This window comes from Diceros bicornis, chromosome 4 (genome assembly GCF_020826845.1).
Source record: "Diceros bicornis minor isolate mBicDic1 chromosome 4, mDicBic1.mat.cur, whole genome shotgun sequence".
Classification (NCBI taxonomy): domain Eukaryota; kingdom Metazoa; phylum Chordata; class Mammalia; order Perissodactyla; family Rhinocerotidae; genus Diceros; species Diceros bicornis.
In genome coordinates this window covers 75,618,893-75,731,065 of record NC_080743.1, presented here as the reverse complement: position 1 = coordinate 75,731,065, position 112,173 = coordinate 75,618,893, and the positions used below count along the sequence as shown (strand labels likewise).

Here is a 112,173-nt window from a genome sequence, read left to right as displayed (position 1 = left end):
TCCAACCTCTAAATGTCAGCGTTTCTTGGGGCTCAGTCCTGGACCCTCTTTGCTTATTCTACATGCTCTCTTTAGGTGATTTAGTTTACTCGCAAGGCTTCCATTACTGCCTATGCAGATGACATACAAATCTGAGCTCTAGACCTGTGTCTCCCCCTGCCTATCCAACATCATCACTTGGATACCTTGCAGATATCAAAAGCCAAATTCAATATTTCTACCCCGTAAACTTGCACCACCATCTTTCTTAGTCTAGTCTTCACCGTCTACCTAGTAGCTCAGCTCCTAAGCCTGGGAGCCATTCTTTACTTCTCTCTCTGTCCCCTCTCATATTTAAACAATCGCCAAGACTTGTCATTCTGTGTCTTAAATATCTCTTGATTTTATTTGCTTTTTACAATAATAAGGAGCTGAATTGTTCTGCAACTACATCAGCTTTAAAGAAGACCCCAAACTCCCGAGGAGAATGCAGCCACCGGACGCCTTAATATTAACCTTATGAGACCCTGAGCTGCTGTGCCCAGACGTCTGACCTGCAGAAGTGTGAGCTAATAAATAGATGTTGTCTTAAGCTAGTAAGTTTTTGGTAATTTGCTATGTAGTAATTGAAAATTAATAAAGCAGCATGCTAGGAGCTCCTGCTGGGATTACAAGAGAAAACCCATTCAAAACTTGATGAGGACTAGAAAGACTAACCAGGATGGGGAGAAACTGGCTTAGATTCTATGGTCCATTATCATAAGCACTTCCTTGCAGACACCTTGTACTCCCTTGCCCTTCTCTGTTTCTTTCATATTTACCCAGAAAGACTTAGCCATGGTTGGAGTCAGCTATCCACTCTGTATCAATCTATATCCAAGCAGTTTATCATTGTTGGAGAAAATTACCCAACCAGGCTGACTGTAAATTCAAGATCACAAATCTCAAATGGGCGGTTAGCTATAGTTTGTTATGTTTTCTAAGTCAATTATTTTTATCACTTTTGAGAAAGATTTTTCCACACTTTCTCCCTCTTCTCAAACAGGCTATATCTTCCTCTGCTCTGACACCTCATGCTCTGGTAAAAGAGCAGGAATCAGACAGGAGCTACTTCATTTTCCAACCAAGCCTATCTGCTTCAGCACCCACCTGCTCTACCTTCTGTCACAATACCAGGGAGGAAGCATCCCTGATTCTTTCTAGATAGAGTTGTCCATCTTATCCTGATTCATCTATTTAAGGTCTTGAGGGTCCATGAATAACTTAGGTTGCTTTAGGCTACAAGTAAGAAAATATAATTGAAAGGGTTTAACAATAAGAAAAATATATTATTTCATGAGATAAGGATTTCAGGATTGATTAATTCTGTAGCATAACCTCAAGAACCCAGGTTCTTTCCACCTTTCTCCTCTGATATCTTCAGCATGGAGACTTGTTACAGTCTAGCTCACATTATGGTTCCAATATAAGGTTCCAAAGTTCCAGGCATTGTATTCAATATGACAACATACAGTGAAAGGAGAGAGGCTGTTCTTTCTTTTTTATCCACAAAAAAACCTTTCCTAGAATCCCCTGAGACACTTTCTTTCATTGGCCCCAACTGGGTTGAATGCCCATCTCTAAGACTGCTTATGAAGGAAAGGATTATCATCATAAGCTTAGACCAGTGGTTCTCAAAGGTTCTCCCTGGGACCAGTAGCAGCAACATCACCTGAGAACTGTTGAGAAACACAATTTCTTGAGCCCTGCGCCAAACCTACTGAATGAGAAATTCTGCATCCAGGACTAGCTGCCTGTGTTTTTAAAAGTCCTCCAGGTAATTCTGTTGTATGCTGAAGTTGGAGAACCACTGGCTTAGGCTAATCTCAGAGCTGAGGAAAGGACAGCTGCTCTGAGAACTTGAAAAACACTGAGGATCTTTAAGCAAGGAGGAAGGAGGGTATGGATTTTGGATAGGAAGTCAATTTCCTGCCAGATCCTCCTCTTTCCTGAGTAATCATTTTGTCCTTCTTTATTATAGTATTCCATCAGCATACAAACATACTCTAATATCTGTATCTTAAAAAATCTAGTCCATGACCCCAGATCACTAGGTAGCAGCTGCCAGAATTCTTTGATCCTCTTCATAACTAAAACTGTTTATTATCAATTGTCTACAATCACTGTATCTATTTTTTCATCAGCCATTCACTCTTTTACCCACTCCTGTCTGGTTTCCATTCCCACCACCCCACCAAAATTTAATGGGATGTTTATTGAATGAACTGAATTTTAGTATTCAACAGATATAGCCATTTCTTCCTTCTGGAAACGCTTTTTTTCTCTTTGCTTGAGGCACAGTGCACTCTCCTGCTTTTCATCCTACCATATTGGTTTCTTCTTAGAAACTCCTTTGTTACATCTTTCTCCTCTATCAATCAGTAGTTCTCGACCTTGAATGCACATTAGAATCACTGCGGAGCTTTCAAAACTTCTGAAGACTAGGCTGCACTCTGGACCAATTAAATCAGAAATCTTTCCAGGTAGGACCCAGACATGAGTAAATGTTTAAAGCTCTAAAGGTGATTCCAATGTGCAGCCAAGGTTGAAAATCACTGCCCTTAATGTTGGGGTACCCCAGGGCCCTACCATGATCCCTCTCCTACACCTACATTATTTCCCTAGGTCAGTGGTTCTCAGCCCTGGCTCCACTTTAGAATTATCCTGGAAACTTTTAAAAACTACCATTGCCCCAAGATGAATGGACTCAGAATTCTTGGGGTGATTCTAATGTACAGCCAGAATTGTGAACCACTTCCTAGATGGTTTCTTACAGTTCCATAGATTGAGACTCAGTGCTCTCCTATAGAACTTTCTGCGATGATGGAAATGTTCTATGTCTGCACTGTCCAATATGGTAGTCACTAGCTACTTGTGTCTGTTGAGTTCTTGAAATCTGGCTAAAGTGACTGATGAACTGAATTTTTAATTTTATTTAATTTTAATTTATCTAAATGTAAATTAAATAACCCCATAAGTGTGGCTAGTGGCTACCATATTGGACAGCATAGCTCTATATGCTAACTCTGAAATTTGTTCATCTCTCTTGAGCTTCAGGCTTATATATTAAGCTCTCTAATAAGTGTCTCTTCTTGGATATTCAACAAGGTATCTTTAACAATACATACAAGATGAAATTCTTGATTTGTTTCCTTCAAAACTTCACACTTCTCCTAGTCCTCCCCATCTTGGTAAATGGCATTACCTTCTATCCAACTGCTAAAGTCCCAAACATGGAAGCCATCTTTTATCCCTTTCTTTTCCTTATCTCTCTCAACCAGTTTTTCAGCAAGTCCTCTTGGTTGTATTTCCAAATTTATAATTTGACTCCATCTACTTCTCTCCATCTCCGCTGCCTCCAACCTAGGCCAAGCTGACATTATTGCTCACATAGAATGGTCAAAGCTAAAAGTCGTTGCATCCTTAATATGTGCTTTCTAGGACCTTTGTATGTATTAACTTATTAATCCTTCAAATGACCCTACAAGATGGGTAAACTATTACCCCCATTTTCCAGATAGGGTAACTGAGGAACAGAAAGCTTAAGTAATGTGCTTCAGATCACGCAGCTAGTCAGTGGCAGAGATGGGATTCAAAACCAAATAGTCTGGTTTCAGAGTCCATATTCTTCACCATTCACGTCTCTGTCTCTCTGACCAAGGCCCGATGACAGGGGTTCTTCATCTTGGCTGCACATTGGAATCACCTGAGGAACTTTAAAAAATACCATTTCTCACAATCCCACCCTAGACCAGTTCAATCTCTTGGGGTAAGGCCTAGGCATCAGCAATTAAAAAAAAAAAAAAGATTTCCGGGGAATTCTCCTACATAACCAGCTTTGAGAACCACTCCCCCTGTAAGACCAGGCCTCTGCCTGCCCTTCCCACCCCACCCCGATCACACTGCTCCCATCCCCTTCCTTTCCTAGAAGAGGCCAAGTTCTTCCTCCCTTAGGACCTTTGCTCCTGCTCTTCTCTGCCAGGGAATATCCCTTTCTGGTATCTCCTGGGGCTTGAATAAGACATTAGAGGTCCTAATTTGTAAAAAGATTGAGTCCTCCACCTTGCCCATGTAAGTCAAAATAGAAACAATATTAAAGTTTAGTGTAGGAGGGACATATAGCATTCCAATTTTGCCCAAGGTGTCTACTTCCATGTCTTTAAAAAATATTAGATATAAAAATTTTCAAAAGAAATTGTGGTGCTTCTACTTTGCTGGCACCTTAAATGCATATTTAGCCTACCTTGGGAAGTCCAGCTCTAAATCTTTCAGGCTCACCCCAAGGGTCACCTGCTCAGAGAGATTCCTCTTATCCATTCTTTCTGCAGTGGCACTCCCAACATCCTGAGACCCCCATCTATCATATCGTCTGTTTTTTAATATTTCACAGAAACCATTGAAATCTGTAATTGTCAGATTTAGATTCTAGTTTAGTTGTTTATTGTTTGTCACCTCTGTGAAGGCAGGATCTTGTCTATCTTGTTTGCTGTTGCCTTGTTTGTTCTCACCTAGCGCATTGCCTGGTACAAAATAAATGCTCAATAAATATTTCCAGAATGAAAAAAATGAATGAATGAATGCAGGCTGATTATGGCAAGTAGCAGTTAGTAGATTAATCCCAAGGCCAATAGCCAGCGTGGGTTGTTTCCCTGTGAAAGGCTGTCTTCATGGAGTGGGATGAGAGAAGTGAGTTCACAAGAGGGAGAACTCCTGACTGGTTACAAGCAGGATCCAGCAACCTGGTGAAGGTTTAGAGCTAAGGAGGGAGACAGCAGCAGGAACATGCTGTGATCTTGGGTGAATTCTGGGGGCAGTCAAAGCTAGTATTTATTTTTAGGTTGTAATTTCCTTGTGTCACCTCTAAATTTTCAGTAAAATGTCTTAAACTCAACAGCTATGCGTTTTGTTCCTTGGAGAATAGAGGAAGGACCATGTGTTCCTCCTATTTGGGGCCACAATAGGCTGGAGAGATCGGGGGAAGCATGGAGAAATGGTTAAAAAAAAGCTAGGGCATGTTTGAGGACAAGGAGCAACTAGAATGAATTTGTAGTATCTGTTAGCATCTCCCTAGAATTCTCAGAATTATGGTTATTTGGATAGTAGAGGAAAGAGTGACTTGGATGGCTAAAGAAGTCAAGGTCACTCTAGTTGCATAATTAATGAATTATTTGGCAATTATGTGTTTAATGTCTGTGTTCCATGAGGCAGTAGGCTCCCTCTGGACAGTGATTATATCTGATTTGTCTACTGTTGGGTCACTGGATGCCTGGCATTGGGCGAGTGCTCAATAAATATTTGTTTTGTGAATAAGTGGTTCTGAATGTTTTTTGTGTTTCTGGGTCAAAAGTCAGAAGGGTCTGCTGGGATGTCATGAGGAGAACTGGAAGAAAAGCCCAGGCTCTGAGGATGAGGACCAGGCAGAAGCTGGGGGTGGAGAGGTTACAATATGCAGACTGATTTGTGGGAGGATTCAGACTTGAGGTCAGGCCCCTGGGACAACTGGGGGAGGGGGGAGTAACAGGACACTGTTGATCCCCAGTCAATGGACTTAGAAAAACAAATATTCCTAGACCTCCCATTTGGTTGTGGGAAGAGGTGTCTTAGTTACCAGGCTTGGTGCTCATTGGCTAAGGGTTGGGACGGGCCAGAAACTACCAGTGGGAGACATTATTTTTGGCAGCACAAGGACAGGCAGGAATAGACAGACCTTTTGCTACACATGTTCCCTGATTCTCTGGGAGTGACAAAGAATCCTTCAAACATGTTTAGGAATTCTTTCTTCCTAAGACCCTCTCTCCATTTGTGCCCTCCTCTCCCCTGGACCCACATTTGTCCCTTTCATCACCTCTCAAGTTTCTAAAAGCTGGGTCTTGAATGCCTTGAGGACCTGGATACATGGTCCGGCCCCAGAAGTATTCAGTAACAAATACCAAAAGTACTGCCAGTTTGGGGCCGGCCCGGTGGCATAGTGGTTGAGTTCACATGCTCCACCTGGGCAGCCCTGGGTTTGTGGGTTTGGATCCCGGGCGCAGACCTACACACTGCTCATCAAGCCATGCTGCGGTGGCATCCCACATACAAAGTGGAGGAGGATTGGCACAGATGTTGGCTCAGGGACAATCTTCCTCACCAAAAAAAATAAAATAAAATAAAAAATAGTTCTGCCAGTTTGATTCTTGGCCTTTCCATCCTCAAGTACCAGCCATGGTGGATGGAACAGGAAGCACAGCCTTGGAAGCCTACTCATCAATGGATCAGCTCATCATGAATTTTCTCAGGTTCCAATTTTTAGGGGGAAAGATATTTATTTTTCTGAATGATTTTCTCTCTATGTTGTCTTGAGAGGGAGTTATGGGATAATATTCATGGCATGATATTCTCCAAACACTTTTTGTTAGGTTTTCCCATGCCCCAAGGATCCATACTAACAAATCAGTGTCTATTTACTGAGCACTCTCTATGTGCAAACACTGGGCTGTGCACTTGTTAGGGGATAAAAAAAGTGGGCAAAGGTAGTCTCTGTCTTCAAGTAGTTTTTAATCAAGGTTTGGGGACAAATCACAAAATAACTAAAAGTTGAATGACCGTAAGTATGTATATTTGAGATAGAAGGGATTTACAAAACAGCACAGGACTGATTACTAATTGAATTATATAGGTAAGGAGTTCAGGAAGAATCGCTGATCCAGGAATCTGATCTGAGTGTTGGATTTGGGGGCATTTAGCCACGTACACAAGAGGTGGAGAGGGCAGTGTAGACAGTCAGAGTCGGATGAAGGAAGCCTAAGTGTGGTGAAGGGAACAGAATGGCTGGATCAGAGCACCTGTGCAAAGGGGAGCTATGTGAGTTAGGGCCAGAAAGGCAGGCTTTTCAGCAGGATCCTGAGAGCCTGGCTGTGGATTCTGGACTTTAATTTGGAGATGATGGAGAGTATACAGGTCAAAGTACATACCAAATCCAACTCAGCAAATGGAACACTAGGCCAAAGCTCACAAGATGAAATGCAGTAGAAAAAAGTACAAAGGCATGTGTGTACTTCTTTGTGTTTGCATGTGTGTGTGCATGTGCATGCACGTTTTAAGAACGGCACAAATTCAAGATGGCAACAACCTATTTTGACAGTATTTGACTTGAGAAAAATAGAGGTGTTAATGTATCTATAAGCTCAACATGGGTCCTTGGTGTGATTTGGCTGGAAAAAGCCTCCTGTACATCAGGCTGCAGCAGCAGGAGAGTCTCCAGGATAGAAGTGGTATTCAGATACATTTTCTTCCCCTAAGTGCATGAAGAGCACTGCCTTGCTAAGGTGGGCCAGCATTCATATAGGAGCTTCCCAAGCTCTTTCTTGTGGGAGTTTTATTCTCAGGTGCTATATACATCCGGGTTTTTCCTAGATTCAGAGCCAACTTGATTTTCTCAGATCATTGCACATCTTCACACAGAGTTTACTGAGTCACTGGAGGTGACATTTTCAAATGTTGTCTTGGAAAAAAGTATCGATGTATAACCAAGTGACCAAGCATTTGTCTGAGACTGAGGGAGTCCTGGGATGTGGAGCTTTCAGACCTAAAATGAGAAGAGTCATGGCAAACTGGAATGGTTGTTCACCCTACGACATACCAGAATCTTCTCCTTGAAGATTCCCCCCTGCCCCCAGTGGTTTGTCTCTTAGAGACTGGAGTGGCCTGCATGCCTCATAGATATTTACCCTCTGGGTATAACTTGCAGAGATCTCACTGTCTATGTTTCTGAAGTTTTCCAAGGGGCAGTCTTGTGATGTTTTAGACTTTGCAAACCTAAAACATTCACCTTGTCCATTTCTCCTGCCAGTTTCCTTGAAGTGTCATATTCTACAAATTATCCCATATGACTTTTCCTTTTCATGAAAAACAAATTCCCTCAAGCTTGGGAGGGCCAAATGTTGTAATGGAAAAAGCATGGGCTTTGGGAGCTTAAAGATCTGCCTTTGGATTCTGCTTTTACCATATACTGGTTGTGGTAGACAATGCTATGTGTTCCTCACATCCTACTTCATTTTCCTCTTCTGGGCACATAGGAAGATCACTTAGGAGCCCTATGAGCTGTTCTGGCCAGCAGGTTGTAAGCAGAATGACTGTGTCCCTTCAGAGCTGAAGCGTGAATAACTGGGGAGAGTTCCTCCATGCTCCTCTACCCTTGCTGTCCTGACTAGTAAGGCCATGTGTCCTTGTTGCTGTAGCTACGAGATGGCAGAAGTCCCTGAGTGACCGTGTAGAACAGAGGACCTCTCCCCTCACCATAGTCTTGTTTCTTACTTTGTATGAGCGACAAATAAATGTTTGTTGTGTTAAGCTGCTGAGATTTTTGTGGTTAATTTATTACTGCAGCATAGCCCAGCCTAACTTGACTAAAACGGTAGTGCTGTACCTTCATCACTTTGGGCTGCTATGACAAAATACCATAGACTGGGTGGCTTAAGCAACAGACATGTATTTCTCACAGTTTTGGAGGCTAAAAGTCCAAGACTGAGGTGCCAGTAGGTTGAGGTCCTGGTGAGAGCTTGCTTCCTGGCTTGCAGATAGCCGCCTTCTTGCTGGCTTCTCACACAGTGGAGACAGGGTTCTGGGGGCTCTTCCTCTTCTTATAACGGCACTAATCCCATCACAGGGACTCTACCCTCATGACTGCATCCAAACCTAATAATCTCCAAAGGCCCCCACCTCTTAATACTATCACACGGGGGGTAGGCCTTCAACATGTGAATTTTGGGGGGACACATTCAGTCCATAATACTCTGTGACCTTGTACAGGCGACTTAATAACGCTGAGGCTGTAGAAAAGGGAATAATAATATCTCCTTCAAAGAGCCATCTTAAGGGCTGCTTTGATGCTTAAATGAGATACTATAGAGACAGTGTTTAGCATGGTGCTTCATTCATAGCAAAGGTGGAAACTATTTTGTTCCCTTCTGTTCTCTTAGGAAAATACCTAGCCATTTCCTTCTGGAATAGTATTTTAACAAAGGAGTAAATACAACCTATAATGCCCAGAAAGCAGACATGTGGTTTCCAGATGATGGAGGGATTGGGCCCATCTCTGCACTGTTGGTTCAGCTCCTGGTCCTTCACTTGGAGTGGTCTTTGATAAAGGGACCCATGCCCAGAAGACGCCACCATGATGTCAGGCATCTGGACACCAGGACACCTGTGTTCACTTCTAAGCATCATATTTTAGGAAGATTATTGACAGGGGAACTTCTAGAGAAAGATGACCAAGTTAGGAAAAGTCTGGAAGCCATAGGAATGGGTGGACAACACACTACAAGTCAGATTTAGCAAATAAAAATACAAGAATCCCAGTAAAATTAGAGTTTCAGATAAACATTGGGTAATATTTTAGTATAAGTGTGCCCCGTGCAGTATTTGGGGCCTACTTACTCTAACAAGGCATTCCTTGTTTATCTGAGATTCAAATTTAGCTGGGCTCCATGTATTTTACCTGGCAATCCCAGTTACAAGGAGCTTTTGGTCTCTTGTTGGAGACAGCACACACACGTGAGAAAGAGATGTAACATCACAGTCATGAACACTTATGTGTATTATACTTGAACACTACTGGCTGCTGGGTATACAAATTTCTGAGTGAGAAGTGGGAAAGTTCGGGATTAGGTGGTGTTATCCTGGGAGAATTGCATGGGAGAGGCAAATTTGGATGAGAGTAGGAATTCTACTTATCCTCATTTCTTCTTTTCCCTCAAAATATAGATAAATGAGAACTGACTCTATTTCTTTCTTTTTGGTTTGCCCTAAGACGTATAAGCAAGAAGATAAGGTGTTACTAGTTACTTATTACATTTTCTGCCCTCCCTTCTTGTCTCTTTCCTTCCTCACGCATTCGTTAGAGCATACATTTATTGAGGAATTGTGCTAAGTGCTTTCTTGACATAATAAATCTAACAGTGCGAAGAAGAAATACTTAAGAAAGGGAAACCATATCTTATGAAATCTAGGATGACTTAGAAAACCTGTAGCAAACTCCCAGGCTGTCTGTGGGTTTAGTGGAAGGGGTCCAGGATGAAGGAGGGAGTGAAGAGAGGAAGGATTGATAACTTGTAGGTGGACAAAAATCACTCTCTTCATCCTGAAACTTTATTTTTACTGATTATTCTAGTAAAATACCCTCATTGTAGAAGATGAGAGCATAAAGAGAAATATAAAGAGATGAGAAGTGTTAACATTTTGGATATTTTATCCCTGTCTTCTCTCTATTTTTTTTCTTCAGAGTTAAGTAGATTTTATGCACATTTGTTTTCTTATTTTTTCCCCGTGTTAACTATATCTCGTAAACATTTCCCCATGTTATTAAAACCTCTTTATCAATATTTTAGATAAGAAGGGGGTCAGTTTTGAATGATATTTTTGGGGGAAGGAATTAGATTTGATAAGGACTTATCACCCTTGTGTCTGATAGGATATTGACCAGAATTTGATCTGTGTAAGCAGAGGCCATAGGAAAAGAAAGTGCCTTTTCTCTCTAGCCCTCAGACTTGCTGAGCAATTGCCTTGAGTTAAGTATTAAACCTGCCATCCAGGCTAGCTTTGACTCCTATCTTTATCAGGTGTTGGACTGTGGTTTGACCAGCTCTTAAGGCCATAAAACAATAAGTCCATCGTGCTTATGTTTTCTCCTCTGCTCTCTGTGTTTGTAAACACCATCCCCCCACCCCCACTTTGTCCTTTTCTGTTTAGGAAGGCCGAAAGCATCACCCGGCTCTTGGGAACCTTAGCTCCATTGGCCCTGAGTGGCCCCTCTTCCCTTCTGGTCCAGGTCATGGCTTCTCAGGAGTTGGCAGCCCTCAAGGAATAGAGTGGAATGCATGAAGCACAGATTCTCAGGTTGGGACCTGGGCCTCCCCTGGGGGAGGAGGAGGGGAGCAGCCCAGGCAGGCTCACTGCCTGGTAAGTTAGCTATGAAACATCTGGATGGGAGTGATATCTGCTTTTTGTTAAGCACAACTGCAAAACAAAGATGGCTGATCATAGCGCCCAACACCTGCATATGATGCACACGTGGGGACAGACACCCTTTAAGAGCACGCACCTAGCCAGGCGCTTTGTTGAGACTTATACATACATTGTTTCCTTTTGTCTTTCCAAGGACCCGTGAGGTAGATTGTCATCATTCCCATTGCAGGCAGGTAGCTTGGGAGGTTTACTAAGTTGCCCAAAGTCACACAGCTGTTGAGTGCAGAACCAAGACTGGCACTTTTATCTATCTCACTCTAAAGTCTAGGCTTTTAACTGCTGTCCTAAACCACCACCCCCTGAGAGCAGAGCATCCTAGAGCTGGAGGGGGCTTCAGGGGAGCTTTAAAAACGTATCGAATGTCCCTGCCTCTCTGCAAGCCAATTAAATCTCTGGGTGGGGCCTGGCCTAAGTCTATGATTTTATAAGTTCTGCAAGTCATTCTGATGGGCAGCCTGAGTTAAGAACCAGTAAAATCTAACACTTTTATTTATAAGTGATGAAACTGAGGCCCAGAGAAGGGCTTGCCCAAATTTATGCTTCTATTGAGCAGCAGAGCTGGAGCTAGGTCTAGGATTTAAGAGCTGTTCAAGTCCATACATAGATCCTATGTGGCCACAGGCACTGCAGGGAGGTGCTGATTAAAAGCCTTTAGGTGAGGTCGATTCCAGACATGAAGCCAGACGCACCCATACTCCCTTCCCCCTCAAACCACAAGGTGCTCATTTCTCCACACTCAGTCCTCAAATGCCAATTTGAGCATTAGGAGATTTAGTTTGTTGCTCTGATGGCCCTTTCAAGAATCATATTTAGAATTTTAAAGTCCTGTGGGGCAGCCCTCTGCTAGCATGGGGAGCAGATCTCCTGATGCAAGTGCCCCACGTCCCTCTCAGCCACTCCTTTGTGTCCCCCTTCCCCAGATCTTCTTGACCTGCCACGTGGCTGCATGTTGCTCTGGTGTTTGTCTCTCTTCTCTCAGGTGAGGCTGGGCCATGGCCACATGGCCAGCTCCACATGGCAGATCTGTGGCCAAAGGTCACAGAAGTTGGACTTAGGTCCCAAGAAAACAATTCCCAGAAGGCAATGGTTGGATAATAGAGGTAGAGGTGGTTGGGGGTGGGGGATGGGGTATAGTCATGAGCTGGTCTGTCTACTGGGAGGAGGTCAGGAATTTGGGAGAGCAGTAAAGGTGACAGAAATGCCAAGATAGTCCTCCTTCTTCCTTGGGGAGCCAGCTAGCTGTGAGCCAGCCATGAGCCGCCGTTCGATTCCACCAAGCTGCAGGCTGCACCAGGCTATACCCCTCAGGAAGGAAGAGGTGGGACATTTAGGGGTGCACTCTAGGAGGTAGAACAGAAGGAGCTGAGGCCCCTGAGGTGACCCAGTAGCCTGACCTCAGGGGAGGGAATCCCTCTTCCTGTGGTGAGGGGGAAGTTGTGTCATCCTGTCATCATGACCTTTGTTCATCCTTATCTGCTTACAGTGACGTTTGTCTGGTCACCTTCTCTGTCTTCCCACTCCTTATAGGGTGCTCACGTCCTCACTCAGAGCAGCTTCCTGTTGGTATGAGGGGGAAACCCTGCTGGTATGTGCTGGAGACTCTGAGAAGGGGCATCTGGAGGCCAGCAAGCACCTTCCTCATCTGTGCCCACACGAGAGAGCCTGTCAATATGGAAAACAAAGAAGAAGTCACCTAATGGTGTCTGTTCTAGATGTTCCTACGGCGTAAATGTCTTCCCAGGAGCCCCTGGCCAACATCAGTGCCCCAGGAGTTGGAGCAGGAGCTCAGAGAGGCATTTTCAGATAGTGGGTCTTGATTAGGTTTGGGAAGCATGAAGTTCAGAGTCCGATGGGCTCTGCTTAACGATTGCCAAGGGTGGAGACAGGCAGTTGAGGAGATCTTAGGCTCTAAGTAACGGTTGAGACTATGAGTGCTGGAGCAAACTGGTCTGGGTTCAAATGACCACTTACTAGCTGGGACCAAATTATTGAAAATGTGCCGCATTTTCTTCATCTGAAAAGTAAGGATAATTAAGAGTCTATTCCCCGCCCCCTCCCACCCCCCAGGGATATAGTGGGTATTATTAAATGAGTTCATACAAATAAAGGGCTTAGAACAGTGCCTGGCACACTGTGAGTGCTCGGTAAAATGTTACCTATAGTTAATTTAGGCTCCCAGACCTCAGGCCCAAGCTAATTCAAACCATTGTCCACTGGGCAGACATTCCGGTTGGGGAGGTGAGGGTGGGGGACCCGGAAGGGAATGGAATAGAGTCACCCCATGATGGGCAGCTCAGGCTCCTGTTCTGCTTACTACTGGCCTCTGCCTGAGGCTGAGTTCCTGTCTGTGTTCAGTAACATAACAGACTTACCTTCTCTCTCTGGTTCTTGGAGAGGCACACAGAAGAGTGACTGATTGTCTGGGTGGCTGAGCCGGTGTGCTGGAGTGGAGGGCCACGCCAGCCTGAGTCACATGGCAAGTCCCCAGGGCCATTCCTAGAGCCTACCCTGTTCCACAGACGAGGACTCAGCCATGACTCACTGTATTCAGGTGGTGCCCGAGCCTTAGTCACCTGGTGCCCCTTCCTCCAACACCTGAGAGTCAGCATCCACGACCTGCACCAGGCTTTCTTGTCCTTCTTAGCCTCTTCTCTCCTTTCTCCCTCCTTCTCTCCTTTAGTTGTTCCCTATCCTTTGATCTCTCAATGATCAGATATTGGCTAATCTCCCTGGCAACTTGGATGGTTCGAGCCTGACAGATGGATAATGGAGACAGTAGGTAGCTTCTAATGCCGTCCCCACACCCTCTTGGAGACATTGCTGGGAATGACTGATAAGCAGGCAGAGAAGGATGCTGCTGATATCAACATGGTGACATTTCTGTAATATGGGGGTAGGTGCCACCAAAGAGATACCCCCGTAGCTGACTGATGCATGAATTTCCAGTATTAGCCATCCATTCAGGTGACCAAAAGCCCAGACTGTCCCCTCTGAGCATGCAACTACACCTACAGGGCATGGGGAACTCATTAAACTCAATCAATTATTACACTTCAGTGTGAATCCGTTCATTCCACAAATATTAAGCACCTACTATGTGCTAGACACTATTTCTAGGCACTTGGAAAACAGTAGTGAACAAAAGGGACAAAAATCTCTGCCTTTTTTCACATTACATTCTGGTGGGGGGAACAAAAAATAAACATGGTAGAAAGGTAAGTCATATAGTTGATTAGAAGGTAGTGAGTGTTGCAAAAAAATAAAACAATTAACAAACCCACCGATAATGCAGGGTAGATGGGGTTGGGAGTGTTAGGGGTGGGGAACAGGAATGGGGCAGGGAAGTTGGTTGTCATTTTAAATGGGGTGGTCAGAATGGTCTCATTGAGAAGGTAGCATTTGAACAAAGACTTAAAAGAGGTAAGAGAGTTAGCCTTGCAGACATCTGGGAAAGTGTTCCAGGCAGAGGGCAGCTGGGGCAAAAGCCCTAAGACAGAGGCAGCCTGGTAATTTGGAGGCACAGAAGGAGGCCCTGTGGCTGGAATGAAAGGAGCAAGGGGGATAGTAGCAGTAGATATAGAGAAGTAATGGGGAATGTTGGGATCATGCAGGGCCTCTTAGACTCTCTGTGAGGGCTTTAGCTTTGACCCTGACTGCAATGGGGAGCTAGTGCAGGGGAGTGACATGACCTGTTGTGTTGGGACTAGACTGCAGACCAGTTAGGAAGCTATTTGCAGAAGTCTCGGGAGGACAGGCTTTGGCCAGGAGGGTGGAAGTGATTCTAGTTGCCTTTGGAAGGGGAGCTAACAGAATTGCCTCATAAATTGATGTGAGTGCAAGAGAAGCAGGAGTCAAGGATGACTTGAGTAGCCACTTTCCTGAGGGTGAGTTCTAATGAGCCAGGGATGGGGGACCACTGATGATGGCTGAGGGCTGGGGAGCAGGATGATGGGAGGCAGGGAGAGAGGGAAGGGTACACAGAGAGGAGGCTGCAGTGTTGGAGCAATGCCCCCATCTCCCTTCAAGCCCTGGCCAGGTCCTAACCCAGCATCTGGCTCTATTTTAGGCTTCTTGTCTCTAAACAAATTGGGTTCTGCAGTTCAAAGCCCGTGCCTGAGTCCTGCAGTCCTGGGGGAACTAGATCCCCACTGGGAGTGCTCAGTGTCCCTGAGGAGTGAGGCTGACTGGGCTACCATTGGAGTCTGCAGAAACCTTGCCCCGGACTTGGCCAGGAGTGCGTGGGGGGTCCAAACAGAGCAATTGCCATTTCCTTCTGTGAAGCCAAACCACTCCGGGGACCTGCTCCAGCCTGTGAAGTCTGCAACACTAAAGGCTTATTTACCTGGGCTCCTGGCCTCATAAGGAAGGAGTAGGAGGGAGATTTGAAGGGCCTCAGCTACTCACCTTGAGGCCCACCTCACGCCCGCCCCGCTTCGTCTGAGGATCTGGGATTGCAACACCTGCTCCTCCTACTGAGTTAACTATTAATGAGTTCTTTGTCACATCGTTTTTCCTGGAGGTGGGCAGAGGATGGCCAGTTCCAGGAGAGTGAAAGCTTCCTGGAAGCCTTGAGTTCAGAGAGTTGGAGAAGTGGAGAGAAACAGACCAGGCAGGTGGGCTCAAAACCTGGGGGGTGTCAGCAGTGACAAATCTCTGGAGGACTTGATGGGGGTCTCTCTGTGTTCCTGTGGCAGAGGCTGGGCTTGTGAAAGGAAGTTGTTTGTACTGACTCCGGCTTGTTGAGTTAAGTCAGATTTCACTGGGATGTTTACAAGGGTCAAGACACTACCTTTTATTGGAGTATTCGCTATGCATCTACACAACTTATTATTGCCCATTTGTTAATTATAGTATTTCCTCTGCCCATCTAAACTTATTAGGCTAAATTAGAACCTCAGGGTTAGAAATGCCTAGTTTAATCCACAAAATCCTGCATTTTCCCCTTAAGCGTTGGCGAACCAATTTCTTGGACTTAATTAACCCTCCAGTTGTAGAAGACTTCCTGCTTAGGAGACAGTGACAGGCTAAGAGTCTCCTTTAAATAAAAAGTTTGAGACAATAATGTTCCAAAACAATGCCAGTGCAGGCTCTCCAGGGCTAAGGTATGGACCAGGTGACCTTCCAGATCTCTCTAAAAGCCCTCTGACCCTAACCTGGTGGAAGAGTGTCCTCTGAGACCAGCCTCTTCATTGAGGCCTGTTACTGTCGTTTACAATGGCTCTCAGCCCAGTAGCCCCAAGTTAGGAGCGTCTCACAAAGGCAGCTGTGTTCTCAGGCCTGGCGGGGGGGCCAGGGGAAGTCGGTCCGGTTATGCCTCAGCCTTTCCTTCCACCGCTTGTGGTCAGATCTGTTTTCTGGCCCTTCAGGGTGGCATTCCTGCCCAGGGAGGGAGGGGCGAGGAGATCAGCCTTCCCTGAGCTGGGCAGTGACTCACAGGTAGTTACCTGTCCCAGGGCTCACTGCCAATCCTGCAGAGGGAGCCGGAGGGGAGGCATTTAGTTTATTCCTGTTTATCCCTCTTAAGCTTTCCTCGGGTGAATTGAGCTTTGACCTTTTCCTGATGAACTGTAACTTTTAAGTCTCCTCCAAATTCCCCAAGAAGCAGGGATTTTCCACTATTTTGGTTTTCTCTTTGGGAGGGGTCTGGTGCTTTCCAGGGTCCTGGATGTTCGGGTCTTCTAGCCTTCCAGCCCGGGGACAGGTCTAGGGCTATAAGACCCTATACACAAACCCTGATCTTTGTGTACTCTGCTTGGTCTTCTGTCCAGGGTGGTCCAGGACACAAGAAGAAGCTGACCCCTACAGGCCTTGGGAAAGAGCCAGGCACAATGCCTGTCAGGAATGCAGGCGCCCTTCCCTGCCCCGGGAATCCTGGTCTCTAATGATTGCTAACGTTTGCCTGCTGCTTTCTGTTTGCAGTGGCCCCCTCCACCCCCCAAGGCACCCACAGGTGGCCGGGCACTGCTGAGCTTGCTGTGAGGCTGCTGGGATCGACTCACTTGCCCAGTCCTGTCCTGGGGGGTGGGGGTACAGTGACGGAAGATGGGCGTGCCCGCTGCCAGATTCCTGAGACCCGCCCTGCAGTGGGTGACGCCCAGCCAGGGAGTCTCCAGAGGTGAGGCCGTTGTTTAAAAACTGGGAGCCAGGAGAGGAGACCCCCACATTCAAGGGGAGCTCTCGGAGAGGCAATCTGGAGAAAGAACAGCGGCAGTACGGAGCAAGGTATGTTACCTGCCTTCACCTGCCCGGTGGGGGCTGGGTGGGGGAGAAGGGCTGAATCTCTGGGTGTCTGGGGCCTGGTGGCAGGGCCTGATTCATGCCTCTTCCTGGGAGCTCACCCGAGCGAGCTCACCTCCAGAGGCTAGGGGAAATGTCTGCTGCAGTTTGTATTGCTTTTTCATATCTGATATGTCTCAGTGACTTAGAAGAAAGCAGGTTCAGATCTGGAGCTGGGCACAAAGAAAGGTGGAAAGGGTGGGTCTGGCTAAAGTTCTTCTAAGGGTTGCTCAGAATTCCTCGTTCCAGGGGTTTCCAGCACGAGGGTGGGCGAGCAGAGATAGCACTGGTAGAAACCAGAAGATGAGTCTCTGTCCTTGGCCATGATTAGCTGTGCAACCTCAGACCCCCTGTCTCCTCCCTGGGCCCCTGATTCTTCTGGGAGGGGATTGGAAGGGGTGATTTCAAAGCATTAGGATGTATGATTTATAGATGCCAGGAGAGTCCCCAGTTCCCTCTCTGCCCCTGCTTTGCCAACCCCCCCATCCCTCCACCCCCACCAGAGGAGTTTGTGGCTGTCACTGGAGCAGAGTGAACATCCAATCCAAGGCAGAGGTGGGCACTGCATGAGCAGGGGTGGGGCATGCCTCAGCAGGGCAGGCCTGCCTACCTCTTGGACCCTTCACGTACCCAGCCCCAGCCTCCTTCAGAATCCCTGCTCTGTGGCCTCCCAGCCCCACCCTTCCTGCACAGCCCCAGCTCATAATTGGAGACATTTTGGGTTGCTTCCAGTTCAGATGAAATCCTTACTCACTTTTTAAAGACTGCCGGGCCCGCCTCTCTCCCCATCACATCCCAGCTACCTGCTTAGCACAGAGTTGTGGCCACCACAGCCTCACCCTCGGGTGGCCCTGGGTGGTAGTGAAGACCATGCCAATGGCAGAAGAGGGCTCGCCTCCAGGCCCTCACCCTCTTTGACCCACTCACTGTAGGGCCTATAGGCCAGGCCAGGCCAGGCCCTGAGAAAGGCCAATCCTCTTTCTTAGAGCAGCACTAAGGTCTCAAACCTCTGTACAGCCCCTCTCCTGCAAAGGGCCCAGCTCTTACTTGCTCCCACATTGTCCTTATGAGTCTGTGGGGCAGGGCAGGGTTGATCCTCCTCCCTTCCATTTCAGAGGAGGAAGCTGAAATCTGGGAGGGGGTGGTATTTTTCCAGGCCACCCTATGAGTCACATGCTAGATGGGACAAGTGTCCAGGGCTCTGGCATTTTCCAAGCTTTGGCCTACAAATGCACCTGCTGCTCGGAAGTGTCCTGGGTCAAGACCTAGGTAAAGTCTTCTGAGAAAACATGAGTCTAGATACAGGAAAGGGGCCCGTGGGCCCTAGAGGTTTGCACTGTTTTTCCCAGGCTGCTCTGCTCTGTCCCAGGTGAGGTCCTCTCTGGGGGTCACCCCATTGGCTGAACATGAGGCCACTCCTTCTCCTGTGTTTTGGTGAGTATCCCTTCCCATCCTACCAGACCCTGTCGTATAGCAGGGAGGTGACAGCCATGGGTAGGAGGACAGTTTCCCAGGGCGTGAGCATCACCTGTCACCCTGTAGTCCTTGGACTTGGAACACTTGTCTGTGGGACACCCATGAGGTTTCCCGTTCCTTTGGATCTTGGGGGAAGATGATTCTCTGCCTCTCTCTCTCTCTTTTGTTTTTGTGAGGAGATCAGCCCTGTGCTAACATCTGCCAATCCTCCTCTTTTTTTTTTTTTTTTTTTGCTGAGAAAGACTGGTCCTGGGCTAACATCCATCCCATCTTCCTCCACTCTATATGGGATGCCGCCACAGCATGGCTTGCCAAGCACTGCGTGGGTGCGCGCCCGGGATCCGAACCGGCGAACCCCGGGCCGCCGCAGCGGAGCGCGCGCACCTAACTGCTTGCGCCACCGGGCCGGCCCCAATTCTCTGCTTCTCTTGAGAAGCTCCCAAGCATCTTCTTATTCCTACTTGGGGGTGGTATGTGGTTCCCTGAGGGCCCTGCACAGTTTATTTCCCATCCTGTCACTCTCAAGCTGGTTCCAGAGCCATCCTGGCTTGAGTTCTCGATTTTCCAGTGAATCGTAGCTGGGTGCTCACAAAGCGTGGCTGGGTCAACTTTGCAGATAAGGAGCAAAAAGAATGCAGGTATCTCTCAATGTTCCACAAATGGCCAGCAGCCAGCCCTCTCCAGGCTGCTGACAGAGACCATGCTGTGAGTTGTGGACCATGTCCTGGTGGCTGAATGTGTGCCTGCAGCTTGATTCTAAAAGCCCCAGATGGGTGCCACATTTCAAGTTCATGCATGGTTTTGGGTTGCCAGTGTTTATCCTCCTTTTCTTTTAAGTTGGGGTTACGGAATATGAAATCAGCTTTTTTGCCTAACGGCATTAGGATTGTAGTGATTACCACCACCAGCAAGCAGGAGCATGAGTGAAGGAGTGGGTCTAGGCTTGCCAATGTCTGCTTCCCTGGGGGGTACTGGGGTGGCTGGCTAGACCCTCCTCTCTCTAGGCTGCACCCTAGCATCCCTGTGATTTCAGTCTTGCCCAGCCTCGTGTGTGCCCAGCAAGCCTGCTCCCGTGGGGCCTGCTATCCGCCTGTTGGGGACCTGCTCATTGGGAGGACCCGGTTTCTCCGAGCTTCATCCACTTGTGGACTGACCAAGCCTGAGACCTACTGCACCCAGTATGGCGAGGTAGGCCCTACCTCCATGGCCTCCAGAGCTGGAGGAAGGCGAGGTGGGGTGGGGTGGGTAAGCCTGCCATTCGTTCACTGAATCTTAGAGTGTACTTAGTATAGGCCCAGTCCCATGCACTGTGGTGGGGTGAGAGAAAAGTATAAGTCTGGATCTCTGCCTCTAAGGAACTTTCTCCTTTGTTGGGCAAGAGAAAATGTACTCCAAATTAGCTGAATAGCTCTTTTCTCTCTTCTGCTTGATAAAGCTGAAGTCTTTTCTCAGTGCTTGAGCATGGGCAGGACAGGTTTTCGTCTTGGGAATAGGCAATCAGATAAGTATTGATCCTTTAAGAATGTAGAATCTAATGTGCCGTCTCTGGTGGACAACGACAGGCTGGTGGAGGACAGGGAGGTGTGTACTGGGTTGTGTTCTTGCTGTGGGGTGAACTGTGTTGCGTCACGGTCACTCTATTGCAGCCTTCTCTTTGGTCAGTGTTGGGGTGTGGGTGTGGACAGAGCTAGCGGGAGAATGTATAATTGTAGGCTGGAGTTAACTTTCTATGTTTTGCAATTGTCATGTAGAAAGAGGCAACTGACTTACCTCTCAGCCTCGTTGGTCCACATGTTTCACCATCTCAGGCAAAGTGGGAAATATTTAAACTGTTGTTAAAGGATATAGATCAGTGAGATATATGAGGAAGTGACTTGAGGTTAGCAAGGAAGGGCAGCGACCCAGCTGATAAGAACGAGCTGAGCGAATCCAGGAACTGGAACGCTCAAGCTATGTCAATGAACACTGCATATTTAGGCAATTGACTTTTTCGAAAAGCTACTGTAATTTTTCTTCTAAATTACCTCTGGACCTTTTTTGTAGGAACTTTCGTTTTCTTTTCTTTTCCCTTTGACAAGGTTGGGGTCTTCCTTTGCTCCTTGTATTTACCAAGGTTGAAATCACTCAGTGTTTTCTTGTTTCCCAGCTGCCTGTCTCATTTGCCTATTTTTCTGCCCTTAAAACACAGGTTTGGACCAAGGAATAGGTAAAGGAGTGGTTTCCCCTGAGTCTCTGCAGCCTTTGGGGTAAAAATGAGAGACAGAGAGATAGAGAGGGAGGGAGAACGATTGCCATGAGAGAGACTCTGTCGTTTTCTCTTTTCAGGCTACCCTTGTCCTCAGGACCATGGGGGTGGTGTCTGACAGCCTCTGGCCTCACTGCCATTCTAGTTTTCATTGTTCTCTTGGCTACTTTTAATCATAGATGGTACTGGATAGTGGCTTTGGAGGTGCTGAGCAGAGATGACTGTAGTTTCTGCATCTCACCCACTTGGATGTGAGAGAGCCCGTTTGCCAGTGTTAGGTAAGAAGGCCAGCATCAGGCAGTACTCCCTGTGGAGCCAGATTACCCCACAAGCATCAGGGGACCTGGCAGTATTGAGCTTTCTAGGCAACAGAATGATTTTAGCTGCCCCCTTCCCACACACCCTCAAAATCTTATGCCACTGAGCCATGTCTAAAAATTTCAGAGAGACCTTCCTAGGGGTGACCTGCCTTCCGGGAGGGGAGGCAAGAAGAGATCAGAGGCCCCTGTGCTGGGACGTCCCCTCGGCCCCAGCCCTGTCTGGACAGTCTCTCTCCCTCTAGGCCTGGGGCTTTTGGCTTCACTCTGGCCTGCCCTGTGCCTCTCTCGGATGCACCAAGGAGCCAACTGCCTTCTCTGCTCTTAAGCAGCCCCCTGAGAGCAAAATAGGGTGCTTGCAAAAGAGAAGTCTAGACTTTTGCAACCTTGGGGATGGATAAATCTCAGATATTTTGCTGCTGTGAAAGTTGAGAAGCATCGGCTCTTTTTTTCTTTTTCTATCAGGGGGAATAAATCCATGTAACCTCTTGGAAAGAGTAGAGGATAGGGTATCGTGAGTGCAATGTAGCCACAGGTCTGCCACTAACTTGTGGTGTAATCTTGGGCAAGGTATTACCTCTCTATAAGTCTTGCTTTCCTCTTCCATGAATGAATGTTAGGTGAACTGGTCTTCAGGGTGGCTTCTTGCTCCAACTTGCTTTGGGAATGAGCTGACTAGTGAGAACCAGCTTCTCTACCCTACCTTCCACCTCTCTGTCTTGTTTGATTTCTCTTTCCTTCTCCCTTACCTTCTCAACCTCCTGGAGGCCATTGGTTGCCAGCAATGAAGACTAAAGGCACAGATACTCCATCTATACCGATGTACCCTGAACCCTCTCCAGGTGCAGTGGTGGCTGTGTGATGAAAATTAGGAATCCAGATTTAACTCTGCTGAGTTCCAATTTCAGTTTTTAAGTTTATCTTATTAAATGATGTTACAGCAACTATACTTTATTAAGCACATATTGTGTGTCCCAGGCATCCTACTAAGAGTTTTATATAAATTATCTCAATTAATTGTCACAATATTTCATGAAGTGGCTCTTGTTATCCCTGTGAGTCATTGGGAGGGTTTGGGTGTGTGTTGGGACCCCAAACTTCTGACGGAAATACACAGATATTGAGTTTTTTTGAGTAGTTAGAGATGAGGGGTGTACTGGCCAGCCTCAGCTAGAAATGAGGGTGGCATGATGCAGAGCTGCGTTCCTAGTGCCTCCCCACTCACCCCTCTCGCCTTCACCCCTCTTTACCAGCCCCACCCCCATATACCCATCTTCCTTACATTGAAGCCTCTGGTTAGTGCCTCTGTTCTATTTTTATGCAGGGTGACATGGTGAGCCCTGAGGCCAGTACAAAATCTCCTGGCTCCTGTTGCCTGCCTATTGATGTGGCATGAATACAAGTGCAGTGGGGATTTATGACTCTCAGACATTCCTGCATTGCTCACCCCCCCTCCCCCAACCCCAGGGGGACTCGGTAGAATGGGAGTTGCAGGAGCACTGGGGACTCCTTCCAGTTCCAAAATTGTCTCTCCTGATCTGAGAGTGTGGCTCCTTTTACGTGGGACCGTCTTAGCCTGTTGACGTGTTACCTCCTCTGCCTAATTTTGTCTCAGTGGCTAAATCCTATTGGCCTTGAGGGCTTGCCTCAAGGTTTGGGTCCATCTTACAATCCTTACAATGGACATGGGACTTGGCCAGCTTTGCCTTGTTGCACCCCTACCCCCAACCTGCCAAACTTTGCCCTTCTGGGCCTGCCTGCCTTGACTACCCATCAACTGTCTGGGCTTGGGCCCAGGCTGTTCTGTACCAAAATGGCCTGAGCCATTTTGAACCCACCTCACTGAGTTGTTGTGAGGACTCTATAAGGAGTGAGCCAAGTGACCACAGGTGTGGTGTCTGGCAGATGCTAAATGTTCCATCCCTGCCCCCACCCCCACCCCCCCAACCCCCCACCTCAGGGGACCTGTGTCTGTATGCAGGGGCTGCCCCATATGTGAGTCATACTCCTGAGCATTTCTTCCCTGATCAGGATACACACTCGCATACTGATGGACATCAACCTGTCCTTGGGCCAGCCCACTCTCTGCCTCCAAGCTGACCACCGCTAAACTGATTTGCAGCAAGCTACTGGAGAATCCAGAGGCAATCATGATTAGCTAAGTTGCCCTAGACTGGGGGTGAAGACTCTCTAGTTCTGGTCCTTGCTCTGACCCTTAGAATAGGAATATGACCCTGCGAAGGTCATGGCTTCTCTCCAGACAGCCATTTCCCCATTTATGAAATGAAGGAGTTGGGTTAGTCGACCTTCACGTTTGTTCAGCTCTTGCATCTCTGCCAACTTCTCAGAGATGGCTGGGCTGTGTGAGACCCTGAGTGTCCACCATGGGCTCTCTCAGGTGAACCCTGGCAGGGGTTGAGCCATGCCCTCTGGTCATCTCTGGGCTGGTGCACCCTCCTCAGGAACTAGTACATTTTGCCTGGAAGCTTTCCAGCCTTGATTTCTGCTCCTGACAATGTCTCCTCCAGTGCTGTGTCTACTCCTCTAAATGCTTTATTTATCCCCTACTCCCTCCCTTTCTGGGGGAAAACTTAATTACCCAGCTGCCTTAATAACAGCCTTATAGTGCCTTCCTCAGGTTAATTAGCTGTGTAAACCAAACAGCTGTCATTTTTATCTCTTGGAAACAAGCTGAGGAACAGTAGCCGATTGACGTCCCCTCCTCCCCAACATACACATGCACGCTCGCACACACGTACACACGGATGCATGCACATGAGTGCACCCACACCCACATGCACACACCCCAACACCCACTGCCTTTCTTTGTTTGACACTTGTCTGTTTTCTTGACCTTTGGCATGGCTAATGTGTAAGCAGAGAATGTGTTCATAAACATCCTGAGATCCTCGTCCTCTGCTCACTGAGGGCTTTAGCCTGTTTCTGACCAAAATATCTGCCCTCTTGTTTCCCAGAAGCTCTCAGCAGGTCTGAAACTTCCAAAGCTCCTACCATGGGGGCTTTACTTTTTTGGATGAAGCATTGTTGAGTTCCTTGTTTAAAATGCAAACACCCTTGGGAAAGGCACCGTATTAATCTATTTATATCTCAGCAAGGGTTTGCTTATCAGAAAATTACCTGTGGCTTTTGCAAAGGGCCCCAAGAGAGCAAGACCCAGGATGAGTAGGTTTTGAAGGGATAGAAGAAAATGGAAAGGGCCTTGGGGGAAGGAGTTGCTACCAGAGGGAAGCAAAACTTGAGTTAGTGGGATATGAGGCTCTTGGTCTTGGTCGTTATGGGCTGGGGAGTGCAGCTTGTGAGGGTAAAAGGAGAGAAGAGAGGGAAAAGGTGTTGTGTGGGAAGGCCTGGACACAAATCTGAGGGGCCTCACAACTTTGCTGGCCTGGTCTCTCACCCTGTTGCTCCTGGCTTTCAGGTCCTTGGAAGGCTCTGGGCAATATCTTGCAGGCCTACCTTGCTTCTTTGCCCTCAGAGGCTGTAGGAACCATTGTCGCTGGTGGAGTCTGCATAGGTCCAGGCACACAAACCAACTCTCTGCACTCAGGTCTAGGGGGACACCTCTGTTTCTAGAGAGGTCAGGGCTGGAGTTGAGACTGCCCTTCCCAGGGGAGAAGAGATGGAGCATCCTGACAACCAACTCTAGTCCCTGCAAGTTGCCATGTTTGCCAAGTGACAGCTGTGTCCCTTAAATCAGAACAGGATGAGGTTTGGAGGTAGATAGCCTGGGACAGAAATCCCTGCTTCCTCTCTTCCTCGCTCGATGGACTTGGACACATTCTTAACTTCTCTAAGACTTGCTTTCCTAACCTGTCAAATGAAGATACCCACCATTTAGTGTAATATACCTACCACAGAGATTTCGGAAGGATGAAATGAGATAACGTATGTACAGCGCTCAAGAGAGAGCCTGGTGCAGTGTAATTTATGGCTGAGTGGTACATATCACCTCTGTAATCAGCATCAGAAAGTGAGCTTTCTGAACTTAGTTTGGATGGAGATAAGGGCAGTGTTGAGTTAAGGCTTTGGTCCAGCTGTTACTTCATGACAGGAAGAAGGTGAAGTTGAAAGTGTGTCATAGTACTGGGGCTCTTCTCCCATCCAGCACCACACCAGGCGCCGACTTGTGGCCTTTACCGGCAATATCCATTGGCATAGAAATGATGAGGCTTGTGGATCCCAGTGGGGTCTAATGGAGGCCTTGCTGACCAAAGGCTTTGAGGGCCCCTCCCCTGCCCACTTTGCTGGGAAGAATGTTTCCAGTGCGGCGTCTGGCCAGTGTCTTATTTCTCTCTCGCTTCCTTTGCATTCTTCTTTGGAGTGTCTTTCACTTCTGAGCTGATAAGCTGGAGTAGGGGAGAATTCTAATAGCATGTTGGAGCAAGAAAGAACTTCATTATCTCATCCCACCCCTGCATTTTACCAATGAGAAAGCTCAAGTGGAAGGAATGTCTTTTCTTGCAGGCAGCTGGATTTTTTTTGTCCTGGCTTCCTTTCTTTTGGCCCTGGCTGGCAGCCATGACCCTGACTGTAGCTCCTCAGATAGACACAGGCAGCCTCTGGCTTGTTCGTGGGAGGGAGCCAGGCCATGTATAACCAGAGCCTGTTTTCCTATTTTCCCCAGAATTAGCTCTGTGTTCTGCAAAGGCACAGAGCTTTGATTTGCATTGCCTGCCTTTTTCCACCCCTCTCCACTGTGATTCAGGCTCCTGCTGGCTCTTGCTCTCTCCTTTGCTTGCCCCTAGCTCTGTGGGAGGGTTTGTCTTCCCGCCAGACTGCTGAGCTTCTAGAAAGCTCCAGGATAAGGGAAGAGGCCTAGCCTTTCCAGATGGAGAGCGAGCAGAAGCCAAACTGGCTGGAGGCCTGACAGGCTGAATTGATAATAATGCTGCATCTCTGAGGTAGCACAGCCAGGGTAATGCTGGGCAATGGCCCCAGAGAGGGAGGCAGCTGCAGCTGAGAGCTTCCATCTCTGGGAGAGATGGAGGCACATAACACACACGAGGGGAAGAGCCTCACATTCAGAATCACACACACATGTACACACACATTTATACACTACTACATGTAGGCATATGAGAATAAAATAGAAATCAAAACTAAAGCCCAGGGGGAAAGAAGAAATTAGCAGTTTGTCTTCACATGGGCTTCTGCCATAAGCTGCTCTGTTTTGGGTCTCCATCCTGCTAGCTAGTTGGCAAGCAAAGCTACTTAAAATACCTGCCCCGAGCCTTTTGGCTTAGCCTGTCTCTCAGGATTGAGATAAGTCCCTCCTTTAGTTATGTTACTATGATAAGCAGCACGTAGGTTTTAAGCCCACGAGGCCATCTGATCCCTCCATCAGGCCTGCACACGTGGAAGGAAGGTGGAGAAGGCATGGGATACCCCAGGCCAGCTATGCAGACTGACGGAGGAGGCAGTGGAATAAGCCCATACTGAATACCCAGGCATTTTTAGTTTGTGGTATTTTATAATAATGTCTATTTTGCTGAGTGTAAAAGTTAATGTATATCCAAGGTATTAAAGTTTAAAATTATTAAAAAATAACAAAGAAGGAAAAAAGCTACCTGTAATCCTGTTACCCAGAGATATTAGGTTAAACCTCATGCAGTTGCCATTTTTGTAAGTCAAAATTGCTGAATATCAGCAATTTCATATGGTTTAACCTAATATGTTGTTGCATTTCCTTCCAAACACTTTCTATTCCTTTAAAAATCAATCATTGAGATCATGATGTATTTACAAGTTTATGCCCAACTTTTTTTTCATAAAATATTGTATTGTAAGCATTTTCCCCATGCAATTAAAAGCTTTCTATAAACAGTATTTTTGATAGTTGCGTAATATTTCATCATTTGGGCATATCCAGGGCATTTCCATAGTCTCAGGTTGAGCTGTTCTAGGTTCTGTGTCCCATGGCCTCAGGAAAGAAAGAGGTTGTTTCTGGCACCCTCATGGCCAGGGAACGGGCTGGGATCCACTCCCAGCAGAGCTGGGGAGAGAGCTCTGGTGACAGGCCGCTGGAAGGCAGCCGGCCCTTGTCTCTCTGCGGGACATGTGCTGAGTGCAGACAAAGGATGGGGAGTGGAAAAGTTTTCCCCTGAGAGGCTGGGCAGAGCAGGGAGAAGGGCATGCTCGCTGCCAGGGACCAAAATAGGATTCTGGAGGAGAGTCAGATTCCAGCAAGGGGCTTCTCATGCCCAGAAAGGATTATTTTAAGTGCTCAGGTGTTGGTTTCAGCCACTGACACATCTGCAGTCTCTGTGTTAACTGAGCTGGGGTAGCCAGAGAAGCCAGCTTTCTTCCCAAAGTGCTTTCTCTGCCTTAGGCTCCCCCATGGTCAGCTGTAGGGTCAGACCAAGCCCTTTGGTGAGGCAGAGGTTGTCACTTTTACCAGGCTTCCCATGATGTCTGTGCACCCAGCTGGTTTCCTAGCGGAAATGAGAGGATGACAGGGAGGGTGGAAGGGAAGGAAAGAGAGAGAGAGAGAGAGAGAGAGAGAAGAGAGAGCAGAGAGAGGAGAGGGAGGTGGGGAGGGACCTTCTCTGGGACTGGTGCTGACACTGGCTCTCAGTCATAGGAAAGTCACATAGCTTCTTTGAGCCTCAGCTTTCTCATATGTAAAACAGGAACAATACTACTTACCACATAGGGTTGTCATGAGGCTTAAATAGATTATTGTATTGGAACTCCCAATATAGACCTGTCACACGGTGGGCGCTCTATCACTTAATATCGATGTTTTCTTACCTCCTCACTCCCCACCCCTCTTTTTAAGCACCCTGAGTGCAGGAAGAGAGTGTCTAGTAATAATCTTAATGGAATTGTTAGCACTTATTGAGCATTTACTATTCATTCAATAAGTACTTACTGAGGGCCTACTATGTGCTGGTCACTTTTCTAAGCACTGGGGACACAGTGGTAAAGGAAAGGGAGTTCTGCCCTCATGGAGTATACATTCTAGCAGGGGGAGGCAGACAAGAAACAAATACTGTAAGCAAATAAATACGCCATAAATGCACATATGTCAAGTGGAGATATGTACTATGAAGAAAGATGTGGCAGGACAAGGAGTTGACAGGGCAGTGATGGGGGAGGGAGGCAGTGGGTGCGAGTTTATACAGGGCACATGGGCCAGCCATTATTGCAGCATTAAACATCCAAAAAATTATTGTTTAATAAAGCACTTTTGGACATGATGAGGCCACCTCCACACACCAGGAAGGGTGATGATTCTCTTACTTTGCAGATTGGAAGTGAGAGCTGGAAAATGAGGTGGAAAGCAGAGGCTCTGAGAGTCAGGACTCCTGGTTCCCTTTCTGCATTCTCTGCTGTTCCAAGCCTTGTCAGCTGTGGAGAGGGAAGATGGGTGTTGGGCAAGGAGTTTCTATAGCTCAAGGCACAGGCTTGGCATATTAACTCAATCCCTTTGGAACTGAGCTGTTGGGTTAATCAGTTCAGCAGATTCACAAGTTTTAAGACATCAGTCTTGTTAGCTTATCACCTTCCCTGGACGAGGCAGAGGTTCAGGATCTGGAAGGCCTCAGAGGAGGCCACCAGAGCTTTCCCTGGCTCTGATGAGTGGGGGCTTAGGGGAAAGCAGAGGCATGGTGTGTGTGGAGGTACAGTTGTCCCTACCCAGAAGGACCACCAGGTCAGGGAGGTTCTTGTACAAGGTTTGCTTCTACTTGTGGGTGAATTTGGAGCCCTCTGAACAGTGTTCTTTATGCTGGGCACAAGGTTTGCGACCGTGCTTACTCAGAGAAAACAGATGTTATGTGTGTTGCATGGGGGAGGTGGGACAGGGTCATGCTGTCTCTGGTGTAGGTGTGTGTGCACACGCACACGAAGGCACAAACTACAAGGACAAAGGACACTTGACCTCGCTGGCCATGTTCTTTTTCTTGGTGATCTGTGTCCTGTCATGGAGCCCTTGGGGTTCAGTTCTGTCTCTTGTCTCACTCCAGGACATGGGCAGGGCAGAGAAGGTGTGGTTTTTTTGGGGGGACCTCCCCAGTGAGACTGGTTTCTTCTTGGCTGCCCACTTTGGCCCAGATCTTCATGAGAGGAACATCTGCCCTCAGCCGTAGGGATGCAGACTTCCTCTGCCCTATGCCTTCCTGGCCTTGGGACCGCCCACATACAGAGCCCTATTTGGTTGGAGATCTTAGAATTCTCTCTTGTTGGTAGGGGATGCCAAACCTGGGAAAGTTCGTCAAGTCCCAGATGTCAGTGCTGGAAGGCCTTAGAGATGATCTGAATGTTACTAGACCCTGCTTTCTTAGGGCAGGGTGTTTGTTTTGTTCACTGTTATAACTCCAGCACCCAGAGCATTGGTCTAGCACATAGAACATGCTCAATGAGTATTTGTTGAATGAATGAATGAATGACTCTAGTCCAACCTTTCCTCAATTTACAGAGGAGAAGACTGAGCCTAAAAGGTGGGGTAACAGAGCTAGGACTAGAACCCTAAATTCCTTTGTCCTATTTTGCTGTCCCCTCTCCCTGACCCTCAGAAACGCAATTTTCCCCAGGCTGCCAGGATTAAGTGAGATGAGATATAAAACTCTCTATCCTGTACCTAGTACATAGGAGATGCTAAGTTAAAGTGAATTTCTCTTCCTTTCTTCTTTTTGCTCTTAGCAGTCTTCTCAAGTTTCTCTTTGAGGCAATGTCATGTACCAAAATTATTTTTTTCTACTACCTCATATCTCTGTCCTAATCACAACATCTATTTACTATTCACTTAGCTATGTCTTAGGAGGGACACAAATGAATTAAATGAAAAGATGACCGATAGTCTTGTTTTAAGAGGTTAATCCTTCCAAGTGTATTAATGAAATCAGTGGATCTCTGAGGGTAGGATTTCCACAGAGGGAATGTTCTGGGCTCTCAGGATACAAGGAGAGAATTCTATCTGGACCTTGCCTCTGAGTCTCTGGTGTCTCCCTGTCCCACAGTGGCAGATGAAATGCTGCAAGTGCGACTCCAGGTTGCCTCACAATTACAATAGTCACCGGGTGGAGAACGTGGTTTCATCCTCAGGCCCCGTGCGCTGGTGGCAGTCACAGAACGGTAAGGGCCTGCCACTTTTGGGCCCCAAACTTTTGGAAGCTCCCACAGGGTGGAGTGGCTGGAGGGTGCCCAGGAGCCCTTGGGTTTTCCAGGCATTTCTCATGGTGGGCGGTACATGGGTGGCTGAGAAGCAGAACCTTCTGCCTCTATATTTGAAGTCTTTCAGATGTTGTAGGCAGAAGACTGTCCTGGAGGATAATGATGGGGTAAAAGGAGAGAGAAATGCCTTTATTTCACTACATGTAGTCCCACTGGGCTTGTTGAAGGAATTCAGCTCTGGGAACAGGTCTGTGTCCAACAGACAAGTTGAAACTCTTTAAGATATTAGGGGTATCAGGTGATGATGAGAAGAAAATTTGGCCAAGAACAGATAGGATCTTGAATTGGTAATATAAAATCAGAACATACTGGTACCATTCCTCTCCAAGAGGGAAAATCAGAGAGTCAAGGTTGGAGAGTTTCTGACTTCCTAGAGCTGATAAAGTCCAGAGCCTTCTTCAGGCCTGGGAAGGTGGAAGTTCTTTGGTCTAAAGTTCCTACTTTTTGTCCTTTCAGATGTGAACCCTGTCTCTCTGCAGCTGGACCTGGACAAGAGATTCCAGCTTCAAGACATCATGATGGATTTTAAGGTGTGCTTCCTGGGCATGGCAATGGATAGGAGAGGGGGACCCTGGGCCATGTGGGCTTGGACTCATGGGGAGCACAGTGTCCTTGTCTCCCCAGGCCAGGGGTGATGGCATCACATCCTGGGTGGGCCCCCCCTTCTGCAGGCTGGGTGACACTTCCCCTGAGCCTATATCATGGTGACAGCAGAGGCCTGCTCCTGGGAGAACAGTGGCACCTCCAGGCTCCCTGTCTTGACCATGCAGTGGTTGTATATCTGCTTTCTCTCTGCATCCTCCACCCTCAACTTGTCTAATTAATTCAACTCTGCCAAGTACCAATTCCACTGAGCCTGGTCACTTACTATACAGTTGTGTGTTTTTGGTGTACTCTGTTTTAATAACTTTGCCAATGAGACTGAGTTTAACAAGCAGTCAAGAATTGGCCCTTCCACGTGAAAGGTGTGCTGTTGGAGCAGCCTTCTTGGTGGGCGATCTGCTCATTCAGTGCTGTTACCTCTCAGAGTACTCTCGGATCCTACTTTTAGAATAGCCTCTGAGATACTCCTTTTGGAGGGAACGTTTTCATTCATTTATGACAGGTTATTTTTTTTCTTTTCAGAGAAGATTTGATTTTATTATTTCTACAGAAATAGTTAAATATTTAAGGCTCAAGTTTGGTTAATAAGATTAGATGATCAGGAAGGACGGTATCATTTTCAGAATTTGAGGTAAGCTGTGCATAAAAAGCGATAGGACCTGATTTCTTATGTGATCGAGGAATTTGGCTCTAAGATCCTTGGCCAAGAAAAGGTCAGAAGTATTTTGAGAAATGCCAGCATCATTTGAATACATGCCCAGGCGCTAAAGGTGACAGCTTTGAAGGGCAGCTTTCATTTGGATGGATACTGTTAGTTTCGTTCTTTTATTATCACTCACCCATGCTTGTATTTGTCCATTCTTGCTACAGCCATATTGAACACTGATTATGTATCAGATTTGGTGCCAGATGTCAGGGATAAAAAGATGAATAAAGCTAAATCATAATCCCCAAGTTGCTTCAGTATGTGTGGGGGAGACAGAGAACCAGTAGTGAGAGTGTGATGTGTGCTCTGATGTCAGTAAGAAGAGGTGCTGCGAGCACTAGAGGGGGGCATCCAGCTTGGTCTGTCTTTGAGGGGTGGGTCACAGAATGCACTTGGGGGACAATGAACCTTCCTAGGCCAGTAATAGCCAGGTAAAGGGCAAAGTTCTTTCCAGGCAAAGAGAACAGAAAAGTGCAAAGGCCAGGAGGAAAGAGGCAAGAAGTTATGTAATTGGGGAGGGGGCAAGGGAATGCACATAGGGTCTGGAGGGGAAAATATGTGTATGGTGGTGAGAAGTAGGGACACGGAGGGCTGAAAACTGTTGAAAGAGGAGTTTACAGGGTAAATGGAGGGGGAGAAGCAGACTGCAGATTTACCCATTTGTTCAATAAATGTGTACTAGGAGCCTACTATGTGCTAGATGCTCGGGATACAACTGTGGACAAGACAGATAGGGGCCTATGGTTTAGTATAGTGGTTCTCAACCAAGGGACATCTGGCAATTTCTGGAGACATTTTAGGTTGTCACAACTGTGGGAATGCTATTGACATCTAATGAGTAGAGGTTAGGGAGGCTGTTAACTATCCTAGAATGACCAGGACAACTCCAACAACAGGAATTATCCAACTCCAAATTTTAACAGTGCCGAGGTGGGGAAACCCTGGTCTAGTGGGAGAAAAATAAAAAACAGGAAACTAACAATTAAATAATTGGAAATTGTGACATTTATGAAGGAAAAAGACAAGGTGCTGAAATAGAAAATGATGGGGTGGGGTGGGCAGAGTGTGGGAGAAGAATGCATGTTAGATGGATGTAGAGAGATCTCCAGGAGGAGTGACAGTTAAGCTGAGAACAAAAGATGAGAAGGAGCCCACCAGGGGGAGGAACATTCCAGGCAGAAGGAACAATACTACAGCTACCTTACACAGGCTCTGAGGAGGGAGTGAGCGTGATGTGATTGAGGGATTGACGAGATGGAGGCACACAGTGCATGCGGTGAGGCGAGGAGGCAGGGCCCAGGCAGCCAGCACAGCCTCTTCACCCCCAGCCAGGAGTTTGGATTTATTCAAGAGTAGTGAGCCTCAGAGGACCTGAATGGACATTTCTCCAAGGAAGACATACAAATGGCCAAAAGGTGCCTGAAAACATGCTCAGCATCACTAATCATCAAATGCAAATCAAATGCATTTGATGAATTTGCAAATTCATCATTCATTTGATTTGAAATGCAAATCAAAACCACAATGAGATATCACCTCACACTCGTAAGAATGGCTATTATCAGAAAGATAAGAAATAACAAGTGCTGGCCAGGATGTGGAGAAAAAGGAACCCTTGGCACCGTTGGTGGAAATGTAAATTGGTGCAGCCACTATGGAAAACAGTATGGAGGTTCCCCTCAAAATTAAAAATAGAACTACCATATGATCCAGCAATTGCTGTATGTATTCTGAGTATACATCGGAAGGAGATGAAATCATCATCTCAAAGAGATGTTGGCTTGCCATGTTCGTTGTAGCATTGTTCACAATAGCCAAGACATGGAAACGATGTTAAGTGTCCCACATGGATGAATGGATAAAGAAAATGTGGTATACAGATATATATGCAATGGAATATTCAGCCATAAAAAAAGGAAATCCTGGGGCTGGCCCAGTGGCATAGTGGTCAAGTTTGCGCACTCTGCTTCAGCAGCCCGGGGTTCGCGGGTTCAGACCCCAGGCGCAGACCGATGCACCGCTTGTCAAGCCATGCTGTGGCGGTGTCCCACATAAAGTAGAGGAAGATGGGCACAGATGTTAGCCCAGGACCCATCTTCCTCAGCAAAAAGAGGAAGATTGTCAGCAGATGTTAGCTCAGGGCTAATCTTCCTCATAAAAAAAAAAAAAAAGGAAATCCTGCCTTTTGTGACAACATGGATGGACTTTGAGGGCATTTTACTAAGTAAAATAAGTCAGACAGAGGGCCGGCTCCGTGGCTTGGCGGTTAAGTGCACGCGCTCTGATGCTGGCGGCCCGGGTTCGGATCCCGGGCACACCCCAGGGCACCACTTCTCCGTCCAATGCGAGGCCGGGTCCCACGTACAGCAACTAGAAGGATGTGAACCTATGACATACAACTATCTACTGGGGCTTTGGGGGGGAAAAATGAATAAATAAAAAAAATCTTTAAAAAAAAAAAAAAAAGTCAGACAGAGAAAGACAAATACTGTATGTTCTCACTTCTATGTGGAATCTAAAAAAGCCAAACTCATAGAAATAGAGAGTAGAATGGTGGTTGCCAGGGGCCAAGGGGTGGGGGAAATGGGGAGAAGTTGGTCAAAGGGTACAAACTTCCAGCTATATGATGAATAAGTTCTGCAGATCGACTCTAATTACTAATACTGTATTAAATGCCTGAAAGTTGTTAAGAAAGTAGATCTTAAATGTTATCACCACAAAAAAATAGTAATTATGTAAGGGGGTGGAGGTGTGAACTAACCTTATTGTGGTGCTCATTTCACAATATATACATGTATCAAATCATCACATTTGATACACCTTAAACTTATGTCTGTTATATATCAATAATATCTCAATGAAGCTGGAAAAAAAACAATAGTGGAAAGCCATTGAAGGGTTTTTGGCAGAGTGTCACAGCCCATTTTATGTTTTAAAAGAAAATTCTCTCTGTGTAGAGGTGGGGTTTATAAACCTGTGGTTCAAGAAAGTGGTCCAAGCTGGGAGCTGTCAGCATGAAGGCAACATTTAGAGCTATGAGGACTGGATGAAATCACCGATGGAGGGAGTAGGGACATGACAATATGTCATGCTAAGGGGCTTGCGTCTTATCTTCAGGCTGATACAGATCCGTTGAAGGGTTTCACCCAGGGAGTGAGGTGACCAGATGACCATTTAGGTGAAGTGGGGAGAGTGGTTTGGAGCGTCTGGACAGAGGCTGGACATGAATTCCAGGCTGTTGCAGTAATTTGGGCTCTGCAATAATTGAGGTGGCCTGAACTATGGCTATGGCAGTGGGAGGAAGAGAGAGGAGGGACAGAGCCAAGAGCTAGTGGGGATAAAATAGTTGGCTGTGTGAAGTGCAGTGGGAGAATTTTCTGGTCTGGAAGCCTATGTGGTGGGCTGAGCTGGGATCATGCCTTCTGGAATGTAGATCTCCTTCTTATTACTTTCCACGGTTCCCCCAAGGAAAACCAGCTGGGGCCTCTGGTTTGCCAGGAGAATTGGATAGAATGCTCTTGAGCCCACTTGCCCCACTCAGCGCCCTTTCTCCCTACCTCACTGTGGTTCTCAGGGGCCACCAGCTTGTCTTTGGGGGCCTGTTTCTGTGATTGTGTCCCTACGGCGCCTTCCTCCCTCAGGCACTCAGCCCCCCCCCCATCTGTGTCTCCACAGGGGCCCATGCCCGCCGGGATGCTGATCGAGCACTCCTCAGACTTCGGCAAGACCTGGCAGGTGTACCAGTACCTGGCTGCCGACTGCACCTCCACCTTCCCCCGTGTCCGCCAGGGCCAGCCTCAGAGCTGGCGGGATGTTCGGTGCCAGTCCCTGCCCCAGAGACCTAACGGGCACCTAGAAGGGGGGAAGGTAAGTAGAGGTGACCCTGAAAACATAGGCATGGGGAGACAACGTCTCTGACGTTGCATTGCTCACACGGTCACCTAGACTTTTGAGAAGAGATGAGCACATCCTTGGTCAGAGCACCTTGCTGTCTTTCCTGAGCTCTCCAGCTACAACCCCTCTGACCACTCTCAGAGCATTTGCTGCTGGTGCTCTTTGCTGGCCAATAGGCAACATGTTGAGTGCACTGCATGACCCAACCCTGATCTCTTCCATAGCGTCCTCCCCCACGGCTCATTGACATATCCCTATAGTGGAGAGGGTAAAATTGACTTTGCTCCAATGCGAGGACTTTGAGATGGCTAGTTAGATTCAAGTGAGCAAATTACACCAATTTAATTTAGTCTCTGATTTCACCTTGGTAGGGCTTAACACAAGAATGACGTTTTTCTGTTTAATCCATCCATCTAGCCCCATCCTCACCCTTGGGGAAGTTTAGGTATAAGCCACAGCTCCAGGTCACCTGAACTTAAACCCTGAGCTAGAAATGAGAACCTGCCTCTAGAAACAGCTCATAATATCTCTCCCTGAATCCTTCCAAATGGGGTCAGATTCTTTCATTTCTTTCATAACTGCTTTTCCGCACTGCTGGACTGAGGCTGTATGTTCTCGCCTCCTTTCTCTGGCCCAGGCTAGCCCTCAGAGCTGCTCTCATAAGCACTGTGTGCTCAGAGCACTGCCCTCCCTGTGGGCAGTGCATCTCTCTCCTTCTCTTTAACAGCTCTTCCTTGATTATAGCCGTATCCAGATCCATGTTAACTACATTCCCCAGACCCCAGATCAGAACACAGGACTTTTTCCTGATTTGTAGAGGGTTGATGTGAAAACTCTTCCTGGGATGTGCAGATGAAGTCACAACTAATGAGTGGTTTTTATTAAAAAGGAAAAGCGTAGTTGAAATTGGAGTTGTCTGGAGGGTGGTGGTCACCACATCCATGCATCCTTGGGCCCTGGGCCCTCTCACTCATCCTGGGTGTTTGGAAAATTAGTATCCCCTAAACCCTCATGTGTACATTGTATATCTTACCGTAATTTTTAACCCAAGGAAATCAGGAAGTTCTTAGGATAGCTATATTTTCAGTTGGAGAGGAGAGGTTGTACACACACACACACACACACACTCACTCACTCATTTAGGGCCCAGTGATCATCTTGGTCTCCCAGAGTGGTTGGCAGCCCTCACATCCACCGTCATCTCAGGTTGCAGGTAAGAAGGACCTCAGCGTAGTATGAAGAGGGCGGAGCATTGAATGGGAAGAAGACTTCTTCTGAGCTTGGGGCACACCGTTCCTCAGTTCTTCCCTTTCCCCTCTCTCTGTAGGTCCAACTTAACCTCATGGATTTAGCCTCTGGGATTCCAGCAACCCAAAGTCAAAAAATTCAAGGTCAGTGTTGCTACTCCTCTAGCCTGTGGGCCAATGGGTGGGGAGCAAAACAGGATTGGAACCCGGGTCATGGAAATTTCCTGTTTTTTCATATTTCTGTCAACATGGTTGCATTTAATACTTGCCCTGCTTCCTCCAGTCATAGAGCTGTTGTGGTAGCCTCTGAGACTCAAAAGGCCTGAGTCAGAGTGCAGGGGGTCTTCTCCCCCATGGGATGGTTGAGGGCTGGGGAGGATGGGTCCTGGAATAACCGTATGAAGGCAGGAAGAAGAGATGGTGAGACCAGAATTCCTTTCATCATCTGTCCTGCCCTAGGAGACTGTTTGCCTCTAATTCTTTTCTTTATTTTCCTTCTCCACCCTCACCCCCTTTGTTTGCGCCCTCTCAGAGCTGGGCGAGATCACAAACTTGAGAGTCAACTTCACCAAGCTGGCCCCTTTACCCCAGAGGGGCTCCTATCCCCCCAGCGCCTACTATGCAGTGTCCCAGCTGCGTCTACAGGGGAGCTGCTTCTGTCACGGCCACGCTGACCGCTGCGCCGCCAAGCCTGGAGCCCCTGCCAGCCCCTCCACCACTGTGCAGGTAACAGCCCAGGGCGGGAAGGGCAGAGGGAAGGTGGCAAGACCGGAGCAGATTAGGGACATCCTTGAGGCTCCCGTAAAGCAGGGTGGGCACTGAATTTAAGACGTGGGTTTGAATATTTTGGCAGTGGTGAAAAATAGTCTAAGTGATTATCATTTCAAAGATCAGAATTTTGTAGGACTTTCTTGGACCTGCTTTATGGTTTGGGATGGTTTTTATTTTCTGTTAGATTTAAGTGTATGTGTGGGTGTTGGAGGGAGCTGAAGACAATGCTTCTCAGCCCTGGCTACACATTACAATTTCCTGAGGAGCTAGAACAATTGCTCGGACCTCCACTCTCAGATTCTCTGATTTTATTATTGGTTTTTAAAGCTTTCAGAGGATTCTAACGTACTGTCAGGGTTGAGAGCCCCTGGTTTGGGGACTCTGAAGTCCCATCTGGAGGTTTGCTATGGGGCAGGGTGAGAGAACAGTCTGACCCGGAGGCAAACTCTATCCCAGACCAACTGAGTTGGATGCATCAGGGCTGAGGTGAGAAGCTCCAGCTTACCAATCGACCCAGGGGCTTTTGCTGTGAAACCAAACTTGAGAACCACTAGCAGAGGAGGGAGACCCTTGGGCCAAGAAGCAGAGGGAGCTGTCGTTTCACTTTTCTGGGGCTTCGGTTCTTCTCTTAACATACGGGAGCGTGATACTTACCCTATAGATAGATGGGCATGAGGAAATCAGGTAAAATAACCTGTGAGGGAGATACAGATGCAACGAGCGTCGGTCAGCTTTATCATTACTACTTCAGGGCCAGGTCCTGGCCGAGGCTGCAGAGGAGGCCAGAGGGAGACCCACTCCGGGAATGTGTGATCTATTAGGGCCCATAGACAAATGACCAGAACACAGGCCCAGCAGGATTGCTGCCGTATGAGGACTACGACGTGCTGTGGCATGTAGCGGAGGAGAGGGCACGCCCAGCCCCATGATTCTCAATCTGGCTGCACGATGGAACCACCACTTGAAAAAGTACCAGTGCCTGGGCCTTGTTCCTGAAATTCGAATTGAATTCGGCCTGGGCATCGGTATTTTTTAAAAAGCTCCCCCAATGATTCCGAAGTGCATCCAGGGTTGAAATCCATGGAATTAGAGGGTGAAGGAGGTGCCATTCTAGCTGGCAGGATTTTGCTGGTGAATAGAGAGAGAAGGGAATTCAGGCAGGAAGAAACACATCAGTAATGACCAAAATGTGGGGAAAAGTGGGGTTCGTATGGGGAGCAGCCGGAAGTTCAGCTTGGCTGTGCTGTTAGGAGGGAGTGGGAGATGAGAATGGAGCATGCGGGATGCAGGTCCTTGAATGCCAGGCTGAGGGCGTTGGGCTTAATTTGGAAGACAATTAGCACACAATAGCTATTCTATTTTTATACCTTAATGAGTCTAGTAATGATTCATCATAGTCCAATTAGCCAAACAACCGCAGTCATAGATTGGTGGAATATAAATCTCCAGAGGGCCCACGAGCTTCCACAATCACACAGTTTGCCAACAAGAGTGTCTGAGCACCTTCCAGGTGCCGATTTGGACTGGGCATCATGGGGATGTCCAAGTGCAAGGAGTGAGCTTTTAGAAACCTAGCTCAAGGAGGCACACACGCGCGCGCGCGCGCGCACACACACACGCACACCGATGGCATGCAAGCAGGCAGCTGGGAGTGTCGCAGGAGTTGAGTGAAGGCTGGAGAAGTTGGGGTCTGAGCTGGACCCTGAGTGGTGGGCGAGAGGGTCAGAGGGGAGAGGGCAGGTCCATCCCTGGGACACTCCTTTGATGATTATTCCTGATGACGGATGGTCCCCTCTCCTAGGTCCATGAGGTCTGCGTCTGCCAGCACAACACCGCCGGTCCCAATTGTGAACGCTGTGCCCCCTTCTACAACAATCGACCCTGGAGACCTGCAGATGACGAGGACCCCCATGAATGCCAAAGTATGAACCTGGGATCACCCCCCTCCCCTGTAGTGACTGGGTGGGGTGCTGGCCCTTCTTTGCCTTGATGACCTCACCTGAGAAACTATTCTTTATTATTTAAATCTAAACCTAATTGCATCCCTGTTATTTAAGCTCTTCTTACTCCGTGGAGATGGAGAGAGTATTTGCGTTACATCCTCCCACCACCCCCTACCCTTCTCCTTATCCAGGCCTGGAGGGACCAAGGCTTGGTCCACACCTCTGATTCCACACGCCTTTTATGGTACCCCCAGATCCTCCTTCTTCTGGTCTCTCCAGTTGCCTTACTTCCTGTAGGACATATCTGGTTCCCTGTTGTCACTTTTCCTACTTCACATGGCCCCCTGGAGTCAGGGCCTTGGTCTGCATAAATGAGGGAAACAAGGGTCCCCAGCCCAGAGAGAGACAGTGATCCAGCAGGAGATCCATGGTGGTCCTGGGGAGGATTGGGATGGACCATTCAGAGGGTTCTCTCTTTGGCCTAATACGGACATTATCCTTGGGTTGGTCACCACGCTGGGAGTCAGGAGGCCTGAGTTCTCATTCTACTCTGCTTTCTTACTGGCTATATAATCCTAAATAAATTACATAAGCCTTCCTGGGCCTCAGTTTCCCCATTTCCCAGACCTGAGCATCTTGCAGAGCTGCTGGAGATGCCGATGAGTTAGCGTGGAACATGCTCTATAGACGGCAGTGGTGCTGGTCAAACAGCAGCCCTGGGAATCTCCTTTTTCAGGGTGCGACTGCAATGGGCACTCAGAGACGTGTCACTTCGACCCAGCTGTGTTTGCCGCCAGCCAGGGGGTACATGGAGGTGTGTGTGACAACTGCCGGGACCACACCGAGGGCAGGAACTGTGAGCGGTGTCAGCTGCACTATTTCCGGAACCGGCGTCCTGGTGCTCCCATTCAGGAGACCTGCATCCGTGAGTAGGGGCTCCGGTGACCCAGGGTGTCATCTGTCCAGTACTCTGGGCACAACAGAGCACATGTCCTGGGGACACACAAGCCCTCAGGAAGCAAGCAGACTCAGTTGTGTGTCAGGACTTGTGGGCAATTGTTTTGACTTAGCTGTGCATTTCTAAGCAAATCACGTAACCTCTCTGGACCATCAATCAATCAGTCAACCAATCATGTAGCCCTTATTTTGTGTATAGGAGAGAAAAAAGTAAATACAAGATACAATTTCTGCTGTCAATAAGCACGTGCACTGTTCGGTGATATAAGCCACACAGACATGGAAAAGAGGGACGAAGCACTTTGTCCATATGTATGTTGTTGCCTTTACCATTTGTAATGCGGATTTCTCTTTATTTTTCTGTTTCCCCCAACATGGAGAACTCCTCCATGGCAAGGATTATGTCTTAAATCCTCAGGCCCTAGCACAATGACAGGCAAATAATTGATGCTAAGGAATGTTTGTTGAATGAACCTATAATTGTAATGTGATGGAACACCCAGGAGTGACTTAACACGTCCACAAGGGCCAGTGAGTTCATACAGGAGAGAGCAAACTCGGTGGAAGCAACATGATTTGGGCAGGGTTAATCAGGAAAGACTTTCTAGATGAAGGAAGCGTCTTCATTTGAAGCCAGGAAAGGGTTTTGGGTGTGGGGGTGGGAGAAAGCTGATTCACTCCCTGTTAATATTATTTGTTTGTGGAAAGAGTGAGAAAGACTTGAATTTGACTTCTATTTCTAGCACTTTCTTGCTGTGTGACCTTGAGTGTGTTCCTTAACATCTCTGAGTCTCAATTTCCTCATCTGTACAAAAGGGGTAATCATCTCACCTTTCAGGGTTATCATGAGTATTATATAAGGTGGCATGCAGGCGTGCCCAGCACATAGCAGTCGTTCAGTAGATAATGACAACAAAAACTTCTATAGTACTAACATGTGCCAAGCACTGTTCTACCTGCTTTATATTTACTCATTTATTCCTTGTAAGAAGTCTATGAGGGTTGTATAATTATCCCCATTTTATAGATGGGGAAACTGAGGCTCAGAGGTGTTAAATAACTTGACTAAGGTTGTAAGCTGGTAAGTGGTGGAACAATGATTTGAACCAGGAAGGCTGGCTCCTGGAATATGCTCCTAACTCTCTCCTTTTCTTCTTTGTTCCTACCGCGCTGGCTGCTTTTGTCTCTCAGCCTGCGAATGTGATCCGGATGGGGCAGTGCCGGGCGCTCCCTGTGACCCAGTGACCGGGCAGTGCGTGTGCAAGGAGCACGTGCAGGGGGAGCGCTGTGACCTGTGCAAGCCAGGATTTACAGGACTCACCTACGCCAACCCGCAGGGTTGCCACCGTGAGTAGGGGACCCAGCCTGGCACGGGGTGTGTCGGGCCTCCAGAGCTGACTTGCCCTGCGCGCTGTGCAGGGTGCCAGATGCTATGCTACTGTCCTCCAGCAGATGGCAACACAGGCCCAGGTTGGAAGGTGCGACTGAGTCAGCCAGTGGGAGGGAGGGCGGGTGGCCAACTTGCTAGGTGCTGGATCTGGTGGGAAGGCACAGAGGCCTTATGAGTCAGCCAGGTTATCTGGAGGGAATGACTCTGCCTGCTTCTTTTCCCAGGATGGGCACCCTTCCTCATGCGCATCCTCTGGGGGTGAGTTTTTGGTGGGCCATCCCTGGAGCTCAGCAGCCCTCCGTCTTGCAGGCTGTGACTGCAGCATCCTGGGGTCCCGGCGGGACATGCCATGTGACGAGGAGAGTGGGCGCTGCCTGTGCCTGCCCCATGTGGTGGGCCCCAAATGTGACCAGTGTGCTCCCCGCCACTGGAAGCTGGCCAGCGGTCGGGGCTGTGAGCCATGTGCCTGCGACCCCTACAACTCCCTCAGCCCCCAGTGCAACCAGGTATGCAGTGGGGGTGACCCTGTGGGACCCTCAGCAGGAGAGGTGTTCTGCCCACCCGCCTCTGTCTCCCCTCCACGCTGCCGGTCTGGGCATCTCCAAGGTCAGGCTGGGCTGCTTCTGTCCTCAGTCCCCTTTGGGGAGGCCACCAAATGTCCCTCCCTCTGTGGCTCTCAGCCTTTGGCAATGCCGTACTCGCCACACTTTCTGCAGGGCCGTTCTGGGCTTTGACTTCAGAGCTTGTCTCTGGGTGGGAGCCCTTGTTCTGGGGGTGCACCAGGGAGGTTAGGCAAGGCCGGGCCTGTGAGGGAGGCTCCCTGACGGTGTTCTCCCCCAACAGTTCACAGGGCAGTGCCCTTGTCGGGAAGGGTTTGATGGCCTGACCTGCAGTGCTGCAGCAATCCGCCAGTGTCCCGACAGGACCTATGGAGACGCAGCGGGATGCCGAGGTGCGCGCTCACTGAGTGGGGGATGCTGAGGGGATGAGTGCTGGGGTGGGCTCGTGGGGGAGGGCATGGGGGTCTGTGGTATGGGAGGACTCTGCATATTGCTACATGAGATGTGGGCCCTGGAAACCCCATGAGAGGGCCTGCTCCCCAGGACTGCTCCAGCCAGTGGGCTTAGCCTTCTAGCCCCAGGGCAGGCTGACATCAGGCCCTCTGCATGTCCCCAGGTCAGGAGGGTTGCTTTGCTCCCCACTTCCCTGAGAAAGCATTTCCTAGAGTCATGTCCAGGACAGCGCAGGGAGGGGAGGACGTGTCTTCCCTGTTCATAAATGGAGAAAGTGAATCCTGAGGGGGGAAGGCATCATTTCCCCGGAGTCAGTGTGACAAGTAGTGACAAGGGCAGGGGACTCGGAGCATCCAGACCGGGTCTGGTCTCAGCTCTGTCCTGCCTTACAGATGACTTGGGGCAAGTCGCTCACCCTCTTTAGGCCTCAGTTTCCTCATCTGGGGAAGGGGCACACTGTACTTAACCTCTCTGTGCCTCAGCTGCTTCATCTATAAAACTGGGAAAATAGGGGTGACTACCTCTGTCAGAGAGTAGTTGTGAAGGTCACATGAGATAACGTGTGGATGTTGAGTATGAGACTTAGAACAGTGGCTGGAACACAGTAGGTGCCAGGTAAGTGCTTGCTTTCGTTGCTATTGTTGCCATGATTTTATTCTGTCCTTGATGGTCTATTATTCTGTCATGTAGAAGGATCCTGAGGTCAGCCCTCCTCTTCAGGGCTCTCTCACCAGACCCTAGTCTCCCTGACCCCTGGCCTCTGACCATCGTTTCTTCCGCCTTAGCCTGTGACTGTGACTTCCGGGGAACTGAGGGCCCAGGCTGTGACAAGGCCTCAGGCCGCTGCCTCTGCCGCCCTGGCTTGACCGGGCCCCGCTGTGGCCAGTGCCAGCGAGGCTACTGTGACCGCTACCCGGTATGCGTGGCCTGCCACCCTTGCTTCCAGATTTACGACGCCAACCTCCGGGAGCAAGCCCGACGCCTCAGTGGCCTCCGAAACGCCACCACCAGCCTGTGGTCGGGGCCAGGCCTGGAGGACCACGGTCTGGCCTCTCGGATCCAGGATACAAAGAGCAAGATTGAGCAGATCCAAGCAATTCTTGGCAGCACCTCAGTCACGGAGCAGGAAGTGGCCCAGGTGGCCAATGCCATCTTCTCCATCAGGTAATTCCACTTAGAAGAATTATACCACATGGATTCACATAAGGAGAGCACTGGCCCTTCCTTACATGGGTACAACCGTTTACAGTTTACAAAGCATTTTCATGTAGCTCTCTCCTTGAACTATCGCAACAGTCCTGGGAGGTTGGTGTGGTGGGTGTTGTTACTTCCATTTTGCAGGTGAGGAGACAGGCACAGATCGGTGACGTGACAGAGATACGAGGCCACTGAGGGGCAGAGTGGGGATGCAGAACACAGGCAGGAGCTCCAGCCCAGTGTTCTTTCAAGTGCCCAGCGTTGCCTGTGGGAGAGCGTCAGCTCTGAATTAGTCACCCTAGTGCAGGGCATCCGAGAGGCAGGGCTCTAAAAATAACTAGTATTGTCTTTGGAATGGGAGCAGTCCCACCACACCCTCCTCCTACCAGCAGAGGCACCTTCTTAGTGAGATTTGGTTCTGGAAGTTTCTATAATTAGTTTGCATTCCCTGAGCACTCACTGAGTGTCGGTGCCCAGAGCTATCCAGATCTGTGATTGACCCAAGTCTCAAAATTGAGTAGTGAGTCGATAGGCATTTGGTAGGCTGGTAGTGCAGGCAGGGGAGGGTGTCTGTGGAAGGAGGTTCCATGCCTGAGCAAAGGCTGGAGGTGGAGAATGCGTGGCTTGTGGGAGGGAGTTGGTGGTTGGTGGGGCCGCAAAGGGCACGGAGAGAGAGGACTCTCCGAAAGCTCAGTGGTTGTGGGCCTGGGCAGGTGGATCCTGATCCCTGTTCGGGTGGAGATGACCAGCAGGCGGCAGCTATGGGAGCTCGTGGGGAGGTGTAGACTGCAGAAGAGACTCTGGAGCCTCGCTGTCCAAGTGGTGGCTGAAGTCAGCCTGTAGCGAGCCGAGAAGGAGGGGGTCAGGGTGACGCTCCTCATGGAAGCCAGCTGTGGGAAGGTGGAGGCGAGTCAGGATGTTAGGTTCACACGAGTCAAGGAAGGAGAGTTTTATGAATCTGCCTGCAGAGGGATGGAGGGAGGTGGTGCTGGCCCTCCCTGCCTTTACCCGGCAGAGTCCTCTTCAGCCTGTGAAGTCTCCTGTTCTGTTGCCTTTGCTGAAGGCCTTAGTTTTTCCTGACTCAGTAGTGGTTTCTCCAAGGGGATGGCTGGTTCTGGGAGGGCAACCCCCCCCACCCCCCCCCATATTTTAGTGCAAACTCCTTTCCCATCTCAGGCAGACTCTTCAGGGCCTGCAGCTGGATCTGCCCCTAGAGGAGGAGACCTTGTCCCTCCAGGGAGACCTGGAGAATCTGGACAGAAGCTTCAATCGCCTCCTCATTATGTATCAGAACAAGAGGAAGCAGTTTGCAGAACTAATCAGTGCCAATCCTTCAGGTGAGGAGGGGGGCCTCAGACAGCCGCACGCATTGCCATGGACCCCGCGCCTTGGCTCCCTTCCTGCTCCTCCTCCATTTCCAGGCCTCCAGGCCCAGGGGCAGCTCAGTTCCCCTCTCTTCTTCCCACAGGAGCCTTCCGGATGCTGACCGCAGCCTACCAGCGGTCATCCCAGGCTGCTCAGCAGGTCTCTGACAGCTCCCGCCTGCTGCTCCGGCTCAGGGACAGCCGGAGAGAGGCAGAGGGGCTGGCGCAGCAGACAGAAGAAAGTAGGGGAGCTGGTGGCCCCCAACTTGTGGGCCTGAGGCTGGAGATGGCTTCCTTGCCTGATCTGACACCCACTATCAACAAGGTGACTAGTAGCATGGAGCCCCACTTCCTGGAGGCCCCTGCCCCAGCTTGTCACACCTGACTGCTGCTACACATTTCCCACTGGGGCAGTGTGAACTTACTCACTCCCCCACTCATCCTGACCCTTGGCCCCTCACAGTGTGCTCAGCAGTTACCAAGGAAACAATTTCTGGGGCCTGGTTGCCATGGAGATGTCTGGCTGTTTGTTTCCCTGGGGTGTGGGATAGGAATGGTGTTGAGGAGCCTTGGGAACCCTCTTGACACCCCCTTCTCTCCACAGCTCTGTGGGGGCTCCAGGCAGACGGCCTGTACCCCAAAAGCGTGCCCCGGTGAGCTGTGTCCCCGAGATAACGGCACGGCCTGTGGCTCCCACTGCAGAGGCGCCCTCCCCAGGGCGGGCGGGGCCTTCCGGACGGCAGGGCAAGTGGTCGAGCAGCTTCGGGGCTTCAGTGCCCAGCTCCAGCAGACCAGGCAGATGGTAGGTGCAGCTGAGGTGGGGTGGGCACCCGTAGCAGGAGGCAGAGGGGTCAGATCCTCTGGGCAAGTCAGAGCTCCTGTTTTACAGTCAGGAGACGAAAACCCAGAGATGCCGGGTGACTTGCCCAAGGCCCCACAGCAAGTGAGGGGGTGGGGGGGCTAATGTTTTGGGCTTTTTTTTTTTTTTACGGGATTCCACATCATTTCTTTGGGGCCAAACCGGGTTAGTTGCAAATGTTTCCCAGGTAGGTCTTAGGTAGCAGGTGTCCACAGGATCCTTGGGGACTGCCGAGAGGCTCTCTTGGGGCTTTGACCACTACTGACCTGCAGTGTGTGTCGGCAGATCAGGGCAGCCGAGGAAGTCGCCTTGCAGGTGCAATCAGATGCTCAGCGCCTGGAGACTCAGGTGACCACCAGCCGCTCCCAGATGGAGGAAGATGTCCGGCGCACGCGGCTCCTCATCCAGCAGGTCCGGGACTTCCTCTCAGGTGAGCCTCACCTTCGCTTTCCCCTCAGCTGATGTTTCGACTCCTGCCTGTCCCTCGTCCCCCTATTCCCTGTCCCTGATCCAGTTCATCAGCCAGCCGCCTCCTTCCCTCATCTCCATGCCACGTGGGCCAGGCCCCCATCACTCGCCTAGATGGCTGCCCGGCCCCCTAGTGTTTCACCCACCTCCCCTCCTGCTCCCTTATCGTCCATTCTCAACAGAACAGCCTGAAAAATCTTTGAAAAATGTGTAAGGGGGATCACATCCCACGAGCACCCAAAATCCTTCATTGGCTTCCCCTTGTTCTTGGAAACAACTGCCAACCCTGTGTCATGGCCTCTGCTCACCTCCCAGATGTGGCCTTGTGTCCTTCCCGCTTTGCTCACTGACTGTCCCTGAAAAGGCCAGACTTGTACCCACCTTAGAGACTTTTACTTGCTCTTTCTCTGCCTGGAACGCTTTTTCCAAGGCTGCTAATTCTTGCCCTCGAGGTCTCAGATTAAATGTCATCTCCCCAGAGAGGCCTTTCCTGACCACCCCTTCTGGTCTTGCCCCTCCTCTCCTGTTCCCCTCTGCCATCTGATCCTCTTTGCACTGCTCCCAGCCTGTGGGTGTTGAATTCATTTTTCTGCAAGTGTACTGTTTGTCTCCCCACTAGACTGTAAACTCCAAGAGGGCAGGAATGGCTGTCTGTATTGTTCACTGTGTCACTGGCACCTAGCGTAAGGCCAGCGTAACGCTGGTTGAATGAATAAATGTACCAGATCCCCTCCGTTACCACCCTGGGGACTAGAAAGTTCCCTGGACAGGACTCAGGAAACCTGTGTGCCTTTGGGCAAGTGGCTTTTCTGTTTACCTCATCTTTTGCTTCTGCACACCGAGATGGTAGTATTTCACAAGTTTATTCTGGGGACCAACTGACATAAAATGTGTGTTGGAAAAATTAAAGGTGCCTCCAGAATGAGAGTTGATATTGTTAGATTTCTGATCCCTGCCAGGGAGTTTGCTTGGCTGGGAGCCCAGTGAATATGAGCTGAAGGCTTGGTGTAATGACAGTGGCTCTTCTTGCTACTATTGCAGTGTCTTTGCTCCAAACAGGCCGAAGCCTCCTCCTGCGTGCGACGGCAGCTGGAGAGAGGCAGAAAGGATCTGCTGGGGACCCAGGGCTTGCCTAAGGCCATGCTGGAGTCAGCCTCCCAGAGAGCCCCAGAACTGGGGAGAGTGTTACCCCGGGGATGCAGGAAGATGGTGCCTGACAAATGACAAACGTGGACAAAGAGACAGGCCAAAGTTTGGGGCTCAGACTCACAGATAGGGAAGTCTTCCCCTGAGTTGAGCCGAGTGAGGCTGAATGTCCACCCACCCTGCATCCACCCCGGCCAGGGGGTGGGAGGTGGGTAGGAAGTCTCTCCTTGGGGTGCAGCCCTGGTTCAAGAACAGGCGGAGGTTGCAGGGCTGTGAGCCCTGCTTTGTCCTCTCAGTTCTCCTTGTGTCTCAGGTCCTTTGACAGGATGAGGAGGAGAGAAGGAGCAGGGCCTGAGAGAGGCCCAGCCCCTGGCAGGGACCCAGGACAATTCAGTCTCCATGGCAGTGGGTTCTAGTCTCCAGAGTCCTGGTGCAGGAGGCCCAGGTAGCAGCTGCTGTTGGCACGCAGGGTCACAGCATGGGAGGCAGAGTGGAAGGCCTTGGAGGAAGGGGGAGACGTCATCTTTCGCAGGTCTTCAAATGGAGTTGACAAAAATAATAGTTCTGGTTTGTTGAGTTCTTACTAAGTGTCAGGCACTGTCTACGTGCTTTACGTGCATTACGTTATCTAATCCCAGCTGCCTACCACTTTGCAGATGAAGATTCTAGGCACAGGGAGGTTAAGTAACCTGCCTAAGGGCATCCAGCTTGGAGGGAGTGCGAGAAGGATTGATCTCACTTCGTAGTCCACTGTCTAATTATTGTGCTATGAGACAGACACACACACACACACACTTGCTTCACTGCCTTTGCCAATGTTTTTCCTCTCCCTGGATTGTCTCCTTTGCCTCACCTCTCCCAACCTGGCTAATTCCTACTCATCCTCTAAGAATCCTCTATGGACCCCGTCTCGAGGAAGCCTCCCTGGGCTTGTCAGACTGCGTTAGGTGCCCTTCCAATGGCCGTCCTAGCACCGTGTTGCCCTCGTCACGCAGGGTTGGTTACATGCCTGTCTGTCTTCCTCCATTTTGAGGTCCATGAGGGCAGGGACTGAGTCTAATTTGATTTTCAGCCTCAGCTGCCCACATGCTGCTGTTCAGAGCAGTGAAAGTTTGGGACTCAGGAACCCACAAAACTGAGTGTAACTCAGACCCAGCCCATCGGTGCTACTGACGTGATACAGGACAAAGGAAGGGCCAGAGCCACACACAGGAGTGCGCTAATGGTGGGAGGCTGTCTGGGGAAGGTGCATATGAGGGCTTGTTTTGAGATTTGGACTCGGGGTTAGATGAGAGGGCAGTGGTCTCTGTGGGGAGGGCCTCAGGAAAGATTGCAGTTGGGGATACACCCACTTAGTTAAACTCACCCGCAGTTATGCCGTGGGCCCCTGCAGTGTGCTGCTCTGGCTCCGAAGGGACACAGCAGTGAACGAGTCATGGCTTCCTGGCTGCCCAAGGAGCTACCTTCCACCTGGCAGGGGGAGGGGACTGGGGCTGGGACCTGTGCAGGTAGTTGGCGAGAAAACCTTCTGATGGCAGAGAACCCAGGGCAAACCATCTGGGTGAGTGGGCGCCCCCTTCCCCACCACGGCAATACCAGTGGAATCTGTAAAAGTGAACGGAGAGAGATGGGGAGGAGATGCTGTCTCTGCACTTAATGACCTTACTCTCTGACCTTGGGTTGGTTTGTAGAATTCTTGCTAATTAATTGTTTCAATTCATCCCTTCCGTTTGGGGATCATTATTCCCATTTCACAGATCAGGAAACAGAGCTCAGGTTTCTTAAATAGTAAAGGGGAGGCTGGGGTCTGGAGCCCTTTCAATCATTTATTCACTCTACAAACACAGAGTGCCTCCAAGTGCCAGGCACAGTGCTGGTGGCTGGGGATGTAGCTGTGAACAAAACCCGGTCCCTGCCCTCATGGAGTTTATGTGCTAGGGGGGTAACAGACAGAAAACCAGGTAAATGAGTTAAGTGTTCAGCATGTGGGAGGCGATGGACGCTAGGGAGAAAGACAAAGCTGAGAGGGAGGATGAGGAGAGTTGGCATAGGGTGGAGGTTGCAATTCTAGGTTGGATGGCCAGGGTTGGCCTCCCTGAGAAGGTGACATTTGAGCAAAGACCTGGTAATCTTCATCTGCCGTTGCAAAAATGAGCATTCTGGCCTGAGGAGGGGCATGTGGAAAGGGTCTTACTGCCAAGGAAGCGGTTCCAGTTCCCGGCCACTCTCCCCAATTTAGGGCTGATTATGTTCGTGCTCCAGGCATTGTTTGGTACCAGCTGTCTGGCACCACCTCCTTCTCCCCAGCCCGCAGCTTCCTGTGGCACCAGACACTTAGTTGCCACAGCTGTGCCGACAATCATCCTCCCGCGTGTTCCTGGAAATTCTCCGAGAATGGGCGCCTGAGTGTGCCTGAGAGGGAGCGGCAGCTTCTTGGGCAGCCAGGGCAGAGATGCCACAGTGGGTGCTGCTCCGATCTTTGGGGGTTGGCTGGGCTCCCTCAGTCTGATGCATGGCTGTCTTCCAGACCCTGACACTGACGCAGCTGCCATCGAGGAGGTCAGCGAGGCCGTGCTGGCCCTGTGGCTGCCCACAGACTCTGCCACAGTCCTGCGGAAGATGAATGAGATCCAGGCCATTGCAGCTAGGCTGCCCAATGTGGACCTGGTGCTGTCCCAGACCAAGCAGGACATTGCTCGGGCTCGTAGGCTCCAGGCTGAGGCTGAGCAGGCCAGGTATGGCCCGGGGCCCTGCACTTCTCCCACGCCCGGGCTTGGGCTGGTGTTTTGCTCCCCAGCTCGGTTGCTGGAAGTGAGAGAAGAATCTCTGCAAGTCAGAAAGGTGCAAGGGGGCTGGGAGACAGGAGGGCTGCTTCCTGCAGTGAGGGATGGGGAAGTGACACACAGCATCCAGGGTGAACTTAACTCGGCATGGCCCTGTCTTCCATGTTGGAAACTGTGCCCAAAGCATCTCTCAGACTTAATAAATTCATCATGTCTGCTTAGTGGGGTCCTGGGCTGGAAGAGCTACTGAGTTAATACTCCCCTTTTCGTCTTGGCTGGGAAGGGTGTTCTCTCGGACTGGTGAGGGAGTGGAGCCACAGTATTCCTTCACTGTTCACTCATTCTCTGCCCTCTCCCTTCCACTCCCCTGACCCCAGGAGCCGCGCCAACGCAGTGGAGGGCCAGGTGGAGGATGTGGTGGGGAACCTGCAGCAGGGCACCGTGGCACTACAGGAAGCCCAGGACACCATGCAAGGCACCAGCCGCTCCCTTCGGCTTATCCAGGACAGAGTTGCTGAGGTGAGGTGTTATGGCTTCCTTCCCCCATATTTGGGAATGAACAGACAGATTCAGGCAAAAGGCATAGGAGATGCCAGAAAATGACCTGGATGGAAACTGAGCTGGGGACCTAAAGAAGGAGGATTATAAGCCTTGGGCCTGACTTTGAGCCTTTGGTTTTCTGGTCTCACGGCTGGTGCAGAAGGCAGGGTTGGGCTCTGAGCTCCAGTGGAGGTGGGGTCAGCTGAGCTGGAAAAGGAGGAGGCCTGGATGCCAGAGGACAGATAGGGGATTGGGAGGGGCAATGGTGATGTCCTGGTTGAGAGTTTTAGCTGCCTGATGAGATGGAGACAAGAAGGATGAAGGCCACTGCCTATGAGACCCACCACAAACCCCAGGTGTCCCTCTCTCCACAAAGGTTCAGCAGGTACTGGGGCCAGCAGAAAGACTGGTGACCAGCATGACGGAGCAGCTGGGTAACTTCCGAGCACGGATGGAGAAGCTCCGCCGCCAAGCCGGGCAGCAGCGGGCACAGGCAGCCCAGGCCCAGAAACTCGCGGAGGGCGCCAGCGAGCGGGCACTGAGTGCCCAAGAGGTACAGAAAGGGCCGAGTTAGCCCGAGGAAGCACAGCCATGGGCAGTTTCTGAGCAAGAGAGGACTTTGTACACTCTATAAGAGCACAGGCTCGAAAGCAATTAGAATAACAGATATTCTAGAATAACCAGAAGGGGCTTCAGGATTAAACCCAACCTGGCCAGACATCTGAATTCTACCTCTGGCTGCCTTTGACATAGCTGGTTCAGGGATGTTGGAAATGATCTAGTCCAATCCCTCTCCTTTTACAGATGAAGTGGTACCTTTGTCCAGGCCTAAAGCTCATCTTCAAAGCAGGTCTCTTGACACCGATCCAGAGCTGGTCCCCTGTCATGGCTACCCAGCCAGCCAGACACTCTTGACTTAGCCTAACCTGAGCCCCATCACTGTCAGAATGAGATCAGAGAGAAGCTCAAAGAGCCATTCTCAATCTCTCTAGTGTACCAGGAACCTTAGCACTTGCAGCCCCTGTACGATGGCCACACTGCCAAGTATACTGTTAAGTGACAAGTGTGTTCCTGGCACTGTCCTGGAAGTGAGGTAGGGGGGTGACAGGAGCTGCACATGAGGGGAGGAAAAGACAAAGGAAGTTTAAGATATAGTTTGTGGCCTACGGGTTTTTTAGTCATACCAACCCATTGGGAGTATTAGGAGGCACCTTATTTCCGTGTGTCAGTTTGAGTGATATTAATTTCTTTAGTGAAAGGCCTTTAGGACTTTGGATGGTGATGATGGTGAGACTGAGACTGTTCTACCTTTTTTAGGGATTCGAGAGAATAAAGCAAAAGTATGCTGAGTTGAAGGACCGGTTGGGTCGGAGCCCCATGCTGGGAGAGCAGGGCAGCCGGATCTTGAGGGTCAAGACGGAGGCAGAGGAACTGTTTGGGGAGACCATGGAGATGATGGACAGGATGAAAGGTGAGGGAATGGTCCAGGGGCTTGGACTGCAGGCCGTCCTTAAAGGCTGGTACCAACCAGGGCTTCTGAGGCCCACTCTTGTTGGAGCCAGCGGTGCTAAGGGAGTGAGATCAATCAGGATTTCCTGAGCACCTGGTAAGTATGAGGCACAATGATGGGGCTGTGGGGCACGCAGAGATTTCACAAGACTTGGCCTTCCCTCAAGAAGCTTGCAATCCAGATGGGGCCATTTTTCCTATTGCCCATAAGAATCGTGAAGCTGTATTTAACAGCACAAGGGGGCCTGTGATAGGAACCCAAATAATAAGAGTTCTAGGGGTTCAGAGGATAAATAATGTCAGAGAGAAATGTTCAGTGAAGGTGATGTTCAGAAAAGATAAGATTTGAGATGGGCCTGGAAGGATGTGTAGTCCTGGGAGAGGCTATGAGGAGGAGGAGGGACATCAAGGTGGATGGGAAGGAACAAGGCATGTTCTGAGAATGGAGCGAGGACCACCCAATAGGAGAGGAGGGTTGATGAGGACCAGAACAGGGGGAAGTAGCATGGGGTCAGCGTATCTGGGTCCATGAAGCTGGCCTTGATGCCAGGATGAGGAGGGTACACTCAGCCCTGGAGGTAGTAGGAAACCGCCCAAGGGTTTTGAATATGGCAGAGACGTAATGAAAGGAGATTTTGAAAGGGTTCTGAGGTTCCTCAGAAAGCAGAACAAAGATTTCCAGGAACCAGGTTCAGTCTCTAAGATGTGATGATGGGGTCATTGCACTGGTGTGCCCAGTGAGTGCCACAACCAGAGTTTATCTGAATTTTAGAGAAAGCTGTTGACAAAAATCTGCTTGGCAAGCCAGGTGGACACTATGGAGAAGGTGGGACTGGCAAGTTGACAGTGAGTACGTATGAGCCTATGGCCAGTCACACCTGAAGGGTGAGGCAAGAGGAGCTGACCTAGATGGCGGAGCCCAGAGGCTGGGTCAGTGCATGCCCTGGCCTTGCCCATCAATGTTTTATATGAAGATAAAGAATTTGCTTATCAAGTCTATGGACGACAGATAGTTAATACACTAGATAACAGAACCAGTATTCTAAGGCAGTCTCAGAAGTCTAAAAAGATGGGCTGAAACTAACAGGATGAAATTAAATAAGGAGAAAAATTAACTTCCACTCTGGCCTTGTCTGGACCTAAACTCACAAGTACAAGGTCAGGTGAGGCCCGGCTTCTTCTCAGTGGCTAATGTAGCTGAAAACACTTTATGACTGGTAAGTGATAAGCACATACGAGATGTCACTCACCCGAAAAAGACCCAAGAGTTTTGAGTAACTATAAGCTTGATATAAGTCAGCAGTGTCTTGCTACTGCCAAAAGAGCTAATAAATACAAAGTGCCAAAATAAGGGGAGTAATAGCTCAGGGATGAGATTAAAAATATTTAGTAACTGGTGTGTCATGCACCGACCAACCTGAAAAGGCTCAGGTTGTAGCATTGGAACAAGCATTTACCTGCTTGTAGGAATTAACCTTTATTTGCAGGGTTATAGGGAAGATCATGGACAGGGGGCCTCTAGGGGTTGGGACCAGAGAACAGAACAGTAGCTGTTAAAATTTCAATATTTTATCAACCCATAGGTCCATATGAGTGCCTACTGGCTGAATGTCAGCCCGGTAATAACGCTGTTACGTTCTGCTGATAGGATCCCGCCAGGGAGATGGTGTTCAGTGGTGGCTACTATATCTTCAGAAGGAATGTTGACAAACCTGCATACATCAGAGGGAGGGTGACCAGGGTTGGGAGGTAGGGAAGGGTTCGTTAATTATATCAGACGAGGAATGGATGAAGGAACTAGGGAGATTTAATCTGGAGAAGATAAGGCTCAGACTTTTGAAGGACTGCCATGTGGGAGAGCAAATATATTCCTACATCCCCAGGACAGCCAGCCCTGGTGGTCCAGTGGTTAAGAATCGGCACTCTTACCACCGTGGCCGGGTTCGGTTCCTGTCAGGGAACCACACCACCTGTCTGTCAGTTGTCATACTTTGGCAGCTGTGGGTTGCTGTGATGCTGAAACTATGCTACTGCTATTTCAAATACCAGCAGGGTCACCCATGGTTTCAGTGGAGCTTCCAGACTAGACAGACTAGGAAGAAGGACCCAGCCACCCACTTGCGAAAAAATTGGCCATGAAAACTCTGTGAATAGCAGCAGAGCATTGTCTGATACAGCGCTGGAAGGTGGGAGGATGGGGAAAAAAGACCGGGCAGGGTTCCCCTCTGCTGTACACAGCGTTGCTAGGAGTTGGAGTTGACTCGATGGCACTAACAACAATAACAACAGTGACCCCCAGGAGACAGATCTGGGACAATTGGGTGGAAGGAAGAAGTGGTCAGATTCTGGCTTAATGAGAAGATGTTTCTAACAACTAAAGCTGTGTCAAGTTGGAGCATTGTAGGGCAGTGCTCCCCTCCCTGTTCCTGGAACAGTTCAAGCTGAGGCTGGGTTCTAGCTCTCATGAATGTGGTGGAGGGGACTCCTGCCTAGCATGACAGGAGGGACAGGCTGGACTAGATCACTTCAGAGTCCTTCAAATCCTCCACACATGGTCTGGTGGTTTGCAGAGTGGACTGGAGGGGGAGGACTAGATTTATCTGGAGTAGCATTTTGGGAAGGAAGGTGGGGAAGAATTCTGGCAGCCTACCAGCTCTTTTGCCATGGTGCCCACTTAAGGATCATCAGTGGGATGGCAGCTGTCTGGGTCCAGAGCAGTGGTTGCTAATCTTGGTGCCAGTGGCCTCCCTCCTCAGTCTGGGACAACTGAGAGAGCCTAGAGCAGAGGAGAAGGGCAGGGGCAAGCGGCTAATTGGGGTAAGGGCTTCCTGGGTCCGGCCCCTGCCACATTTCTCTGAGTGGGCTGGGGCTGGAGAGGCATGAGGCTGGAGAGAGCTGCCGTGGAGGCCAGACTCCCCTAAGGCGATTTCTCCGACAGGTGCTGCCTCCCGGTGGGTGGGAGGAGGAGGAAGGGTTGGGAGTCTCTGGGTGTCTCACCAGCTCCTCCTCCTCCCTCTGCTCTTCCATCTGCCCTCAGACATGGAGCTGGAGCTGCAGCGGGGGAGCCAGGCCATCGTGCTTCGCTCAGCGGACCTGACGGGGCTGGAGAAGCACGTGGAGCAGATTCGTGACTACATTAATGGGCGTGTGCTCTACTACGCCACCTGCAAGTGATGCTCCAGCTTCCAGCCCCTGCCCTCTTTGCTTTTGGGGGCCAGACGGGGTTGGAATACTTTCCAGCTCAAGGAGACTTTTATGCAGCCTCCAGCACAGCCTGGACCACCCCTGGTGTGCAGCTGTTAAGATTACTCTGGGCTGCAGCTGAGCCTGAGCGGATGGGACAAATACATTTGAGGGACGGAGATGGTGGAGGTGGGCCATGTCGTTGTGACTAGGAGATCTCAAGTGGAGGGAGCTTGGCTGGGCAGTGTCCTCGCCCTTCATCCTCCATTGAGGCCAAATCCTGGACCAACACAAAAACTCCGCAAAAAGTGATGTACAAATGAAAAGCCCAATAAAAATCTTTGGAAAGAAACCTGGAGGTTCAAAGAGGGAAGATGGTCTCTCTCCTCATTAAGGAAACTTTTGTCACTTGCTTCTGTCTCCCATTTGGGGTTATTGGATGCTCCTCTGCTCTAGCACAAGGGCTGGTGGTATATGACGCACAGGCTGCCCCACTCTGCTCAATCTAGCTTGCTCATCACCCAAACTTGGGGACACTGGACCCCTTTGTCCTAGGACCCAATGGATTCCACCCTTGAAAGACAAGAGGGGCTATTTTCGTCTTTGAGCAGCGATCCAGTTTCTATTTACAGATGAGGAAATAGACATCCAGAGAAGGGAAGCAAGGTGTCCAAATTCACACAGCTCCTAGAGGCACAACTGAGACTAGAGTCTGTGTCTCTCGGGATCTCAAAGAGAAGTTGTAAACAGATATATATGTGTGTGTATGTGTGTTGGGGGCAAATACAGGAATGGCATGAACGTTTGGGTGCTAACCATGGTCCAGGCACTGTGCTAGGCATTTTATCTCCATTAACTTCTTTTTTTTTTTTTTCCGTAAGGGGAAGATCAGCACTGAGCTAACATCTGATGCCAATCCTCTTCTTTTTGCTGAGAAAGATTGGCCCTGAGCTAACGTCTGTGCCTATCTTCCTCTACTTTATATGGGACGCCACCACAGCATGGGTTTACAAGAAGTGCGTTGGTGCGCGCCTGGGATCCGAACCGGCAAACTCTGGGCCGCCGCAGTGGAGCGCGTGCACTTAACCCCTTGCGCCACTGGGCCGGCCCCTCAATTAGCTTCTTGATCGTTAATAATCATATTAATTATTTATTGAGCTTTGTGCTAGACACATCATCTGCATCATCTCGGGATGTAGGTGATGCTGTTATTCCTGTTTGACAGGTCAGGAAACCAAGGCACAAAAGGCCGAGTAACTCCCCACAGTCACAGATATGGCAGGGCAGAGCTGGGCCTCCAATTGTTGTTCATCCAATACAGTCATTAGGAGAATGCACGCTGGAGCCAGACTACCTGGGCTCCAACAGAGCGAACCCCAAGGGGTTGTTCTGGGGAGTAAATGAGCCAGTACGTGGGACTCGTGTTACCAGGTGCCTGGCACACTGTGTGCTCCCAGTCCACGTCAGCTACGACCACGGCTGGGTTCTCCCTGACCACAAGCTCTCCATGCACTTTCCACTCCACACGGGCTCAGAAGTCCCTGAGCTGCTTCTGAGGTCGAGAAGAACCAAATGAAGCCTCGTAGAGAAAAATATGTCCATTTATTGAGCACAACACTGAGCACGAAGCTGGAGGGGGTGGAGGGCAAGAAAACTGGGGAGGGGCAGGAGTACTCTGTCTGATTTTCGGGGAGAGAAAGGCAGAGCAGAAGCAGGATTTGAATTACCAGCTGAAATTAAAACAGTCAACTTCCAATTTAATTGGGCGTGTGTGTGGAGGGCATCTGGCCAGGACAATAATTCCTTACAGTACATAGTCATGGATTTCTTTCTTTTTCGTCTTGGAGGCCTTTGGACTGGGGCAGGGAGGGAGGTGGTTCAGAAGTGTCTTGGGAGTAGGTTGGCTGGGTCTCTGCGTGGTTGGGAGCTAATCCTAGAGATGAGAGCTGACGGGTAGAGCTGCCTGTCATTCGTGCAGATGGGCAGGTGACTGCATTAATGAGCCCATCCTGGCCGTGAGGACAGAGGCTTGAGAGGCAGGAGCGAGTGGGTGCTGAGCGGGGAGTCTGGGTAGATGCTCCATATGGCTTTGCTCGGAGAAGGTGGCACAGTCTGGCTAGCCCGTTAAGCTTTTCACGACAAACAGCACAGACCCAGGCAAGAGCTATCTACGCACACTGCACAGAGCCACGGCACGTAGGGTGTGGGGCACAGAGCAGGCAGGCCGGGGAGACCTGGAAGCTGGTGGATGCTGCTCCTCCTGCCCGCAGCTTCAACGACGCCTCTGTGCCTTGGGGCTCACTCCTGGGCCTTCTCTGAGGGTCTGCCCCGGACAGCAGTCTGCTGCTTCTGACCAGAAACCGCTTCTGCCAGGCCCTGCTTCACTTGCCCCCCTTCCTCTCGCTGCAGGGTAGACTCCAGGTTTGGAAGGACAGAGAAGAGTCGAACGTCTCTCCTGCAGAGGGAAGGGGTTCAGGGTGGGGGTGGGGCTGCCACCTCTGGCACCCCTCAGACCCTGTCGTTTAGATTCTGGGATGGGGCTTTTCTTCTGGGACAGAAGCTCCCCCCAACCCCAGCCCTGAGCCCCCCACTCTCGCCCTCCTGCCTCTAGTCCCCTCACCTGAAAACTGCAGTGACACAGGCACAGGCTCCAGGGATCACATAATGAGACAGACTCCAGTCTGCCCCGCGCGGCAATGCGAGCTGCCGCTGGGTTTAACTGGCACCATGACCTCTGATTTGAAGTTCCTGGAGAGGAAATGAAGCAGCAGGCTATGAAGTCTTTGGGGATCAAGAAGAAGAGCTGAGATAGTTCTCTGTGCCTGTGGCATCCACTCAGCCCTCCCTGTATGAGGTTCAGAAAGTACAAGCCCTTGCAGAAAAGACAAATAAGACAACCAAGGTCCCTTTCCTCGCCCCCAACACAGAGGCCCTGGAAACTCCAGGAATCTAATGCTCACCACTCACATGTGCCTGGTTTTCTGTGGGCATTATAATCTCTATTGCTTCACTAAACTTTTACAATACCTCTGTGAGGTAGGCTGAGCAGGTAAATATAATTCAATCAACCCATTTTACAGATGAGCAAACTAGAAACAGAGACATTGATGGACTTGTCAATGGCCACACAGCTAGTGAGTAGTAGGGACAGGACTGGAAGCATTTCCCTTGCCCCCGATCCGGAGGTCTTTCTACCCTACAGAGCGGCCTCTGAGTGGCCAATTTCTTTCAGCCCCGTTGCCTGAGTTGTTTCAGACACAGGCTGAGTGGGGCTATGCCTCTGTCTTTGGCTGAAAATACGTACTGTTTTTTGTTGGCCTTTTTGAGGAGTGTGGGCTCGGAGCAGTAGGAGGACTTCCCTTTGCTCCCGATGCTCAGGCAGCTGGAGCAGCAGCCACAGGGTCCGATGGCCAGGGGCCCCTGCCGCATGGGCACCAGGCTGCTACTGATGCGGAGGGAGCCATTGACTAGGCAGTTGAGGGACCTGCCACCGGGGGCAGTGTGCCAGGGGCCGTGCTGGCAGGGCAGCCGGGTCAGGGCAGGGAGTGCCACATTCTGGTCCAGGGCGGGTGCCTCGGTGATGGTGATCTCAGGGGAGCTGGGTCTCAAGGCTTCCGAGGCTTGAGTGACAGGCGGCCTGTTCTCCACCTCCGGGCGGACGCCCGGGCTGTGCAGGTTCATGTGCAGCTTCCTCATGTGGTGCACCACGGCTGCTGCGTTGAAGGCTTGCTAAGGAGACACAAGACCAGCCTCTGGCTGTCTCCATCCTCAGAGGGCCACGGGGCTCAAGCTTTTCCCTTTGCCCTGTGGCCTCTTGAAACCGAGGTGCCACTTCTCATTTCAGAGAGGGTCCAGGGAGCTCCAGAGTCTGTTGGGAGGCCCCAAGGGAAGCCCCTACACCAGCCCCTGCCCCAGCCCAGCCTCCAGGGGCCCAGAAGAGCCTACCCTCCTCCTGGAGAGGATAACTTACCCTCCACTTGCTCTTGGCAAAGTTCTTCTGGATCTGGAGGCTGACTGACGGGTAGATGTCCCGGTGGAGGGCTGTGTTTCCGTTAATCCTGTGGATGCAGAAGGGACACCTGGCTAGTGGTTGGCTATGGAAACTCAGCCAGGGGATGGGCAGGGTGCTGTGCATGTAGGTCCACGTTAAGTCTAGGGAGTCCCCCAGGAGGAGGGCGACCTACAATAGGAAAGGGCTGGAACCAAGGCTCCTCTGTCCCCCAGGCAGGTCATAGAGCATGCTTTGGCAAAACCAAAACCTTGCTTTAGAGCAGGATTGGCAAACTATGGCCTGTGGGCAAATCTACCGGTTGCCTGTTTTTGTAAATAAGGTCTTACTGGGACACAGACATGCCCATGCATTTGGCTATGGGCGATGGGTATGCTATAATGGAAGAGTTGAGGAGTTGCCACAGAGATGGTACAGCCAGCAAAGCCTAAAATATTTACTATCTGGCTTTTTGCAGAAAAAGTTTACCGACCTCTTGTCAGAGAGCACTTGGGTTGTCACCATTGTTTAGCTCAAAACTTTGCTCAGAACCCACGTCCTCCTGGAAGCCTTCCTCAATGAGGCCCCCAGATATAGGCTGCCCCCTTCCCTTCCCCTCAGCCTCTCATTCACCCGTCTCTGTATTCCTCATATGCTTGCTATGTGTACAGTCCTTGGTAGGCACTTAGGGACCCAGAGGAGTAACAGACGTGGGCCCTGATCCCTAGGGGCTTTCACTGTAGATGTGGACCTTGTTTCTTGCTGTGAGCTAGAGTAATTCACGGTAAGCTGGGTAATTGATAAAGAGAGATGGGCCGGTCTGCCTGGACTGCAGGAGCCAGGGCTTCAGGTAAGGACAGAGGCTGCTCTGGATCCTGGAGGATGCTACATACAAGGCAAGAGGCAGGACTTTCTAGGTGGTGAATGTGGTATGACCCAAGGTGTAGTTCGGAAAGAGCTTGGAATATGGGCGGGGGAGGGCAGGGAGACAATATAGCTTTAGGCCTTCCTAGAATAGAGAAGGTGTGTTGGGAATCCTGGGAAATGAAGTTGGAGATAAAGGATCAGGCTGGATTAGGGAAAACTTGGAAAAACAAAGGAATTGAGGCTTGCCATGGTAGGAAATGGGGAACTATTGTAAATTCTTGAGCAGGGGTGTAGCATGAAGAAAAGAAGTATTTTAAGATTTTATTTACCCACTTTACCAATTGGTTGCTTTGTGATTGTTCTCAAATCACCACAACCTTTGACCCCAGATGCTCTTAAGGACAGAGCAGAGTTGCCTATTCCCGGGTGTCCCTTGAGTATTGCACCCTAGTGCTGGGTGACAGTGCCTGGCTGTGTCTGCCTCCTGCACTTGACTGGACTACCCAGCTGCCACCCTTGGGTCAAACCTGCTCAGGTAAACACTGTTTGCATCTCCAGCTGGACCTGATGAACACTGCTATGCTCCTTGGATGTCACAACAGTAAACAGCTCAGGGCAAGCAGATTCCAGGGAAATGCAGTGTGAACCAGTCAGCATGGTGTTTTGGGAGCCACCAGACTGGGGTCTAGGACCCACACCATTCCTCACTCACCAGGGGTGCCTCAAGGCCTTCTCACAGGTGTACCGCACATTCGGGTCCTTCTCCAGCAAGTGGCAAATAAAATCCTTGGCTAAGGGGAGCAATCAAAGACACGACAACTAAGGACCAGATTTCATGACTGATGGAAATTCACTTCCGGGCTGGTGGGTGGCAGAGAATGCATCTTTAGCTAATCTTCCAAAAAGGCAATTTTAAGAGTCTTAAAAGAGGAAAAAAATTCAAACCACCTAACAACAACCCACCATAAACCACCAAAGACACGCTCTACACAGCCTCACCCACACAGCACTGCAGATACATCTCGTCACGAGGCACCAACACGCGTGCACACCATGCGGGCGTGCATTTGCACTGATTCAGGGGCCAGCACCTGCACATGGGCTCACATGTGAGTGCTGGCTTTTTCCAGCTCTGATCTCTGCTTAATGGAGCCAACAACATGTAACGACTGCCTTCTCACACACAGAACTTGCGTGTTCTCGGTCTTGTTATGTAAAAGGCAAAACGTGGCCTTGGTTTTGCCACTTCTGCCTGGAACACTCCCTGTGCCTGGCTCTGCCCTCCTGGCCCTCATCTAAACTACCTGCCCCTCTTTAGCAGACATACTGTGGTTCTGCCTCTAGGAAAACAAAAGCATGAACCTTAGATGCAAATAATTTATTCATCCTTTGAACCAGATGAAGATTTCTCTACTTTCCTGGGCAGCCTGTTCTGTAAGGTTCCCTGGGGACTTTCAAGAGCCAGGACTGTCATCCTTTGTTAAGCTCTTTTCTCTTGGCAGCCTCTGCCTTGAGCCTGTTATCTTGTCCTTCACACTCACTGGCCTTACCTGACTCAGAAATGTCATCCCAGAATGGAGACTCAAACTCATAGTAGCCCTCCTTGATCTTCTCAAAAAGCTTAGACTCAGTTTCTTCATAGAAAGGGGGATACCCACACAACCTGCAGTGGCACAGAAAGGAGGTATGCCGCTGAACAACCCCGTGGACCCTGGGCCAGCCTCTCCCCTCTGCCCAGCCTCCCACCGTTGTACACAGGCAGGCAACAGGTCTCTGACCAGCACTGTGACCAGGACATGGATCTGCCTCTGATTCAGGAATGATGCAGGTCCCATCGAGTGTCTATGCAGAAGCCAAAGCTCGGGATGGGCAGCGCTGGAAGGCCCCTTTGTACCTTTGTACCAAATCCTCGCCCCCTCTCCCTGTACTTCCCCCGAATTCTTAGATGATGTGTAAAATATCTTTAAGAAGGATGGTAGGATCTCCACTTGAATGTAAGTTTCATGAGGGATTTTTTTTAGGCTCTTTTGTTCTTTATTCTTTAGTACCTAAACCAGTGATTGGCACAGAGTAGGCAGTCAATGAATATTTGCTAAGTAAATGAAGGAATGAGAGTAGTTATTCAACATAAGCTGAGGAAAGACAGAACTGAATCCACACTAAGGGGTAAATCACTAATAGCAGGTTATTTTTCTAAGAGCACATTTTGCTATAGGTGAGGTGGAATGGTGGGGAAGGGGTGATGAGCAGGTTTGGAAAGGAGACCTAAGAATGTGTGGAGAGGAGCAATGACCAGGTTCATCCAGGCCATCAATTTACCTTGGGCTGAAGTCGTCACAGGCTGAGATGGGAACACTGTGCCCACTTGGCATCCAGGCTTGGCTTGGCCTCTCCCCTTTTCATTGCTCATTCAGAGCAGGACTCAACACATTTATGTATAGTAAATGCGGGTGGGGGTGCAGGAAGAGGGTGCTGAACAGTGGGTTCACACTGAACTCTCTTTTTTAACCTGATGGAGATCACGATAGGAACCTTTGGAGCTGCGTGCATGAGTAAGTGTATGTGTGTCTCTGTGTGTGTGTGTGTGTGTAGGCACGTGTACATACACATGCTTTGGGGGTGGATGCTGCTTGAGGAGCAGCAGGAGAGAGGAGAAAAAGGGGTGAGCAAGCGCTGCGACTTCTGAGCCAATGCCAGCTTCTACTCACAATATGTAAGTGATGACGCCAATGGACCAGCAATCCACAGCCTTGCTGTAGGGTTTCTGGGCCAACACTTCCGGAGCTGCAACAAACCAAAGGTAGAGTCAGGGCTGGGGCGAGAGGAGAGGGCTGAGGGGTGAGGGCCGAAGGTCAGGAAGAGGCTTAGAGAAGAGGACTAGGGCAGACCCTGGGATGGTGCTGTTGCTATAAGACTGAAAACTCCCTTAGGGCAGGGACTGTGTCTCTCCCATCAGACTAAATCTTCCTCTATCAGACTGGAAAGTCCATGACAGGGCCTATGACTCCCCCATCAGACTGGGGATCTCCAGAGCTATGTCTCCCCCATCAGGCTGAGTAGTCTCTGAAGGCAGGGCATGTGTCTCCCTACTCAGTTGGGGGATCCTCAGGGCAGAAGCTGTGTGTCTCCCTTCAGACAGGGGAAATCTGTGAGGTAGGGGCCGTCTCTCTACCCGTAGACTGGGATCTTCCTGAAGGCAGAGACTGAGTCTCGCCTGTTAAGTGAGGAACTCCCAGAGGGCAGGTAGTAACTGTCCCATCAGTCTCTGGTACCTTCTGAGAGCAGGGCTTAGTCTGCCCCGTCAGATGGAGAGCTCCATGAGGGAATGAGTCATGTTGTCCTCTCACTGGGGGCTTTGGGACAGTAGAGAGCTACCTTCTGTATTTATCCCAGATACCAGTGCTTTGTACCCAGTGGGACTCCACACCTGATGGTAAATGACTCACCTCTCATTTAGGGAGAGAACAGATTCCCTCTATTGAGTCAGGGTTCTGCTTCCCACTTCCCATCCCCAACCAGGTGATGACTGGCTAAGAGGGAAGGGGCAGGAGTGGATGCTCTGAGTTTCGGCTTTCTCCCCATGGATCTCAGGAATGCTCTCACTTGGTAACTTGCCCGCTCGTACTTTTTGGGGGCCCATTTATGCCAGTTTCCTAGGGTGTTTCTTTGGGTGTATATCTGAGGGCCCATATCTGGGCCCTCAGATTCAAATTCAACACTATGGCTCTGGATACCAGGATACCAACAATTGGGGATCTGAGGTCTCCTCTAGAAGGCAGAAAGGAAAGAGGGGCTAGTGGTCAACTCCCTAGCAGTCTAATGATCTCTGGGTTTGTGATCTTGTCTTTGCCCCTGGTCTAGCTGGAAAGACAAAGGCAGTAAGCCTATCTGCAAAAGTGAGAGACAAAGTAAAGGCAGTGGCTGTGGGAAAGACTCAGTTGTGGGTTGTCTTAAAGATGTTGGATTTGGGAGCAGTAGGGGTAGTTCCGGAGAGTGATGGATTGGCTGGCCCTAAACCTCCTAAGTGAATGCCCTACCTGGATTGCCCCTGAAGTTGAACCCTGTCCCCCCACAACCACCCTTCCCTGTGAATAATATCCATGTGGTTAAACACAGCCAACTGGTTAACCTCCCTCCTGCTCCCAGACTCACCCACATAGCCAGGGGTCCCACAGGCAGTGGACATGACACCGCTCTGCTCCATCTTAGACAGACCAAAGTCTGTGATCATGATCTTAGAATTCTCTTCAGGGGTGAGGTACAGCAGGTTTTCAGGCTGTGGAAGAAGAGAAATATCACGTAGTATAGGATATAATCACCTGAAACACATAATTTCTTAGGAAGCTGCACCCTGGGCTCCTGGCTTCAAGGCCAAGCTCATCTCCCCCCATTCTTCCCTCCTTCCTCCTCCCGTCTTCCTCCCCCTCTGCACTCTAGCACTCTGTATTTTGCTTATGGTCCTGACTTTGCTCAGCTTTATAGCCATTAACATCCCAATCCCTCCCTCTCCTCCTCCCCAACTACCCTAAGACTGTTTGTTTTTTGAGGGAACCAGCCCCTAGTTAATTGTCTCTGATCTCTCTAAAGTCTGGTACCTGACTGATGCAATGCTGACCCTCAACAAGGATTTATTACATTTGATTTTGACTGTGGCTGGGTTCCACAAACGTGTGGATTACCTTGGTATCCTAATTATGGTGAAGCCTAGTGAAAAGTTCAGTAAAGACTGTGTACAAATTAACAATGATTGTTCAGTCATCCAAGATTTATTTAAGAAATCTAAGGGCAGATGGGGCCTTAGGAGTCTGTTCATCCAACCCTCTCATTTTACAGAGCTTAGACTGCGCATGACCTATGCAGCTTCCTAAAGGGTCATTCTCGGTTTCCCATCAAAGACTCCTGCCGTGGCACCTTTAAGTCTCTGTGGACGATGCCATTCTCGTGGAGGTATTTCACGGCTGACAAGACCTGCTGGATCACTAGGCTGGCATCCTTCTCTGTGTAGACACCCCGCTCCAGGATCCGGTCAAAGAGCTCCCCACCAGAAACACTGTGGGCACAGGGGCAAATGCAGGAATCCAGTTATTAGTTCAGGTCAAAGGGACATGAATGTGTTTGTTCTGTAGCCAGGGGGACACAGCTGTGGTGGAATAGGCAGGTGCCCACAGACCATTATTCGAGGGGTGCAGGGAGGACTACCCCAGACTCAGAACTCCTCCTTTGGGTGCCTGGAATGATATCACTAGGGAGTCATTTCTTTGGGCCAACGATTGACTTCTCCCTGAAAAATTCCTTTAAAATGCAAAATGCACCTGGTTAGGGTCTAGCAAGAAGCCAATAATCCCTTAGTGCAGGCACATTTCTTAGCTGCCTTCTTTCCTGGCCTAGGACACAGGAAGCCGTGAGGAAAAGGAGAGGTGAAACTGAAATCAGGCAAAGTAGGTAAGAGAAGGCATGCAAATGAGACTAACCTTTGTGCTTTTGTCAGGATTTCTTTCCTCATTTTGGAAAATTGGGCTACCTCAAGCTAGAATTATAGGGTGGAGTTGTAGCACTATTCTGAGGCTCAAATGGCATGGTATACTAGGATTCAGGGGATCTTTAAGATCAAGTCTGGTCCCCGTCTCTCAAATGCCACCTACATTATTTTTGCCAAGAAGTTTTCTAGTTAGTACTGGAACATCTCAGTAGTAGGGAACTCCCTACCTCCTAAGACAGACTGTTCTATCTTTTGTCACCGTCTCAATATTTTTATATAGTATGATGGAACATGACTCCCTGTAGTTTCTACCGGCACACACCAATTCCACCCATTAGGGCCACACAGAACAAGAATACCATCCTCTCACACGAAGCCTTTCAAGTATGCGAAGACAGTGAAATGCTCTCCTCAGGCCTTCTCTGGAATAAACATCCCAGACTACTTCAACCATGGGCCAGGGTTTCCAGTTCTCTCACCATCCCAGCCCCCTTTTCACTGCTCCATGACATTGGATATGGATATGCACACTTGACAGGACCATGCAGGAATGAGGAAGTAGAACTTCAATCAAAATGCACACATCCTACTCCTTTCGTTTCTGTCCTGAAGCTCTAGGCTCCGTGGCAGGGGCTGGAGGCCCATGACAAAGATGCTCTTTGTATACAACTGTGAATTCCTGACTTGGAAGGGCCTGGGTCCTGGAGCTGGCACTCTAGTAGGCTTGACGGGTTCTTCAGTGACGTCTAAATTTGCCCCCTTCTCTGCCTCCCCTTAGCTGTCTGAATGACTGTGTGCTAATCCTGTTGAATTGGCCTCATTAAGGTGCACATGGTCCCTGCTCACTTGTTAGTGCTGCTCTGGGCGCACCCCCAATCTCACTCCCTTGACTGCCTGCTACCTCTAGCCATGGCCTCAGGTGAGCCTGGGAGTTAATAGGCTGCTTAGGCCTGAGTTAGCTCATTGAAGTTTCTGAGGAATCAGCCTGTCAGTCAAAACATTGCATCCAGCTACCCTGAGATTGCAGAGTGGTGTGTGTGTGTACTTTATAAGTAGAAGTGTCTCTGAGCCCAAGACTGAGCCCTCAGGAGCAATGACCAACCCTTATAGCAGTCACTCAGGCAGAACTCTTATTTGTATATGACAATGATGCAGAAATTTTTCTAATGAGGTACCATTTCCGTCCCACAGATGGACCATCACAGCCTGTTTTAACTTTGGGTGGCTCTCTTTTGAGAAAGATTTTCTTTATATTGAATTGAAATCTACCTACCTGTGGCTTCTACTCCCACAGTAATTTTACCCTGGAGTGATGTTAAAATATTTAATATACAGTATGATGGACATGGACTGACTGGTCAAAATAGACTCAAGCCGTGGTGCCAGAGAAGGGTTCTGGAGGCCCCCTGCTATGCCACACATTACTCCTTCAGTCATAGGTTTGTGGGAGGTCTAAAGAGTCCAAGGGGAGGCACCGGGACAGCAGAGGAGGACAGACAGGTTGGGGTCACATCTACTTGCTGACTGGCAGGAAATATTTGAACAACTGGTAAGGCTGTACTGCAACGTACCAACTCAATAGTCAGGCCTAGTTTTACCCCTCAGCCCACACAGAACATGTCCGTGACCAGAGGCATTCTTGGCATTTCAGAGCCTCTTGAACTAATTCTTGATTTTGTCTTTCAATCACCATCCTTCCCTCACCACCGACCAGCCTGTTCTAGGCCTCCCAGGCCCCATGAGACGTCTGTGGAGGAAGCGGGTCACCTTCACTTACAGCTGCATGACCAGGTAGTAGTGAGTGGTGCTCTCATAGATGTCCTCCAGGGTCACGATGTTTTCATGCTTGATCCTGGGGAAAAATAAAGGTCATGGTGAAAGGTATGTGGCTTAGGTTGTCCAGACAAAGAATGCAGACCCAGCCCAGCTGGACTTGTATTTCTGTTAGAGACTCTTCATGATAATGTTTAGGAAGATCATGTCCTTGTGAAGCCTTCCTAATAAGTAGGCAGTGACAAAGAAATCCCAGAGGAAAGATTCCCAGAGTAGAGTTCAATCCATATTTTTGAATGGATAACTGATCATCCTGCCTTTAGGGAACAAACATTTCATTGTTACTTTAGGAATCTCTTTAAACTTTACCAAAAGAGAGTTACAAGAACTGAGGAAGGCTAAGGAAGCACCCCCAATTAGATTATTCTACAAAATGTGTATCCAGATCTCCTTCAGAAACATCGCATGAAGAAAGTGGACTGCAACAGGAGGGATTTAGGTTAGCTAAGCCTCCTCATGGGAAATCACAGAGGAAGTGTTGCAAAATTATTGTTCCAGGATATTGTAAGAAGCAGGGCAGATGCTCGTTTTGGGGGTCAGTTCTGTGGATGCCTTAGATCAGTGATTCTCAACCAGGGGCTATTTTATCCCTCAGGGGACATTTGGCAATATCTAGAGACATTTTTATCACAACTCAGGAGGGGGGAGGTGATATTGGCATTTAGTGGGTAGAGGCAGGAATGCTGCTAAACATCCTACAATGCACAGGACAGCCCCCAACCCAACAAAAAATTATCTAGTCTAAAATGTCAATAGCCCTGCGGTTGGGAAACCTGGCTCTAGATTACCTCTGCCTGGGATTACTCAGAGGCCGAGGCAAGAAGAATAATCATACTAACTGTGGACTTGGCTTCCCAGGCAGCAATTCTGTGCATGCCTATCCAGTAGGACAATTTCTAGGGGGTTTTACTCATGGCTGGGCAGCACAGGCGTTAAGAACTTAGACTCTACGTCAATTGGGTCTGAGTTCAGATCTGTCGTAGGCGCTTACTAATTGTGTAACTTTGACTGGCTTACCCAAATCTTCTAAGCCTCACTTTCCTTGTCTGTAAAGTACATCTCTCTCTTACAGTTATATCAGGATTAAAAGAGATAATGCATGTAAAATGCTTAGTACAGTGCCTGGGGAATAGCAAACACATAATCAATAGTAGCTATTATCTTTAAGATAGTTCTAAAAATATAGAACCTCTTGCAGTGGTTACCTGATGGATTCAACTACACTTATAAGCTGACAATGCTAACATTAATTTATCATTGATTCACTCTGTGAACAAATATTTATTGAGCACCTATGCTGTTAGGGTCTAATAATACAGTGCAATGGTAAGAAAGACCAGTATAGTCCTTGTTCTCTATGAGTCTACAGTCTGTCTCTGCTCTAATCTCTCTGGAGCCCAGACCTATATCTCCAACATCCTACCAGACACCTCAGTGTAGAGATAGATGGATACTTATATTCAATATGTTCCAACCCTTTTTGTTTTTCTATTTCCTCCTTCCAAGCTTACATGTCCTTTTTGTTCTCTATCCCAAGCAACGATATTACTGTCCACTTAATTGCTCAATCTCAGGGCCGTTTTTAATGCTTTTTCTCTTTTACATTCTTATCAGCGAATCCCAAACCCAATCACTTCTGTCTCTGAGATGTCTCTTGAACCCAGTCTTCTTGCCCCCACATGATCCTGCCACTACTTTTGCTTGTATCCTCATTTCTTGCCTAGATTATTGAGAAAGTCTTATAACTGGTTTCTCATCTTCCAGGCTGGCATCCTCCAATCCATCCTTCACCATGCTTAAGAGGGATGGCTCTAAAATATAAATCTGATCATGTGACTCCTTACATAAAATCCTTTGATGACTTTTCTCTGCCCGTGAATAAAGTCAACATTCTTTGTTTTTTGTTTTTTGTTTTTTTTTGTGAGGAAGATCAGCCCTGAGCTAACATCCATGCCAATCCTCCTCTTTTTGCTGAGGAAGACTGGCCCTGAGCTAACATCCGTGCCCATCTTCCTCCACTTTATGTGGGACATTGCCACAGTGGGATGCCACCACAGCATGGCCTGACAAGCGGTGCGTCCGCGTGCACCTGGGATCCGAACCTGGGCCGCCAGCAGCGGAGGACGCTCACTTAACCACCACGCCACAGAGCTGGCCCCAAAAGTCAACATTCTTGGTCATGGCATCCAAGACCCTTTATAATGAGGTCCTACTGACCACTGTGGTTTCATCTCCTGTCCTGTGACGGTACTCACTCTAGGTTCAGAGGCTTCCAATACTGACTCTTCTCTAACATCCCTCGCACTTCCATGATTCTACGTTACAGTTTATGCTACTCTCGGCCTGAATTCCTTTTCTGCACTGCCCCTCCTGCCTCCACAACTTACTACTCATCTATCAGGTCCCACTTCTCTGAAAATGTACCTAATAATCAATACTCATAAAAACACACATGTAGGCAGAATGAATCTGTCTCCTCTAATCTGTCTCCTCTTCTGTTAGTGTGGCTCACATCCAACGGGTTAGAGTTTGTTATGAGCACCTCTGTCTCCACCCAGAAAACGTGAGCTCCCGAGGGTAAGGAATTTTGTCAGCCTCATTCAGTCCTAATGTCTAATATACTTTTGGCATACAATAGGGTTTATTATACGAGTCCCACTGTAAACATGTGATGATTTGTTATTATAGCCTCTATTATGATGGTTGGGGTGCTGAACTTACATTTGCTTTGGTACAAACTGAGGCTAATTTCCAAATCTTATGCTACTTCCTTAATTATTGATTCTTCCTGGTATTGGTTCTCAATGGATTTTTGTTCTTTTGAGCTAATTACTCTCTGATCTACGTGCACAAACCAGCTCTGCTACCAGTTGGTTTACTAGTCAATTTGCTACAAAAATAAATCAGCCAAGATGGCTATCTAGCTAAACTTAGCTGATTGATCAAACTGACCCATCAGCTCAATCAATGGGAGCAACGCCTTTGGGTGTGGAAATCCAGCCCCAGTCCTTCTCGAAGGTAATTTGTGAAGGAAATGTTGTGATCCCACAGTTGTACCTGACCAACTCTAGGACCACTCACTTTTTCAATACAGCGATCTCATTCTCCAGGCTGCTGTCCCGGAAGGCAGGTGACTTCTTGATGCACTTCAGGGCAAAGAGCTTCCCAGTCACCCTTTGCTTCACCAAGAAAACTTCCGAAAAAGCTCCTCTGAATAGAAGACACCAGGAGATAAAAATTAGTACTGGCTGGCTGGAGAACATTGCTGGAGGCAAAACCAAAGGGAAGATGAAGGAAGGTGTGGCTGGTAATAAGTTTCCCTTGTTGTTCTGGGCACCTGATGTGCTGTATTGATGGCAGAGCCTATCTGATTTGCCATTGTGTCCTTTCTTTCATAGATCATGTGGGAAAGAAAAGATTCTACTACAGACTTGGGGACTAGGTGGTTGCTATTTCCTGGTTCTATAATTTGAGAAGGACTCCCAGAGACTATGCTTTAGCTGTGAAAAGATTTCTTCACTTGGCAAACTCGTTAAAGAGAGACCATTGCACAGTCTATTTGCTTTGCTTCTTCCAACATGGTGCAGTGTGGCATGCTGGAGTGGCCATTGGAGGTAGCACTGGGGGACAGGGCTCAGACACAGTGAGCAATAAAAGACTCCTGTATCAGTTTTAGAAGGTGATAATCACCTTGAACCAATGATCAGAGGCAAGGGGGCTGAGCATCCTCTCATTCAGTAGCATCTGTAAGAACAAAAGACAGAACCCAGCAGCTCTGGGGCAGTCTTTCTGAAGATAGACAAGATAGAATCCAATGCAAACACGCTATAGGATTCCAAATTACAGACTTCTTGGTTTGAAGGGGGTCCTCTGGAGACCAGGCCATCAGAACAGCGGTTAGCTAGCGGTGGATGCTGGTGCCTGATTGCCCAAGTTAGAACCTCAGCTTTTTGGGTGGCAAGTCACTTAACTTCTATACACCCAGGTTCTCATCTGAAAAGTGAGAATGTCAACAGTATCTGATTCATAGAGTTGTTTAGAAGATTAAATGAGTTAATATATGTAAAGTGCTTAAAAGCCTACCGGACATCTATTAAACGACGTGTTACATACTATTATTGTTATCATTATTATCATTTGAATATCATTTGGGAGAACACCTGGTAGCCACAAGAGGAGATAGAGTTTAAGTGAGGAAACAGCTGAGCCATGCTCGCCCCTGCCATCTGGGTATTCTAGAATGCAGGCCAATAGCAGTCAAGCTGTGTAAGGACTTTCAGAATCTGCATTAGAAAATACTCGGTGCTTCCTGTGTCTGGGCTTTCTGTTTCCCCAGCTGCCCTTAGAAGTGAGTTAATCAGAGCCTTCAGAGCTTGCTCCATTCATTCGTTCATTCACTCAGCCCTTCAATCAGGATTTATTGAACATCTACTGAGTCTTAGACACTGGAGATAAAGAGGTGAGTGCTTCTGCTCTTAAGGAAGCCTGTAGACTAGTGAAGAAACAGACAAATGAGCAATTAACATTTGATTTGAAAATGTTATTAGGCATTCAGTGAAAGCTTGTGGAGCTCTCTGTGTTCAGCACTGGGGTTAGTGTTGGTCTAGCTTAGAATCTAGTGTGAGAGATAGATGCGTACAGATAAACAGGGGGTATTACGAGACCACAGAAAATGGACACTTAAGACAGGGCCTCTGCTCTGATTGGGCAGGTTGTAGGCTGCACACTTCCAGCAGATGCCATTCACCTTGGAGCCACTGTACACTTTCATACAATAATTATTACAACATTTTTTCCCCCAGTAGAGAGCAGGCTAGAGAAAAGGGCACTTTTTCCTAGTTTGTACAATATGACCACTTGGGATAGCTGAGGAGCACATAAATCATGGCCCTCGGACTTAAGAACACTCTGAACTCAGTTTTAAGGGATGAATGAACGTTAGCCCAGTGTAAAAACAAGTTGGAAGTGATGCTTCATGTGGGGGTGGGGAAGAGGCATGAGAAAAAGCATGGAGGTGCAGGACAGCAGGTAGGGGTGGGGCTGCCAGAAGGTAGTCCAGCACCCTTTGTGAAGTATGAGGCAGGGAACAATGGGAGGTGAATGGAGATGGGTACCATGTCCTATGCCTGGATGCTTATGGAAAATTCTCAATAAGTGTTTGTGTACTGGACAGATGGATGGATGGATGATGGATGGATGGATGGATAGATGGATGGATGGATTTGTGAGAAGTTTGGACTGGGATGAGTTATGTATTCTACTCATCTTTAGACTCCACTTTCCTTATCTGTAAAATGAGAGAGTTGAACCACATGGCCTTAAAGATTCCTTCCACCTGTGACATTCTGGGATCCAACTTCAGAGTTCTCCCTTTCACCTGTGCATTTAGAACTACTCATGGATGGTCTTCTGCTTTCAAAGCTGACACTCACTCTGGGTCCTCTTGTGGAATGAGACCAAATTAAGCCCTTCCCGGGGGTGCCATTTACATTGCAATGTACGTAAATGGCACCTCCCAGAATTGTGCAATGTTGTGGCAATTTGAAATGGTGTTATTGTTCTTTTGCCTCAGGCCATTTTATACAGTTTGTGTGTGTGGGTGGGTGCACGTGCACGTATTTGGAGTGTGTCTGGCAGGGGCAGGGGAGAGCGACTAGAAGACTTAATTGTGCCATCTGTCAGACTGGGGAGCAGAGAGCTAGCTTTGAGCAGCCAAGGTTGCTTGGGTCAGAAGGCAAGAAAGGCAGAGCCTTCAGAGCCAGGAGTGCTTGTTGCAACAGAATTTGGTTTGCGTTTCCTACTCTGGGTAGTTCTCCACTCTTGCTGGGAGCCTGGGTGGTGGGGGAGGTGGGGGCGAATCCAAGGAGAGAAATCTCTTCCTGGGCAGAGAAAGGAGGAGGCCTGAGACTTGGGTGACCTACCTGCTGGGGACTAGCTTTGCCCAGTGTCCCAACAGCTGCCCTAGGGTGCCGAAACTGTGGGTGGTGGCTGGGCCAATTTAGCAAAAGCCTATTCTCCCTGGGGGTTGTTCCAGAGGAGCTGAGGGCCAGAGAAAAGAGGTCTTTGCCCGGAATTCTGGTGCATCCTGATCAGGGGAGTCTGCTCTGCCCATCTGCTCCCCTTCCACAGCACGTCACCTTGGTAACTCCACGGGATCTGCTGCCTGGGGCTGCCTGTCCCCCTCCTGAGCACACAGAGGTGCCTTCTCTTCAGCTTTTGCTCAGCCCTAAATGCTGCATCAGCTGTGACTTGCCCCCCGTCTTGTCCTCCTGCTTCCCTCAGATCGGTGCAGGGCTGAATCCGTTAGAGCCACCAGGGGCACTTAAAATAGAGATTCCTGGCCGCTGGGTCTTATCTCCCCAAATCCCAGTGTAGCAGGTCTAGGACCAGCAATCTGTATTTTTCAAAAATTACCTAGGCTAAAATATTAGGGAATTATTATTAACTTTTTTGAGTGTAACAATAATATTGTGGATATGGAAGAAAATGCCTTTGTTCTTAGGAGATGCAGATGGAAGGATTCAGAGGTGATGCGTCATGATATTTGCAACCTGTTTACAAATTGTTCAGTGACATATGTATATGTGTGAAAACAAATTTAGTGAAATGTTAACAATTGTTGAATTTAGGTGGTGGGTATATTGGTGTTCACTGTACTATTATTTCATCTTTTCTTTACTTAAACATTTTCACAGTTAAAAGTCAGCGGGATAAGCTCCCAGGTGCCTCTGATGTACCCCTGGGTTTAGAAGCTGCTGTGGCAGACCTCACTGAGCTCCATGGAGACAGCATGTGTCTGTCTTCTGATAGTCCTTCAGCACGGTGAATAAGCTCTTGCCAACCTGGGCTTCCTTTTCTTGATTTTTGGGATGCATAGCAGATCATTTCTGATTCACTCATGAGTCTTGTCTCTTTCTCTTGCCAAAAACCCCCTCTCTAGCCACCCCCGTCTTGGCAAAGGCCCTTGATGGCCGGCCAACACTCTGATGACCAGCGCCACCGCTGAGATCTTTCTGTGTGCAGAGCCCGACACTTGGGCTCAGGGAGGGCTCAGAGGCCTCCTCTCAGGGCTGCGCCTGGCTCCTCTCTGTCTACAGCGAGAGTGGGGGCAGCCGTCATCGCCTGAGGTCATTGCCTCCCAGCCAAGGCAGAGGGAGCTAAACTTAGCCAGAGTTGGCTAAAGCGAAAGCTTGCTTGAATGGACAGCCAGCTAACTGCCCCTCACTTCCCTGGGCCCAATTAGCCCAGGCTAATTAGCTGACCAGCTGGGGTTCTGAGGCGATGGGAGCTGGTGGCCCAGAGCTGCTGCCAGCCTGCATCAGAGACTGCGACCTCCCGGAGGAGAGGCAGGACTAAGTGGAGAGTCAGCTCCAGACAAGCTATCTCTGCTCCTCGAGCCGTGTAATCGTTATCAAGGGGCAGGCACAGATACCCTGGAGGTTAATAGAAGTTTGGGCTACAGCGTGACTTTAGTTTTCCAACATGGCACTTAAACATGGAACAGAGAGGATGGTGGGGGCAGGGGGAGCTGATTCAGGTGTGTATAACCCATCAGCTCCCTGAGCCTTAGAAGCCCCTTCTCTTCCATCTACAGCAGAGAGTGGAGTTGACTTGTTCACTGCCAGGGGAAATGAGGAAGCTGGATGAGGAGGCCCAGGAAAGTTCTAGGGTCACTGAATCTCCGGAAGTGCTCCAGAACTCTTCTTTCCTGCCACCAGGGCAAGAACTCATAGGTTGTCACTGATCTGAAAGTAGGGCGAGAGTCACTGCGGGGGTTAGGGGGGCCAGTATTCCCTGAGGGCTCTAGTGTATTAAATGATCCTCTGTGTTACCCCAAGGGACCTTCCCTACTCTACCCCCTAAGGCCCCACTCTACCTCCCAGGTCCCTCAGATCTATTGAGAAGATGTCACAGCAGCCCAGTCCCCGTTTATCAGCTGATGCTGGCCCAGAACAACTCTTCCAACTCCCCGCAGCGGGCAGCCCAGCCGCCCCGTCTGCACCCCAGGACTCACGAGCCCAGCACTTCCATGAAGATAAAGGTTTTCCGGATGTTGGTGGTCTGTTTCTTCCAGGAGCTGCAGTCATCGTCTTCCTTTCGACCCATCGCCTCCAGAGTTGAAGCTTCTGGGGATGCTTTGTTTGAGGAAGGGAGAGAAGGAAAGAAGAGAGGGTCCAACCAGTTAATTTTTCAAATAACATGAGAACTAGTTGTACAAAGAATCTAAAATTCTCAATTCTTCATGTAATAACTAGAAGGAAGGATTAGGAGCAAAACCTGGATAACTGGCAAAAATAAGACTATTCTCTCTACTTGCTTTTTAAATTACTGGATATCTACACACGTACTGAATGTCTACTCCCTGCCCCTTGTGCTTGCCACGTGCTCAAGGAGTTTAGAGTCTAGTAGCGGAAGCTCCACTTTGCACATATGTACTTAAGTGCAATAACATGTACATGTATAGATTAACATGGGAATATCCACCTTGAGGGGATCTGAGCTGAGCTGAGATGTTTCCTATGTTACAGGTGATCACCAAGGTGTTTATTCAGACCATGCAGTCAGCCCAACATCCTTTCTATTATCACAGCTCTGCCACCTCCCCTAGTCTTTCCTCCTCCTGCCTCTCTCCTACCTGTTAGGGTTAAATGAACAAATGCCAGAAGAATGAGCGCTGTGTTTCCCCTGTAACTCCCACAACACTGAGCACAGTGCTGGGAAGTAGTTATTCATTAAAATCTGAGTTGAATCATGTCCTAACTTTATGTCAGAGTTCTGGAGTTACCATACATAGTCAACAGTCACACCTATGATGTGCCAGGTGCTGGATACGTACCAATGGGCAACGTGGATGACGGCCCTGCCTCCTGGGCTGGCAGGCTGGAGGAGACAGGCAACGAGCAAGTAAACTAACATGTATACAGCAGCAAAGTGTGGGAAAACCATGAAAGATAAAATCTGGGCTTGTAAGAGGGACAAGCAGGGAGGGTCTTCTTTAGGTGAAAGTCAGGGGAGGCCTCTCTGAGCAGGTCATCTTTAAGTTGAGATGGGAAGTTTGTGAAGGAGCCAGCCAAGCACAGAGTGTTGTGTGAAGGAGTATTTTGGCAGAAGGAATAAAATGCAAAAGCCCAAGGGAGGAAAAGAGCCTAAAGGCACAGTGTGACTGAGGAGAGTGAACTCTGCATGGCCCGGGGTGGTGAGTGGCCAGGGAGAGGCGGGCAGAGGACAGACCATACAAGGCCTTATAGGTCCCTTTAAAGATACTGGATTTTCTTCTAAGTGAGACTGGAAAACATTGAAGGATTTTTAGCAAGGGGGTTAAATCACACCATTGATGTTTTAAAGAGCTCACTCTAGTTGCTCTGCAGAGAACGGAGTAGAGGGGGCAAGAGCTGATACATGGCAAACAAGTAGGATGCAGAAGTCTAGGAGAGAGCTGACGGAGGCTTGGACCACGGTAGTGGTGAAGGAGAGAAGTGGGTGCACCCAGGATATATTCTGGGGGTCCAATTATCTACAATACCAGGTGATGTGCCTACAGTGGGGTGAGAGGAGTCTAGACTGACTGTCATGTTTCTGGTAGGAGCATCCAGGGGTGATGGTGCCCTTACTAGAGAGAAGCATGTTCTCCAGGTGTGGTTGGGTGGGTTGGAGAAAATCTCTGCTCCTTTGGGTACTCTGCCTTAGCTACTCCTACTATAGCTGGATGGCAGGGGTACTGAGTGTCTGGGAGTGATGGGTGAGACACCATTTCTGCCAAAACCCTCTCCCCCACGCTCCTTGGACACGACAGAGAAGTAGAAAAATATGTCTAATGGCTGCCCCTCTTAGGCAATACCACTCCTTCCCCATTAAAAAAAAAAAAAATGCCTGTAGTATCCATGGGAACTTCTAACAGCCTCAGAACAAAGAGAAAGTTTGTGCCTCCATAATTTAGCGTTAGGTGAAAAGCATAGGTTTGGAGGTCAACCTGAGTTCAAATTCTGCCTCTGCTAGTTAAATGGCCTTAGGCAAGTTATTAACCTCTTTAAGTTTATTAACTCATCTGTAAAACGGGGACAAGCCCCCTTATGATTATGGTGATGGTTAAATAAAATAGTGTGCATAGAGACTTAGCACCTTGTCTCACACGTATTAAATAGTTGTAACACAGATAATATTTTGGGGATATTAAATCAATGTATTTTCATCCCTGGTAATCCCCATCTGGAGGACTCATGTCATATAATAGGTTCCATAGTATAGAAGGAAACCTCTTCTGCCATTAAGACATGGCTATGCGGCTTGAGACCCTGGGAATGAGAAGAATGTGACCCAGTGAGGTCCTTGCTAGAGAGGAAGAGATGTGGAAAGACTGATACTTTTGGCCTTAGTTGATCCCGGGAAGGAGATAGCGAGCAGAAGGTGGAGTTGTCAGAAGCACACATCTTTGCTTTCACCCTCTTGGAGTAGAACATCCATCCAGGAATGGGGGTGACTCTCCATCACCATGGGATGGGTGGGCTTCCCAGGACCCTGCTGGTGGGAGACTACAAACCTAGGTGGAACTCTGATCACAACCACATCTGAGGGCATAAGTAATCATGGGGCGGACTTGGAGGGAGGAGGTGAGTCAGATAGTGTCGCGTGACCTGTAGGGACTCCAGAAGTTCCCGAGGGCCTGTGGGGGCTGAAGCCAGTTTGTACCAGCTCACGACAACTGACTGTGCATGTCTCTTCCCAGCTCCATGCTTAGTGGCCTCATGTTGGTAACTTGAAAGCCGCCACGGTGGGAGCATTTACACCATGGAAACAGGCAAATGCTACAATTATGGCTGCTCCTCCACTCCTCCTCCACCCTCTAAGAACCAGTCGTTAAACATTTACCAGCTCACCTCTGCCCAGGGCCCTGGTGAGGGGATAGAGAGCTGCTTGAGGGCCTGTCACCTGGGGTCCAGAAGAAGAGATGGCTGCAATTGGGGCTTCTCAAGTGGAAGCAAAGGGCTGGGATTAGGGCCTTTCGTGGAGAGTGTCAGCATGACACCTCATCGGCCAGATGGGACCAATCACACCTCAGAGGCCACTAGAGAGCCTCTGGTGAGATCCCAGAAGACTGTGGGCTCCGAGCTCCCTAATCAGTCTGAGGCCCCCTTCTCCATACCACAAGCAGGTGAAGTAAGCACCTTATAACATAAAATGCCACCTTGAAATTGAGCGGGAGGAGGAAAGGCCATCTCAAGCACGTGTGTTTTCCTGAAAGACACTGGGTCAGCTAAATGAGACTCCTTAGTAAACCTGAAGACATTGAGGTGTTATAATGGACAAATTCAAATATAAATTTCCCCATTTTGCTGCCTGGGTGGGGTGGGTGGGAGTTCATGAGAAAGATTTTATAGGAAATGAAACTATATTTTCTTGTACATTTTACTATAGTGTGTAATTTTGCAACCTAGTTACATAATAATTGGTGGCTATTATTATTAAAAATGCATGTGAGAATGTTAAGAATTCCTTAGCATTTGGTACAGCTGAATGGAGATCTGGTGGCCCATTTGTCGATGTGCTCTGTTCGTAGGGTGGCAACCCAGAGGGACCACAGCAGTCCAGGGCCCAGGCACCGGCCAGAGGAGGACTTCCCAGCAATGCAATGGTGGGCTGACCCTTGACTTGGAGGGCACAGTCTATAAGGTGGAGACAAATGGACCCTGACTGGTAAAGACTGCTTTGGGGAAGATGAAATATTTGAATAGAAGGCTATCTTGAGCCAGATACCATTCTGCAGATTCTTAGCCCCAAATCTAGCCATTTCCATTTATCAGAGTGATTGACATCTGGGCTTGAACCAAATGCTTCTTACTATGTAGACACACTGCAGCTGGGAAGTCCTGAAGAATGGAGGGGATGAGGGCAAAGGGGTGGACGTTAAAGGGAGAAAATCAATAGTGTCAGTTTGTGTGCCTCTCTCTCTGTCTCTCTCCTCCTCCATAAAACAACAGGAATGCAGAAGATACTTTCCCAGGTAAGGAGCCAGTCAAGAGCCTTCTTTCTAGCTCAGGCTGGGCGTTCCTCACTCCCCCGTCTGGAGGCCCCCTGGAATGACTGCCTGCTCTCCAGGAGGCATCACCACCTCATTAGCAGATCTGTACTCACTGTTCTTTCTTTCCCATCTCTCTTAAATAGCTGAAAAACATAGTATTCTTAGCCTAAGCGAGGCTCTAAGAAAACATCTTTCCCGCCCACCCCTCCTCCCATACGCTCAATCCTTACAATGTAGTTCCATCCTCAGAGCAACGTGGAAATCTCAGGGGCCCAGATCTGAAACCCCACTTCATTCCCGCCTCTCCCTGACCTCAGAGCATCTCAAGTCCCCTGCCCTGTGTGGTGGAGGGCTAAGAGTGGGCTCTGAGACAGGGGCCCGTGTTCTGTTGCTGCATCCTGCTTCTTTCCGTTAAGGTACTCCCCCCTCCTCTCTTGACTTCTGCAAACTAGCCCCTTTCAGAGGACAAGAAAACAAATTCTGGGAAGGTTGAAGCTCCAATATTGCTCTCCTTTGTTTCCAAAGTACTCCCTGCTTCTCACTCTATTTCTGGAAACGACTTCCACTGGGTTTCAAAGCTCCAGAACAGCCACTGTAGACTCCTCTGGGATTTAGAGCTGATTTCACGTGTATAGCTCAGGAGACGCTGTAGATGCTGGCACTCCTGGCTGGCTCAGAACCCTCACTCCCCAACAGGGCAAGACCCTCAAGAATATTCTGCGAAAATGGCTCCTGGCAAAGGAAATGACCTTCTTCATGGGACCATGTTTGAGTTGTGGAGGTAACACCTTCATTCAACAAGCATTTATTGAGTACCTCCTGTGTACCTAACTGGACTAAATACAGGCATTTCTATAATATGAAGCTACCCTTGAAAGTGCTCACAATCCAGTTGGAAAGATCAAGCATAGGTATATAAATAAACAACTAAAAAGACAGGCGAGTTGATGGGAGCTGGCAAATGAATGGGCACATTACATCAGGGCCAAAGTGGTTCAGAGGCCAATTGTAGGTTGACTACTTATGTGTGGGTTTCCTTCACCAGACTGTGAGGGCTTCAAGGGCAGGGACCATGTGCTACTCATCTTGGAATCCTTAGTGCCTGGTACTGAGCTCCACACTTATTAAGGGTCTAACCCATATTTGTTAAATGAGTGAATGAGGAAGCGAGCCCTGGGTGGCGTGGCAGGGGGTGAGGGGTGGTGGTGATCAGGGGAGGCTTTGCAGAGGAGTTGGACATAAGAAGGGCATTGAAACAAGAAGCCCTGCACCCTGGGAGAGGAAGGGGGTAGCAGTCTCCTCTCTAAAGTTCTCACTGTGAAGCTCTGCCTATAGCACAGCAGCAGGAGCGGGCAGAATGGCCACAGAGAGTGGAATTGTCTTGGCTTCTTCCGTTATCATTGCTTCAGGGACAGACAGTGCATGGCCTGGGGTGGACTGTGGGTTCAGTTCTTGGTCAGCAGAACTTCCCTGGGATACTTGAAGAGGCCCACCATGACCATTCTATCTGGAGTCAGTCCCCCACCCCAAATTACTCTCTATCATGTGAGACTGATCTATTCTTCTGCAACACATATGACAATCTGAAATTCTCCTGTTTGAAGTCAGTATCCTCACTGGGAAGTAACTCCATATGGACAAAGACCTGATCTATCTCTGTCTCCCTTAGGCCTAGTGCAGCGCCTGGCTCCTAGTTAGTGCTCAGTTATATTTTTTGGATGGTCTTCCTGGTCTCTTGGAAAATTTCACAGCTGAAAAGGAGACTACAGAGGGAAAAATTCTTCCTAAAGGGCAGCCTTGGGGTGGGTACTGCCTCTGAGTGTAGCCCTTTCTGAGCTTCTGGGGATAGGCTGTGTGATTCTGGTGTCATTTAGTCTGGCTATTTATAAGGTGCTGGTGAGAGACGCTTGGGCCACGAGCCCAGGAGGCAGGCACCCTCACAGGTTTCTTCCACGGAGCGTCACTGTCCTTCTCTCCATCCCAGACCCCACTGGGTCACAGGAGCAGCACCAGCACCAGACAGAACTCCAAGGCAGATGAGGTTTATCTTCGGTGGCCTCTTCATTGCCATCACCATACCCAGAAAGGTGCCAGGTCACCTCAAAACCCCACACTGCCCTGGACCATCTCTCTGGACCCTCACTCCTGCTCACCCTGCTCCACATAGCCTCCTTATCAAAAATTTCCTATTTTGAGTCATAGCCACTTCACACTCTCCTCTGAGGTGCTTACTAAATGAATCAGCTGAGCTAACTTCTTAAGAGTGTCACCCCTCCTGATAAGATGTCCCAGAGTCTTGGGAGTACCATCTTTTAATTCAACTCAATTCAATTCAATTCAATCCAGTGTGTGTTTCCCAAAGCCACAGTAGAGTTCCTAAACTGGACACGAACGAACCAGAGGAGATGGGGACAGGGAAGGAGAGAATCTTTGAGTAGCACCTCTGCAGCCTTCAACCCACAGATAATGGCTCTCAACTCTACCTACGGGAAGAGCCACCCTGCCTTCACTGGAGCGGTCACTTGAGGCTTCTGAGCAAGGAGGTGTGAATCACTCTAGGGTGTGGTGAGCAGGCTTCAGAGCCTTCCCGAGGGACCATGTGTGGCTCTTTTACTGACCTCAAAGGAATCAGCCTGCCCTCAAGCTGCTTTACGGTCTGCTTCCAGGATTTCCCGTTTCTTGGGAGCATGACTCAGAAAGGCCTCTGGGTCTTGGGAAGGAGGTTATCAGTCGGATCATCTTTAATAAGAATGTGCTCTCTGCCTCTGGGCTGGGACACAGAGTCACGCAGTATATAAATCACTCGGTTACAAAGGAGTGAAAAGGCTAAAGCTGGGACATTTTCTCGCCCAGGCCCCACAGTTTCCTGGACTCTGGCCAGTACTGAAATTTCCATCGTCCTCTGGATTGAGAGGCACACTAGAAAGAACTCAAGTTCTGGGTCCAGTCTGGGCTTGGCACTGAGGAACTGGGCAGCTCCAGGCAGATCACTGCACATCTCCAGGCTTCCCCTCTCTCCTTAGTGAAAAGAGGAGACTGGACTAGATTAAGGTTCACTGAAGTTTGCTTTTTAAAGTATTAGTCCCAGGAGACTCTCTGTGAGCAAAGTGGATTTGCTGCCCCTTCTTGGAGAATCATGATCCACATTAGCTTATTAAAGGCTCTGAGGACCATTAAAGACACCTGCTTAATGCTATTTAACTTAGCACCCCCAAATTCACTAGAAGGTGAAACTCTTTCCTTTTGTAACACCTACTAGCATCCAGGGGGTTGTGGGTTGCTCAGAGCTTACTTTGGAAAGCAGGGACTAGGTCAATTCTGATACTTTGGGATTCTCCATTTGTTTGAGCAATATATGAAATTTCCAGCAGCCTGCTGCCATCAGTCACAGTCCTGCTCTCCTCAGGGTGTCACAGGCACGTTGGCTGGGTCCGTGTGGCTGTCAGAATCATTTCCAGTTCATGGGCTGCAGCTCGAGTGGCTGGTCAGCTTGCCAGAGCCCAGACCCTGGAGCCTAGAGGCTCCTGGAGACTTCTGGCTGGGCAGAACCTCCAGGGAACATGGACTCCATCCCCAGCCCTCGCACTAGTCCTGCATCTCAAAAGCCAACTCTGCACGGCGGTTCTGTTCACAAAGTCACTGAGAAAGGGAGTTTTTCAATTGCCTCCTACAGTTTATTTCAGGCTGAAACCCACATTTAGGTTTAACCAAATCCCTCCTGCTGCTGTGACAAGCCAGAATTCACACGGTGCTTGAGGTTTGCTGTGTGCCTCTTATGGAGGAAGTGAAGAACATTCTCTAGGTCTTTATTTGGTTCTTTAGGTTAACACATAGAAGTCACTGGGGAGAGCAGGGTGTGCTACTTATTCTTAATGTACCCCTAACCACGGTAGGCCTCAGTTTGCTCATCTGCTGAATGGGAATAATGATCCCTACTCTATTTCTCTGCATTCCTGTGGAGGCCCAATACATCAATGGGCATGAAAGCGTTCTGCAACCTCTCAGGCGCTATGCAGTGGGCCCACATTATAGGCACATGAATTAAATACTGGGCACTGGGAGAGACAGACAGGGAAACAACTAATTTAAATGGGGGTGAGCACACAACAGGAGATGGGAATCTGCTCTTCCTGCAGCCGGTCTCAGCTCCCACATGCCTCTCACAGTGTGAGCATCTCATCTCACTGTGATTCTAAAGAGTTTAAAAATATATAAATTTTCATACATCGTGGCCCTGAAATGTAAACCAACTACTTCATCTGGTACTCAACCAAGAAAACAGAGATCTGGTGCAACACTGTAGGGAACATTGCCTGTGCTGGGTTTTTTCATGGGCAATACGCTGGTCTCCACTGGGACACCTTTCTAAGGAGCTTTCAAGGGTAATAATGTTGACTGTGCATCTGCCACACGCGCGTTTGAGCCTAACTGCCACGCAAGAAGTGCCTGCTTTGCACACGTGTGGGGCTCATTGCTATGAAACGGGCCAGCCAGGCACTCTACTGCGCCTCCCGGAAGGAGAGACGGGGGTCTCCGCCTGGGGAGGGGGTGCAGAAAGAAGGACAGGCTGAGCCCAGGACGGCTGTGGCCAGAAGCTCGGCGTCACCAGCCTTCCCTCCTAGGACACGGGCTTGACAGTCATGGACAGCCCCCGCAGCCCCATGGCCCCCACAGGCTTGCTTTCACGCCGGCAGCCGCCCAGCCCCAGCCCCAGCCCCTCAACGCCGACCGTGGCGGCACCTGCAGTTGTAGCGCGGGCGCAGCCGGTGTGCGGGCTCAGCCGCTCCCCCTCTCATTCATGCTGCGGCTCATTCACTCCGCGGGCGCCGGCAGGCTGCGGCTGGGCCCCGTCACTCGCACGCACGCACTCTGTGTGGCAATTTATTTCTGGCCGCGTGTGCGTGTGTGAAGGAGGGAGAGGGAGCGAGGGAGGCGCTCTCTTCTTGGAGGGGGTTCTTTTCAGTCCTGGCCAGAATTGCTCCAGGCCTTAGAATATCTCTGGTTGCCCTGCCAAGGGACTGATCACCTGGGTGGGGCACGATGCTAGGCACTTTACTTGCATTGTCTCCTTTAATACCTCACTGCAGCCTTTCAAGGTAGGTATCATTAAGCCCATTTCATAGCTGAGACTGATGGGTAAGAATGTTAAGAAAAACACTCCAAACCATACAGATAGTAAATGACAGAGCTGGGCTGGGAGCCCCAGTCCACCAGATGCCAGCAGGGATCACCTTGCCACCCTACCACAGAACCTGTTGCCTCTCTCCTGGAGGGGCTCATCGGGATTTCACTTACCTCCCCACTCCTCCTTTGGCTGCTTTCATGCAATCCCACCACCCAACTGATTCCCCCTGGAACACATGGCTCGGATGATCCGGGAAAGGCCGGATCCTGGGAACCCTCAGATTCCTCAGCGTTGAGGCTGGGACTGGCGTCTATTGCCCCAGCCTCTCCCAGCTCCAGCTCAAACCTTTTCTCACTCTAACCTCGGGCTTCTTTCCCAAAGTTTTGCCCCATCTTTCTAAAAAGTGCTCTTAATACACACACCCCTCCGTAGCTATCTGTAGTATCGTGGAAAGGTCACTGATTATGTCAGAAGAGCTGGGTTCAGAGGCTACTGTCATCAAATGGACACCGCCAGCATCCAGCTTTGCAACCCCAGGCAAGCCCGTTTGAGTCTCAGTGGTCTCATCTCTACTGAGCGAGAAATGCTATTGGCCCCACCAGCCTGATGGGCTTGTCCTAAAGATGATTAATTCAAAGCACATTATAAACTGTAAAGTGTGATCCCCATATCAGTATTACTAAGCACTTTGTGTTATGGGCTATCGAGTCTCATCTTTGGCCCTGCTTAAGCTTGGGGCAGTAGGACTGCCAGGGGCCGGGCTCTGTCTCCCGCCTCTGATCTAGGAAAGATTATGTCCTTACCCAAGATGGAACCTGCTTGACTCTCTTGAGCCTTCTCAGAGATTTTCCTCATGATCAGTTTATCTAGCTTCAGAGCAAGCAGCTGGCCAGCCACGCACTGCAGCCAGACCAGCCGGAGCCCTGGCCACCGCCTCCGGGAGCCTCAGGGTTAATGTTTGTGCGTCAAAGTTACGTGGAGAGAAGGGGCCACAGTGTAGATGGGGGTGGTGGTGAATCCAGACCTCCTTTTAACATCTTTACCTGAGAACTAAACTAGAGAAGTTTAAAGACAGAAAGGAGATAGACACGCCTCTGGGGAAGGTGAAGGAGTGGTCTTGTGACTGACAACGCCCACTGTGGCTAAGTTCTGCTTCCTAACACAGCCAGGGACGGGGAGCTGGAGTCTGTCCATGGACCCTGCCAGGAGGGACTGAGGCTGGTCCACCTTCCTTAGGTTTGCAGAGCCACAGGCTGTTTACCAACCTCCTTTTGCCCACTGGCTCTCCTAATTCTCACAGCAACCCAGGCAGGTAGGCAGAATGGGCATTGCCCCATTTGTCAGATGGGGTCAGAGAGGTTAAGAGATGAAGGTTGAGTAGGAGGCAGGGGTGCAAGCACGCTGGAGGTCCTGACACCCTGCAGATGGACGGCCCCTCCCCAGCACAGAGCTGGGAGGATTGTCCCTAGAAGGCAGCCTGAGAGCAGGCACGGCAGGAGGGGCATAGACAGATGTTTTGCTTCCCTTTCCCTGCCCAGAAGGGCAAAAGGTTCCTACTCAAGCCAACCCTGAAGTGATGGCCAGATGGCTCCCCACGGAGGTCCCACCCGGACCCCCATTCAGACTTATTTTCCAAGGCAGCTACAACTTACCCTTGATACCCCAAGAATCAGGCAAGACTGGAACTGCGGCTGAAATAAATACCCAAGTTGCTTGCAAAAGTGGCTCTTCAAATCCACTCTCTAAGGGCCACATGCCTCCCACTAAGCAGAGAAACCTCCTAAAACCCAGAAAGGAAGCAGGTTCAGCTTACCCAGGGACTCAGAAGGAATCAGGCTCTGGTACTCCCACTCCAGCTCCTACAGGTCTGTGAGGATTAGCTGCTCCCTTGCTTTAACAATAAACCGAATTAAAGGGGAGGAATGCAGAGATTTTCTTTCCCAGGACCGTAACCAGGCAGCCTTAAAGGGGAGGAAAAGTAGCTAGGGTGGCTTGCATCTCTCCTTCCTTTCTTCTGCTCTGCTTTCCCTCCCTCCAAGCAGCATCGAGTCCGATCCAGAAGAATGCTTTTGCAAAGGGGCCCTTTTATGCCTTGTATGTGTGTGTGTGTGCGTGCGCGCACACATGTACATGCGTGTGTATAATTGTGTTTGCATTCATGTATGTGATAGAGAGAGGAAGAATAAAAAGCAAAAACAAAACATCAAACTATAGGTTTCCATTGGCCTGAATGGGGTGATAACGGAAAGTCAGAGAAGTTTTCTAGGACTGCCTGCCTCAGTTTCCCTTTTAACCATTCAGTTGCTGGAGTATGCTGTGTAACAACACCTTCCAGAGCAGTAGGATATCTACATTGGCTGAAAGTAGAGACTAAAGAGCCCTCAGTGTCCCTGGCTTGTTGTCTTTGCAGAATTGGAAGAGAAGCCCCTGGATGTCCCACAGGGGGACCCTATGTTGGGTGGTTGCACCCACTGTCTCTCATATGTCTCCTCTCCCCTGTCTCTAGAATCATACATTCTGATCCCATCCTACCATCTTCTTCTCATTTCTAACCCATTAGACCCTAGGAGACCATTCCCCTCCTTCTGGAATTTCTCTGCTCCTTTGTACTCACCTCTACATCCTGCCCTTGACCAGGCCGTCACAGTCTCCATCTGAGCTTCTCTTTGGTTCTCCTTCAGTGTAGGTTCCTCTAACCTCTGTCTTCTGCCCCCTTGCTTTCTCCTTCTCTACTCCCCCTTACTCTTAACATCCACTCACAGGGTCTGATACCATCGTCATGTGACTGTCCCAAATCAACACCCCCATCTGGGCTGTCGACCTTACGCTCAACATCCACACGTCCACTTCCAGCCACAAACAAACCCAAACACGTTACAGCTTCCTTCAAACCCACTCTCCTCCTGTTTTTCCCAGCTGGGCTAAAGGGCTGCCATCTTCCCACTCAAGTTAGAGACCCGGGCGCTTCCTTTGGCTGTATTGTCTCCTTCATTGCCTTCCACATCCAACTAGCTGTTATGCCCTTTCAAATGTTCCTTGGAATTAGCTTTTAAATTGTGCCTTTCTATTTTATATCATTTATGTATGTTTTGAATAAAGAACACATTCATGTGGGTCAGAAATCAGACCTCTCTTAGAAGGCGTGCTTTGAGGTGTCTCACCCCACTCAACTCCTCATCCACCCCTCCAAGACAGAGGCGAGCCCCTCTATCGGTGGCTGCTTTCGTTAGTTTCTCATGTATCCCTCCAGTATTTCTGTATGTGGATACAAGCAAATAGTATATATATTCCCCCCTTTCTTTCACAAAAGGCAGTAAGTAAATGCTGCCTCTTTTCTGTTGTCATCTCTACAATCTTAATTCAAGGTCTCCTCCTCTCTCTGGGATACTATTGTGATAGGCTATGCTCTAACTGGTCCCGGGGTGAGGTAATCAACTGGGATGGTTAAAAGTGGCTCTGGAGAAGACTTCTAGGTTGGACTCCTGGGTCGTCTATTGACTGGATGTGTGGCCTTGGACAAGTGGCTTAGCCTTTCTGTGCCTCAGTTTCTCCATCTGTAAAATGGGATAATTACTGAACTCATTTCATACACTAGTAGGGTGGAATGAGACAGAATGCTAGTTGCTTAGAACAGTGAGTGGCACATGGCAAGCCATCAATAAATGTGAGCTGTTATTATCTTTTCTCCATTCCAACTTTCATTCTTGCTAGAATTATCTCAATAAAACATATTTCTTCCACCTCAAAAATATCTATTACCTACAGAATAAAATCCAAACACCTTAGCCCAGGTTTGGGCTAACGCCGTTGCATTGAAGGCATTTCAGGATCTGGCACAAAACTATCCCCCCTCCCCTGAGTCCCTCCATCCACCCAGCTGACACTCCAACCATACCATATGAGACACTGATTTCTAAGATGTCGCTTATTTCCAAAGCTCCTGAGCTTATGTCGCTTATTTCCAAAGCTTGGCTTATGCTGGTCTATCAGGATAGAATGCACTTTTCTCATTCTCTGCCTGTGGAAATGCTACAGATTTTAAAAATCCACATCAAATGCCATCTCATTCATGAAGCCTTCCGTGATTTGCCCACCCCCTCAGAACTAATCACTCCTTCCTCTGTACTGTTCCCAAAACTCTTTGTCTGTAGCTCTCCTTGGTTCTTAACCTTTTTCTGCCTTGAATTCTAGTTTGCATTTCCACTGCTTGGATTCTCCGGGTATAGCATCCCTGATCAGCAGCTGTCCTCCTCCCATTGGAACACTGGAACTGGGGAGTTTATCACAGCCTGAGACAGTCGAGTATTGCCCATGGGCATCAACCAATGTTAGAAAGTTTATCTCCACAGGGAGCTGAATTCTGCCTCTCTGAAGTCTTTCCAAGCACACACATATCTACACTCATTCCTTAAATATTTATCAAGCGCTGACTATGTACTAGATATTGGGGACACGAAACCAGACCCAGACTCTGTACTCATAGAACTTCTGCTGTCCAAGCACACAAATCAGTCAGTTCTGTGCTTTGTAACATGCTCTGATACATGGTTGAATTGGGCAAGGAACTGCCTGTCAGCTCCAGCCCACCAGAATCTCCTTCCTCTTTCCCCTTCCCTCCAATCCCCCTGCACACTGCTGGCCTTGGTGAGCCACGGAACCAGGAATGTGTTCTCAGCCACGGAAACAGAAATAGGTTCAGCAGATGTTGGGTTTCATAGGAGAATTGATGCCTCTTTATGCTGAGTTCAGAAGGCTGATGTCCTCCCAGATACTGATCAGGCCATACACCAGACATCAGAGGCCTGGAGTGGGGGCAGATCATCCATTGCTTGAGTATTGGCACAGGTGACTAGACACTGAAGGGTATTCGGGAATGTTTCTCAAGGAGGTGGAAGACACATTTTGGCATGATAACACAGGCACACTCATGCACATACACATGCATGCACACATGCACACATATGCTTGCAGTGTTACCTCCTTCAGATTCTGATGGTCTTTTCTCTACATTTTCCCCAATCAACAATTCAACCAAATATTTATTAAACATCAGCTATGTGTCCGATAGAGGAAACAAGACTAAAACACTGAAAACAATTGGAAATCAATCAATAGCTAAATAGGATACTATTAACTCATGTTGTCACCAGGGATAGGGCCATGAGGAGTCTGCTGTGGGCTGGAGACTTCAGGAAAAGTTTCATGGAAATCAGCCTGGGCCTTAAGGATGAGTAGGACCAGATTTGGGAGGTGTGGTGGGGGGGTGGGATTAGGAAAAACAGAGGTTGAAATTCACAAGATGCATGCTGAAAATGATGCGGTGGCTCTGCCATGCGGTGGGAGACAAGGCTGGCTGGGTGGGGTGTTTGAGCAACCTGGCCGAAGGCTTTGGACTTGGCTGCAGAGGCAGTACAGAGTCACTGTAGTTCCTAAGCAAGAGTGTTTGCCAGAAACCAGTGGTGACATTCGTGACATTGGGAGAAACTGTAGACTGGACAGCCACAGGGAGGCTTTGCAGTCACCAAGACCTGAGGGATGAGGGCCTGAACTAAGGGGGTGGCAGGAGAGGAGAGGAGAAGGGAATGACTTGAAGGAGGTGCCAGTGCCTACCAGGTAGCATCCTCCTCTCACCCCAAATGACCGGTGGGTCTGAGCTTATCACGCTGTTTGCTTCACTAGTGACATTGGCACAGGGAGAAGTGGCCAAGTGTCCTCACTAGGGGCTCACCTCCCCTGCTCCCGTGTGCTGTGCTTACCCTTCAAATAAGCGAAATAAGGGGTCCTCCTATGGTTTAGTGTAAGGACGAGAAAAGAGAGGCGTGCTCATGAGGACAGAGCAATCCTTTCTCTGTCAAAGAGCAGATTCTTGCCTGACCTGGTCTGGATTGTCTTTTATATTTAATTAGATCTCCGATTGAACCTTTTGGATAGCCAAATGGCAACAAGATGTAATGAGGTGTCAGGGTGAAAAGGGGAAGGGAAAACAATCTCCATTTATTCATTCATTCATTCATTCATTCATGCAACAAATATTTATTAAGCACCTACTCTGTCCTAGGCAATATACTGGGCTCTGAACATACGGTAATAAACAAGATAGCTACGTCTCTGCCCTGATGAGTCTCACATTCTAGCAGTAAAGTCAGATTGTAAGCAAATACAGATAATTACAATTGTGATCCGTGCTGTGAACAGTTTAGGGCATTATGAAAGTATATGTTGGGGGACCTTACCTAGCCCTGAGGAAGTGACTTTCAAGCTGGAATCAAAAGGAAGAAGAATTTGCTACATGAAAAATCAAAGAAACAAAAGAACAGCGTGTGTAAAGGCCCTGGGGTGGAAAGGAGCTATATCTATTGGAGAGACAGAGAAGTGCATTGTGGCTGGGCAGTGAGAACAAGAGGGAGAGAAGCCCCCAAAGCAGCTGGTGAGGCAGGAAAAGGAGCACGTTGTCCAAGGTCTTGAAAATACAATAGGAAGGATAAGGCGAGAGGAGAGGGGCCACCGAAGAACACATACTACTTATTTCGTAACACATTTCCAATCTGCAGTTGGATAACCAAGAATGGAATGGGTACAGGGAGTGGGGGCGGGAGGGAGGGAATGGAAATTATAGGACAGCAGAGACAGGCTGGCACCCAGGCATGAATCAATGTAAGACTTGCTACTTTAGTATTTATTTGTTTTAAAAATAAGACACCAGATTTCTAGTACTTCCAGGAATAGACACTGCTATATCTTGGTCTACATTGCTCCTGCAGCCTGCAATGTGCTCATCTTTTTATTTGAGCTGGACCTTTAAAAATTCTCCTCCCCTGAGCACCATTCCCTGGTCCACAGGCAAAATGGATGACCCTCTCTGTTCTCCCAAAGCCCGTCTCTGCATCGGCATCCACACTGCTCCACTGGGGTGGAAATTAGTCTGATATATGTCAAAGTTGCCCATTAGTGACAAGCTTTCTAAGGGTAGAAACCATGCTTCCATTACCTCGATACCACCCTATCGCCTCGCAGAGAGCATGTTGCACAAAAGTCTGAAAAATCAAAGGGCTGAATAAAACCTAAAAGGAGAGTTTTTCTGGTGTATACTGAGTTTGACACCATTAATAGCAGAAAGAGGAGGAGTTCAGTGCATTAGTAATGGGCTTACCATGGGCTGCCCCTATGCACAGGCAGAATCCAGAAGAATATATAAAACAGCCCATTTCTTCTGGTTCGTGTTGCGTCTTCCAATTTCTTTACAATCTGCAGAGAGTTGGGTGTCAGGGGTGGCCCATTCAGTCAGAATTTCTGGCTGCTTCCCCCCAGCCCCTCCGCCTAGGGAGGAAGGTATCAGCCCATTCCACCTGGACTTCCTCTTTCTTTTCCTCTTTCCCGTGACTCCTTCATCCTATAAGCCCTTCACTGAGATCTTTCTGTCTTTCTCCTCACCCTCTGCCAAGGCTCAGCAGACATTCAGTCATATCCAGCTTTCCCGTGGATGGGGCGGAGGTGGCGTTGGACCTTGCACGTGGGATGTCTACAAGGTGAGTAGATGTTCACGTGATCCCCTCCTCACGTGTTGGCTGTGTGTCTCTGTGCTAAAAGAATCTATCACCTCCGTTGCCTTGAGTCATATTTCTAAACGAGCCCAGCCTTTGTAGACGCTGTGTTCCAGGAAGAAGCGGGGGTGGGGGGTGGGGGCAGGATAAAGCCCATCACACTGGGCTTCGGATTTTTGGCTGATTACCTAGTCAGTTCCTATGCGGGAACCTGCTTCTGGTCCTCGGCAGAGACTGCGGTACATTTTCCTCTGTGTCCGTCATATCTGCCTGTGTTTCTGTATCCACAGATGGAAGAACCAGTCATGACTGTCCAAGGTCACCAGTGTGTGATCTTGAACGGCAGCAGGAGGGAGGGGTCAAGGGCAGTGAGTGGGCGGTCATGAGTATCACTTGCCTCATCCAAACTTTTATCAAGACTACTTACCAAGTACCTGATTGTCCAATCTGATTTTAATCTCCTTTTCCCATTTCTTCCTAGCCCCCTAGGGAACGAACAAATAACAAGGGAATGGTCTATAAAGGAAGAATTATGATGGTGAGAATTTCACTAAAGTGTTTAGCCCACATCTCCAAGTTTACAAAATCCAGGCCCTGGATTCGGCCCTGGACTGGGGTTCAGAGGACCTAGCATTTGTCCCCATAGCATCTTTATTAGCCAAGCAACCTGGGATGAGTCTAAAGCTGGAAGATCTTCCTGTTCTCGTCTGTCAAATTGGGCTGATGCTGTCAAAGTACCCGACGAGTCTGTCGGGGTCAAATAAAACGAAAGGCCGTGTGTGAAACATGAAAAGAAATGCTGCATTTATTCTCAGTTGAATCACATGTCCACCTCCAGACCGTGCCCCCACATCAGGCAGAGTTATAATGCACCAGGATTGCTCTTGGCTTCTCCAGAGAGAAGGTGGGGTGGCAGGTTCCCTCACTCCAGAAAGCGAGCTGCCACTGCCCTCTGGTGACAGTGTTCTGCCCCGACCTGGTGCTTATGTCCTCCGCTCTGGTGGATGGGGAGACCAGATCTTATTCTTGGCGGGACTGTTTCTGACCAATCCTTCCTCAAAAAAGCCTTGCCTCAAAATTCTCCATATTCCTCCTATGGGTGGTGACTGCTGCTCTTTTCTGTAGCGGTCTATGAACCAACAAGTATTTGTCAGGCGTCTACCATGGGGGTCAGTGTGCCAGGCACTGAGGTGACGCTCCTCCCCTCCTCCCACCTCCAACTGCTGACCCCTCCCCCTTAGAAGGGGACTTCTCGGACCAGTCATCCCCAGGATGTCAGCCTTCTGGAAACTTTCCAGGATGATTACTGAATCTCCTCCTCCCCCCTCCCCCGTGGAAAGGACCCAAGGGGACCACAGAGACTGTCTGCTAATCTTCTCTGTCCCCATAGTGCCCAGTGCAGGGCAGGCATTCTGGAAGGATTCATACATTGAGGAATTTGTCCACTGAGTGAATAGTTGACCTACACGAGTGCCTCCCCGGATAGACCCTGAGATTCTATAATCTGCATACATCTCTTTGAGTCATAGTGAAGAGGTTAAGAATCAGACATGACAGCAGACTTGGGATTGAATTTTGGGTGCTTTATTACTAGCAGTGTGATCCTAGGCAAGTTTATTAACACTTCTGAGCCTGTTTCTCATGCATAAAATGGGCATACGGGAATACTTTCCTCAACAAGAGGATCATAAGAATTAAATGAGATAATGTATGTGAAGTGCTTAGAAAATGATAAGCACTCAGGAAGAGGACCCTTTGGGGGCCTGACTCAGTTTGAGACACTGCAGGGACCGATACCGAGAGTAAAGTAGCTCAGGAGAGCTGGGTGGAGGCAGCAGATGGGGCCGGGGAAGCGGCAGTGTCTGTGTCGATGGGTGAGTGCGGGTGCGTGTGTGTGCCAGATGTCTGGGATAGAGGATTTCCAGGCACAGTGAGGTCTGAGCTTAAAATCCTAAGGTGTAGAGATGACAGATCCTCTCCCCTCTTGGGGTAACTGTCTTTTCGAGGAAGAGGAGTGGTCCTGAGCTCCTGAGCACTCTAGTACCCAGGGCAGTCCAGTGTATGCCCTAGTTATGGACTTAGTGATAAATGTGTGTGTGGGAGGACAGTGAAAGAAAAAACCTTTCCGTAATAATGGGTTTGAGAGGGTGACAGCCAGGACTCCTGAAGAGCTAGAATGATAGGACCTGGGAGCTAGACAGCATTCTGGGGATCCATCCACCCTCGGGTGCCCCTGGGGAAAGTAGCAGCAAGAAAACCCTTCATCCAGTAGTCCTCAACCTCACCACCTACTGAGGGCAGGTGAACCCCTTCTCCTTTTCCTCCCTAGTTCTCCCTTCCCCCCTTCCAGGCTTTCAGGAGGAGAAGGGCTCCTGAGGCTGCTAGCAGCATCTCCACCTCAATGTTCTCATCTGCTATTGTCCCTGAGATGGAACATTTAAATAATAGAAGTGACTATAAGTAGAAATCAGCAAAAATAATTTATTCCTGAGGAAGAAAACAATTGCTTGATTTAAACACCAGATCTCTTGTCTGACTGTTCCCAGTGCAATGGTCCAAATTTGACCTTCGGAGATGGATTGAAAGAAGCTTGTGGAGGGAGAGAATGCAGGCACGGTGGCTCTGGGGCAAGGTCTGTGGGCTGAGAACAATGTCCTGGCTCATCTCTGCAGTGCGTTGGGAACAGATACAATACACTCCGAATCCAAGGCTGGTCCTGCACTTCATATTGGAGGTGAGTCTGCAGCAGGGGGAGGGGAGCAGGCTGGCAGTGACACTCCATGTTATGGATTGTTTTGATCTCAACTTTCAGCGTTTCTCCCTCCCCACAACAGGTGGGAGGAAGCGGAGACAAAATGGTCTGCCCAGGCTTTCCAAAACCTTGGGGAAAGTGACCAGACTGAAGATTACAAAGAGGACAAGGGATCATCTTCTTGCAGTGGTGGCAAGGCCGGTGTACTTGGTAGCATTAGAAAATTATTGATTGATCCTGGGGTCTAGAGGACCTAAATTAACCTATTGAAAGGGTCATGTTTGGGGGCCAGGCCTGCAAGACGGGGTGTGGGAGAGAGAAGGGGAAGGAGAGATTTCTGCTGTTCTTCTCCTGGAGTAGGGCACAGCAGATTCCAGGGACAGAAGGAAAGAGCAGCAACAAAGGCGGACCCTGTTCCCTTTACAACCCTAGGAAGCTTTGGAAGTACCAGCCTTTGAAAGAAGGCCAGGCTAGTCATTGTGGACATTTTTCTGTAAGATAAGGTTGACCTTGTCATAACCTGTAACCCAGCTGGGAATGGAAGGAGTAGGGGCCAGGTGGAGCTCGTATCTGGAGAGGGTGGTGATGGGCAATGGCTGGTATGTCCAGCAAATTGTCGTATCTCGAAGTTCCCACAAGAGGTGATGGAGGCATCACAATAAGTGTGCAGAGAATAGCAGTAGGGTGTCTAGGAGAAGGCAGTATTCGAGACCGTCATTCCGTATGCTTTTGCATGGCCTATTTCCTCTGCCTTGAGTGTCCTCTCCTTTTCTGATTAGAAGATTACTGTGCTTCAAGACCAGCTTGCACCTCTCCTCCTCTATAAAATCCTCCATGACAAAATAATTCACACTCTCCAGTGTTTGGCAATAACTTATTCATTCTTCCATTATATTCAAAATTTTAAATTATTAAATTAATATATTTCGTTAAATTTTGAGCCCTTAGAGTAGATACTGTGTCTTTAAGTGCCTAGCATGTAGCAGCTAGTAATTTATTAAGTCATTCAACAAATATAAATTAGGATTCAGGAAGGCAGGATGGTAGGTGGCGTGGGGGTGGGATTTGGTGGCAGATATCAGGGCGAGACTCCAAACCCGGGGTGGGGGGTGGAAACAACAGCAAGGAAGTGCTCTTGTCCCAGAGGAATTGGGCACTGGGTGGAGTTTTAATGTGGGGGTCCCAGCACAGGAATCCAGGTTGGAAATGGGGTTCACGGGGGAGAATTGGTTGCAGGAACAAGGCAGGGACTCAGTCACAGAGTTGAGTCTTGGCCCTGAGAAAGGCAGGATGCTGACTGAGTCTCGTGAACATTGAACCAACATAGGCTTCTTAATGGAAGACAGTCCTAGTGTCCAAGCCCAGGATGGTGCTGAGTCTGCAGCCGGGGGCACAGGCTTGGAGGGGTCTCAGCTGCAGTTGGAGGACTGAGGGTGCCAGGATCCAACAAGTCGACAAGCAAGATTCCTGGACCATTGCTTTGTCTTCTTTTGTCCAAAAAGGGAACACAGGCATAGATACCCAGCCTTCTAACCCAGGGCAGTCAGCACTAGCTCACCGGATGGGATCTCAGGAGAATTGGCCTTGTGCCACCATTAGATATTAGACATTTTTTGCACAAAATTTGGAAGCAAAACTTGCAGAGACACTGATGCACCATCCACGCATGTACTACCTGTCCACATGTTCCACAGAGGCCACTCCTAGTTTTTAAACTCAAGGACTCTTCTGTGGCTTTTCTCTTCCCATGGAGAGCATCACAGTTTCTTGCTCAAGGGCAAGGTTCCTGGGAGAGATTCTGCTCCTATCCCATGGATTGGAGGAGGGTGTTTAGAGCTCTGGTGTGAAAAACATGTCTGTGGGTGGTGTTTAGTCAACACAAAAGCAACCAGAAAGTGAAGTGGAAAAGTCAATTAATCCTAAGTCTTAGAATAAAAACTGTTTAGGCCCTAGCACCCCTTTGCAAATTCTCATCTCATAGAAGAGGCTTTCATTCTAGATTTGAGTCCTTGTTGGGTAACTGCAGACAAATCTGAGCCTCAGTTTCTTATCTATAGAATGGGAAGAATAATATAATCTTGACGGCATGGGGTTCTTATGAGCATAGCGGATAGTTCCCATGGGGTCTACACAGCACCCTTTTTCCTTTCTGGGCTCACATTTCCACCCCTTTTAGCTGGGAAATGCTCATTTTCTTGTCATATGGCTCTAATGGGAGCCATGGTGTCTATGTAGAACCTACCCTTGGCCACAGTTGATGGGTCAAGTGGTGAGTTCAAGTAAATTCAGTTTAGTTTTGTCAAATGAACTTTGACAAGTGAACTTACTTCAAATTTATTTTAAAAATTATTTAAAAGTTTATAAATTTATAGAAAAATTCCTTTCAGATTTTCTGGGCTTTTTGTATTTTGGAATTTTAGATAATGGGTTGTGGAATTGTAGGTAGTTGAATCTAGGCATATTTTGATCATACATATCTATTTTCTCTACTAGAATGTGAATTTTTTCTTTTTGTGGGAGATTGGCCCTGGGCTAACATCCGTGCCCATCTTCCTCTACTTTATATGGGACGCCGCCACAGCATGGCTTGACACGTGGTACGTTGGTCTGCGCCTGGGATCCGAACCTGCGAACCCCGGGCTGCTGAAGTGGAGCGTGAGAACTTAACCGCTACGCCACCAGGCCGGCCCCCTTAGAATGTGAATTTTTTGAGGGCAAGAGTGAACACCTCCCCCGGGGGTCCCACAGTCCCCTCGAGTTCGGCATGTCTAAAACTGTACTTAAGCAGGAAGTGAGAAACATGAAGTAGGGAGTGCAAAGGGTTGGGGTGAAGTGGGGCTAAAAGACTGAACCTGATATCTTCTCCCCAGACCGGTTCCTCCGCCTGTATCCTGTGTTATCCTCTTAGTCATCCAACCTGGAAGCCTGAGTCCCTTGTGACCCCCACCCTCCCTCACCCTTCCACATCCAGGAAATCTCCAAGTCTTGCTCTTTAATTTCCTAAATATTTCTAGAATTTGCCCCTTCTTCTCTATTCCTTCCTGGTTTAACTTCATCATCTCTTGCCTGGATTTCAGTCAGAGTTCTGAATTGCTCTTATTTCCTCTAGTTTTGTCACTCTCTGTCTCCATTCTTCACTAGCTCTGCTAGAATGATCGATCTGCAATGTAAATCTGAACATGTCACTCTTGTTTAAAATCTGCCCGCGGCTCCCCATCGCTTGCAGGATCGAATCCCAGCTCTACGGCACAGCACAGATCTGGCTCAACTCCCTGCGTGCACCTTGCTGTTTCATGCTTCATGGACTTGACCGTGCTGGTGCTCTCCTTTTGCTTAGGATACCCATCCTCTATTTCTTCACTTTAAAATCCGACTCAAACTTGAACTCCTTGAGAAACCTTCTTTGGACTGAGCAAGGAGGGTCTCATGACACCCTATCACTCTGTTTATGTGCCTCTATCGCAAATATATGATTTTGTGTTGAAAATATCTTCTTAATGACTGTCTCTCCACCTAGACTACAAATTCTTTGAGAACAGAGACGATGTCATATTCATCTTTGTAACCTTAGTTCTTAGTAGGTGATTAGAACTGAGTAGATGCTTAAGAAATGCTGAATGTGAGAAAGACACACATCTGGGCTCACCTGGGAAACTGGTGAGGTGGACCTGCCAAAAGTCTATTTGCATGGAGGTGGAGTAGATCCTGGGAAAGAACCTCAATGTATGTCCACTGATGGGGTTCAGATACAACAGGCCAAGTCTTTGTAAACCAGAAAGATTGTTCTACAGAAGCCAACATGCAGGGGAGCCAAGGCGCCTTCTGGGAGAAGTCATTCTGAGGCATAAAGACATGATGAGCTTGATCCTGCGGAAGATGCCACTTGTTAGATGACAGGAATATAGCCTGGTGGTGGTCACTTGAAGTCCCCTTGTGCTGTGTGCTCTCCAGAAGAAAAAGTGATTCTAACTAAAACCAGAAAGGTTTGCTTCAGCAAACCCTGTAATGCATTAGGGCACAAACAGCCTCTTAACAGTGTTCCCTGAAGGGAAAAGAACCATTTCCAACCGACTACTCCTCATTTTCAAATTGGCTATGCACAGCAGCATTGGCACGGAGAAGATCAAGACATTTGTGGTGGTGTATGATGGATCAGCGATGGTCACCAGGCAAGAACTGCACGGCTCCAGAGAAAAGCAGGTGAAACCAGAGTGGCAGGTGATGAACCCCCGAGCATCTCCGAACAGCAGCCCTAGCGGGGATCGCCAGCCCAGCAGAGCTTCAATGGCTCTAGCAGACTAGACTTGCTCAAGGGCAGACATGGACCAGCCCCTGAGGCTTTACAGAAATACTTGGGGCAACTTTGGAGAAGGCTTTGAATTTGGCGTGAATTGGAGGGCTGAGGTGGAAGAGATGGGGACATATGGGCGATTACTCAGTGAGATGTCCAATCTATACCGATGGGCTAGAAAGCTGAAGAAATGAGATTTAAATATAATTAATGAATGATTTCTTTTTCTCTTTATACCCTGGACATTGGCATCCCCATCTGGCCTGACAGATGGGTTGGTGGCTGGGGGAGGGCATACCCTCTTGTTATGGGTTGAATTGTATCCCCTTCAAATTCATATGTTGAAGTCCTAACCTCCCCCCCCCCCCCCGCCCAGTATCTCAGAATGTGACCTCATTTGGAAATAAGGTCATTGCAGATGTAATTAAGATGGGCTCTAATCCAATATGACTGGTGCCCTTATAAAAAGGAGAAATTTGGATACAGACAGGCACATAGGGAATATACCATGTGAGGACAGCTTCGAGATTGTGATGGTGCCTCTACAGGCCGAGGAACACCAAGGCTTGCTGGCAACCCAGCAGAAACTAGGAGATAGGCATGGAACAAATTCCCCCTCAGAGCTCCCTGAAGGAACCAACTCTACTAACGCCTTGATTTTCGACATCTAGCCTCCAGAACCGTAAGACAGTGAATTTCTGTTGTTTATGCCACCCAGTCTGTGGTACTTTGTTACAGCAAACTAACACACTAATACAAACTAATACGCTAACACATCTCCACAGGGATGGTTAGGACTGAACTCTGTGGGGGATCCTTGTGCAGCTGGGCAGGGCTGTGGTAAGGAAGAATCAGGGTCAGCCTATCTTCCTTGCACACAGGCTGGAATGAGAGCTAGGGAAGATCCCAACTCTGCCTTTGCTACCCTCTCAAGATGTGGGTTTGCTGACAGTGTGAAATCCTCAATCCCCGATTTTCATTCTCAATCTAGAGTCCGAGCCCAGGGGGTGCCCTCCAGGCGCTGTGACACAACATGCTTTACATGTCAGAATTAGCTGAGAAAGGAGCTGTTATTGTGTATTTTTCAAAGCACAATTCCCATCTGACAGATATTCCTACAAGAAAGGAAAGAGATGTTTCCACGCCTTTAACCCCCCGAAGACTAGGTCAGAAAGTATTGCCTTAGTTACTACTCAATGGAACTGTGCCTTGGTAATGCTAAGAACACCCCTGAACAGGTAGGAGCCCCTTCCCAGTGCAGATCTTCAGTGCAGTACAACTGATCTGAGCACTCAGCTAATTCCTAATCATCTGTCTTCTCAGCTGGATTCCAGGCTGCAGACAGAGGTCTGAACGGTCAGCAGAAATTGTGAACGTTGAGTGTGTGTGTGTCTGTGTGAAAGAGAGCAATGGATGGAATAACTGACCATGTATTTTTGATAGCTGTCTAAATAAAATAGGCGGTATTTTCAGATTGCCTTGAAAACTGGAGTGTTTCAAAATCATTGCCAAGGAGATTTTGAACTTTTATTAAGAAAAACAGGAAATGAGAGGATTGTAAACCCCAGGGAAGAAATCTGACATTTTGAGGCCAAAGACTGACTTCCTTTGATGCACTAACAAAGACCATTGAGTATCCTGTGTTTTGGGTTAAACATATCCCTCTTGATGATGTAACATTCCCCCAGAGATATCACTGAGTGAGCAGAGAGGGACATGCGGAAGCTCCTGATTTGAAGCTCTTAAGGCACTAGACCAGCGCCCCCTGCTGGCCATTCTTGGGTCAGCCAGAGGCTCTTTCCACAGCTAAGTCCTACGCATTCCATGGATGAGGAAAACACAATCTCATTGAATCCAGTGTGTCCCGGTAGGGTTTTCTCTTCCCTTTCCCAACTATATTTTTTTCTAGCTTCTCTCTTCCCAATTTCTTGTGGAGTGGGAGGTCTTTGGTAAGACAGAATAAAGGAGTGAGAGCCTGTCACTGTCAGTGGGAGAAAAGTTTATTCTTCATGTAGATGCTGTAATCTGAGGAGTTTTAGTCACTGCTCATTGGGACTGTGCCTCAGTAACACTAAGGCTTAAAGCCTCTTCTCTTAATATTGTCAAGGGTGAACCTGCCACTAGCCCACCAGGGCAGAGTGAGAGGAGATGCTCGAGTCTCAGAGCGCAGACCCTGCAGCCTGAAGAGCTTCTCTGGATGCAGTAGGGCCAAGGAGAGGGATTGGGGGGAAGAGGGAGGAAAGTGAGAGTAAGGAGGTTCCTGAGTCTCTTTTTAAGGAGGACCTGCATGATCTGGGAGGCAAGCCTCTGAGAAAAGCTGAGAAATGTCTTGTCCCATCCCCCTGTTCTCTGATCAATACCAGGAAGACTGTTCTGTTGGGGGGAGCAGACACTACCTGCATGGCCTTCTAGCCATTGTGGGATATCAGTGAGGGTCGTTAAGGACCCTCTGTTGGGGGCTGGCCCTGTGGCCTAGTGGTTAATTTCAGTGTGCTCCGCTTCAGCAGCCAGGGTTCATGGGTTCAGATCCCAGGCGCAGACCGACACTGCTCGTTGGCCATGCTGTAGTGGCAACCCACATATAAAATAGAAGAAGACTGGCACAACAGATGTTAGCTCAGGGCTAACCTTCCTCAGCAAAAAAAGGAAAAAGACCCTCTGTTGGAACTGGATCCCATTTAACACATTTGGCTTGAGCCAAATCCTTGATATATAGGTAGAGCTACTTGGGGATGCTCTTTCTGTAGAACTGTTTATATTTAGAATATTTAGTTCTGGACTGTCAGCTTCTCCAGAAACCAGGCTTTCCCACTACAGTCTCCCCTACTCTCTCTTCAAAGATGAAATTAACTGCATAGTGATGGAGCATAACAGTGGTTAAAAACATGGACTCTAGTGTCAGACTGTCTGGGCTACAGTCTCAGCTGTGTCTCTTACTACCTTTGTGACCTGAGAAAATGACATAAGCACACTTTGCTTTAGTTTCTTCATTTGTAACATGGGAATGTAAATGGTACTTACCATGTGGGGTTGTTGTGAGGGGTAAATGAGTTAACACACAAGAAGCACTTAGAACAGTTCCTGGCACATAATAAGCACTCAGTAGTTATTGCCTATCATCATCATCACCATCATCATCATCATCATTATCATCATCATCATCACCACTCTATGACCAACATGTGAAAGGCTGAAAATGTGTCCCCGGAAACCACCATTCCATTTGATTTGATTGCACATGTTCTTGTGAGTGAAAAGAGATATGCTTGGGTGGCATGGTTGACAGTACAAATGTTCACCAACATCCAGTTCACCTCTGCTTCTAGGGACGTGGAAGATATCTACCTGGAACGTGGGCAGGGCCGTGTGAGTAGTTCTGGTCAATGGACTGTGAATGGATGTGATTTGTGTCATCACTTCTGGGCTGAGACAGTTAAAAGCCCAAATATGATTCTTCACTTTCTTTTCTTTTGTCACTGTGACTAAGAAGGTCAGATGTTCCAGAAGATGCAGCTATAAGATGGTGGGGCATCTGTTGGCCTGGGTCCTGCAGCGACTGTGTGGAGCAGAGCCGCACTGACTCTTATTCCACATGTAGCATGAACAAGAAATAAACTTCTGTGGTGTGAGGCCACCGAGATTCAGGGGTTATTACCATAGTACACAGCCTAGCCTAGTAGTTCTCAGTCTGGTCCTTTTCCCAGGGAACTTCTTAGAAATACAAAGTCTCAGGCTCCGCCCTACACATACTGAATCTAAGAGCAAGGGTGTGGCCAGATCTGGATTTTAATGACTCCTTAAGGTGTCGTGATTCTGACACAGGTCAAGTTTGAGAACCTCTGCTCTAACCTATCCTGAGTAAAACAGGTGGCAAAGGCCCGGGAGAGATCCTGCCCTCTCTGCTTCCAGTTATACAGGGGCTTTGCCCCCACTGGTGGCCACTGTTTGGGATGATCCTTTCTGCTTATTCTTTTCCATTGGTAGAGATATTTAAGCACCAGCTACCTCAGAATAGTTAACATATCAAGGTATTTACCTGAAGTTAACAAATCACCTGTAAATGGGTTCATTGTTGCTTTATGAAGGTGAATGCTTTCTCCTTCTTTTAAGATGTGTCTGAAACCACTGGGTTTATTGCACTTTCTCACTCTGCTATATAGCCCTCTTTACCTCAGGGAAGAAAGCGTCTGATGATCCTCATTTCAGAGGAGGAAAATGAGGCTTGAGTGGTCAAGTTATTTATCTACTGCATAGAGACGTAGCTTTGCACTGCACACACTCTGGTGCTGTGCCTCATACCAGCAGATACTCAGTAAATGGCTGTAGAAAAATGAAGATACAAAGACACCGGCTGGCCTAACACATTGCTTAATTGTCTGAACTTAGCTGGGTCTCAGTCCTGGTGCTCATCGCTAAGCCTGGGCAGGGCCCACCAGCATGAAGCAGGCACCTTGGCAAAGGTGGACACAGGAGGGACAAAGCAAAGGGCCAGGTAGCAACAATCCGATCCAGCCGTTTCCCAGCCGCTCGTGAGGCAGAGCTGTCCCAGAGAAATGAGAGCCTGTGGTCAGCAGAGGGCAGTATTGTTTTAACAAACACTTTGTGTGGGGCGAAAGACTGCTGGCTCACATCCACTTTGTCAATACTGCTGATGGAATTCATGGAGGCCAGAGGGTCTGGTCCATTTGAAGAACTAAAACAGCAAAAGAGATGAACACCTACAAACCCATCATCTATACCAGACAATTAGCATTTCCCGTATAATTCTTTCACCTGTTCTGTTTAAGAAATTTCATATTAAAATGTTAGAAGAAGAAAGAGGATAAAGGGCTAAGCTGTGCCACCTCAGCCCTACGGCCAATGGGTAGCTCCCATCGGGACCAGTCCCGCCGCCATTGGAGGCAGTGGCCTCAGTCTTCATTAAGCGTCTTAGTCTTAATATTCAACACATTCTCGCTGATCAGAGATGTGCCCCCAACCAGTTCCCTTCCTTACTTACTCTTTTTCCTTCTCTATGTTTTCTTCCTCCGGCTCCACCTTCTCCCTCGCATCCTCTTCTTCACCCCTGTATCTAGGCGTGAGTCTAGTGGATGGCTGATGGGTTAGCAGGGCCAGGTGTTGGGTACCAGGGGGCAGGTGTGAAAGACACAACAGACCCCTTCCCTTTATTATTTATAGTCTTGGAAAGACAAACCCACAGAAGCAGAACTTAGAGGAGAAAGGCAAGAGAACATTTAAATCATGTTCTCTGAGCCGTAGGATCAATACAAGTTTGAGTCTCTGACTCAAACCTTGGCAAAAGGCTCTGAAGTTCTTCATGAGTTCATCATCATGAGCTTTCTAGAATGTGCCTCTTCCACATCTCCAAACGTCCTGCAAGATTGTCCATGGGAGAGCCCATCCCTATACCCAAGAGAAAAAGAGACAGAGTCCTTAATTTGGCTGTGAGAAGGCAGCTCAGCTCATCCAAGAGGTCCCAGGTAACCCTCCCCTTGGTATTGCTATAATCCATTCTTACACCATCTGCACCATTCCAAGGCTCTATGACCCATGGGTGACCTACAATTGGCTCAGGCCTCCTAGGACCACTCCAGCCAGAGGCAAGGCTCAACCAGGTTCTAGATCAGCTTTGCTCCACTTCCCCGGGCACTAGCTTAGTCTTCTGAGAAGGAAGCTGTTTCCTACTGCTATGTAGCTGGAAGGAGCCAGGGTGCCCCACTGGGAAGTGGGTGTTGGGAGGTGAGAGGCACCATTAGCAGCCGTGGCTACACTGGCATTAGGAGATTAATGAGCCTTTTTGAATAACGAATGTAGCTACAGCCAACTGTTGGCAATTAATTAGAGCAAAGCCATGCCGTGCTCTGGATCCGTCAGCTGGGACCTCCAGAGGAGCAGAACAGCAGGAGGTGCTAGAACCAAAAGGAGAGAAGAGTTGCAAGTCCACCTTCCCCAGCCTAGGCCAGTGCTCTAGGTCTGTAATCACCCTGAGCTAAGCCTTCCATAGCCATATCGATCTGATACCACTTTGATCTGAGAAGCATATAAGGCAATGGGGGGCCTTAAGAGGTCATCTTGTGTACCATCTTGTCTCCTCTTAGGACCACATAGCAGCACTTCTCAAAGTTTCATCTGGGTATAGGTCCCTGGGGAACCTCGGCACGTTGCTCCCTGGTGATTGCCAATGCTTCCCATCTGGAGACTGCACTTTGAGTAGCAAAGCCCATAGCACCCAGAGATAGGCGGGAGAGAGAGAGAGAAAACATTTACTTCATTAAGTTGAGATCTTAGTGTTTATACTTCATTTATCATTTATTTGTTCATTCATTCAACAGTGTCTAGTCTGTGCTAGGCTGCTGGATTCACACGTATTGGTACAGACGTGGGTAAAAATAGCCTGGAGTAACCAGAGAGATTCCCTGGGGCTAGGAGGAGGAGACCAGGGAGGCAGGCTGGGCTGCTGTGGGCTGGAAGAGCCTGCTGCTCCTTCTCCCTTCTGAGAATGCCCTTCTAAAGCCAGTGGCCAAGGCAGGCAGGGGGGAGAGAGAAGTAATGCTCACATCATCTTCTCTTTAAGAGAGAAAATGTATCTTAAAAGCAGTGGAAGTTAATTTGCTCTTCTATAATCAATCACCCAGTGCAGAAAAGAGAAACACACCACAGCAAGCCTGGAATGGCTGGCTGAGAGGAGATGCAAGGCTGGCAGGCAGGGAGGGGAACCCTGTAGAGAGGATATTTTTCTCTTTATGAGTTCAAAATAAAATAAATCTTGGGACATATGGCATATGTGTGCATCTGCGTGTGTGTGTGTGTGTGTGTGTGTGTGTGTGTCGGGGGTCATGTCTAGAGTGGTGCCAGTTTTCTCCTGGCTTCCAGGCAGTCTCCAGCCCACCTGTTGTCCTGTGTCTTTTTCAATGCATATGAGGACAGCAGGAAATGATAACTTCAGTTAAGGCTTTTCTGTACTCCTCCTTCTGGAAAAGGTACCCCCGAAGCTTGGAGCTTCCATTTACACCTTCCTTTAAGCTCATCACTGGATAGCTTCTCTTCCTTCCTGAGCCTTAGCTTTCTTCTCTGTAGAATGGGGAGATTCATTCTCCCTTCTTTGCCCACAACACTGGAGTAAGGAAAAGTGGAGGCGTTACTGAAACTGGTGTAAGATAAACTCCTGGAGAACCTGGTGCTCTGGCTATTTCCATCTGAGTCTTGCGCTAGTCTTCAGCAGCAGATCTGGAAGATGCACCCTCTCAGAAATAGCACGTGGCACAGTGTGCTGTCTCCAGCTGCCATGTCTCGCTGCTCAGAGGTGTGCCCCCAACCAGCTGCCTTCCTCACTTGCCCTCTGTCCTTCCCTGTCTTTTCTTCCTCTTTCTCTCCCTTCTCCTTCAAACTCTCTCCTTTACCCCTGTATCTAGTGTGACCATATTTTTCAAATTAAAAATTGTGACATAGCCCAACAGTGGGTTGGAGTACTTGAAATCTGGACATTTAGGAGCATTCTAGAATGATTGAGCACTGTAAACACCCTTATTTATGCTTCCTTCTTTGCCCTACTGCTGCTCTGGGCTATAATTACATGGCCATAAGACAACCAGTCGAGGTCAACATGATGCCAAATATCCAGATGTTTAGATATATCCAGATGGTAGATTTAATTTTTGCAGTTTTGCTTATTCTGGGTGCTTGGTGCCCTGTGGACACAATTCAGTAAAAACAAATAGATGAATAAATAAAGATAACCTCTACAACCCAAGCAGTGAGTTTTTAGCATCTTGTCTTCAAAACAACTGGTAGACAGACTGAGATTTTTTTCTTCCTGCTGGCTGACCAAGCTCTCTGGGGACCCTCCTAGGAAACAGATTCTTCCAATGGAAGAACAGCCTGAGGAAGAAGTACCGTGGCTTGGTTTTCTGGAGCCATGGGGTCTGTGTAATAGTGAGTGGAGTTCCTCATCCAAATCCCTATCACATCATCCCTCCATCCCTCCATCCCTCCATCCATCCATCCACTCATCCACCCATCCATCCACCCACCCACCTGTCCATCTATCATTAAGTCCACCCACCCATCCATCCGTCTATCCATCCACCCACCTGCTTCCTCACCTACCCCCCTGCTTTTCCTCCCTCCCTTCCTCCTCTTCTTCCCTTCCTTTCTTCCTCCCTTCCTTCCTCCCTCCCTTCCTTCCTCTCTTCTTTCCTCCCTCCTTCCTGCCTTCCTTCCTCATTTTTCTCCTTCAAAACTTATATGTTTACTATGTGCCCTGGACTGTGCCAGATACTAGTTCTTGCCTGCTAGGACTCACAGTTTATTGGATGAGACAGATGTGCACACAGCTATTAAAACACAGTTGTAGAACATGCATGAGTGCATTTCTTCCTCAGACCCGTCTCTCAGATTCCCACCTTCTCCTCCTGGCTTCACATTTCCCCCTCCCCAGAGTGGGGGCCTTATCTCCAGGAGGTCATAGAACTCTAGAGAAAGGCTGCTCCTTTGTGGTAGGTAGATCTCATTCCCAACAAGTATGGGTGGCTGGAAGAAGGAGCCATTTATATATAAAAGTTTGAATGGTGTTTTTTTCTTTCCTCTCCCTCTAGAGCTCTTAATTCATGTTTTTCCACAGAATAGCAGTCCTCCTGTCATGGAAAGCAGCAAACCTCTGATGACGTGGAGGACATTTCTTCCCTCAGAATGTCCTGCTCTCTCATCACTACCCCGCAGTGGGAGCAGATGGATGGGGAGGTAGAGCCACCTATTTATTTCAGTTCTGGCTGGTGTCTGGCCTGGTGGGAGAGTGTAATCAAGAGGAGAGAAGGCTCGTGGCTTTTGAAGCTTAATTAAACATATTTACAAAATATCAGGCCTGGTTAGCTAGCAAGGCACAATGAGACAGAGGCTGGGATTGCATTGTAAAATTAATAAACCAATTAAATCAAGATTACCGCGGCCTGGCAGCCCCACTGGGGCAGGAGGGGAGTTTGACAGCTGCTTTTTTCTGATGATTGCCACAAATTTTAGAAGAAAAGACAACCTGGGCTTCCCTCAGTCCATGAGAGAATACTCCAGGCTGTTGTCCTGTCTAATCGCTCACACTGCTAGTCAAGTTGTTTTCCAAGCCTGTAGATCGGATGTCATGTTTAGCCAACTGGGAAAAAAGAAAACAAAAGCTATTTCTTCCCCTCTAATCCTTTAAAAAAGAAAAAAAAAAAGGCACCAGTATGAGACCATTTATTTCACCCCGCGGTGCACTGTTCCCAGAGCAGTGGAATGTGGTAGGCAGGGAAATTCTGGGGTTCCCAACAGGCAAACCACAGAGGAGGCTCCCTGTGGAGGCCCCACATCCCACTGGCCTAGCTCTTGTCTGCTTTCTCTCATTGTTAGCCTGCTCCTCCACAGCTGTGGCTCTCTCAGAATCAAATCACTGTTTGGCTTTTTGCATGTGTTATATTAGGTTTAAATGACCACCCCCCCCCCCCCGCCATTGCCTGGGCATAATTAGCAAAAACAGGGCCTTTGGCAGAGTCCAATGAAGACCCTTCTTTTAACAAGTACCCCTTTTCAGGGAGAGGCAGTGAGGAGTGAACCCCACACCCCTCTCTTTTCTCAAGACCTGTAGGCATGTCCCTTCCCATCTACTTCTGGGCCAGCGCCCAAAGCCTCCCTGCTTAAAACTGTGAGTGAGACTGCGGACAGACGGGTCCTTGCCTGATGGGACATGTCAGTTAGGAGCCCTCGCCTTCAGTGACATCCACAACCACGAAAGAGGGTGATAAGGGCTGCCTATCCAGGCTCAGCTGTTCAGCCCTGTGTGCTTTGGGGGCCCTAGTGTCACCTCAGCTGCCTTGGCTTAGTTTTCATAGCTGTCAGATGTGCTTTCATTAGGAGTTTGGAGAATGCTGATGGAGCAGGGCAAGTCTCAGGAAAGATTCTGGGGGTTTTAGTTTCCTCATATGCAAAAAAAAAGAGGGATAGTAATTATATAATTATAATAATAAAAAATCAATTATAATAAAATAATTATTATAATAAAATCAATTCTGTCCACTTTATAAAATTGGCAAAGAAGCAAAGTGAATACACTAATGTACTTGGAGAATTCTAGATAAATATGAATGTTTGTACTTATCAGGCAATGCCTCAATTCCCTTCTGGAACAAAATTGGGAATGAACGAATCGGATTGACATGGGACTTACCATTTGTGATCCTGGCAAGTCATTTAAACCCTCGGAGCTTTATTTTAAGCGGGCATGACAACACCGAGGTCAAAGTGTGGAGGCTGGCCCTGTGGCACAGCGGTTAAGTGTGCGTGCTCCACTGCTGGCGGCTCGGGTTCAGATCCCAGGCACATACCGAAGCACTGCTTGTCAGGCCATGCTGTGGTGGCGTCCCATATAAAGTGGAGGGAGATGGGCATGGATGTTAGCCCAGGACCTGTCTTCCTCAGCAAAAAAAAAAAAAAAAAAAGAGGAGAGTTGGCATGGATGTTAGCTCAGGGCTGATCTTCCTTACCAAAAAAAGAAAAAATGTGTGGACCTTGGCATCAAGATCAGGCTTTCTCACTTACTGTTTAACTTTGACTTACTTGAGCCTCTTTTTTTCTCATCTGTAAAATGGGAATGATCATAATTCCTACCTCATGGGATTGTTGTCAGGGTTGATTAAGATCATTTATGTAGAGTTTGCAGCTCAGGGTCTGATACACAGTAAGAGCTCAGTATAATGATAATAACCACATATAATAACTGTAATTATTCTTGTTAATAATGAGATTACATATATAAAGCATCCTGTACAGTATCTGGCACATGGCAGAAGTCCAATAAATAAAGGTCCGCATATAGGGGCCGGCCCTGTGGCCTAGTGGTTAAGTTCGGCACACTCCGCTTCCAAGGCCTGGATTCAGTTCCCAGGCGTGGACCTACACCACTTGACTGCAGCCATGCTGTGACGGCAACCCGCATACACAACAGAGGAAGACTGGTATAGATGTTAGCTCAGAGACAATCTTCCTCAGCAAAAGATAAATGAATAAATAAATAAAGGTTGCCACCTCCTCTCCTTCCTAAATGAATGTCCGTGCATTAAAAAACCTGGCCTGACTGGGTAGTCCATTGAATGGGAAGGCTGTTGTAACAGAATGGATAGAGCAGGAGAGTGTCCCATGCCTTTGAAGACTCTGGTCCACAGGGTCACTGCTTTCTCTAGGAGAAAGAAATGTCCTTGAATGAAGAGGTGGAAAAACAAGGATAGAAAAATCACGGCTGTACAGGAAGCCCGACTGGGTAAGCCCCCTCCTCATCCCCAGGCTCAAAGCAGTGCCCTTCAGGTTTGCTCACAGGCCTCCCAACATAATCCTGAAAATCTGTGTAGCTCCTCCAACATCTTTAAGTTAATGTCTACAATTTTCTTCATAAGTTGAAACCGTTCCAAAGGATGTAATTTCGGGGTATTATAAATATTGAGGCTTTACAATGAAGCCATTATCACTTGGTAAATGTATTCAATGGAATCTAAATGCCATTGGGATCTGGTATCCATCATCATCCATTTAAAAATCATGTGAACACAAAGAGTTTCTTTAACACTGGGAAATTTTATTTCATTCTCTAATCTTCTTAAACTTGTCTTTCTATTTATCTCCCACAGAATTTTATTCTAACATAGTATGTTTTTATGCTTGATAGTCTTCTGTGGATCACCAAATATGCATTTCTAAAATAATATTATGTACGTAACCAGAAATTAAATTAAAAAAATTTTAATTGTGGTAGAAAACACACAACATAAAATTTATCACGTTAATCATTTTTAAGCATAGAGTTCAATGGTAAGTACATACACATTGTGTGTAATCAGAAATTTTAATATTAAAATATTTTCATAAGGTTCTAAATGTTAAAATTACTTCTTGAATGAGTGATCATTAGAATTATTATCAGTGTACAAATAATTAAAATAACATAAAAATAAATTTTGTCAATACTAAAGTAAGTAGTAGAAATTTATTGGGAGTACATTTCTCAATAAGATTAATATGATTCTCCCAATTAGATAATAAATATCACTTATTGCTTGAATGAGAAAGGATACAGCATCAATTCTACCCTTTTTTGAAAACTTGTTTGTTTTGTTTCTATAGATGTGAACACTGACAGATCTTGCTTACATAAATAAGTTGATA

The 112,173-nt window shown here is 48.6% G+C and overlaps 2 protein-coding genes across 2 annotated transcripts; one reads left to right on the top strand and one right to left on the bottom strand.

The window, feature by feature from the left end:
- Positions 1–19,246: 19,246 nt before the first annotated feature.
- On the top strand, positions 19,247–56,529 carry LAMB3 (laminin subunit beta 3). The gene is made up of 23 exons (XM_058536947.1): positions 19,247–19,262; positions 19,353–19,412; positions 19,808–19,962; positions 30,315–30,429; positions 30,985–31,058; positions 35,513–35,704; positions 37,059–37,122; positions 37,511–37,704; positions 39,551–39,671; positions 40,429–40,617; positions 41,841–41,996; positions 42,349–42,545; positions 42,883–42,991; positions 43,838–44,216; positions 45,426–45,586; positions 45,718–45,938; positions 46,218–46,415; positions 46,758–46,902; positions 50,614–50,821; positions 51,247–51,388; positions 51,786–51,962; positions 52,727–52,880; positions 55,956–56,529. The coding sequence occupies exons 1-23, from the start codon at positions 19,247–19,249 to the stop codon at positions 56,090–56,092; spliced, it is 3,564 nt and encodes a 1,187-aa protein (XP_058392930.1). The 3' UTR covers positions 56,093–56,529.
- A 1,173-nt stretch (positions 56,530–57,702) lies between these two features.
- On the bottom strand, positions 57,703–87,264 carry CAMK1G (calcium/calmodulin dependent protein kinase IG). The gene is made up of 13 exons (XM_058538063.1): positions 87,223–87,264; positions 76,283–76,403; positions 71,350–71,478; positions 68,213–68,287; positions 65,868–66,006; positions 65,109–65,232; positions 63,665–63,740; positions 62,507–62,619; positions 61,669–61,747; positions 60,072–60,159; positions 59,406–59,830; positions 58,722–58,849; positions 57,703–58,556 (listed from the first exon to the last, which is right to left on the bottom strand). Exons 2-12 carry the CDS (start codon positions 76,372–76,374, stop codon positions 58,759–58,761), a joined length of 1,431 nt encoding a protein of 476 aa, XP_058394046.1. The 5' UTR covers positions 76,375–76,403; positions 87,223–87,264; the 3' UTR covers positions 57,703–58,556; positions 58,722–58,758.
- Positions 87,265–112,173: the final 24,909 nt, after the last annotated feature.

Coding starts and splice junctions, on each gene's coding strand:
- CAMK1G (XM_058538063.1), bottom strand. CDS start 76,374: ATGGGTCGAAAGGAAGACGATGACTGCAGCTCCTGGAAGAAACAGACC. Junction 66,007..68,212: donor TACTACCTGGTCATGCAGCT/GTAAGTGAAGGT, acceptor CTGTGCCCACAG/TGTTTCTGGTGGGGAGCTCT. Junction 61,748..62,506: donor GGATGACATTTCTGAGTCAG/GTAAGGCCAGTG, acceptor TGCTCCCCTTAG/CCAAGGATTTTATTTGCCAC.
- LAMB3 (XM_058536947.1), top strand. Junction 30,430..30,984: donor CTGGTGGCAGTCACAGAACG/GTAAGGGCCTGC, acceptor TTGTCCTTTCAG/ATGTGAACCCTGTCTCTCTG. Junction 45,587..45,717: donor AATCAGTGCCAATCCTTCAG/GTGAGGAGGGGG, acceptor TTCTTCCCACAG/GAGCCTTCCGGATGCTGACC.